A 141,548-nucleotide genomic window follows, 5' to 3' on the forward strand; every position below is an offset into this window, starting at 1 on the left:
GGTGGGGAGTTCTCCACACAGAACTGTGTCTAGTGGTAAGGGCCTGTAGTCTGGCAATTGTTCAAATCAACTGCTTTCCTCCTATGTCTATTGTTGGTTACTTTTATTAATTGATTTATCTGACATTTGACCAGAGTACAGTTAATGCACTTTAATGAAATCTGATAATAATTGTGGTACCACTTAGAACTGTATATATTTGCCATTAATTATTGTAAATTAACTGAGCACAAAGTGAGTTATTGTGATTGTGTATATAACTTGAACCTTAATTATATAAAGGCTGGGTTTTCACGAATACAGTGTGCAGACATTCCTTTGTGGGTGCTTGGGGACTACACTGTACTTAAGAACCAGCCTGCATCACCTCCTGAGAAGCTAGGCCTTGATTGCTCCTCCATTGCTACCACAATAGAGAATCTTGGCTGGGGTCCTCTGTGCCTCTCCTCTACCATATAGAGAGCAGGAGTACAGACACCCCCCTCCAGTCTTTACAATATCATAGCCATGGTTTTGTGGGAGAATGTTAGGAAAGGTAAGATACTCTCAGAATCTGTAGGTTTGTCACTCACACTTTCCTTCCCACTAGCCCACTCCTCACCTGATGATTCTGTGGGGTTCTTTACGGATTCGTCTGATGAGCTTGCCGGCTTTTCCCTCCAGGCTGTCTTTGTCGTTGTCTTGACGATCTTATTCTTCTGTTTGACGAAATAGGAGCGAGCTCCCCCGGAGGCCACCTTGCCTATAAGCAATTAACCCGGCAGCGGGGAACTCTGGGGAGCCCACCCCAAACCAGGGAAAAGCCTTGCCGAAAAACCCTGGAAGATTGTGTAGCTGTAGCTGACAGGAAGTTGTTGGCGTGTGTCCGTACTTCAATAACCAGCATGCACTGGTAAGTGTTCTTTGTGAATAGGTATTACGGTCCAGTGCGGAACAGCACAAACAGTACAGTACTCCAAAGAACTTGGACAACGAAGAGTTCCCAGCAAAAAGGCGTCCGATGGCAAATAAGACGCTGAAGCAGGTGTGAGTATTAGAAGGCAGCGCAGAGCGTGTAAAGCAGCGGAAGCAGATAACAGACAGGAAAGCGGAACATACGGGAGTAGGAAACCGCGAACAGCGGTAACGGAAAGACACGGGCAGACTAACAGGTAAGGAAGGCACAGGAAACACAGAGTAACCACTGGAGGCAGAGCACAAGTGAGGTGTACTCACGTCGGCAGCAAGAAAGTTGCAACGCACAGGTGTTCTCCTTTTTCCGGTACTTGTAGGCAGTACAACAGAAAGACTAGACCGCACCTTGCAGTTACTCGGAGTCTAGTCCTTCTTCCATATCGCCCATCTGCTCCATACTTTCCAAGGGCGATATATGACAGATACGGCTAAAATGCACAGTTTGAAAAAGCAGTTTATGACAAGGGCTCTCGTTTTGAGGTTCGAGTGTGAGTTCATTGTCAACTGTGGTTCCAAGGTTCCTTACTGTGAAGGACAATAATGTGCCTAGTGCCGTCTCATCAGGGCAGGAGACTCAGGCAGTGTTCGAAGGATATTGGTTGCAGAGCAGCAGTTGCGTTTCGGTCGAGTCGAGTGTGAATCTGTTTGCTGGCATCCATGCATCCTCTTGCGGAGACTTCTTTTGATGTTTTGGATTTTTGACGATGGATTGTTCTGACGTTTGCAGATTATTTCTGTATCATCTGCCTAGTTGTGCCAGGTGACCCCACACCAGTTGAAAGGTCTAGTAGCGGTGACATTTATATGTTGAAAAAAAGAGGTGACAGAGTGGATCCTTGGGGCCCTCCACAGGTTAGTGGGCGAGGCTGGGCTTGAAGGGGGCCATGCCAGTGGTTTGAATTCTACTAGTGAGGAAGGAGGTGATCCAGTGTAGAACAGTTCCTTTCATTGAAATGTCTGTCAGTGTCTTCCGAAGGGCGGTGGCTAATGATGTTGAATGCGGCTGAAATGTCTAGAAGCATGAGGGCGCTTTCTGAGGTGTCGTCTGCGTCGATCTCGAGTGCGTTCCAGGTTAAGCACAGAGCTGATTATGTGCCCCAGGATGGTCTGAATCCTTGTTAAACCTCAACCAGGAGGTTGTTTCTTTTGACGTAATCCTGGGGTTGGCCGTATATCACATTCTCTAGTACTTTTCCGATGAAAGGGGTATTTGAAATGGGGCGGTAGCTATCAGGATCAATTGGGTTTGCTGTGTGTTTTTTGAGCAATCGTTATTAGACTAGCAACTTCTGCAGACCCTCATCTCCCCCAGTCATTTCCCCATTAGTAGCCTCACTGCACTCCCACCCCCTTCAGTGCAAGTCCCTGACCCGCCACCATGCACCCCCACCTCACCCATTACTCACTTCATATTGCAGTCTCCAATCACACTCCATATTACCCCAATAATCGTGCACCAGTAATGGCCTCTGTGTACCCCTAACTTCCCTAGTCCCTTATTACCAGTATGCATCACACAAATACCAGTCCACCACTGCAATTCTTACTGGGGACCCCCAATCCTCCTATTTCCTGTGCTTACCATAACATTAACAAAATGTGCTGGGAGGAGCGGATATCACTCCAAATGTGTCCACAATGGACAAGGGCGTGGCAACTCCAGCCCTCATCCTTCTGAGGTGGGCGATGATGGTTATTACAGCCAACCCGCCTGCTACCAGGCTTTCTGGAACTGGACCCCTGGATCCGGAGGTACTACTGGGCTGAGGACGGCGACCAATCGGCTGCTTAGCGGACCTGTGCAAGCACCTGTGGTGGTGATTTGGTGCAGTACAAAGAAATGTTATTATAACATAACTTTACAAAAACATGGAAATTAAGTTGTCTCTTTAGATTGTTGTATGGCAGGGGTCTGCAGCCTGTGGCTCTGCAGATGTTTTTGCACTACGACTTCCATGATCACTCACCATTGAGTATGCTGGTTAGGGCTGATGGGATTTGTATTCCAAAGCAACTGGAGTGCCAAAGTTTGCAGACCCCTGTTGTATGGGATAATGTATTTATAGTACCTTCTGTCTGAAAAATGCCACCTGAATGTAACCTACTGTAATGTGTCCAATGGATATTTTTCTTGGCAAATACCAGTAGAACCTGACGTTTTGTTTCATTTTTGGCAGTTTACATTTTAATTTCCCTTTTTTGTTTATTCTGGTAGGTGGCGCTAAAAGCGCTGACTATAAGCCAAAACTATTGTCATGGGAAGTGCGATAGGAGAGAGAAGGCAGGTGAGGAGGGACACAAAGTTTGTAGGTGTTGTTTGGTTATTTGCCCACCCATTGACTGCCCATAGCCTTACTCGTGCTTATGGCCATTCCCACCCACTGCCTGCCTCTCCCTGCTACATTGTGAGCAAGCTGCTTCCAAGCACATGTAGGGTGGTGGGGTAGGGCAGCGATCATGACCCACGGACCGGTGTCCTTCAAACGTATGATATAACAATGTGTAAGCAACGTACTGTGGTTTAGTACGTTTTGACCGCATGGAAATGTTTGCGTGGTCAAAAAGTCCTAAAAATGCTACCACCAAAAGTTTGAACCTTTGGTGGTAGCATTATAGGTAAGTATAAAAAAAAAGACTGCGCGGGCTGTTGCTTTGGTTTCACAGACATAAGTGTGAAGGACTCCCTTGGAGACATAGGGTTCACCAGTCTCTTTGTCGTATGCGAAGTTCATCTCCAACACTTGGAGACATAGGGTTCACCAGTCTCTTCGTCTTGTGTGAGCCTCATCTCTGACTATACAAGGTATAGAGTTCACCAGTATCTTTGTTTTATGTGAGCCTCTTCTCCGACTGTAGGAGATTTAGGGTTCACCAGTATCTTTGTCTTATGTGAGCCTCTTCTCCAACTCTAGAAGATTTAGAGTTCTCCAGTATCTTTGTCTTATGTGAGTCTCTCCTCTGACTCTAGGAGTCATAGGGTTCACCAGTCTCTGTGTCGTATGCAAGATTTATCTCCAACTCTAGCAGACATAGGGTTCACCAGTCTCTTCATCTTGTGTGAGCCTCATCTTCGACTATACAAGGTATAGGGTTAACCAGTCTCATCGTCTTATGTGAGCCTCTTCTCCGACTCTCAGAGGTTTAGAGTTCATCAGTATCTTTGTCTTATGTGAGCCTCTTCTCCGACTCTAGAAGATTTAGGGTTCACCAGTATATTTGTCTTATGTGAGCCTCTTCTCTGACTCTAGTAGCCATGGGGTTCACCAGTCTCTTTGTGGTATGCAAGATTCATCTCCAACTCTAGCAGACATAGGGTTCACCAGTCTCTTCATCTTGTGTGAGCCTCATCCCTGACTATACAAGGTATGAGGTTCACCAGTCTCTTTGTCTTATGTGAGCCTCTTCTCTGACTCTAGGAGATTTAGGGCTCACACCGGTATCTTTGTCTTTTATGAACCTCTTCTCCATCTCTATGAGATTTAGGGTTCACCATTCTCTTCGTCTTATATGAGCCTCTTTGCCATCTCTAGAAGATTTAGGGTACACTTGTCTCTTTGTCTTATATGAGCCTCTTTGCCATCTCTAGAAGATTTAGGGTACACTCGTCTCTTTGTCTTATATGAGCATCTTCTCCGACTCTAGGAGATATAGGATTCACCAGTCTCTTCGTCTTATGTGACCCTTTTTGCCATCTGTAGGAGATTTAGGGTTCACCCGTCTCTTTGTCTTATATGAGCATCTTCTCCATCTCTAGAAGATTTAGGGTTCACCCGTCTCTTCGTCTTATGTGAGTGAGCCTCTTCTCCGACTCTAGGAGATATAGGATTCACCAGTCTCTTCGTCTTATGTGAGTGAGCCTCTTCTCCGACTGTAGGAGGTATAGGTTTCACCAGTCTCTTTGTCTTATGTGACCCTTTTTGCCATCTGTAGGAGATTTAGGGTTCACCCGTCTCTTTGTCTTATATGAGCATCTTCTCCATCTCCAGAAGATTTAGGGTTCACCCGTCTCTTCGTCTTATGTGAGTGAGCCTCTTCTCCGACTGTAGGAGGTATAGGTTTCACCAGTCTCTTTGTCTTATGTGAGCCTTTTCTCCCTTTCCTTTTCAGCCATCTTCAGTTCCGTTCTAGACAATGTTCTGGAGTGAGATTACTCCTTAGCTCCGAACCGTGTGCTGCTACACGCGTGCAGCTCATTCTTTTTATTTCCATGAGTCTTTCTGCAGCTGATGATCTTGGGGTTCTGGCGGGGAGGTGATGTGGGAAGCCCTGTGGGAGGGGCGCATTTTATTTCACTGGGCAGCCATTATAGGGATCATTTTTGGTGAGGTTGCAGATCAGTGTTGCCGCTCTGTTTTGCCCTAGCAGCATTTCTTTGGCAAAGCCCTTGTGTAGGCCGCAGGACAGAGCCTTGCACTCATTTGCTCATCACTCGTGCTATGTGAGTACAGTTTTGCGGTTGGTTCGTAGCGTTATAATCACCTTTTGCAGAGTGTTGAGCTGGGGATGGGTGTTTCTAGTGTAAACATTGATCTGTTGTAACCCCTTATGCAAGTCTATGCAAAAAGGGCAAGCATACTCGTCCTGTTTGAGTCAAACGAGGTTCCCAGTTGTGTTAGCCGTGTCTGAAGGGGAGTGAGGCCTGGGACGGTATTTGGGCCACTGAAAGGGAGTTTCCCTGCTGAAGCTTCGTCCCTAGGTTAAGGAACTCTACCTTTACATAGACTATGCTGGCTAGGGCTGATGGGAGTTGTAGTCCAAACTACCTTGTCTGGTGGGAGGTTTGGGGAGGTATGGCAGACGCATTCTGAAATTGCATTCTATGTTCTGCTTCTCGTTTCAAACACATGCGGCCGTGAGCTTGTGGGAGGATGCTTGCTTGTAGGGGTGTTTCCACGTGCACATTGCTGCGGGCTCCACGTTTGCCATGAAAACTTGTTGTAAGAAGCCCCTGGGTGCAGAGGAAAGATCCGAGCCCGGCTTCCTGTGCAGCTAGTTTTGCTCATGGAAGCATCCGATATTTCGGCAGGGTGGGTGCCCGCGCCTTCGCTGTGCCAGTGCTGCTGGCTGCTCAGTGTGATGACAGATGTTTTTATTTTAGGAAGAGAGCGCTTCCGGCTCTTTCACAGGTTGTCAGACTTGGAGCTGCGGTGGGAGCCTGTGGGATTCATCCGAGGGGCTTACGCGTCCTGGTCCCTGATTCCACGCCCTCTACTCCATCACCAGTCTCTCCTCTGAGGGCACAGCGGCACACACACGCCGTGTTGCACACTTACACGCACCCTCACACCCAAATATACCTTACCATACAGAAATGGACACCATTATTATCAACCGAGTGCGATCAACCAAAAGCGCCTTTGGACCATAACTATGGTGAAAGGCGCTATAGCAAATGACAAAATGAATTGTATATGATGTTGCCCATTTGAAAGAATCATGTCATGGTGATTTCAGTTTTGGTCACTAAAGAAAATTAGCCACAGAAATGTACAGTTATTTGTACACGATTATACAGTTTGCTTAAGTGGGGAAGCTGGGATTTTAGCCAAAGCTGTCCTGGTTGTAGAGCCTGACGTGCTGGCGGGAGATTACATCAGTAAAGAACACTGTCAGAAAAGGCCTAAACTCACACCTTCTCTCACAGACATTATTGCCGTGTGTAAGGTCCTTTCCTTGAGATACTTGAGGCTGCAATCATATAACGCTACCACTCACAGAAGGCAAAGAGACTGGTGAACCCTATGCCTCCGAGAGTCAGAGAGGAGGCTCACAGAAGACAAAGAGACTGGAGAACCCTATTCCTCCGAGAGTCAGAGAGGAGGCTCACAGAAGACAAAGAGACTGGAGAGCCCTATTCCTCCGAGAGTCAGAGAGGAGGCTCACAGAAGACAAAGAGACTGGAGAACCCTATTCCTCCGAGAGTCAGAGAGGAGGCTCACAGAAGACAAAGAGACTGGAGAACCCTATGTCTCCGAGAGTTGGAAGGGGGCTTACATAAGATAAAGAGACTGCTGAACCCTAAGTCTCCTAGAGTCAGAGAGGGGGCTCACATGAAATAAAGAGACTGGTGAACCTTATGTCTACTAGAGTTGGAGAATAGGCTCATATAAACCAAAGAGACTGGTGAACCCTATGTCTGCCAGAGTCAGAGAGAAGGCTCACATAAGATTAAGAGACTGGTGAATCCGATACCTCATATAGTTGGAGAAGAGGCTCACATGAAACAGAGAGAATGGTGAACTCTATATCTCCTAGATTCGGAGAGGAGGCTCACAGAAGAGAAAGAGACTGGTGAACCCCATATCTCCTAGAGTCATAGAGGAGGCTCACATAAACCAAAGAGACTGGTTAACCCTATGACTCCTAGAGCCAGAAGGGGGCTCACATAAGAAAAAGAGACTGGTGAACCCTATATTTCCTACAGTCGGAGAGGAGGCTCACATAAGATAAAGAGACTGGGGAAAGCTATGTCTCCTAGAGTCAGAAGGAGGCTCACATAAGATAAAGAGACCAGTGAACCCTATGTCTCCTAGGATCGGAGAGGGGGCTCACATAAGATAAAGATATTGGTGCACCATATATTTCCTAGAGTCGGAGAGGAGGCTCACTTAAGATAAAGAGACTGGTGAACCCTATACCTCATATAGTTGGAGAAGAGGTTCACGAAAAACCGAGAGAATGGTGAACCCCATATCTCCTAGAGTCAGGAAAGAGGCTCACAGACAACAAAAAGACTGGTGAACCCTATACCTCATATAGTTGCAGAAGAGTCTCACGTAAAACGAAGAGAATGGTGAGCCCTATATCTCCTAGAGTAGGAGAGGAAGCTCACAGAAGACAAAGAGACGGGTGAACCCTATGTCTCCTAGAGTTGGAAGGGGGCTCGCATAAGATAAAGAGACTGGTGAACCCTATATTTCCTAGAGTCGGAGAGGAGGCTCACATAAGATAAAGAGACTGGTGATCCATATGTCTCCTAGAGTTGGAGAGGAGGCTCACATAAACCAAAGAGACTGGTGAACACTATGTATCCTAGAGTTGGAGAAGAGGCTCAAAAATGACAAAGAGACTGGTGAACCCTACGTCTCCTTGAGTCAGAGAGGAGGCTCACATAAGGTAAAGAGACTGGTGAACCTGATACCTCATATTGTTGGAGAAGAGGCTCACATAAAACCAAGAGAATGGTGAATACTATTGCCTAGAGTCGGAGAGGAGATCACATAAGATAAAGAGCCTGGTGAACCCTGTTTCTCCAAGAGTCGGAGAGGAGGCTCAAAAATGACAAAGAGACTGGTGAACCCTATGTCTCCTTGAGTCTGAGAGGAGACTCACATAAGGTAAAGAGACTGGTGAACATGATACCTCATATTGTTGGCGAAGAGGCTCACATAAAACCAAAAGAATGGTGAACACTATATCTCCTAGCATCGGAGAGGAGACTCACAGAAGACAGAGATTGGTGAACCCTATATCTCTAGAGTCAGAGAGGAGGCTCACATAAACCAAAGAGACTGGTGAACCCTATGTCTCATAGAGTGTCAGAGAGGACGCCCAAATAAGATAAAGAGGCTGGTGAAGCCTATGTCTCCTACAGTCGGAAAGGGGCTCACATAAGATAAAGAGACAAGTGAACCCTATATTTCCTAGAGTCGCAGAGGAGGCTCACATAAGATAAAGAGACAGGTGAACCCTAAGCCTCCTACAGTTGGAGAAGAGGTTCACATAAATCAAAGAGACTGGTGCACACTATGTCTCCTAGAGTCAGGGAGGAGGCTCACATAGGATAAAGAGACCAGTGAACCCTATGTCTCCTAGAATCGGAGGGGGGGCTCACATGAGATAAAGAGATTGGTGCACCATAAATTTCCTAGAGTCAGAAAGGAGGCTCACGTAAAATAAAGAGACTGGTGAACCCTATATCTCATATAGTTGGAGAAGAGGTTCCTGTAAAACAGAGAGAATGGTGAACCCTATATCTCCTAGAGTCGGAGAAGAGGCTCACGGAAGACAAAGAGACTGGTGAACCTTATACCTCATATAGTCGGAGAAGAGGTTCACATAAATCAAAGAGACTGGTGCATCCTATGTCTCCTAGAGTCAGAGAGGAGGCTCAATTAAGATAAAGAGACTGGTGAACGCTATACCTCATATCGTTGGAGAAGAGGTTCATGTAAAATGGAGAGAATGGTGAACCCTATATCTCCTAGAGTCGGAGAGGAGGCTCACAGAAGACAAAGAGATTGGGGAACCCTATGTCTCCTAGAGTCGGAGAGGGTGCTCACATAGGATAAAGAGACTAGTGTACCCTATGTCTCCTAGAGTTGGAGGGGGCTCTCATAAGATAAAGAGACTGGTGAACCCTATATTTCCTAGAGTTGGAGAAGAGGCTCATGGAAGACAAAGAGACTGGTGAACCTTATACCTCATATAGTTGGAGAAGAGGTTCACATAAATCAAAGAGACTGGTGCACCCTATGTCTCCTAGAGTCAGAGAGGAGGCTCAATTAAGATAAAGAGACTGGTGAACGCTATACCTCATATCGTTGGAGAAGAGGTTCACGTAAAACGGAGAGAATGGTGAACCCTATATCTCCTAGAGTCAGAGAAGAGGCTCACGGAAGACAAAAAGACTGGTGAACCCTATACCTCATATAGTTGGAGAAGAGGATCCCATAAAACAAAGAGAATGGTGAACCCTATATCTCCTAGAGTCGGAGAGGAGGCTCTAATAAGATAAAGAGACTGGTGAACCCTATATTTCCTGGAGTCAGAGAGGAGGCTCACATAAGATAAAGAGACTGGTGAACCTTATGTCTCCTAGAGTCGGAGAGGAGACTCACATAAACCAAAGAGACTGGTGTACCCTGTGTCTCCTAGAGTTGGAGAAGAGACTCAAAAATGACAACGAGACTGGTGAAACCTATGCCTCCTTAAGTCAGAGAGGAGGCTCGCATAAGGTAAAGAGACTGTTGAACCTGATACCTCATATAGTTGGAGAAGTGGCTCACATAAAACCAAGAGAATGGTGAACACTATAGCTCCTAAAGCCGGAGAGGAGATCACTTAAGATAAAGAGACTGGTGAACCCTGTTTCTCCAAGAGTCGGAGAGGAGGCTCAAAAATGACAAAGAGACTGGTGAACCCTATGTCTCCTTGAGTCTGAGAGTAGGCTCACATAAGGTAAAGAGACTGGTGAACCTGATACCTAATATAGTTCGGAAAGAGGCTCATGTAAAACCAAGAGAATGGTGAACACTATATCTCCTAGCGTCGGAGAGGAGACTCATACAAGACAGAGACTGGTGAACCCTGTGGGCCTCATTACACGTTGCGCACTAAAAATCGCAAATTACCGGCATGGCGCCCTTAACGTGTCCGCCCTCGCATGAGGGCGCTAATAGCGTACCATTATGAGTACGCGGACACGAGCATCGCGCCATGCCGGTAATGCCCCAACTGCCATGCCACTAAACTCCCCCAATAGTCCCTTACCTGCTTCGACGACAGTGCAGATAGCACCTCCGCCTTGACGCAGCATGCAAATTGCTATTAGCAGTGACCGTTAAATAGCGGAACCGGAAACAGCGTCATCGCACAGGAACGGGAAAGAGCACGGCGGCCATCTTTAAAAACACAATCCATTGCCATCCTGTGCCCCCTGGACCTGTTTGTAGCATTTTGCTGTTGAAAAATATCTGGAACACCCTTACCATGCCCAAGGCTCTCAAAAAAACAACTGACCGCCAGCGGAAAGAAAACATTTTGACTGAGGAGCTACTAATGCTGACACAGACCCTATCTAAAATGCTGCAGTGGTCTTCACAAACGACATGCGGCGGGAGACACTCCTCCAAAAAAAAGCAATCTGGGAGGAGGTGGCACTGAAAGTAAGTGCTGTGGGCACCATCACCCGCAATGTACGTGAGTGCCGGAAAAGATGGGATGACCTTAGACTCCGGGTCAGAATGATCTTGGCAGAAAATCACAACATTGCCACAGCAGGTGGATCGGGGTCGCCAATTAAACTAAAAGAATGGGAGGAGACATGTGCCAACCTCATAGGAGTTGAATGCATCGAGGGAGTCGGGAGGATAGAGCATGGCGTGGCAGGCACTGCGGATGGAGGTAAGTGTACCAATGAAAGCATGCAATGTGAATCTACTGGTCCCCGCAAATGTCAGCCCAGAATCACCTCATGGATGGCCAAACAGCCACACATGCATCCCACCCTGCCCATGTCAGTGCCAGACCCAAACACACACACATGCACACATCAACAGAGCCAAGTGCCACACACAACACTGCATGGATGAGCCACTGAACTGACACATCACCTGCATCCTTCACAATGAAGTCCAAATGCCCACAACTGCATTGATGATGTATCCTGCATTAAGTACATCGAACCGTAACCAATGCCATCCCCCTTCTTTTCCCCCGACAGGGTCACATACAGACAGTGGCGATGGTGAAAATGCATCCCAGGCACCCCCTGCGCAGAAGAAAAAAAGGCCACAGCCCACAGAGGACACCCCCACAACATCCAGGGGAAAAGGCACACGGCTCCATTTGCAGAGTCTCACACATCGGTCGAGCGCCACTACCAAGGCCACACCAAAGCCAACTGCCCTACTTCCAGAGGTCCACTCACCACCACCAATCACAGCCACCGAGGTACCACCATCAGCTGCAGCCAGTTCGGCAGGAGAGGCGGCAGCCACTGCTCCATTATCTGATGTGGAGGACCCAACAGAATTCGACCTGGGCATGAACACCCCAAGCCCCCCTGGAACTCCCAGCCATCACCACCACACACACCTGGCTCCAATGTCACTGGTGATGAGACCATGGGAGCCTTCAGTAGCCCCCCGGTGCCTCCATGTGTTCACCTGCCTGCATCACAATGCACACCAGCCAAACCACCAGAGCCCGACACTGCCCTTGACCTGGCCAGCATCAGCCAGCGGCAACAGGGTCTCACTGTGCTGGTTGGGCAGCACGTGGAGGAGGCTGCCTGTCTCAGGGAGAAGATTGCGGAGACATCCAGGCAGTCCAGGGAGGGGATGGAGGCATGCACAGACAGGCTGTGTGGGGAGCTCATCCGAGTTCGGGAGGTCCTCACACGTATTGCGGATGCTATGGACCGCCAATTCCCACCACCACCACCACCACCTGGACAGTCTGCCCCTTCTTCGTCCGCCAGTTTGCGGCAGTCAAGCCAACCCCGACGCTCCACACGCACCACCAGGCGCACCTCTAGGCAGCCTCCCAATGCTGGTTTTGGCAATGACCAATAGGGAGTTAATGTTCATGCTTCCGTGTGCATGCCTGGATGCATACATTGTGGAAGACACATGAGGGACTGTTGTGGGGGGTGGGGGGAAGGGTGTGATGGGACTGTTGTGGGGGTGGGGGGGAAGGGTGTGATGGGACTGTTGTGGGGAGTGGGGGGAGAAAGGGTGTGATGGGACTGTTGTGGGGGTTGGGGGGGAAGGGTGTGATGGGACTGTTGTGGGGGGTGGGGGGTAGGGTGGTGGGATGTTTGGGGATATACACATTTTCCTGTTTAAGTTCATTAATACACTGGTGTTTGAGCAAAACACAGGGCTGGACTCCTTCATTGTGTATGTGTACTTTATTGACGCCAGGGGCCATTGTGAGCTCACAAACAGACATCAGTGCATTACTAGCCATATCCAGGTGACAGTACGAAAACATGTTACTCAGAATATTTGCTTGATCAGATGCTGTCTCACAGCACGTCCCTCCTGGCCATCCCCTCTTGCATGACCTGCATCCCCTTCACCTCCATCCTCATCACCATCATCATCCTCATCAGGTGCTTCTATTTCAACGTCAGGGGCAGTGGCACATTCCGTCTGATACACATATTGTGCAGCATGACACATGCCATGGTGATCTTGGCCACCTTGTCATGGCCATACAGGAGAGCGCCACCAGACCTGCTAATACACCTAAACCGTGACTTCAAAAGTATAAAAGTCTGCTCGATTACGATGCGGGTACGGGTGTGTGCACGATTGTATTCCTCTTCATGCCTGTTCTGTGGGTTCCGTACAGGTGTGAGGAGCCACCTCTTCAGGGGATAGCCGGCATCACCTATATGGGGGAAGGCATGGGGTCCTGTTCCTGTTCACCTCAAGTGTGGCCTGTTCATTTCACAAACATTGACTTGGCATTGAGGTTCAAGTACACAATCAACAGCATACATGCAAATGGTCTGTGTAACTGCAATGTGCAAATGTGGGCTCAACCCTGCAAGTAGACATGCCCCATGAATGCCTCCAACAGTAATTGACATGTCCTGTGTGAGGCCAGGTCTTAGGTGTCCCTGTGCCCAGGCAGATTTGGTACCACACTGGTAGTGTAGTGCCCTTCCAACATTGACGTTCCCATGCTGAGAGGCATCACTTCAGTTGTGCTATGGGTTTGTGGTGCATTGCTATGGCTAGGGGGTATCCCTTAGCATGCATTGAAGGGCACATTGCATTGTTGATGTCGTGCCGGACGAATTCAGCATGACTATGTTGACGGCATGGATGACATTAGTGTATTTTGTGCCGTGGAATGTTGTGCAGTGTGGATGTGGTTTGATGTTTGATGTTTCTAGGCTTGGATTGTCATCTGTGTTGTGTAGCATATACTTGCATGTCCGTTCATCTCAAGTACGTTGTGGCCCTCCCAGATGAACATTGGCCTACATCTGTATGTGCATTTGGACGACGGACTACAGGCTTCACCCAGTTGGAGTATCTATCTCTCCCCCGCCCCCAAGCACACCCAGTTGGAGTATCTATCTCTCCCCCTCCCAAGCACACCCAGTTGGAGTATCTATCTCTCCCCCATCCCCAAGCACACCCAGTTGGAGTATCTATCTATCCCCCCCCCCAATCACACTGCAATGTGCTTGGCCTGCTACTCACCAAGTAGCCACGAAATATGTCCCGTTTGTCGCTCCATGTAGCGGGGGATAGTTGAGTTCCGCAGGACCATGGAATCATGGGTTGATCTGGGAAATCTGGCACAGCAATGTGTGATTATCTTGTTGGCGTCACATACCATTTGGACATTGATGGAGTGGAATTGCTTCCTGTTTCGGTACACTACTTCATTGTGATGTGGGACGACCAATTCCACATGTGTACAGTCGATGGCCCCGATGGAACTTGGGATGCCTGCCAGTGAATAGAAACCGACTTTGGTGTTTGCAATCTCCTGGGAAGTCCGTGGCATGTATATGTGTTCGGGTGCATGCTTCAGGAGGGCATCGAGTACCTGGTTCAGTGTGCGTGAGAATACTGGTTGGGAGATGCCATGCATCTGCCCCACTGTATGCTGGTAGGTGCCTGTGGCCAGGAAGTGGAGCACAGTCACCACCTTCAGTAGAGGGGGGATGGCAGTTCTGATGTCTATGAGGCTCACAAAGTCGTGGTGTATCATGTCCACGATGCTGGTGATGGTATCCCGGTCCAGACGGTACAGGGTGTGTATCTGCTCAGGTGTTAGGTTAAATGGACTGGCTCTGATCCTGGGAATTGGTGGGTGCCTCTGTGGTATGATTAGGTGCCGTGGTGGTGCTTGCTGTGCCTGTCATGCCCTTCTCCTCCTCCTGCGTCTCCTCTGTGCTGCCTGTTGTTGTTGCAGTTGCGCTGCAATCAGGTCCTCCAGGCCATGTAATGCTGCTAGTATTGGAACCATCTTGGTGTGTGAAGGGGTGTGGTGTGCTCCTTTTGAGCAGCCACAGTCTCCATTGCCTCCACCTGTGATGATTGTGGCCACCTGTGGCAGGTGGTAACACTGCACAGTTCTTTTAACGGGTGGTTCGCGATGGCGGTATTAGCGTCATGCCGGTAAGGGGTTTTGGGTGCTTTTCCATGCCGCTATTGGCACGTCTGTCTGGCTTGTGATGATGTGCTAATAGCGGCATGGCGTAAATTACGGACGCGAGGGTCGCGCGCCCGCGGACTGGCCACTATTAGTGGCACCGTACTTAGCGGTGCCACAAATAGCGGTGAACAAGGTCATAATTTGGATGGGGATTTAGCGTTACCGGTATTCCATTACCGGTAACGTTAAATCCCTACCGCCTACCGTGTAATGAGGCCCTATACCTCTATAGTCAGAGAGGAGGCACATATAAACCAAAGAGACTGGTGAACCCTATGTCTCCTGGAGTTGGAGAGGACGCTCACATAAGATAAAGAGGCTGGTGAAGACTATGTCTCCTACAGTCGGAAAGGGGCTCACATAAGACCAAGAGAATGGTGAACACTATATCTCCTAGCGTCGGAGAGGAGACTCATACAAGACAGAGACTGGTGAACCCTATATCTCTAGAGTCAGTGAGGAGGCACATATAAACCAAAGAGACTGGTGAACCCTATGTCTCCTAGAGTCGGAGAGGACGCTCACATAAGATAAAGAGGCTGGTGAAGCCTATGTCTGCTACAGTCGGAAAGGGGCTCACATAAGATAAAGAGACTAGTGAACCCTATATTTCCTAGAGTCGCAGAGGATGCTCACATAAGATAAAGAGACTGGTGAACCCTAAGTCTCCTAGAGTGGGAGAGGCGGCCACATAAGATATAGAGACTTGTCAACCCTATGGCCCTCATTACAACACCCGTGCTAAACCATGGCCCTATTAGCACCATGGTTGGTGCAGGTGTTGTAACGGGTCCACCATGGTTCAATGGGGAATTACCACCCCATTCCAAGGTTGGCGGGGCGGTAATTCCCCATTGAACAGAGGCCCTTCCCCATTCCCATTTTCGCCCCATAGGGCTCTATGGGAATGGGGAAGGCGCTAAGTACGGTAAAGCAAATTGTGGTACGGTACTTAGCACCAAGGTCCCTTTGCGGGTCCCTACTTTAACGGCTGGTGTAGACCAGCCGTTAAGGTCGGGTCCCACAAAATGACCTCGTAGTAAGGGGCTAGGTGTTTAACGCCGCCGCAGCCTTTTACGGCGCCATTAAACACTTAGCGCCAGGGTCGTAATGAGGCCCTATATATCCTAGAGTCAGAGAGGAGGCTAACTTAAGAAAAGAGACTGGTGAACCCTATACCTCATGTAGTTGGATAAGAGGCTCACATAAAACGAAGAGAATGGTGAACCCTATATCTCCTAGAGTAGGAGAGGAGGCTCACAGAATACAAGAGACTGGTGAACCCTATATATCCTAGAGTCAGAGAGGAGGCCCACATAAACCAAAGAGACTGGTGAACTCTATGTCTCCTAGAGTCAAAGAGGACGCTCACATAAGACCAAGAGAATGGTGAACACTATGTCTCCTAGCGTCGGAGAGGAGACTCATACAAGACAGAGACTGGTGAACCCTATATCTCTAGAGTCAGTGAGGAGGCACATATAAACCAAAGAGACTGGTGAACCCTATATTTCCTAGAGTGGGAGAGGAGGCTTGAATAAGATAAAGAGACTGATGAACCCTATGTCTCCAACAGTTGGAGAAGAGGATCACATAAACCAAAGAAACTGGTGAACCCTATGTCTCCTAGAGTCAGAGAGGAGGCTCACATAAAATAACCAGGTATCGTCCGAGCCGGTCTTCCTCCCCATATCTATGGGCCTGGACCGGCTTCGTCATGGGTTCTGCCTCCTGATCTGCCAGCTCGCGGAACTTCAATAGGTTTTCCTTGATTATACCCAGAAGGGCCCTGTCACCAGTTGTTCTGTATTCATTTTCGAGCCTACACAGTTCCCGCTCCAATTCTCCCAACTCCCTCCTGGTATTTTTTTAAATCCATGATGTGATCGAGATCGCTGTGCCCGTAGTCATACTTTGAAAGTTTCCCATACAGTTGTATATTGTGGGACCGTTCCGTCATTAGTTTCAAAGAACATCGCTATTTCTTCTTGTAGGGCTGCCACCAGGGTGGCGTGTGATAGTGCCGTTATGGACGGGGTCTTGGCGTCATGCTCAGTGACATGCATATCACTACCGGGGTATGGTCTGACAGGGTGCGCGGCAAGATCTTGCTGCCTCGCAATCTGTACATCCATATTGCCGACACTGGCCAAAAGTCTGTGCCAGACATTGAGCCTCATTATAAGTTTGCCGGTAGCTCAGTGGCATCCTTGTATCCGGACCGGCAAACTACAAGTCTGCCTGCTGGGGCTGCTGTGCCTGACAGGTCTGACCCTGCCGGGCACAGCGGTCATGGCAGGCACATTTTTCACAGGAGCACCAGCACCGTTAGAAATGGTGCTGGTGCTCCCATGTCTCCACTCCCATAGAGTTGCATAGGACTCTATGGGAATGGGGATTTACAAATATACTGGCATGAGCAGGTGGCACCGGGAGGTCAGGCGCCGGTAAATTATTCCGAGTCTGGCAGCAACCCGCTGGTAGCACCGGCAAGGTTACCGCCAGACTCGGAATGAGGCCCATTGCGTTGTGACCGTCGAGTAATATGTGTATTCGGGTTCTCTTGAGTGCTCCTCCCTCCACACGTCCACCAGCCCATATAAACTAATTATTTGTTTGATCGTCTGGGCAGCTGCAGTGGTCCCCCGTTGTCTTGTGCTAGATCTATCTTTAGATGTATCAAGAATTGTGTTAAAATCTCCTCCCCATATCCTAGGGATGTCTGGAGTCTTTCCCAGTATTTTTGAGATATGGGCATAAAAGTTGGGGTCCTCGATGTTTGGACCATACATATTTACCAACATCATCTTTTCCCCTGCTATTGCTCCTCTAATTACGACAGATCCCCCTTCAGGATCTACTTGTACGTCATGAGAGCTAAAGTTTAGTGATTTATGTATCAATATGAGTACTCCTCTTGTCTGAAAAGGTGGTATTGTATCTTTGTCTGCCCCACTTAAGCGTAAACCCGTCGTGGGTGGGCCCCAAAGCGTCTGTTTCTTGTAGCATCACAATTTTAGGGGAGTGCTGTTCAGTATACTCCAAAATCTTTCTAGCTTATACAAGGTTGTTAAGATCTTGTATATTCCACGAGATCCGTTCTGTTGGATCACCCATTTATCTCTGTTTTATGTAAGTGTACCTGCATTTCAATGGCCACCAAGTGGCTCCATTTCTACCAGTCTACTTGTCTGCCAACCTTCATATAGCACCCCCTCTTCCCTGTACCTCGATGGGCCTTTCTTCACTGCTCATCCGGGGTCAAGCCCCCACCCACATTCCCAACCTCATAAACTCTGTACCCCCTCCCTCCACCCTCACCATCTACCCCAACTTGATGGTGATCCTTCGTATAATCCTGGAACTTCCCTGGGGCATGTTGTTGGCAGTTACCACTACTTGGCCTGCCAATCGGGGGCTTCCGTACAAGCTTCAAATAAACCGTCTTTTCATGACTGCTTAATTGTTCCAAACCAAAACCATAACCATAAGGATACAATAGAGCCTCCTATTCAGTCCCCCATTTCCTCCCGTCCATTTTCCACTTTTGGGATCCGGTTATGGTCTCCATCGCAGTCTTCTGTCGGTGGTGCGATATGATATGATATGGCATTGGTGATGGCATCTGTTGGGTTCTCAAGAAAGTGTGCCCTCCCTCCCTGCTAAATTCACAGTTTCACCTGGAACATTAAAGCGTATGTAAACCTTTGTGCTCTCAGCAATCTTTTCACCGGGTTGTGTGTTCTTCTCTGGGCTTGCACCCTGGCAGTAAAGTCAGGATAAATGTGTGTGTTGTTTGCTTCATAACGTGGTGTCCCTTGCTCCCTGGGCAACTTTAGGATAAGGTCTCTGTCCCTATAATTTAGCATTTTAGCTATGATTGTTCGCACAGGGGCACCCGGTCTTGGTGCAGGGGCAAGGGTGCAGTGTGCACGCTCAACCAGAAAATGTCAAGTGAAAGCAGCTGATACAAACAGGGATTTCAGGAGTATCTCAACAAATGGTTCCATTGGCCCCTTGCAAACCGCGTCCGGTACCCCAACAATACGCACATTATTTCTCCTCAAGCGCGATTCCAAATCCTCACATTTGCCTCTTACTTTGGTAAGTTCATTTTCAAACTGGAAATATCGCAATCGTGTTGGCCCACTTTGTCTTCCATCTCACCAATTCAAGTCTCTACTTCATTGATGCGGCCACTCTCCTTTTCTAATTTGGATTTTAGCAATCCTACTGTCGCGACAATGTCATCAAGTTTCACATCTACTGACATGAAGCCACTCTGCATGGCCGGTAACAAGTGGTCTTCTCGAGCATTCGCGCCTGCTGACTCTGACATGCCGTCACGAGACTGAGTCGCCATCCCTGGTGTAGGGGTGTGAGAGCTAGTAAAGGAGCCCATTGGGCCTGTTTACTTTCCTGCTCCTTTCGTCATGTTGTATTGCTTCTTTTCAGATGAATATTTCCCTCTAGGTACCTGAGGTGTTGTTGTCTTCCTTCCCTGGATCTGGGTCGTCTGTGCAACACGTTTACATCAGGCCCACTCTGCGTTGGTGTCGTCTCTGATGCTGCTCGATTGGTATTGAGATATTCACCTGTAGTTGTTTGTGACAGGACGCTAGACCCCTTTAGTGACCAGTGCCGATCTGAGGGTCTACTCCGTCATTTCGGATTTCCTGTAGTTTATATATTTTGATAGTCAACATGGGCATGGTGTTTCCAGCTCAGCTTCCGGGCGCCTCACACTCAGGATGTTGTCTGTTTGTAAATGTTCGTAATACTATATTTGAGCGGCGCCTTCTCAGCCACTTATAGCGCCCTGTCCATCTGGGGTTACCAGTCCAGTTTACTCCCGTCCGTTATTCAGACTCATGTCTGTATTGGGATTTAGTGTGTGGGGTTCCCCGTTCCCGGTCACCGACAGTTCAGAAACGCTACGTATCATCCGCCGTGGTTGGGGGTGTGCTGCTGTCCGTATCATTGGTTATTCCTGTTAAGGTTGTGCCCTTTCCCGGGGCTATATCAGATGTATAAAGAGCAGGGGCAGCCTGTTCTATAGGGCCAGCCTGATCTATAGGGGCAGCCTGTTCTATAGGGCCAGCCTGGTCGCTCCTTTATCTCCTCACCTTTCAATAGTGCTTCACAAGTGTCTGTGCTGGGCTTGTTATGTAGTGTCCTCTGAGTTTAGCCCCCCTACTGTTCCTTCCTCACGCTGTGGACACTTCCAGATTGCCCTTGCAGCCCTCTGTCATATTGTCTGAGGCCCTGTGACTAGTTCCTCTGTATACTGTGCTGGATACCTGGTAATTGTCAGCATTAGAGAGTGCCTTCCTTGCTGCCGTGTTCTCCGGACATGCTCGGGGAGGTGTCTCAGAGACTCGGTGTTTCTGCTGCCACGGTCCGCTTGTCTCTTTGTCGCGGGAGGGCTCCTGTCAGCTGGTCAGAGGTCAGGACCTCTGTTCACTAGGTCTGGGTGCAGGGGCGTTGCTGGGGGGGGGGGCTAAAGGGGCTATAGCCCCTGATCTTTTGGTTGTAGCCCCTGATAGAATCTCAGGAGCTACAGCCAAAAGACTAGCTAGCCCCCAGTCCCAACAGTTCCAACATCAGCTTAGCCCCGGGTCTTTTCCAGACCTAGCAACTCCCCTGTCTGGGTGGGTCGGGCCGCCCTGGGCTTCTAGCCCAGCACTGATGCCTTGCCTGGTTCAATACCCCTGGCACGCTCCTCTCTGGTGCCTCGTACTGCTGCTGGGAAGTGGGACCGTATGCAGCCTGATTGGCTTAACCCCACTCGCAGCTCGTCCTCCTCTCGGGCCGCTGCAGCACCTACCTGGCTCTAGTAGGAGTTCCTCCTCCCTCACTCGGATGTCCGCCTCGACTTCCGTATGCACTTCACACCGTCAACGTCGCCAATGGCCACTCTGCTACTCCAAATTCATTTCAGGACAACAGCTTCCGTCCTCCGCTGCTCTTCACCATCAGCTATTCTCTGTTGTGTGAAACCCTCAGGTAGCAGCCACTTCTAAGGATATTTTTGTAATTAGGATGATGCCTGTGTCGGAGTCTACAATCAGGCAGCCATTTTCCTTTCTGCTCAACAGCGCCTCCCAACAGAGGTTTGTTACTGATCATAGACTGACGGACAAGCCACAAAAGATGGATGTGTGGATGGGTGGGAGAATGCCCAAGGGTTCCTCACGTAAAGAGGCGATTGGATGGCTGCTGCCACCTCCAAGCTGTCTTTGTGGCATTAGCATTGCTACCACCACTGGTCATCTCCCACCATAGCTTTTGGTGCCAGGGAGTTGACCAATAGGGTGCCAGTAGTAGGCTGAGGGGCGCCATGGGGGAGCCAGGGGTTCTGCGGGGCAAGCTGCTTGAGACCTTGGCAGAAGGCAACTGAACATCCCCATTGAAAATTGCAGCAATGCTCTAAAGATGTCCATGGATTGGGGGCTGGGCAGAACCCCCCACTTTTAAACCTCTTCTAGCCTCCCCTATCCAAGATTCTCCTTTTATGAGAGGAAATATCTCCAGAAATGAGAAGAAAGACAGTCTTTTTATCCACACATCTATATCTTGAGGCTGACCGAATATTTACATAGGGCTCAAGGTTAAAAACACTTTAATGTTAGGGTGAGTGTTGTGAAAAAAGAAACAAGCCCAGTGTGTGTTACGTTGTGATTCAAGCATAATACCCTTATACTACAGACATGTATATATCAATTATAAAAGAGTGTAGCCATTCTTAAGTTCTCAAAAGGATCTTTGTTTTTATACAAAGCAGCCAGTTACCCTCCTTGGTGCTATTTGTCCCCTAAGAGATACTTGTAAAATAGGGTTATACAATACCTCCTGATGACCCACTAGAAGGACAGTGGCGAAACATGTGTTGAGGTTAATAATTCTCCCCTTTTTTCTATTTGATGACATAATCAAGTGAACCAAGAGGCTATGGAAACTATTTCTCTCTTTTCTGTTTGATGACTCATCGAAGTGGCTGAAACATTTTTTTTCATCACCCTACTAATACTACATGAGGTTAAGGAAGTCTGATGTTTGAATACTTTTATGAATAATAAAATGATTTTATTTGACCAGGAGAGAATGAAGGGCAGAATGATAAAATGTTTAGAGCTGGAACTATAAACCTGGACAGAAAGGACTGATGCAGAAAAGTCAAATCCCTGCTTAGACAGCGAGCTGCACGTCGACGTCATTCAGGTAACAGCCGTTTATGCGCAAAGGCGTCCTTGCCATCAGGCACAGCAAAACACCTGTGCACTGCTTACACAAAGAATGGAATTGCAATTGGTTAATATAGCTGTGCTGCAGTGCCATCCAGTGCCGCCCATTCTGCCTTTCCATGCCTCTGTGTGACTGACTGAAATGTGCCAGGTTTTCCCAGAAAGCAATCAATCTATGGACGTTCACACTGATAAATCAAGCACCTTTTTATAGCACAACATCACATGTTTAAATTCATATTTATGCCACATTTACACATTTTTGTAGTAGGCTAGCACAGAAGGGCCCAACATGATTTCTGAGGTCTCTCTACTTTTAAATATTTCCTTTCATTTCATTATTTTCTTTCCCCAAAGTTCAATTTATTTTTACATTTTACACTTTATTGAAATCACATTTCCTGATTTATTTTTTTTACTTTGGAAATGACACAAGGTTCTGGAGGTTTATTTATATAATTCTTACGTGATCGGGAGCTGTTTAAAAGCACTTGTGGGGAATCGTGTGGGGAAAGGTGGACCTGGCAAGTATATATGTGGAATCTAGAATTCTTACACAGCAAGGAACAGATGAGCATCCAAGGAAAAAGGCTAATTGCTATACCAGATTCAAATGAATGGATAATATCCAGGGTAAAGATTTGCTATTTATCCCAGCTGCACACGCTTTGCACACCTCCATCCCATTAGGTTAAAGAGTGGAGGTTGCAGGACTGTTAACACTTAAGGAGGCATTGAAGTGTGACAACAAAGTACCTATAATGTAACTTTTACATTTAGTCAAATGTTATGAATATTTTACATATATTAAATGATATTGCTGAGAAACGTCAGGAACAGCTATGGGTGCCACTGTGACACCTGTGTATGCAAACATTTAAGGGGAAGATTACTTTCATGTTGTTTAATACAAGCTCCTATTATTTGAAATTGTAAAATGCCTTTGTATAAAATATCTTCTTCTATTTTCATTCAGAAAAGGGTAGTCCATTTTTTTTAAAGACATACTTTTACATTTCCTAATTCATGTACAATTTGGAGATTTTGGGCCAAGACAAAATTTCATAACTTGGCAGTTTTAGATTTTAGCCCAAACTATGCTTCAACAAAGTTGTAGAATGACAAGGCCTGATCAAATGTCTTCTGCCCATCGCAGGATTTCCCTAATCTTGCGCTGACCCCTGCTGCTCATTTACATCAGCAATATTACATAATTAATGCTGTACTTCACGTTATACCAAGGATAGGTATCCGGCAATGTTGGCATTGGAACTGACATTGGAAATAACTGCAGGAGCAAGCTGCTCCAAGGTGTCGTCATAAGTAAAATCCTTAAAACTGTATTCACAAAGAAATCAGGAGTAGCTCCCCAGCTGTTGCAAAATCAGCATACGTTGCATCTGATTTACAAAAAAGGCCCTCTTATTCCTAAAATGGGCTCTTTAACACTGAGTTACTTGCTCTTCAATAACTACCACTACGTGAATCGGAAAAAGATCAAAATTTGACACACGTCTTTGATGAGCTTTTTTCTCCCCCGCTCAAATATATTTGCCCACTCACTTCTGGGGGAAAAAAGTTTTGCTAATTCATCCTCACTGCTTCACCTTGACCAGAAAGCTACAACAAAGTGCCAGCACGCATAATTTAAAAACATGTTATAATAATTATCAATATAGCCACACCTTTTGTGCTTTAGCTTATGACTTTGCAAAGCTCTTTCTGTGCTAGTAAAGAGCCATGGACACACACTTCATTTAAAGTCAGAAAAACCTTTCATATTGAACTGGGGGCCCTGCTTCCCATCTTCCATCAAGCACCAGACATCTATGAACACTTCTTAGAGAGAGACAAGAGAAAATCAGACGCCTGGGAGTTTTTTCATTATGTTCTTTATCCAGGGGGCTGGAATAACAGGACACACACTCAAAAATATGTTTTCCTTTAACCTGCTTTCTAGTCTTTTTAGATGATGCAACATGTTTATGAAAATGACCACCTTGTACATGGTACGCTTCTCTTCTGCTAGGTCCAATTAGTATAGAAAAAACATTCCTTCAGTATCATTGGATAGCTTACCTTTTGTGTACACCAGGCTCACATTAGCATAGCTGGCATCCACGATTTTCTCTGACACATGAAACTGATAAGCTTATTTTAGAATTGGCTGGCCACAACTATGACAGTGCTCAACTCCTGCCAAGAACATTTCCACGCACCAATATCTAATCCTTGTCTGGTTGCTGAGGTCCTGCCAAGTTAGTATAGTGCTTAACTCCCTTAGAACAGATAAATGCTGTGTAGAAATATATATATACTCTATCATATGGTGCCAAAATAATACAGCGGGTCTCTCAGAATAGTCTGCATGATACACGTTGTACCATCTTCAATAAGAACATAGATAAATGTATTAAGCTTCTCTTACATATCTGGCCTCATCACAATATTGTCTGTTTTTTCTGGCAATTTCTATTTTTATCCTAACAAACCTAATTACCTCACTGCGAGATGCTGCCAAAGACTGTCTCCAACGTATCAGCCTCGGTTGCTTGTCGGAAAACTCTTGGCATGGTTCATAGTCCTCCAGACCTGGCTTAGGCCTGGAAACAATTTTGCACTTGAGTATCCATTTTGAAATATATTTTTGTCTGACACTGTATTTTTCTTCATGGAGCTATTATTAATTTGATTAAACGTCTCTCACTTTGTATCATTGTGCACTCATGGAACGTGTGTAACATTAAAAGTACCCTTCATCTCCTGGGCCATCCCAACTCAAATATGTGCAGTGCCATTTGTACATTTTACTTTTAATATAGACAATCTAATCCTGGTTTCTGCAATGATGGATGGGAGAGTGAACTTATTTGATCTACCTACCATGCTATCTATATTCATTTGAGGGGGAGGGGCTGGCACACCTTATACATTTTCACATTCATGTACATATCACTGATTAAAAACAATATCCAAATTATGTCATCCTTCTTAATTATTATTATAAATATATTTCTATTTGTGATGTTTTTATGGAAAACATATGTCCAAATAAACAATGGATTAATTTTAAACAAAATCCAACGTTTAAATATTCCATGTAGGTTTTTGACGCAGAGTTGAATACGGCGCATAGCCTTTCTCTGCAACTGTGCCAAATACTGCTGCTGCTGTTGTTAGAAAAACTGGCCGAAGTTTTTAAAAAGTTTGCTATTGCATGTTACGTACACATTATTTGTCTGCTTTGAAAGAAGAACAAGTGTGACACTATAGACACATTGATAGAGTTTCGCGGACAAATTGAAATGCAGCGTTTGAAAAACCGAGAATTGAAAATCCTACTGCGCGCATTGTCAGGCAAGAGAAAGCTGATGAAAGGAAAGAACCAGACTCGCAATGCCCAAATAAAGCCTGCCTGGTACAAGAGACTCTGTCGTGTCTTGGTAAAAATGCAGAAAAAGATTTTATTTAAATCAAAAGGCAAGCACAGAGAGTTTTGGGCACACAACGCGTTTCACCCCACAGATGTGGCTCACTCAAGGTGTCAGTAAGGAACTAGGCAAAAAACATCATGATGCCAGGCCATAGTGAGATCACATTGAAAACAGTGTCCAGAAAATATACCCCCTAGAACAAGCCTAAAATAGCTCAAACACAGACAAGGTGCTGTTGGATAGGTCGCAAATGGTAACATGTACGTGGGCTGGAGCTGTCAGGATATATACTCACAACACAATATCAATGTGTTCCTTGTAGAGAAGGTGTCAGTTATGGGCAAACTATTTTAATATCTTTAACGTAATTGGCATGGGTTTGAAACAACAATCAAGGAAGAGACAATTATAGCAGTAAAATACAGTGTATCAGTTATACAACGGTTCTGTTCCTTCACATTTCATAATGACCTTTGCAAAAAATGTGTCTTGATCCTCTTTTGTTTGTTGTTAATGTTGTTAAATTGTGGAGTATAGCATGACTGGTTTACAACAAAGTACATACGTAGATAGCGATTCTAGAAGCAATGAGCTTGCGAAGAACATTTTTAAGACGCACAGTCTGCCTGCCAATCCAGCGGGCATCCACGCGGTCAAGCCTTCCACCTGATTCTGTTTGGGGAGGACCGTTCGGCCTGCAGTCTTTGAAATAACTGTGTGATTTCAATGGTGTAAACTGAATACTATCCGTCTGGCTTGACTCGAAATAACTATCCCTCGTATTCTCCATTGCCAGCTACAAGGCAACATTTGAAGTTTTTATTGAGAGAAACAAGGAGCACAGTAATTTGCAAGCTATCAAAATTGCTGTTCTCACCCACTTAAAAGAATTCAGGTGAGCGTGTTTTCAGGATGATAAAGGTATGCATACCTTGCGTAGGTGTAACATCTGTTATCTGTCAATAACACCATGATACCTCTTCCAGGGGAGGGGGGGTGAATGTGTGTGCTACAAAAAGACCATGGGGCCAGATTACAGAAACCTTGCACCAGTGCAAGAGCAAGGTTTAGGACTAGGGCAAAGTTTGCCCTATTTTTAAAAACACTGGGACATATTAAAAAACCATTGCACCTCGACAAGTGCAGTTTGGCATATTAGTACCTAGCGAGGGTCAACCAGAATGAAACAAACATTCTGATTGTCCCTCGCCAGGTCCATACCTTGCTGGGAATCCCTCACCAGGGGTTCCATTCCTTTGTCTCCGGTGGGGTGAGAGGCAGCCCCTCAGCCAATGAGGAGGCTCGAAAAGGGGCCATCCCCGTTCCGAGCCTCCACACCGCTGAGGCTGCAATTCTCCCTGGCTGGGGAATAAGGTACGTTTTCTTTTCTTTTCCTTCGCTCTCGCCCCCCGCCCTCCCAACCCCACTTACTTTCTTATCTGTCCTTTTTGGGGAGCAAACACGCTGGGAACACTTCTGTTCCCAGCACGTTCACTCCCAACGGCCGCCATGGAAAGGGAAAATGGACTCCGTTTTCCCTTCCCCGGCGGCCATTTTCTTTGTCATTTTTTTTTCCTGTTGTAAAACGCTGCTTCGCTCGGGCCTATAAGTACGGGCCCCGGGCCATTACCTGACTCGGTAATGCTCCAGCTGCTCGGGGCATATTGCTTAATTAAAAGCACCAGGGATCAAATTGCCCTAGTGCTAATAAGATACATTTTTGATGCATTTTTGCATCAGTGCAAACTTTGTAACAAGCATCAGGTGTGTCTGCGCCTCTCGTGCGATGACGGAAAATGTGCAACAAAATTACTGCCGAGTCCCCTCCTCAAAACAGCTCAGGTTTCCATCACCACTCTTAAGACGGACAGGTTCAGGATCTTCCAAAGATTTTACGACTGGTTGTATGACAGCTTTGCCGCCAGCAGAATTCTTCACATGTAACAAGAATCGGCAAAGTTGACAGTTTGGATTTTTGTGTAGGCATTTGCCAGGCACTGACATATTCGTACTACTTGTCCATAAGATGGCCACAGCGGGAAACTGGTGTGAGTCCTGGGGCATATGATAGCAGTGCTATGGCAAATGCGTATATAATGCTTATGCAAAAGTGGTACTGTTGGCTTTGTCAATGCATGTTTAAAACAGACTTAATGCTTAGAAATCAAGCGGCTGAAGGGATGCGTGGCTAAGACATTTTTATCACGACAGTAGCATATTTAAAGATGCAATAGGCCATTAATGCTCAGGAGACTGCTCAGAAATAAGCACTGGGGAAAGAGCGCATCGAGGTGGAGGGGGTGCGGGGGGTGGCCCGAGGTCCATCGTAGTGCGGTTCCTCCACTATAGAGAGAAAATGGAGGTCCTGGAGAAGGCAAAAAGACTGGGGAGCTTTACCTTTGAAGGCGATTCAATTAAGATATTCCAGGACCTATCATCCCTCACGCTCACCCGCAGAAGAGAATGTCATCCACTCACCCAGTGGCTCACAACCCAAGATATCAGATATAGATGGTCCTTCCCCTTTGCCCTTTCCTTTGAACGGGCTGGGGTAGACTATAGAGTGATTATTGGCAAGGAAGCCTCACAAGTATTACAAGTGCTTAAGGGGGACGCTCCAGATGGGGGAAATTTGATGGAGACTCAAGAACCAGGCGACACCGTGAGAGAACCGGCGGGTCCCTGGTCCACGAAGAAGAAGACAAAGGGCAGGAGAAAATTCAGAAAACCTAACAATCCGATGTCCGAGGTTGAAGGGGACTAGGAGTGTAAACATAGTTTAACGAGAAGATTAAGTCTGGCTCGTAGGCGACCCCCGCTGGGGACACAGAGTTTACCAAGAGAACTGCAGTGCAGGAACATGCACATGCCCTGGTGGCTTCCCCGTTGGCAGGCGTCTTGGACAAAGGAGGGAAGAGGTAGGGGAGAGGGGTGGGAATTGACGGTAAGGGGCTCGGGGGAACGATATCCACCACACTTCAAATGGGCTCAGGGCAGCCCCGACATGGCTGGGATGACAGGATACTTAAGAAGGGAAAGCAATGGCAGTCAATGAAAAAAGGGGCGGGGTCGAGTCACTCATGGTGGGTTCACTCAATGTCACGGGGCTCAACTCACCGACAAAGTGCTCCCTTCTCGGGGGGGAAATGAAAAATGGGAAGGTGGATATTTTGTTTGTCCAAGAAACCAGAACAGTGAGGGGGGAGGAGAGGGCCATCCCAGGATCTCACGTTGGCCAGACCTTTTGGGCATCGGGTCATGCAAAGAAAGGCAGAGTGGGCATCCTACTCCAAAGGAACCAGAAACTGACAGAGGTGTCCCGGTGGGAGAGGGAGGATGGAAGAGCCTTGGTAGTGTCCGGCAACCTACATAACTCCAGAGTCAGCCTAGCAGTGATATACTGCCCTAACGTGGGCCAGAGGGAATTTGCTCAAGTAGCCTTGGAGGAGGTGATGGCTAAAACGGAAGGGCTCTTGATCCTGGGTGGGGATTTTAATATGTGGGCAGATCGAGAGTTGGACCATAGTGGGAGTTCGGCCACATCAGGTAATAGAGGAGCTGAACTTCATGGTGGGCTGCGGGAATTAATGTGGGAACAGGGATTGGTGGACATATGGACGGAGCTGCACCCTAGACGAAGGGGATACACCTTCTTCTCCGCAGTCCATGGTACCAGGCCCAGGATAGATTACCTTTTCATGGGGAGTCAGCAAATGAGCAGAATAGAGGCCTGTGACATCCGCCCGGTCAGCTGGACAGACCACGACATGGTCTGGTCGGATGTCAGTATAGTGGGGCTGAAACCCAGCGAGTCCCTCTGGAGGTGCAACGATTTCCTGCTGAGGGATGCGGTCTTTAAGGAAGAAATGACCGTTGCAATTAAAGAATTCTTTGAGCTAAATGACACGGGAGAAGTGAGCCGGGAGATGGTGTGGGAGGCGGCTAAGGCGACTTGGAGGGGAAGGTTGATCAGCGAAGGGGCATCCAAAAAAAGAACCAGGACCCTCCTGACCCACAGGTTGAGATCTGAAATAATCCGCCTAGAAAGCTCGGAGGGGAAGGCGTAGACAGAGAAAGAGAGGGATCTGGGCATAGCGAGGGAGAAGAGACTAGAATTGAGGGAAATGGAGATGGGGAAAATTGTAGCGGGGCTCCAACATCTACGTCAGAAATACTATGAGAAAGGGGACAAGGCCGATGCTATGCTGGCAGCAAAACTGCGAGGCCAAAGGGCAGATAGATGGGTGGCAAGAGTGGTTAGCGCTGAAGAGGGGGAAAGATCTGATCCGGAGGGGATCGTTGAGAGTTTCGCTTCATTCTATGAGAAGCTCTATGGGAGGGAAGGGGAGATAGAGAAGGAAGCAAGTGAGGCATATCTCAATGGGGTCACCCTCCCTGTCCTTGGTCCCTTAGAAGCATCGGCCCTAGACGCCCGCATAACTGAGGAGGAGGTGCTTAGAGCCATATCGGGATTGAAACTGGGCAGGGCCCCGGGGGAGGACCGGTTCACGGCAGGTTTCTGCAAGGCCCTCTCGGACCAACTAGTGGGGTTCCTGGCGGACCTTTTCTCGAATATTATGAGGACGGGGAGGGCACCCCCTTCCTTTGGCAAAGCTCTGATCACGTTGATTCCGAAGGAGGGGAAAGACCCAGTGGACTGCCGCTCCTATAGACCCATCTCCCTCCTGAATGTAGATGCTAAGCTATTTACCAGGATTATCGTATCGAGACTGGACAGCTACATGCCGGGGCTAATTCACTCAGATCAGGTGGGTTTTATACGGGGAAGGCAAGGTGCAGATACACTGCGCAAGACTTTGCACCTGATGAGAGAGGCAGCACCGAAGGGTGGGAACCCCGTCTTGGTGTCCATTGACGCCGAGAAGGCGTTCGATCGGGTTGACTGGGGGTTCCTTCAGGGGGTACTTGAGAAGCTGGGATTCGGTACGGGGATTAAACAAGCCATCAAGGCCCTATATGTGTCACCAACTGCCAGAGTTACAGTTAACGGGCGTTTGTCACGAGTCTTTCATCTCCAGAGAGGTACGAGGCAGGGTTGCCCCCTTTCCCCTCTCCTCTTCGCCATGACAATGGAGATTCTGGCAGAGTACCTCAGGGGCGCATCAATGGTGAGAGGAATAGAGGTGGGCGAACGTACCTTTAAATTAGGCCTCTATGCAGATGACATCTTGCTCCACCTGAGGGAGCCCGCAAGGTCAGTCCCAGCCGCTTTGCAGGTGATTCAACAGTTCTGCCACTTCTCCGGATTCAAGGTAAACGTAGGCAAGTCAATGATCTTTCCCTTCGCACCCGATGCGGATAGAGATCTGGCGCAAACTCGTCCCACTGGGCCTCCGAATTTGTACGGAGGAGATAAAATATTTAGGGATCAACATAGTCCGTCCCGACGGGGATTTAGGCCAGGCAAACTACCCCCCGCTCTTTGATCAACTATTCAGGGACATAGAGGCTTGGGGGAAGGGGCAGATCTCCTGGATGGGAAGAATAAACGCCATAAAAATGAATCTGCTCCCCAGGGTGCTGTACGTCTTTCAGATGCTCCCCTTGGAGGCTCCTGAACCATACCTCAGAGAAGCCAAGAGGTGTATAGTGAAGTTTATATGGCAGGGCCAGAGACATGGAATTGGATACGAGACTCTTACCCTCCCCAAGGATAGAGGAGGGGTCGCCCTGCCGGACCTGAATGCCTACCATAGAGCAGCCCAACTTAGGGCCCTGGCTTCCCACCTTAGAGAGGACCCCAATAAACAATGGGTATACATGGAAACTTTCTACCTACGCCCAGTTACCGTGGGTGAATGGCTATGGGTCCCACTGAAAAAGCTCCCCAAAAGAATCAGGGACCACTCAATACTGGGTACAATGTGGAAACCATTAGCGGGGAAAGGCTCTAGCGAGAAAGTCACCACATGGCCCTCTCCCCTGAGCCATATCTGGTCTACACCAGTTCTGGAAGAAATCCCAGGCCACGAACACTACCAGTCATGGTTCCACGCGGGCCTGTGTAGGGTAGGCCAATTGGTAAGAGAGGACACTTTTATAAGCATACAGGAGCTCGAGGCGGCACTGGGAATCGGCAGGCTCTCCCCGCTTCCATACCTGCGCCTCAAGGGCATCCTAATGAAGCCAAAACTAAAATCTTGCATACAAAGAGGGCTTACCACGGTTGAGAAAATTCTAGACTCCCACACTGAAATGAAAAGTCTCATCTCCCTCTTGTACGAAGCACTGTTAACCTCCCACGAGGGAACGACTAAGAGCCTCAGAGGGAAATGGGAAAGGGACTTGGGTTGCGCCATCGGGGATGGGCTCTGGGGGAGATTATGTAGCAGGGCATTTAAGACTTCTATCTCATGTCAGTACAAGTCCCACGCCATCAAGCTTCTCCATAGGTGGCAGTACGACCCGATCTCCCTCTCTAGGATGTTCCCAGACACTGTCCCGTTGTGTTGGCACGGATGTGGGGAAAGAGCCGACTACTGGCATATGTGGTGGTCCTGCACGAAAGTACAAGTGTATTGGTCAGAAGTGCTCAGCTGGCTTGAGGAGGCGGGAGAGGGGGTTTACCCATTAGACCCATTTTCATTAATATTTGGTCTCCGCCACAGGGACGACCACTGGGAGAAACTTCCGGACCTGACACACTTCCTGCTATTGGCAGCCAGTGCTGCACGGGCCAGGACTTGGAAGAGAGCATCTCTCCCCTCGAAGAGGGAATGGGTGATTGTGGCCAAGGACATTTATTTTATGGAGAGACTAACAGCAGCAATACACGGCTCCAGCACACAGGTTGAGACCGATTGGCTGCAATTCATGGAAGCGTTCTCCTACGTTGAGGACGAGACAGGAGTTTAACAGAGGCACTCCACCCGGCCCAAAAACTGGTCGTGGCATAAGACTCATTGTACTTTTCCAAGTAAAGTTCACTAATGTTTATCCCTTGTATACCCGGTTGGAGCTGCCCGAAAAGGATAATCATGGAGAAGTGGATCGTGTGCCCTATCATTAGGGGTCTTGTGTGGGAGGGTGTAGGGAGGGTGTATACAGCAGAATATTATGGTTCTCTAATGGAAGTTGGCACTGGCCGGTGCCCCAATGTCATTGTTTGTATTAATGCTTTGTTGCCATAAAAAAACAATAAAATTGAATTTAAAAAAAAAAGAAATAAGCACTGGCAGGCCCATGCTTGATATTACTGCTTGATAGAGCTATCTCAAAGAGATTCCAGTGGTGTGTGTTTGGAGCAAGGATGGATAGACAGTGGGTGGGAATGGCCATATAGACTTGCAAGGCCATGGGCAGATAATGGGTGGGTAAATAGGCAAACAAAACCCACAAGCTTATAGTCCCTCCTCACATTTCATCTTCCTCCTATCTGTTCTCCAATGCAAAGGTTTTGGCTAAAGCGCCACCTACTAGCCCAAGCTAAAAAGGTTGCCACCATAGTATTTTCACATTGGGCTTACGGTTGGTGAACGCCACAAAGGCACGCATGTCAAAATGGGAAAGAAATTTGATTTCAATTTTCCCGGATTCGTCACGACCCAAAGACAATTTAGCAACCCCATCAATTTCTGAAATTAGACAGTCATTTTCTTTGAAAAAAAAGATATTTTAGAGGCTACTATGTCACAAAGTGTGCTTTTGCCATGTTACACTTTGAGTTTCTCATATGACTTTGTAGATCACAAGTATCACTTTTTTATCACGTTCTTCTTCCCGGTGAGTGCCGCTATGATTTTATTTGTTTTCTTTACTTTGCCCAATGGGAGTGATCTTCCAGTCACGTGGCCTCTTATTTTGAAATAATCTAAGAAATCACACCTGGGGTCTCATGATGGACAAAGTGGCATGAGTTCGACCACTGCACAATACCGCCCATTCCAGAAGGTGAAAATACTGCCTGGTTGGAAAATGCAATCCATCGCGGTGCTGCGTGCGTGGTACGTTATTCAGGTGGAGTATTTCTTAAGTATTAAGGGTTCTTCAAGCCTTTGCGAGACATGTATCTTTGTTAAATACATGCATTCGTTACATTTCACAAAATATTATTATTATTATTGGTGAACTATATCATGCTTAATACCAGATTCCTCCAGATTCTAAGCACCAGAACGAGGATCAACTCATGTTGTATGACATCATCTTTTTGCCAAGGAGAGCGCGTTGCCCCCGAGCTATCCTCCTAAAAAATTCTGTAATGAAGCATGCTGTAAAATATGAACATTGCTGGAGTCCAACATGACCAAACCAGTTCCCTTGAAGGGGGCCTACAGACTGTTGAGGTTATGAAATTAGCAAAGTCTGTTCTTGTTGTTTAGACGCTTTTTGTCTGTTTTTCTGACATCACTTTTTTTTTGGATCGTGACAAACTGACCACAATTCATTTGCTCGGGGCCCAATTTAAACGCACATATGTTTTATTATTTCTTGTTGTCCTCCGCCTCTAATTTCAGTAAATACCTGGAAAGGTTTGAAGAGCGACGCCTAGAGAGTGGCCTTGGCAGGAGTGTGGGTGCCATCTTGGATGAACTAAAGAAAAGTGCCTTCAGCACCCTGCTTCCAGATCTGTTTCTAGAATTAGAGGTAATACTATGACTTCATTTTGGAAATGAACTGGATGTGTGATCTTTTGTAACCTTTTTATAAAAACAATACAATTTACTGCTGCGCTTGCTTGCTTTGCTCAGCACATGAAATGATCATGACTGTATAAAAATGTCCTAAGGTTTAGCTCAGGGTTGTCCAACTCCAGTCCTCGAGGGCCGCAAACCTGATGAGTTTTCATGATATTCCTCATTAATATTCATGAGGGAAAATGTGCATATATTTAGAATCATTGTATGCAAATTTATCTCATGAATATTAATGAGGGATATCATTAGGGAAAATGTGCATACATTTAGAATCATTGTATGCAAATGTCAGAATGTACCAAAGTATTAACTGAAAAGGATACAATACTCAAAAGGATACAGGAGGTAGGGTCTTCCGGATCCCTGTTCACACGATTTGATAGTCGTGAAGTCAATAAAAGACCTTCCAAATGATACAACCCTCTGGCTGATAAAACAGGCAGAGCGATGGATCAGTGGAAAGGGCGTGGGTAAGGTATAGTAATCCAGCCTAGGACAAATTAAAGTATCATGAATAACTGCTCCAATCTGAGTATGATGAATTAGATAATGACAGGAATGTTCACACTGACCTTTAGATTTGGGTAGAATAATCCAGAAGTCTCTTGATGGATTTGAATGAAGAACAAACGACAAGGAAGGGAAAATTAGTAAGGGAGACTTATCCCGAACGGAACGAGGCTCACGCTAGATACGGGTTGAATTCACCACAGGATAGCGTCCAAAGTTCAGTTCAATGTCACCTTCCAATAATCCTTGAAAGGCTTCCTTCCCACTATAGGGATCAATCCTTCTGTTAATTCCACAGATGCAGGAGTTAGAAGTACACGCGGTTATAAACAGCCGCGAAGAAAATAACGTTTGAAGACAACGTGCGCGTGTGGATTTTACACGCGGGCAGGATTCGCGCAGTCTGGGCCAGCCGCGTGTGAAGACAACGTGCGCGTGTGGATTTACACGCGGGCAGGATTTACGCAGTCCGGGCCAGCCGCGTATGAAGACAGAGAGCGCGTGTGGTTTTTACACGCGGGCAGGATTCACGCAGCCTTGGCCAGCCGCACTTGAAGACAAAGAGCGCGTGTGGATTTTACACGCGGGCAGGATTCACGCAGCCTTGGCCAGCCGCACTTGAAGACAAAGAGCGCGTGTGGATTTACACGCGGGCAGGATTCACGCAGCCTTGGCCAGCCGCACTTGAAGACAAAGAGCGCGTGTGGATTTTACACGCGGGCAGGATTCACGCAGCCTTGGCCAGCCGCACTTGAAGACAAAGAGCGCGTGTGGATTTTACACGCGGGCAGGATTTACGCAGCCTTAGCCAGGCGCGCTTGAAGACAGAGAGCGCGTTTGGAATAACACGCGGGCGGTGTTCCCGCAGTCCGGAACAGCCGCGTTTAGAGACAGCGTGAGCGTGTGGAATTACACGCGGGCAGGATTCCCGCAGTCCGGACCAGCCACGCTTGAAGACAGAGAACGCGTGTGAATTATCACGCGAAGGGATAGCTCCAGGAATCAGCGTGTGGCGGAACACACGCTATCGAAGGCCCAAAAGTAGCTGTAGAAATATGCCAGGATGCAGATCAGAGGTTCAGCTACACAACGCCAATAGAGACGATCAGAAGCAGCGAGTGAAGCTTCTACGCTGCTTAAATACGTAATACCGTAGTTCACGTGACGAAGCAAAAGTCACGTGAAGTTAGCGACGTGAAAAGTGCAAACGTCGTTTTCCCGGTAACGTATCGAATAACCTCCATTTGGAGTAGAACGGTCTAGCTGTTCTACGAGCGTAGCGTCCAGCATGCATGACAGCAAATTTATCTCATGAAAATTAATGAGGGGTATCATGAAAATCCGACATGGATCCAGCCCTATGTTTATATCAGTTTTTCGCTTCGCTGGATGTCGGAAGCCAATTTGGTGGCCTTTGACACCCAACTCTGCTATGTCCACCTTCTTAAATATTCATTGGCCGTGCCAGTGTTCCATAAATACTTATTTTGAGGCAGAGGTGTTTATGTCCAAAATAACCCTTGTGTAGACACAGCGCCCTGTTAATACTGTTCAGTGCAAAAAAGAAGGTGGGTGAGGCGCGCACTCCCGGTCCTGGTCAATTAAACCTGTTGCACAAAATAAGTAGCTGGGTCACATCCCAAAATGGACAAATATTCACAGGGTTAGATCCCTTCTGCTGCAAATCAGGTACTCAGTACTAACAGCCTCCCTGATGATTATTTGAGATAAGAAAGCGCTAGGAGGAGAACAACTACAGACCACAGAACTGCAGCCGAGGGATCTAACCCTGTTAATACTGAGTACCTGATTTGCAGCAGAAGGGATCTAACCCTGTGAATATTTGTCCATTTTGGGATGTGACCCAGCTACTTATTTTTTGCAACAGGTTTAATTGACCAGGACCGGGAGTGCGCGCCTCACCCACCGCTTTTTTGTACTGAATGCTATGGGAGTCCCTGGCTCCAGAGGCAGCGCCACGGGGTGACTGTGCCCCACTTTGGAGAATCATAAAGATGGTTCTCTCTCCTCCCCCAAATTTGGGAAGGACTTGTGCTTTGGAGGGGTGTCGGTTGCTGGTCACCTAAACAGAAAAAAACTTTTTCACTACAGCTACCAGAATTCTTTGAGTCTAATTAGACACACCTGCTCAACAGCCTCCCTGATGATTATTTGAGATAAGAAAGCGCTAGGAGGAGAACAACTACAGACCACAGAACTGCAGCTGAGGGATTTAACCCTGTTAATACTGAGTACCTGATTTGCAGCAGAAGGGATCTAACCCTGTGAATATTTGTCCATTTTTGGATGTGACCCAGCTACTTATTTTGTGCAACAGGTTTAATTGACCAGGACCGGGAGTGCGCGCCTCACCCACCTTCTTTTTTGTACTGAATGCTATGGGAGTCCCGGGCTCCAGAGGCAGTGCCACGGGGTGACTGTGCCCCACTTTGGAGAATCATAAAGATGGTTCTCTCCCCTCCCCCAAATTTGGGAAGGACTTGTGCTTTGGAGGGGTGTCGGTTGCTGGTCACCTAAACAGAAAAAAACTTTTTCACTACAGCTACCAGAATCCTTTGAGTCTAATTAGACACACCTGCTCAACAGCCTCCCTGATGATTATTTGAGATAAGAAAGCGCTAGGGAGAGAACAACTACAGACCACAGAACTGCAGCTGAGGGATCTAACCCTGTTAATACTGAGTACCTGATTTGCAGCAAGGGATCTAACCCTGTTAATACTGAGTACCTGATTTGCAGCAGAAGGGATCTAACCCTGTGAATATTTGTCCATTTTGGGATGTGACCCAGCTACTTATTTTTTGCAACAGGTTTAATTGACCAGGACCGGGAGTGCGCGCCTCACCCACCTTCTTTTTTGTACTGTTAATACTGTTGGTTCCAAAAATCAGTAAAATACATGAGGCCCCACGATACAGTGAGGGGTAGTGTATTAAGCATGCTTTCACACATGCAGACACATATATTGTGGTAAGAATTCAGCCTGGCCATCACACGGAGGATAGCTCAGGGGCAGCACATCTTGGAAGCAAGACGACGCAGAGCAACACAGGTGCAAAGGAATGTGTAAACAAAAAGCTGCCGCCAATCGTCTGGGATTGTAATCATGCATTGAAGATGTTATTGTTTGGTTTGCAGTGACAGTGTGAAATGTGTGATAATAACACTGCGGCCTTGTTATGCCATAAATGTGATAAGTTGGGGTGGCCTCAGTTATTTAGACAAGGTGGGCTACACCGTGATGGAATGTAGCTTACTGTAAGGGGGGCGGGCAGTACCCAACTGCCCCTCTTAGGCCAATTCAATGGAGCAGGTTAGCGGTGAAGGGAGAGTGTGGGTGGGCGCCCTGACTTGATCCACGCAGGGAGGGGCCTTGTACTCAGGTTTGGACTTTACTTTTGTGATTTTAGAAAGGAAGTAGAAACGAAAGAGAGACAGTGAAATGTAGAAGAGAGTGGTCAAAGGTGATGGGGTCGGAGGGGCGAGGGAGTGAGATGCAATGCTTGTGGGTCGGCAGATTATGGGGGGCTGACAGGGACATGTCAGAGAGATCGGGGTCCAGTTTGCGGGCCTTGGGCATTTTTAATAATACAAAGGGGGCGCCATTCTGTATTCTGTAATCCAATACCGCACAAGAGCTACCTTTACGCTCCCACAAAAGCACAGATACATAAATACAGGCTTCAGGGGATTAATAGTATTGTTTCAACCACCCCTGGGGCGCCCCCCGCTTCTATCCACGGGGAAAAAGAGCAAATCGCATTCATGACCGTGGGCCTGTGAACTGCTATATAGCGGCTTATAAAAAAAACTGAAATCCTCTTCTCCTCTCAGTAGCGCAGGCAGAAAGCAGTGCTTTGTCATCACAAAAGTCTGTATGCAGAGGCACTTGAGCAGCCAGCAGGGGGCGCTAATCATTGCAATCAATGCCTTTGTCTTTCAGAGCCCTGCAGGAGTCAGCAGTGAAAAGATGGGCAGGGCCCAAAGGAACATTTCAAATGTGCCCCTCGCAACCCGGCCGCTCGCTGAATCCATGCAAGAATTAAAAGAAAAGTGCACTGCTATTGATTTTCTTTCTTAATTATGTGTTATTCTGTTCCCTTTTTCCTTTTAACAAACACATTCTGAAGGTGACAATAAGAGAAAGGGAATAGGGTGTCATATTTAAAAGAGCGCGTTTAGATTTTGAAGTGTGTTCATCATGAGGGCAACATTATTTATGGAGAAAGTTACTACTTGGCTCTACTTGTTCGGGCATTTGGTATTCCTTAAAACACGTTTGCTCTGAATACCATACATCACACTTAAATCCTACTGCAGTGTTCTGGGATAACCGTGTCTGTTTCAGATGCCCACCGTCTGGTCTTTTTAGGTGTCGAAACATGTGTCAGCAGAATTTCCACTTGATAAAATTGAAAAGAGTAATGAGAACAAATAAGTGATATACTAACTCAAACAACAATACAAATGCAAAAAAATAGCAATTGTTAACATATCTATCAATATTGATCATTGATCTTTTTATATTATGTAATCTTGAAGACCAATCTGTGGGAGAGATGCACCTATTGCTTGAACAAGAATATAGATTGCCCCGAGGAAGCATTTTTTAGATGCGAAACATGTGTCATCAGAATTTCCATTTAATAAAGCTGAAAAGTGTTACGACAACAAATTACTGGTGCACTAACTAAAACAGCAATACAAATGTTAAAAAATAGCATTTGATAACATGTCTATCAATATTGATCTTTTTAAGTTGCATAAACTGGAAGACCAATTCATGTGAGAAAATAATAATCAATTAACAAACTCTGAAATTGGATTGAAGAACAATCAAAACAACATTATTTATGATATATTTCTAGTTGCGGAATGGGCCTAATAAATAATACTATTGGAGCCTGCAGGGGTGGCTGACAACTCTTTTTGTCCTTTTGCTTTCATGAAGTTCTCTAGTGCAGAGACACACAATTGGATAACGCCTAAACTCAGTCTAGCCCACCACTAGCCAAAACGTGAATCTTTGTTTGACGGGCATTGAGAGTGGCGGGTCAGTCCAAAGGACGTAACTATCGCAGCCGGACGGTTCTGAGAAATGTAAAACAAGGTAGGAGTATCTGCCTACAAGGGGAGGGAAACACAATCATACCAATTGAATTGGAGCGGTCTTTGAAAAATTCTTGAAACGTGTAAAGCTTCAGGAGGGACTGTGATGAACACTGAGGAAGTAGGATGGAGAAATAAATTGTGTTGAAGTGTGCCGTTACCTCCAGTAAACACGGCAGACAGACTCAATCACCCTCTGCGATGGCCATGATGTTCTCCACAGCTCCAGAGGTCTTGGTACTATGGACAGGTCTAAAACATGCCCAGGTCACCATACAACTGTTTAACAATGACCTTGGAAATGGCTGGTCCACCGGTGATAGGGCGGCATTTGCAGAGAGTGGTGTGCTCAAAGGATGACATTTTTGCGGGGGGAATAACCACACCTAGCAGACATTCTAAAGGTGTCACTGCCGTTGTTACCAAGTTATACTTGATAGCCGCCGTAGACGGTTTATACGGTGGGCACATACCAGGAACTTCCAAGCCAGAATCGGGTTTGTGACTAGGTTTGACAGCAAACAGCAGTGGATCATTGATGTCAATATCGAAACCGGGTGGCTCGAATTCCAGTCCTGGAAAGCCTTTGTCTTGCCAGGTTTTCAGAACAACCCCCGGCTTCCTAAATGATTACAACTCACAGTCCACAATTCGCTCAAATATATTGTGTGAGGGTAGCCTGGCGGGAAGTTTACTCAGAAATCATTTAAAATCGAGGCAATTTGTTGTAATCTTACACTTTTGTGAATATTATTTGTTGCAGTCAGCATTCCCAAAAAGATCTGTTTTTCTTCGCCAGCCTCATTTGGAAATGTTTTAAGAGAGGAATGGACTTCACAGTCAGGGTTACCATGAGCGAGATTATAAACGTCACTAAATCATACATTTTGAAATTCAGGGCTCTCCCTGATTGCTATTTTCAGGTAAGGAAAGAGAGGTTTTTCCTTGCCGGGATTGGTTTGTGTTGCAAACACTCTGTTGGGAATGTAGGTAGCCGTGGTGACCAGGCCTCGCCTCCCACCCTGGATAGCAGCCATCTTAGATTTATTGCACGTGCTCAACAACCAATCAGACCCCACAATGTGACAAAGAGATGATAAATGAACTACAACTTTGACTTTGGTTTACATATATATATATATTTTATTATTACTTTTTTAAAATTAAAGTCGTTCATAACCCAAGCCCATATTTTCTAAAGCGATAGGGCCTTATGGAGTTTAGGATGAGCACTAAGGGTAGCTATATTCACAAGGTCCTGGAGAGACATGAATTCGGGCATTTGCCCACTTTGTGGAGGGGTTGAAGAGACGGTAGTCCATTGTATGCTATTTGGTGATATCTTAAAATCAATGAGAGTAAGGTACTTGAAATGGGATCCCCTGAAAAAGTTGAAAGGAAAACATCTAATGGAGAAAATGATCGCAGGTTTTTTACAACAATTTCTCCAATTTTGGGGACTTTAAAAAAAATATCGGGGCGGGGGTAAGGGAAATAGTCAAAGTGGAGGGGGATCGGCCCCAACATTTTTACCCAAAAAAGCGGCGAGAATTTCTCCACTTAATGTTTTCACGGCTATCCACTTGAAATCAATATTTAACTCTGCATATATCCGCGCCACTTTGGAAGCGATTGCAAATCCACATCTGAAATGAAAGCCATGCACCATACAGCTAAACATAGTCTGTGTGCCCGGCTTAACGGGATTAAGATGCTAAAAACATCTGGCAGTGGAATTTTGGACTAGACATGCCTCATACTGTCATTTAACTCCAATGAACCAGACTGCATGTTGCCCATGTTTAAAAGAGAGCTAGTTTGGATGAAACCATTTTTACCCACCACGGTTTTAAAATTACTATAAGTAGCCATCTCTTCCCTATGCATGGAATGAGTAAGATTGTATGGAACATTCCGGCATTGTAAATTGACTATCATTCTTTTTAATCATTGTATAAACCCATTTAGTAGTGTTTTTAAAGTACCAAACAGTTTTATCAGGATGTAATTTATCTTCTGCATGTTATACAAATTTCAACAAAGAAATTTGAAAAAAATAAAATCTATGAATTATTCTTATATTTATATGTTGCCTAAAGACTGACGTTGAATAAAGGTATTTTTGACTTTTGTTTGTGACATATTTTTGATTTAACCACTTGTTAGGGCAGGATTTGTCTTGTGATTTTATTTACCTATAAGACATTGCGATGAACATCAATTTTCACCTATTTAAAGAGTACATACAAATGTTGATGAAGAAGAAATTCAGCAGCAGAAGTCAAGAAAAACAACAAAACATAGCAGATCACACACTGGATAATGCCTGTCTGATTAAAGACTACTTCACAGCTTGTGTGAGTTCACGCCTACCTTTAAAATGTATATCTACTCAATATCAGAGACACCTTTCTTTACAAAGCATACTTGTACAATGTGGCATAGACTTTTCTTTTCAAAGTAGGTCTCCAAAATGCAAGGCAGGCATATCTTTACAAAGACTGTATATGCAATGTACCAAAGCGCTGCCTTAGCAAGGCATGTCTGCACATTGTCAGACAGGCATATGATTACAGACTTCTCTACATAATATCAAACAGACCTGTCCCGACAAAGCACATATGTACACTGTACGAAAGAGCTGCCTTTGAAAGGTATGTCGGCACAACATCAGACAAACCTGTCTTTACAAAAATGTCAATACAAAATCAGTCAGACCTGTCCTTAAAAACATGTCAATACAATATTAGACAGATCTGTCTATGTGACAACAACCCTGTCTTTGCAAAGGATGTCTACACAATGCTAGACATACCTTCCTTTGCAAAGGCTGTCTATACAAAATAAGGTGTTTGTCGTTAGAATGAATATTTTTGCAATATGCAAAAGACCTAGCTTTGCAAACGATGTTTAGACACTGTCAGACAGACCTGTTTTTACAAACATATCTATATAATATCAGAAAAAACAGTTTTACAAGGCACACACGTACAATGTATGAAACACTTGCCTTAGCAAAGTATGTCTACACAATGTTAGTGCGACATGTCTTTACAAAGTTTGTACAATGTGACATAAACCTTCCTTTTGAAACATGCCTACACAATATCAGATATACCTGTCTTCAGAAGGCATATATCTACAATGTACGACAGACCTGTATTTGCAAAGTACCTCTGCACAATGCCAGACAGTTCTGTAATTAAAATATGTCTACATAAGATAGAACAGAGCTGCCTTTACAAGGCGTACGACGGACCATAGACCTGCTTTGGCACGGCGAGTACCGAACTGCAGCCGGGAAGCTGGCAGAAGGAGGAGGTGCCCCGCTGGAGAGATGAAAGACTACAGGGAAGGCTGAAGCAGCCAGACGACACTTGTGAGCCCAGAGCAGGGAATTGGGACACTGGGGCGCTTCACAGCGAGTGCTGCATGACGAGCAAAGGCAGAGACATTTGTAATGTGTACCTGAGCAAGGGAGCTGGGACGCCGGATATATTTGAGAGCGAGATAAATGAGAAGTGGTCGGAAACCCAGTTGCCGAGGCAATTGAATTGTTGGATGACAAGGAAGCCCTGGCAAGTATACCAGGCAACCTGTTGTGAGTCTGGCACCCGCACCCAAAGCATAAAGTGAACATGGTGAAAGCCCTGGCCGTCAAGTACACCAGGCAACCTGTTGCAATTCTGGGACCCGCACCCAACGCATAATGTGAATGCTGTGAAAGCCCTGGCAGGAGAGTATACCAGGCAATGTGATTGTGAGTCTGAAACCCACACCCAGTTGAAGAGAAACTGTGAAATTTAAAAAGAGGAAAGCGTGCCTCTCAAAAGTCTGAACCCTAGGGAAAGCAAACCATACCCTTTTGGGTTTAAAAGAGAACAAAGTGTGCAAATTAAGGAGAAGGAAAATGAACCCCTAGAGTGGTGAAATGCAGGGGAAGGGAGCCATACACCCCAGGATTGTATAAGTTGCACAACCAAAGGAGAAGAATTGTGACTTTTTAGGCACCTGGGAAACTCAGGAGAAGGGGATCCTGTGCACCCCCCTTCTTAAAATTGTGGAACTTTGTGGAATGTTGATCCTTTGTTTATTTTTGCACCTTTGAACTTTGTATTGAAACACTGGAAAAAGCTGCAGCTGGCCAGTTGGAAGACTATATTCCTTTGCACATTATTTGGAGTTTAGCATGTGACAATTCGGTTAGTATTTTGTACACAGGACGGAAAACTCTTTTCTTTTTGTACATTCTGATGCTGACATCCTTTGGTTTTGCTGAGGCGGGGAAACTCTTGTAGAGATAGGGTGAGATAGGTCTTTTTCTAACCCTCTTTTTGATGTTAATAAATGTTTATAGCAATCATCGCAGTGCTGCTGTGTCAGAGCCTTACTCCTGATTCATTACAATTCCCAGATCATTCTCTGTTGGTCAGTGGCTCTACTGTCGCCATTGAGATGACAACACTCTCCTCTGATACACTCTATGTCTCATAGGATCCCCGACCCTTCTCTGGTGGTCAGTAGGGGGGTTGACACCAATGAGATGAGAAGCTCTACTTGGATACCCACTTTGACACCCGTAGGGACACCAACCCGTTTCTGGTGGTCGCTGGGGGTGTTGCCGCCACTGAGATGAGGAAGCCTTGCTCGGATACACACTCCATTCATTTACGGTCCCCGGCCCTTCTCTAGTGGTCAGTGGGGGTGTTGCCACCACTGGGATGAGGAAGCTCTCCTCGGTTTTCCACTGCACTTCTTTTAGTTAGGGTCCCCTACCCTTCTCTGGTGGACAGTCGCCCCTGTTGTGTCCCAACTGTGCCTCTCGTGCCTCCCTGTACCTTCGTTCAGGATTTGGCACTGCTTCAGCTCTTCCTGGGATGGGGTCTTCACTCAGCTGCCGACAAGACTCTTCTCCTTCACTCTGCAGACCTCGCAGAGCTTCCGAGGCACAACTTCTGTCACGGTATCAGCACTCTTCACGGACTGCACGGTCAACCTGGACAGGTTTACGCCATCGCTCTTCTCCTTCAGTTTGGCTGGGGATCTTCTTCTGTGAGACTCCCTTCGGCTACCCTCAGCTTCCTGCTGACGTCTGCTGCACTGCCTGCAACTCTCGATGACAGGAAATCAGAACTCCCGGGTTCTGAGCTGGAAGATATCTAGTCCTTCTTCAGTTTCTCCTATATAGTGCTAGTCCTGCCTCGACGTAGTGTCAAAACCTATCGCAGAGGATGGAAGAGTACTCTTCCTAACTCCTGTGAGCCTCCTCATACCAGTACTTACTGGCTGGGCAATCTTCATGTTTTGGTTAATCTTCTTCATGTCAGTACTCGAGTTATAGTTTCTAGATAGGGTGTTACAAAAGCATATGGATGCACTTTTTTCCAGCGGGGCTGTGGAAGGTGGTATGGGTCTTTGGGGGTTTTGGGCAAGGGGGTTGGGTGTGTTGTGGCCCTGGTGGTTGTCCTTATCCCCAGAAGGGGGGTTCCTCCCAAGGAGGTCCTCCCACATTAAACCACCCCTAGGGGGACCATCAGGTAGCGACCTCACCTGCCTAGCCTCATGGGAAAGGTCTCCCTCATGGGGGGAATAGTGACAACACCTTGCGATTCGTTACAATCCGCACAATGCTGGGGAGACAAGTCTTGATAGAGATGGTACAATGTGAAGCACACATGCCTTTAGAAACATGTCTACCTAATCATGTTTAGTTCAGTTTATCATAACTGTATAAAATGCAACAACCAATTAACAACTTTAGAGCTCCATATGTAAATAAAGCCAGCACAAACAACACAGTACCCTGAAATAAAATGCATGGCTACATCCAGGAGGTCCTGGAGCGAAGTTGCAAGTACTGAAGCAACATGTATTTAGATGAGAATATGTGCGTGCTTATTATGCCGAATGCAGGCTGCGATCCACGGTTTGGTGAGTTAGGAGGGGGATGGGCTATGGGTGAGGCAAAGGCCACTAAGTGGAACATGGTGCAGGAGAAGGTGAGGAACCGCACCAAGCACATGCAGAATGGCAAACCTTATGAGGGTGCGGGGGCGCAGGTGTTGCTTTACCATCTGATTTTTGCTTGTTCATTTTTTACTGACCTGTCTATCGCATTGAGATGTTGGTTTTGTTTCTGTTTTTGTGTTTAATTTTGCTGCTATTTCTTTTTTTTAAATTACTTTTTGCTCTTGCCTTTGTGTTTTCTACTTTTTGCCAGTTATTGGTCTTGCGGTTGGGCTTCACCTCCGTTCCTATCACCCTTGCTACCCAGTGAGGTCTACCACCTGGTCTTTTATTTATCGGGTATAGGACTTCAGGCCACAAAGAGCGTACCATGGAATCAAGAGACACAAGTCCCTTCTCCTTAGCAGTACAGAAATGGTATGCTACAGCAGTCCACATAATGGTCATTATTGAACCCCTCTGAGCCAATCAGAATGCTTGCAAAGCAGTCATAACTGCAGTTATTGACTGCATTTCATAATTTTTGACTTCATTAACAGACAGGGAAATAACAGAATGCATTATTTTGCATTCAAGATATAGAAGTACTTCTTTCAACAAAACATTCTTTTTTTTCACTTCAGCTTAAACACAACAGGCAACGCCCAGCTTACCATCGCAAAGCGAAAACTAAAACATAGAAAACAGTGTAGGGGAGTATGAAAACATTGATGAATTTACTCAACGTCTTAAGCGTGCACGAAAATACATGCTGCTAATGTCATTATGAAATGGCACAATGCAATGAAGCGAGCAGCCCCATTTAGCACAGGGTTTCCTGCATAGGCCCAATGAGGCTATAAGAAGGGCATAACCGTGTACCCCTATCCAGACCCAGCTGCATATAACATCAATGAGAGAAATATAGAAGGAGCGTTTATAATCATGAGTAAATGATTGCCATTGTTCTACATTAGCTGAACACAAGACATGTAGGTCTCAAGGTTTATTTAACCTTTCCTGAAGCATGACACACTCCCCATCACCCCAGAGCAGAGAACAGTAGCCAGACCCTAGCTGAAAGGCACAGATGTTCCAGATTGCAACACTCACAGAGACAAAGGCTGAATGCCGTGCAGTGATTGGACAAAGCAAGGGGGCACAAAATATTTCCCAGGGATTAGATTGCGGTACTGAAGTCATATAAGAGCAACAGACCCTCGAGTTTAAGGACCAGACGCTGCACACTGATTAGTCAAAACACATCAGGTCTGCTGAGTTCTCATAGCCATATTCCAAAGAGTTATAACAATTGATGTCCCTAGGCAGAACAAGCACATGTAACTTATGATGGTCACATGTTCGCAGGCGTTGAGCAGCAAGATATGGAGAAGCATGGTTGAAGAGATAGACTTGTTATAGCACAACAATGCCCCCTGTAGGAAAAATCACACTCACAGAGTTCTCCTTGTCAAGGAAACAGTTATGCAAAACACTGTTATCCACAATGCAGCCCTAATTAGACATGAGTGAACAATACAGAGGTTTTCACATAATTCACACTGCATGAATGCAACAGTGTTAGGGACAACTCATGAAACCACACCTTAGACGAGCATCATTGCCCATACAATGGAACAAATTAGGAACAGATGATTAGTACAGCAGCTCACACCATATTTACGCCACACAAATGTAATGGTAAATAAAGACAATGTTATGATAGTGTACACTGCACATACACATTTGCGCCATTGTGAAAGAATTAAGTTTGTAAGTAGCTAGACCCCAGCACATACGGTCAGAGACAGTACAGATGAATTTATGAGATACAGGAAGGGAATGCAAGTATTCTTTCCAACAATGGAGTTGCAAAATGGACTAATGGTAAGCAGTTTGTAATGGTGAGAACAGTATGATGGTGTCAACTGCTCAGGTAAATAGAAAGAGATTTAAAAGTCATATTTTATTAGATGATATGATATGATATGGCATTCATAACGTGCCTATACACAAGTGTTTCAAGGCGCGATGAGGCAAGGGAGGGGGAACAGAGGGAAGACAGACAATGATCTTACTAGGCCAGGTGTCATTCAGATTGCGCAAGTGCATGGGAAGGGGAAGGGGAAAAGTGCTTGGGGGAAGAGGGAGGGGAAAGTGGAGTACATGGGATAGTAGAATAAATAAGATAAATAAAAAAACAGCCAGCTGGTGGCAAGGTAAGTGCAGACATAAGTGCTGGTAGGGGACTGTAGGGGTACAGAAAACAGCCCCCAGGTGCGGGGATTGCCAGGGAGGCAGTGCAGGTGTGCAACTGGTGGGGCCTGGGCCCGAGATCAGAAGGGTCACCAGGTCACCAGTGCAGTTTTGGTTTCAGCTAGGAATTCAGAAAAGGAGAAGGGGAGAGAAAGCAGAAACAAAGAGGAAGGTTTTAAGGTGCTTCTGGAACCGGAGATGGTTCTCCTCAAGTTTTAGGGAGGTAGGGAGGCTGTTCCAGAGGGAGGCCCCAGCTGTAGAAAGAGATCTACCACCAACTTGTTGCTTTGAGAAGCGACTGACCCTGAGGGAGTTGGAGGCGGATGAGCGAAGAGCTCGAGAAGGAAGGTATTTAGGAAGAGAGTGTTGAAGGTATTGCGGCCCCAGGCCCCAGAAGGCCTTGTGGACAATGCAGAGGGTTTTGAACTTAATCCTCGCAGCCACTGGGAGCCAGTGTAGTGATTTCAGTCCTGGAGAGATACGATCCCAGGGCTTGAGGCCAAGGACAAGTCTTGCAGTCCTGTTATGGATAAGTTGCAGAGGGCGGAGAGTAGAAGCAGGCAGATTTAGAAAGAGTCTGTTGCAATAGTCCAGCCTAGAGAGAACCAGAGCTCTGGAGACAGTGAGTTTATGGGGGAAGGAGATGAAAGGAAGAATACCTCTGAGGAGGTGCAGCTGGTAGTGTGACTTCTTAGAGACATCAGAGATGTGAGAAGAGAAGGAGAGTGTGGAGTCGAAGATGACCCCAAGGTTTTTAGCCTTGTAGGTGGGAGCAGGGGAGGGCCACGAGAGGCCGGCTAGAGAGTGGCAGTAAAGGGGGGAGTGGGTGTGCCGAAGAGGAGAACCTCAGTCTTACTGGCATTAAGACAGAGATCATTGGTGGCACACCACTCCTTGATAGCAGACAGACAGTCAGAGATGAGTGAAGGAGAAGAGGTGGCTGAGGGTAGCCTGAAAATGAGCTGAGTGTCATCCGCATAGCACTGGAAGTTGGGGCAGAGAGCGGCAATGAGGTGGGCAAGAAGTGCCAGGTAATGGTTGAACAGCCAGGGACACATCTTACACAATGATTGGTCTAGATTTCTGTAATTACTCACTCCACATCTTCTCCTCCTGGAGCAGCCAATAGTAAACCAAGTGTGAGTGATACATATTTCAATAATCACTGTCCAATAGAAATGCATGAGAATGAAAATGATTTCCCAGTACATGAGCTAACTAGCAAACACGTCACCCTTATCACGTGGTTAGAGTAGGCCAATGAAGTAGTAAAATGTATGGAAGCACCTATGTTGTACACCACACCAGCCAATGAAGACGTTCGAAACATTTGTTGTTGTTTCCTTTCTGTAATTGCTATATAACCAGGCATTTTCACTACTGGAATGTTAATGTCTGCAAGATGTTTCCCTGCCCCGGCAGTATAATACATTTTTGTTTTTCTCATATCTTGTGCATTGCATGCTATGGCTCTTTGGATAATTTTGTATTGGCACTAAGGGACTTGCCTTCCAAAAGCTTCCCTTTTGGGTAATCTGTTTGCTTTCACATTACACCAAGTGCAAGTTCATGCTAAAAGAACCCACGTTCAAGCAAGTTTACAATTAAAACTCTTACCTCATAAAGACAACCGCGATAGGAAAATATTACACAACACAACATTTAATTTGCTAACCTGTTTTGTTTATTCTCCACTCATGAATGCACTAAAAGTTTACTTTAGCATCACAACTCCAAGACCTGCATTGATACTGGTAGTATGTGCTAATAGTGTTATATACCTCTGGCCATTATGTGTGGGGGGGCAATATCCTGCAATAGTGACTCTTATTTTAGTCCATATGGCTACAATATAAAGGATTCTCATACTTAATGAATCCTATCTTCATAGATAATGATGAACCCAACAGACCACACACAGAGTAGCATCTGTGAAGTGGAGACCACACACACGTCCGAAGACCTGGACAGTACAACTTGACTTTCTTATTAAATTCATTGGAGTTTACATTGATTCCAAACGTTGTGAACTAGGAAGCACAATAGTGAATAATACCAGAAAAGCAAATACTTGAATTGTAAGAATGTAACTTTATCCACTGTAATTACTACCAAGCACTGGCTGCCTCTGTTTTCCCATCTAAATGATCTATACAACTCACTAAGAACCAATGCTCTTGTAATTCTATGTATATGACCTGTATAGCTCATTATGATTCAAAAGTGTATGTTTACAAATATTCCAATATGCACTAACCAAGCACCAAGTCACCCTGTAACAAGTAAGCGTCAGTATTCGTGTAACCTACACCGTGATACGCGAGGATATGGGCGTATAACCAAATAAAATAAATAAATAATTGAAATTGTAAGGGAATTTGATTTGGCCGTGCACAAATGCAAATTCGGAAATTTGAAAGTCACATCATGGTCTCACTTTGAGAATGCCTCTTGCTGCGTCGTAATTGCGATTTATGTCCCTGTTTCTTCATAGGATTCACAAGCAACGTGAATGGGGCTAAGCCATGCTATCCCGAAATTGGCGGAAATCATTAAAGTGAAGGACTTAGAGTCAATCAAGATTGTAGTTTCTTCCTTGGCCAACGAGTTCTCAGATGTAAAGTAAGAGAATTTAACACTATTTACTAACACGTGGTTTCACCTGGAATTTCATTCTCGGTGGCTATGAATCTAAAACTAACAGCTCTTGTCAACCTTAAATGTGCTAATTTGTTTTTTTTATTTAAAGTTTCATTTATGTTCTCACGTTTCACATCTATAATGTTCATTTACTTTTCGATGAAATGATTAAAATATTATCTTACACAATTGCACGCAAATCCTATTTGTAAATATTTTTAATAATTGTTAAACTCCTTATATCCAATATTGTTATCTTCATTCTGTCTCGTCCTCACATTATTGTTTTACTTATTTCTTGATAAAGCATGTTTCACAAATAGTGTATTTGCAATTCTTTTGTTTAATACTTTATTTTTGTGTTTTATCAACAACAGAAACATACATGGAGCTCCGATTCACGTAGTTGCAGTTCTGAGAGTACTGATGGACAATTTAGAAAAGCAACACAAGAATGGACTTAAAAGAAGAAAAAAAACAAGAAAGAAAATGCAAACAAGTATATTGTCCATAATGATTCATACAAACAGAAGATGTTTAGCAAAGAAAAGTGGTGCTTCAAAACATCATTGCTTTTACAGATTTGAGTATAATTCATTATTGTCGTCACCCATTATAGCAAATTTCTTCCACCTTTTCCTTGGTGTCATCACTACAAATGACTTTAGACGGCAGTACAGGATTCATGGTAAAGACCATCTTGTAAAATCAGTCTGTGTGGGTCATGAACATTCTGAATGTCATTTTCCCATGTCTTTAATATCAGCCTCCTATTCCCACCTCTTTCCTATCCCATGGATTGTTCAACTTTTGGAATATGACTTGTGAAGTTTGGGTAAATGGATCCATTCCCTTTAGTTCGGAATAGCCGAGGTTCTGGTTCACTTGGTATTACCATCGGAATGGTAAGGCTGGTATATTTCTTAATTATGTACAATAATGTCCCAAGGTTTATATTCCAGAGTGAAAGCAAAACATTAGATCTACACATTTTGCCGTTAAAGTAATGTAAGCAGCCGGAAACATGCCTTTTAAATGATTAAAGTAAAAATAACAAAATATATATACTTTATTATTTCAAATGTTTTTATTTATTCTAAAAAGTTGTTCTGGTTGCGTAATTGTTCAGTACTGAGGGGATCCTCCGACCCCGGCACAGTACCCCCCTGTTCAACACAGATGCCATCATTCCGACCTGGGGAGCACCAAGCAAACCTTCAACCCTCTCCCACAATCACTACCTGCTCCCGGCTATGCCACTCCGCAAAAGAAGTGTTTTGCTTTCATGTTGACTTATTTTATGTCTTCTACAATCACATTTTAAGTCAGCTTATGTTTGCATTCTTCAATTATTCGGCTGTCTTAACTACAAGTTGCTTGCATTCCTTTTTAGTGTTCTTCGTTTCTCCAGTGCTATATGTACTGCCATGGGGGTATCCTAAAAGTAGGACGTCAAACAAAAAATCCTTTATTAAAATGTTAGGTTGTTCTGATCTCATATCATTGTCTACTGAATTGCCACAAACTTGTCCTTCAGTCTCTTTACAATAGGTCCTGGGGTACTAGAATTTCTGTTTTCAATCTGTATGGTCTCCCTTTTCATTTAGTCTCTTGATTGGCTCTAGTCTCCAGGATGTTCAAGCGTGCATTGCCTCGCTTTGTACTTAGTATCCAAGTGGATTAAGGCTGTTAGCCTTCAAGCTCCAGCTTAATCCATTTCTCTTCCCACTCTCAATGTGCTTAGGAGGCTTCACATCAAGTTCCGGGATGCCCCAGTTTCCTTTGCTTTCTCAATGTGTTCAGGAACTTTCACTACAAGTTCCAGCATGCCCCGTTCTCTTCCTTTTCTCAATGTGCTTAGTAGCCTTCACTTCAAATTCCAGTATGCCCCAGTTTACTTCGCTTTCTCAATGTGTTCAGGATCTTTCACTACAAGTTTCAGCATGCCCCGTTCTCTTCCTTTTCTCAATGTGCTTAGAAGCCTTCACTTCAAGTTTCAGCATGCCCCAGTTCTCTCCCCTTCCTCAATGTGTTGAGGGACTTTCACTCCAAGTTCCAGCATGCCCCAGTTCTCTTCCCTTTCTCAATGTGTTTAGGGACTTTCCCTACAAGTTCCAGCATGCCGCGTTCTCTTCCCTTTCTCAGAGTGTTTAGGAACTTTCCCTTCAAGTTCCACCGTGCCCGAGTTTTCTTCTCTTTGTCAATGTGTTTATGAACTTTCACTTCAAGTTCCAGCTTGCCCCAGTTCTCTTCCCTTTCTCAATGTGTTCAATGACCTTCACCACACGTTCCAGCATGCCACGGTTCTCGTCCCTTTCTCAATGTGCTTAGAAGCCTTCATTTCAAGTTCCAGCATGGCCTGTTCTCTTCCCTTTCTCAATGTGTTCAGGAACCTTCACTACAAGTTCCAGCATGCCACGGTTCTCTTCCCTTTCTCAGTGTGCTTAGGAACTTTGACTTCAGGTTCCAGCATGCCCCAGTTCTCTTTCCTTTCTCAATGTGTTTAGGGACTTTCCCTACAAGTTCTAGCATGCCGCAGTTCCCTTCCCTTTCTCAATGTGTTCAGGGACTTTCAATTCAGGTTCCAGCATGCACCTGTTCTCTACCCTTTCTCAATGTGTTTAGAGGCTTTCATTATAAGTTCCAGCATGCCACAGTTCTCTGCCCTTTCTCAATGTGTTCAGGAACTTTGACTACAAGTTCCAGCATGCCCTGTTCTTTTCCCTTTCTCAATGTGTTTAGGGGCTTTCACTATAAGTTCCAGCATGCCACAGTTCTCTGCCCTTTCTCAATGTGTTTAGGGACGATCACTACAAGTTCCATCGTATCCCAGTTCTCTTCCCTTTCTCAATGTTTTCAGGGACTTTCAATTCAAGTTCCAGCATGCACCTGTTCTCTACCCTTTCTCAATGTGTTCGAGAACAATCACTTCAAGTTCCAGCATGCCCCCGTTCTCTTCCCTTTCTCAATGTGTTCAGGAACTTTGACTACAAGTTCCAGCATGCCCTGTTCTCTTCCCTTTCTCAATGTGTTTAGGGGCTTTCACTATAAGTTCCAGCATGCCACAGTTCTCTGCCCTTTCTCAATGTGTTTAGGGACGATCACTACAAGTTCCATCGTATCCCAGTTCTCTTCCCTTTCTCAATGTGTTCAGGGACTTTCAATTCAAGTTCCAGCATGCACCTGTTCTCTACCCTTTCTCAATGTGTTCGAGAACAATCACTTCAAGTTCCAGCATGCCCCCGTTCTCTTCCCTTTCTCAATGTGTTCAGGAACTTTGACTACAAGTTCCAGCATGCCCTGTTCTTTTCCCTTTCTCAATGTGTTTAGGGGCTTTCACTATAAGTTCCAGCATGCCACAGTTCTCTGCCCTTTCTCAATGTGTTTAGGGACGATCACTACAAGTTCCATCGTGCCCCAGTTCTCTTCCCTTTCTCAATGTGTTCAGGGACTTTCAATTCAAGTTCCAGCATGCACCTGTTCTCTACCCTTTCTCAACGTGTTCGAGAACAATCACTTCAAGTTCCAGCATGCCCCCGTTCTCTTCCCTTTCTCAATGTGTTCAGGAATTTTCACTGCAAGTTCCAGCATGCCCTGTTCTCTTCCCTTTCTCATGTGTTTAGGGACTTTGACTAAAAGTTCCAGCATGCCCCGGTTCTCTTCCCTTTCTCAATGTGCTCAGGAAATTTCACTACAAGTTCCAGCATGCCCCGTTCTCTTCCCTTTCTCAATGTGCTTATGAACTTTCATTACAAGTTCCAGCATGCCCCAGTACTCTTCCCTTCCTCAATGTGTTCAGGAACATTGACTTCAGGCTCCAGAGTGCCTCAGTTCTATTCCCTTTCTCAATGTGTTCAGGAACTTTCACTACAAGTTCCAGCATGCCCCAGTACCCTTCCCTTTCTCAATGTGTTCAGGAACTTTCACTCCAAGTTCCAAGATGCCCCAGTTCTCTTTCCTTTCTCAATGTGCTCAGGAACTTTCACTACAAGTTCCAGGAAGCCCCAGTTCTCTTTCCTTTCTCAATGTGCTCAGGAACTTTCACTACAAGTTCCAGGAAGCCCCAGTTCTCTTTCCTTTCTCAATGTGTTCAGGAACTGTCACTACAAGTTCCAGCATGCCCCAGTACTCTTCCCTTTCTCAATGTGTTCAGGAATTTTCACTACGAGTTCCAGCATGCCCCAGTTCTCTTCCCTTCCTCAATGCGTTCTGGAACTTTGACTTCAGGCTCTAGCATGTCCCAGTTCTCTTCCCTTTCTCAATTTGGTTAGGAACTTTGACTTCAGGCTCCAGCATGCCACAGTTCTCTTCCCTTTCTCTGTGTGCCTAGGACCTTTGACTTCAGGTTCCGTCATACCACAGTTCTCTTCCCTTTCTCTGTGTGCTTAGGAACTTTGACTTCAGGTTCCAGCATGCCCAAGTTCTCTTCCCTTTCTCAGTGTGCTTATGAACTTTGACTTCAGGTTCCAGCATGCCCCAGTACTATTCCCTTTCTCAGTGTGCTTGGGAACTTTGACTCCAGGTCCCAGCGTGCCCCAGTTCTCTTCCTTTTTTTCAGTGTGCTTAGGAACTTTGACTTCAGGTCTCAGCTTGCCCCAGTTCTCTGCCCTTTCTCAGTGTGCTTAGGAACTTTGCCTTCTGGTTCCAGCATGCCCCAGTTCTCTGCCCTTTCTCAGTGTGCCTAGGAACTTTGACTTCAGGTTCAAGCATGCCCCAGTTCTCTTTCCTTTCTCAATGTGTTTAGGGACTTTCCCTACAAGTTCCAGCATGCCGCAGTTCCCTTCCCTTTCTCAATGTGTTCAGGGACTTTCAATTCAGGTTCCAGCATGCCCCAGTTCCCTTCCCTTTCTCAATGTGTTTAGGGGCTTTCACTATAAGTTCCAGCATGCACAGTTCTCTGCCCTTTCTCAATGTGTTTAGGGACGATCACTACAAGTTCCATCGTGCCCCAGTTCTCTTCCCTTTCTCAATGTGTTCAGGGACTTTCAATTCAAGTTGCAGCATGCACCTGTTCTCTACCCTTTCTCAATGTGATCGAGAACAATCACTTCAAGTTCCAGCATGCCCCCGTTCTCTTCCCTTTCTCAATGTGTTCAGGAACTTTCACTACAAGTTCCAGCATGCCCCAGTTCTCTTCCCTTTCTCAATGTGTTCAGGAATTTTCACTGCAAGTTCCAGCATGCCCTGTTCTCTTCCCTTTCTCAATGTGTTTAGGGACTTTGACTAAAAGTTCCAGCATGTCCCGGTTCTCTTCCCTTTCTCAATGTGCTCAGGACATTTCACTACAAGTTCCAGCATGCCCCTTCTCTTCCCTTTCTCAATGTGCTTATGAACTTTCACTACAAGTTCCAGCATGCCCCAGTACTCTTCTCTTCCTCAATGTGTTGAGGAACATTGACTTCAGGCTCAAGCGTGCCTCAGTTCTATTCCCTTTCTCAATGTGTTCAGGGACTTTCAATTCAAGTTCCAGCATGCACCTGTTCTCTTCCCTTTCTCAGTGTGTTCAGGAATGTTCACTACAAGTTCCAGCATGCCCCAGTACTCTTCCCTTTCTCAATGTGTTCAGGAACTTTCACTACAAGTTCCAGCATGCCCCAGTTCTCTTCCCTTCCTCAATGTGTTCAGGAACTTTCACTCCAAGTTCCAGGATGCCCCAGTTCTCTTTCCTTTCTCAATGTGCTCAGGACCTTTCACTACAAGTTCCAGGAAGCCCCAGTTCTCTTTCCTTTCTCAATGTGTTCAGGAACTTTCACTACAAGTTCCAGCATGCCCCAGTACTCTTCCCTTTCTCAATGTGTTCAGGAACTTTCACTACGAGTTCCAGCATGCCCCAGTTCTCTTCCCTTCCTCAATGTGTTCTGGAACTTTGACTTCAGGCTCCAGCATGCCCCAGTTCTCTTCCCTTTCTCAGTTTGGTTAGGAACTTTGACTTCAGGCTCCAGCATGCCACAGTTCTCTTCCCTTTCTCTGTGTGCTTAGGAACTTTGACTTCAGGTTCCGTCATGCCACAGTTCTCTTCCCTTTCTCCGTGTGCTTAGGAACTTTGACTTCAGGTTCCAGCATGCCCCAGTACTATTCCCTTTCTCAGTGTGCTTATGAACTTTGACTTCAGGTTCCAGCATGCACAGTACTATTCCCTTTCTCAGTGTGCTTGGGAACTTTGACTCCAGGTCCCAGCGTGCCCCAGTTCTCTTCCTTTTTTCAGTGTGCTTAGAAACTTTGACTTAAGGTCTCAGCATGCCCCAGTTCTCTGCCCTTTCTCAGTGTGCTTAGGAACTTTGCCTTCTGGTTCCAGCATGCCCTAGTTCTCTGCCCTTTCTCAGTGTGCCTAGGAACTTTGACTTCAGGTTCCAGCATGCCCAGTTCTCTGCCCTTTCTCATAGTGCTTGGGAATTTTGGCTTCAGGTTCAAGCATGCCCCAGTTCTCTGCCCTTTCTCAGTGGGCTTAGGTACTTAGACTTCAGGTTCCAGCATGCCCCAGTTCTCTTTCCTTTCTCAATGTGTTTAGGGACTTTCCCTACAAGTTCCAGCATGCCGCAGTTCCCTTACCTTTCGCAATGTGTTCAGGGACTATCAATTCAGGTTCCAGCATGCACCTGTTCTCTACCCTTTCTCAATGTGTTTAGGGGCTTTCACTATAAGTTCCAGCATGCCACAGTTCTCTGCCCTTTCTCAATGTGTTTAAGGACGATCACTACAAGTTCCATCGTGCCCCAGTTCTCTTCCCTTTCTCAATGTGTTCAGGGACTTTCAATTCAAGTTCCAGCATGCACCTGTTCTCTACCCTTTCTCAATGTGTTCGAGAACAATCACTTCAAGTTCCAGCATGCCCCCGTTCTCTTCCCTTTCTCAATGTGTTCAGGAACTTTGACTACAAGTTCCAGCATGCCCTGTTCTCTTCCCTTTCTCAATGTGTTTAGGGGCTTTCACTATAAGTTCCAGCATGCCACAGTTCTCTGCCCTTTCTCAATGTGTTTAGGGACGATCACTACAAGTTCCATCGTATCCCAGTTCTCTTCCCTTTCTCAATGTGTTCAGGGACTTTCAATTCAAGTTCCAGCATGCACCTGTTCTCTACCCTTTCTCAATGTGTTCGAGAACAATCACTTCAAGTTCCAGCATGCCCCCGTTCTCTTCCCTTTCTCAATGTGTTCAGGAACTTTCACTACAAGTTCCAGCATGCCCCAGTTCTCTTCCCTTTCTCAATGTGTTCAGGAATTTTCACTGCAAGTTCCAGCATGCCCTGTTCTCTTCCCTTTCTCAATGTGTTTAGGGACTTTGACTAAAAGTTCCAGCATGCCCCGGTTCTCTTCCCTTTCTCAATGTGCTCAGGAAATTTCACTACAAGTTCCAGCATGCCCCGTTCTCTTCCCTTTCTCAATGTGCTTATTAACTTTCACTACAAGTTCCAGCATACCCCAGTACTCTTCCCTTCCTCAATGTGTTCAGGAACATTGACTTCAGGATCCAGCATGCCTCAGTTCTATTCCCTTTCTCAATGTGTTCAGGGACTTTCAATTCAAGTTCCAGCATGCACCTGTTCCATTCCCTTTCCCAATGTGTTCAGGAACTTTCACTACAAGTTCCAGCATGCCCCAGTACTCTTCCCTTTCTCAATGTGTTCAGGAACTTTCACTACAAGTTCCAGCATGCCCCAGTTCTCTTCCCTTCCTCAATGTGTTCAGGAACTTTCACTCCAAGTTCCAGGATGCCCCAGTTCTCTTTCCTTTCTCAATGTGCTCAGGAACTTTCACTACAAGTTCCAGGAAGCCCCAGTTCTCTTTCCTTTCTCAATGTGTTCAGGAACTTTCACTACAAGTTCCAGCATGCCCCAGTACTCTTCCATTTCTCAATGTGTTCAGGAACTTTCACTACAAGTTCCAGCATGCCCCAGTTCTCTTCCCTTCCTCAATGTGTCCTGGAACTTTGACTTCAGGCTCCAGCATGCCCCAGTTCTCGTCCCTTTCTCAGTTTGGTTAGGAACTTTGACTTCAGGCTTCAGCATGCCACAGTTCTCTTCCCTTTCTCTGTGTGCTTAGGAACTTTGACTTCAGGTTCCGTCATGCCACAGTTCTCTTCCCTTTCTCTGTGTGCTTAGGAACTTTGACTTCAGGTTCCAGCATGCCCCAGTTCTCTTCCCTTTCTCAGTGTGTTTAGGGACGATCACTACAAGTTCCAGCATGCACCTGTTCTCTACCCTTTCTCAATGTGTTCGAGAACAATCACTTCAAGTTCCAGCATGCCCCCGTTCTCTTCCCTTTCTCAATGTGTTCAGGAACTTTGACTACAAGTTCCAGCATGCCCTGTTCTCTTCCCTTTCTCAATGTGTTTAGGGGCTTTCACTATAAGTTCCAGCATGCCACAGTTCTCTACCCTTTCTCAATGTGTTTAGGGACGATCACTACAAGTTCCATCGTGTCCCAGTTCTCTTCCCTTTCTCAATGTGTTCAGGGACTTTCAATTCAAGTTCCAGCATGCACCTGTTCTCTACCCTTTCTCAATGTGTTCAGGAACTTTGACTACAAGTTCCAGCATGCCCTGTTCTCTTCCCTTTCTCAATGTGTTTAGGGGCTTTCACTATAAGTTCCAGCATGCCACAGTTCTCTGCCCTTTCTCAATGTGTTTAGGGACGATCACTACAAGTTCCATCGTATCCCAGTTCTCTTCCCTTTCTCAATGTGTTCAGGGACTTTCAATTCAAGTTCCAGCATGCACCTGTTCTCTACCCTTTCTCAATGTGTTCGAGAACAATCACTTCAAGTTCCAGCATGCCCCCGTTCTCTTCCCTTTCTCAATGTGTTCAGGAACTTTCACTACAAGTTCCAGCATGCCCCAGTTCTCTTCCCTTTCTCAATGTGTTCAGGAATTTTCACGGCAAGTTCCAGCATGCCCTGTTCTCTTCCCTTTCTCAATGTGTTTAGGGACTTTGACTAAAAGTTCCAGCATGCCCCGGTTCTCTTCCCTTTCTCAATGTGCTCAGGAAATTTCACTACAAGTTCCAGCATGCCCCGTTCTCTTCCCTTTCTCAATGTGCTTATTAACTTTCACTACAAGTTCCAGCATACCCCAGTACTCTTCCCTTCCTCAATGTGTTCAGGAACATTGACTTCAGGATCCAGCATGCCTCAGTTCTATTCCCTTTCTCAATGTGTTCAGGGACTTTCAATTCAAGTTCCAGCATGCACCTGTTCCATTCCCTTTCCCAATGTGTTCAGGAACTTTCACTACAAGTTCCAGCATGCCCCAGTACTCTTCCCTTTCTCAATGTGTTCAGGAACTTTCACTACAAGTTCCAGCATGCCCCAGTTCTCTTCCCTTCCTCAATGTGTTCAGGAACTTTCACTCCAAGTTCCAGGATGCCCCAGTTCTCTTTCCTTTCTCAATGTGCTCAGGAACTTTCACTACAAGTTCCAGGAAGCCCCAGTTCTCTTTCCTTTCTCAATGTGTTCAGGAACTTTCACTACAAGTTCCAGCATGCCCCAGTACTCTTCCATTTCTCAATGTGTTCAGGAACTTTCACTACAAGTTCCAGCATGCCCCAGTTCTCTTCCCTTCCTCAATGTGTCCTGGAACTTTGACTTCAGGCTCCAGCATGCCCCAGTTCTCGTCCCTTTCTCAGTTTGGTTAGGAACTTTGACTTCAGGCTCCAGCATGCCACAGTTCTCTTCCCTTTCTCTGTGTGCTTAGGAACTTTGACTTCAGGTTCCGTCATGCCACAGTTCTCTTCCCTTTCTCTGTGTGCTTAGGAACTTTGACTTCAGGTTCCAGCATGCCCCAGTTCTCTTCCCTTTCTCAGTGTGTTTAGGGACGATCACTACAAGTTCCAGCATGCACCTGTTCTCTACCCTTTCTCAATGTGTTCGAGAACAATCACTTCAAGTTCCAGCATGCCCCCGTTCTCTTCCCTTTCTCAATGTGTTCAGGAACTTTGACTACAAGTTCCAGCATGCCCTGTTCTCTTCCCTTTCTCAATGTGTTTAGGGGCTTTCACTATAAGTTCCAGCATGCCACAGTTCTCTACCCTTTCTCAATGTGTTTAGGGACGATCACTACAAGTTCCATCGTGTCCCAGTTCTCTTCCCTTTCTCAATGTGTTCAGGGACTTTCAATTCAAGTTCCAGCATGCACCTGTTCTCTACCCTTTCTCAATGTGTTCGAGAACAATCACTTCAAGTTCCAGCATGCCCCCGTTCTCTTCCCTTTCTCAATGTGTTCAGGAAATTTCACTACAAGTTCCAGCATGCCCCAGTTCTCTTCCCTTTCTCAATGTGTTCAGGAATTTTCACTGCAAGTTCGAGTATGCCCTGTTCTCTTCCCCTTCTCAATGTGTTTAGGGACTTTGACTAAAAGTTCCAGCATGCCCCGGTTCTCTTCCCTTTCTCAATGTGCTCAGGAAATTTCACTACAAGTTCCAGCATGCCCCGTTCTCTTCCCTTTCTCAATGTGCTTATTAACTTTCACTACAAGTTCCAGCATGCCCCAGTACTCTTCCCTTCCTCAATATGTTCAGGAACATTGACTTCAGGCTCCAGCATGCCTCAGTTCTATTCCCTTTCTCAATGTGTTCAGGGACTTTCAATTCAAGTTCCAGCATGCACCTGTTCCATTCCCTTTCCCAATGTGTTCAGGAACTTTCACTACAAGTTCCAGCATGCCCCAGTACTCTTCCCTTTCTCAATGTGTTCAGGAACTTTCACTACAAGTTCCAGCATGCCCCAGTACTCTTCCATTTCTCAATGTGTTCAGGAACTTTCACTACAAGTTCCAGCATGCCCCAGTTCTCTTCCCTTCCTCAATGTGTCCTGGAACTTTGACTTCAGGCTCCAGCATGCCACAGTTCTCTTCCCTTTCTCTGTGTGCTTAGGAACTTTGACTTCAGGTTCCAGCATGCCCCAGTTCTCTTCCCTTTCTCAGTGTGCTTATGAACTTTGACTTCAGGTTCCAGCATGCCCCAGTACTATTCCCTTTCTCAGTGTGCTTATGAACTTTGACTTCAGGTTCCAGCATGCACAGTACTATTCCCTTTCTCAGTGTGCTTGGGAACTTTGACTCCAGGTTCCAGCGTGCCCCAGTTCTCTTCCTTTTTTCAGTGTGCTTAGGAACTTTGCCTTCTGGTTCCAGCATGCCCCAGTTCTCTGCCCTTTCTCAGTGTGCCTAGGAACTTTGACTTCAGGTTCCAGCATGCCCAGTTCTCTGCCCTTTCTCATTTTGCTTAGGAATTTTGACTTCAGGTTCAAGCATGCCCCAGTTCTCTGCCCTTTCTCAGTGGGCTTAGGTACTTTGACTTCAGGTTCCAGCATGCCCCCGTTCTCTCCTCTTTATCAGTGTGCCTAGGAACTTTGACTTCAGGTTCCAGCATGCCCCAGTACTATTCCCTTTCTCAGTGTGCTTAGGAGGCTTCACATCAAGTTCCGGGATGCCCCAGTTTCCTTTGCTTTCTCAATGTGTTCAGGAACCTTCACTACAAGTTCCAGCATGCCCCATTCTCTTCCTTTTCTCAATGTGCTTAGAAGCCTTCACTTCAAGTTTCAGCATGCCCCAGTTCTCTCCCCTTCCTCAATGTGTTAAGGAACTTTCACTCCAAGTTCCACCATGCCCCAGTTCTCTTCTCTTTGTCAATGTGTTTATGAACTTTCACTTCAAGTTCCAGCATGCCCCAGTTCTCTTCCCTTTCTCAATGTGTTCAATGACCTTTACCACACGTTCCAGCATGCCACGGTTCTTGTCCCTTTCTCAATGTGCTTAGAAGCCTTCACTTCAAGTTCCAGCATGGCCTGTTCTCTTCCCTTTCTCAATGTGTTCAGGAACCTTCACTACAAGTTCCAGCATGCCACGGTTCTCTTCCCTTTCTCAGTGTGCTTAGGAACTTTGACTTCAGGTTCCAGCATGCCCCAGTTCTCTTTCCTTTCTCAATGTGTTTAGGGACTTTCCCTACAAGTTCCAGCATGCCGCAGTTCCCTTCCCTTTCTCAATGTGTTCAGGGACTTTCAATTCAGGTTCCAGCATGCACCTGTTCTCTACCCTTTCTCAATGTTTTTAGGGGCTTTGACTATAAGTTCCAGCATGCCACAGTTCTCTGCCCTTTCTCAAAGTGTTTAGGGACGATCACTACAAGTTCCATCGTGCCCCAGTTCTCTTCCCTTTCTCAATGTGTTCAGGGACTTTCAATTCAAGTTCCAGCATGCACCTGTTCTCTACCCTTTCTCAATGTGTTCGAGAACAATCACTTCAAGTTCCAGCATGCCCCCGTTCTCTTCCCTTTCTCAATGTGTTCAGGAACTTTGACTACAAGTTCCAGCATGCCCTGTTCTCTTCCATTTCTGAATGTGTTTAGGGGCTTTCACTATAGGCTCCAGCATGCCACAGTTCTCTGCCCTTTCTCAATGTGTTTAGGGACGATCAATACAAGTTCCATCGTGCCCCAGTTCTCTTCCCTTTCTCAATGTGTTCAGGGACTTTCAATTCAAGTTCCAGCATGCACCTGTTCTCTACCCTTTCTCAATGTGTTCGAGAACAATCACTTCAAGTTCCAGCATGCCCCCGTTCTCTTCCCTTTCTCAATGTGTTCAGGAACTTTCACTACAAGTTCCAGCATGCCCCAGTTCTCTTCCCTTTCTCAATGTGTTCAGGAATTTTCACTGCAAGTTCCAGCATGCCCTGTTCTCTTCCCTTTCTCAATGTGTTTAGGGACTTTGACTAAAAGTTCCAGCATGCCCCGTTCTCTTCCCTTTCTCAATGTGCTTGTGAACTTTCACTACAAGTTCCAGCATGCCCCAGTACTCTTCCCTTCCTCAATGTGTTCAGGAACATTGACTTCAGGCTCCAGCATGCGTCAGTTCTATTCCCTTTCTCAATGTGTTCAGGGACTTTCAATTCAAGTTCCAGCATGCACCTGTTCTCTTCCCTTTCTCAATGTGTTCAGGAACTTTCACTACATGTTCCAGCATGCCCCAGTACTCTTCCCTTTCTCAATGTGTTCAGGAACTTTCACTACAAGTTCCAGCATGCCCCAGTTCTCTTCCCTTCCTCAATGTGTTCAGGAACTTTCACTCCAAGTTCCAGGATGCCCCAGTTCTCTTTCCTTTCTCAATGTGCTCAGGAACTTTCACTACAAGTTCCAGGAAGCCCCAGTTCTCTTTCCTTTCTCAATGTGTTCAGGAACTTTCACTACAAGTTCCAGCATGCCCCAGTACTCTTCCCTTTCTCAATGTGTTCAGGAACTTTCACTACAAGTTCCAGCATGCCCCAGTTCTCTTCCCTTCCTCAATGTGTTCTGGAACTTTGACTTCAGGCTCCAGCATGCCCCAGTTCTCTTCCCTTTCTCAGTTTGGTTAGGAACTTTGACTTCAGGCTCCAGCATGCCACAGTTATCTTCCCTTTCTCTGTGTGCTTAGGAACTTTGACTTCAGGTTCCGTCATGCCACAGTTCTCTTCCCTTTCTCTGTGTGCTTAGGAACTTTGACTTCAGGTTCCAGCATGCCCCAGTTCTCTTCCCTTTCTCAGTGTGCTTATGAACTTTGACTCCAGGTTCCAGCATGCCCCTGTACTATTCCCTTTCTCAGTTTGCTTATGAACTTTGACTTCAGGTTCCAGCATGCACAGTACTATTCCCTTTCTCAGTGTGCTTGGGAACTTTGACTCCAGGTCCCAGCGTGCCCCAGTTCTCTTCCTTTTTTCAGTGTGCTTAGGAACTTTGACTTCAGGTCTCAGCATGCCCCAGTTCTCTGCCCTTTCTCAGTGTGCTTAGGAACTTTGCCTTCTGGTTCCAGCATGCCCCAGTTCTCTCCCCTTTCTCAGTGTGCCTAGGAACTTTGACTTCAGGTTCCAGCATGCTCAGTTCTCTGCCCTTTCTCATTGTGCTTAGGAATTTTGACTTCAGGTTCAAGCATGCCCCAGTTCTCTGCCCTTTCTCAGTGGGCTTAGGTACTTTGACTTCAGGTTCCAGCATGCCCCCGTTCTCTCCTCTTTCTCAATGTGCTTAGGAACTTTGAATTCAGGTTCCAGCATGCCCCAGTTCTCTTCCCTTTCTCAGTGTGCTTAGGAGGCTTCACATCAAGTTCCGGGATGCCCCAGTTTCCTTTGCTTTCTCAATGTGTTCAGGAACTTTCACTACAAGTTCCAGCATGCCCCGTTCTCTTCCTTTTCGCAATGTGCTTACGAACTTTGACTTCAGGTCTCAGCATGCCCCAGTTCTCTGCCCTTTCTCAGTGTGCTTAGGAACTTTGCCTTCTGGTTCCAGCATGCCCCAGTTCTCTCCCCTTTCTCAGTGTGCCTAGGAACTTTGACTTCAGGTTCCAGCATGCTCAGTTCTCTGCCCTTTCTCATTGTGCTTAGGAATTTTGACTTCAGGTTCAAGCATGCCCCAGTTCTCTGCCCTTTCTCAGTGGGCTTAGGTACTTTGACTTCAGGTTCCAGCATGCCCCCGTTCTCTCCTCTTTCTCAGTGTGCTTAGGAACTTTGAATTCAGGTTCCAGCATGCCCCAGTTCTCTTCCCTTTCGCAGTGTGCTTAGGAGGCTTCACATCAAGTTCCGGGATGCCCCAGTTTCCTTTGCTTTCTCAATGTGTTCAGGAACTTTCACTACAAGTTCCAGCATGCCCCGTTCTCTTCCTTTTCGCAATGTGCTTAGAAACCTTCACTTCAAATTCCAGTATGCCCCAGTTTACTTCGCTTTCTCAATGTGTTCAGGAACTTTCACTACAAGTTTCAGCATGCCCCGTTCTCCTCCTTTTCTCAATGTGCTTAGAAGCCTTCACTTCAAGTTTCAGCATGCCCCAGTTCTCTCCCCTTCCTCAATGTGTTAAGGGACTTTCACTCCAAGTTCCAGCATGCCCCAGTTCTCTTCCCTTTCTCAATGTGTTAAGGGACTTTCCCTACAAGTTCCAGCATGCCACGTTCTCTTCCCTTTCTCAGAGTGTTTAGGAACTTTCCCTTCAAGTTCCACCATGTCCCAGTTCTATTCTCTTTGTCAATGTGTTTATGAACTTTCACTTCAAGTTCCAGCATGCCCCAGTTCTCTTCCCTTTCTCAATGTGTTCAATGACCTTCACCACACGTTCCCGCATGCCACGGGTCTCGTCCCTTTCTCAATGTGCTTAGAAGCCTTCACTTCAAGTTCCAGCATGGCCTGTTCTCTTCCCTTTCTCAATGTGTTTAGGGGCTTTCACTTTAAGTTCCAGCATGCTACAGTTCTCTGCCCTTTCTCAATGTGTTTAGGGACGATCACTACAAGTTCCATCGTGCCCCAGTTCTCTTCCCTTCCTCAATGTATTCAGGAACATTGACTTCAGGCTCCAGCATGCCTCAGTTCTTTTCCCTTTCTCAATGTGTTCAGGGACTTTCAATTCAAGTTCCAGCATGCACCTGTTCTCTTCCCTTTCTCAATGTGTTCAGGAATTTTCACTGCAAGTTCCAGCATGCCCTGTTCTCTTCCCTTTCTCAATGTGTTTAGGGACTTTGACTAAAAGTTCCAGCATGCCCCGGTTCTCTTCCCTTTCTCAATGTGCTCAGGAAAATTCACTACAAGTTCCAGGATGCCCTGTTATCTTCCCTTTCTCAATGTGTTTAGGGGCTTTCACTATAAGTTCCAGCATGCCACAGTTCTCTGCCCTTTCTCAATGTGTTTAGGGACGATCACTACAAGTTCCATCGTGCCCCAGTTCTCTTCCCTTCCTCAATGTGTTCAGGAACATTGACTTCAGGCTCCAGCATGCCTCAGTTCTTTTCCCTTTCTCAATGTGCTCAGGAACTTTCACTACAAGTTCCAGGAAGCCCCAGTTCTCTTTCCTTTCTCATTGTGTTCAGGAACTTTCACTACAAGTTCCAGCATGCCCCAGTACTCTTCCCTTTCTCAATGTGTTCAGGAACTTTCACCACAAGTTCCAGCATGCCCCAGTTCTCTTCCCTTCCTCAATGTGTTCTGGAACTTTGACTTCAGGCTCCAGCATTCCACAGTTCTCTTCCCTTTCTCTGTGTGCTTAGGAACTTTGACTTCAGGTTCCGTCATGCCACAGTTCTCTTCCCTTTCTCTGTGTGCTTAGGAACTTTGACTTCAGGTTCCAGCATGCCCCAGTTCTCTTCCCTTTCTCAGTGTGCTTATGAACTTTGACTTCAGGTTCCAGCATGCACAGTACTATTTCCTTTCTCAGTGTGCTTGGGAACTTTGACTCCAGGTCCCAGAGTGCCCCAGTTCTCTTCCTTTTTTCAGTGTGCTTAGGAACTTTGACTTCAGGTCTCAGCATGCCCCAGTTCTCTGCCCTTTCTCAGTGGGCTTAGGTACTTTGACTTCAGGTTCCAGCATGCACCCGTTATCTCCTCTTTCTCAGTGTGCTTAGGAACTTTGACTTCAGGTTCCAGCATGCCCCAGTTCTCTCCCCTTTCTCAGTGTGCCTAGGAACTTTGACTTCAGGTTCCAGCATGCTCAGTTCTCTGCCCTTTCTCATTGTGCTTAGGAATTTTGACTTCAGGTTCAAGCATGCCCCAGTTCTCTGCCCTTTCTCAGTGGGCTTAGGTACTTTGACTTCAGGTTCCAGCATGCCCCCGTTCTCTCCTCTTTCTCAGTGTGCTTAGGAACTTTGAATTCAGGTTCCAGCATGCCCCAGTTCTCTTCCCTTTCTCAGTGTGCTTAGGAGGCTTCACATCAAGTTCCGGGATGCCCCAGTTTCCTTTGCTTTCTCAATGTGTTCAGGAACTTTCACTACAAGTTCCAGCATGCCCCGTTCTCTTCCTTTTCGCAATGTGCTTACGAACTTTGACTTCAGGTCTCAGCATGCCCCAGTTCTCTGCCCTTTCTCAGTGTGCTTAGGAACTTTGCCTTCTGGTTCCAGCATGCCCCAGTTCTCTCCCCTTTCTCAGTGTGCCTAGGAACTTTGACTTCAGGTTCCAGCATGCTCAGTTCTCTGCCCTTTCTCATTGTGCTTAGGAATTTTGACTTCAGGTTCAAGCATGCCCCAGTTCTCTGCCCTTTCTCAGTGGGCTTAGGTACTTTGACTTCAGGTTCCAGCATGCCCCCGTTCTCTCCTCTTTCTCAGTGTGCTTAGGAACTTTGAATTCAGGTTCCAGCATGCCCCAGTTCTCTTCCCTTTCGCAGTGTGCTTAGGAGGCTTCACATCAAGTTCCGGGATGCCCCAGTTTCCTTTGCTTTCTCAATGTGTTCAGGAACTTTCACTACAAGTTCCGGCATGCCCCGTTCTCTTCCTTTTCGCAATGTGCTTAGAAGCCTTCACTTCAAATTCCAGTATGCCCCAGTTTACTTCGCTTTCTCAATGTGTTCAGGAACTTTCACTACAAGTTTCAGCATGCCCCGTTCTCCTCCTTTTCTCAATGTGCTTAGAAGCCTTCACTTCAAGTTTCAGCATGCCCCAGTTCTCTCCCCTTCCTCAATGTGTTAAGGGACTTTCACTCCAAGTTCCAGCATGCCCCAGTTCTCTTCCCTTTCTCAATGTGTTAAGGGACTTTCCCTACAAGTTCCAGCATGCCACGTTCTCTTCCCTTTCTCAGAGTGTTTAGGAACTTTCCCTTCAAGTTCCACCATGTCCCAGTTCTATTCTCTTTGTCAATGTGTTTATGAACTTTCACTTCAAGTTCCAGCATGCCCCAGTTCTCTTCCCTTTCTCAATGTGTTCAATGACCTTCACCACACGTTCCCGCATGCCACGGGTGTCGTCCCTTTCTCAATGTGCTTAGAAGCCTTCACTTCAAGTTCCAGCATGGCCTGTTCTCTTCCCTTTCTCAATGTGTTTAGGGGCTTTCACTATAAGTTCCAGCATGCTACAGTTCTCTGCCCTTTCTCAATGTGTTTAGGGACGATCACTACAAGTTCCATCGTGCCCCAGTTCTCTTCCCTTCCTCAATGTGTTCAGGAACATTGACTTCAGGCTCCAGCATGCCTCAGTTCTTTTCCCTTTCTCAATGTGTTCAGGGACTTTCAATTCAAGTTCCAGCATGCACCTGTTCTCTTCCCTTTCTCAATGTGTTCAGGAATTTTCACTGCAAGTTCCAGCATGCCCTGTTCTCTTCCCTTTCTCAATGTGTTTAGGGACTTTGACTAAAAGTTCCAGCATGCCCCGGTTCTCTTCCCTTTCTCAATGTGCTCAGGAAAATTCACTACAAGTTCCAGGATGCCCTGTTATCTTCCCTTTCTCAATGTGTTTAGGGGCTTTCACTATAAGTTCCAGCATGCCACAGTTCTCTGCCCTTTCTCAATGTGTTTAGGGACGATCACTACAAGTTCCATCGTGCCCCAGTTCTCTTCCCTTCCTCAATGTGTTCAGGAACATTGACTTCAGGCTCCAGCATGCCTCAGTTCTTTTCCCTTTCTCAATGTGCTCAGGAACTTTCACTACAAGTTCCAGGAAGCCCCAGTTCTCTTTCCTTTCTCATTGTGTTCAGGAACTTTCACTACAAGTTCCAGCATGCCCCAGTACTCTTCCCTTTCTCAATGTGTTCAGGAACTTTCACCACAAGTTCCAGCATGCCCCAGTTCTCTTCCCTTCCTCAATGTGTTCTGGAACTTTGACTTCAGGCTCCAGCATTCCACAGTTCTCTTCCCTTTCTCTGTGTGCTTAGGAACTTTGACTTCAGGTTCCGTCATGCCACAGTTCTCTTCCCTTTCTCTGTGTGCTTAGGAACTTTGACTTCAGGTTCCAGCATGCCCCAGTTCTCTTCCCTTTCTCAGTGTGCTTATGAACTTTGACTTCAGGTTCCAGCATGCACAGTACTATTTCCTTTCTCAGTGTGCTTGGGAAATTTGACTCCAGGTCCCAGAGTGCCCCAGTTCTCTTCCTTTTTTCAGTGTGCTTAGGAACTTTGACTTCAGGTCTCAGCATGCCCCAGTTCTCTGCCCTTTCTCAGTGTGCTTAGGAACTTTGCCTTCTGGTTCCAGCATGCCCCAGTTCATTGCCCTTTCTCAGTGTGCTTAGGAATTTTGACTTCAGGTTCAAGCATGCCCCAGTTCTCTGCCCTTTTTCAGTGGGCTTAGGTACTTTGACTTCAGGTTCCAGCATGCACCCGTTATCTCCTCTTTCTCAGTGTGCTTAGGAACTTTGACTTCAGGTTCCAGCATGCCCCAGTTCTCTTCCCTTTCTCATTGTGCTTAGGAATTTTGACTTCAGGTTCAAGCATGCCCCAGTTCTCTGCCCTTTCTCAGTGGGCTTAGGTACTTTGACTTCAGGTTCAAGCATGCCCCAGTTCTCTGCCCTTTCTCAGTGGGCTTAGGTACTTTGACTTCAGGTTCAAGCATGCCCCAGTTCTCTGCCCTTTCTCAGTGGGCTTAGGTACTTTGACTTCAGGTTCAAGCATGCCCAGTTCTCTGCCCTTTCTCAGTGGGCTTAGGTACTTTGACTTCAGGTTCCAGCATGCACCCGTTCTCTCCTATTTCTGAGTGTGCTTAGGAAGTTTGACTTCAGGTTCCAGCATGCCCCAGTACTATTCCCTTTCTCAGTGTGCTTAGGAACTTTGACTTCAGGTTCCAGCGTGCCCCAGTTCTCGTCCCTTTCTCAGTGTGCTTAGGAACTTTGACTTCAGGTTCCAGCATGCCCCAGTTCTCTTCCTCTTCTCAGTGTGCTTAGGAATGTTGACATCAGGTTCCAGCATGCCCCAGTTCTCTCCACTTTCTCATTGTGCTTAGGAACTTTAACTTGAGGTTCCAGCATGTCCCAGTTCTCTGCCCTTTCTCAGTGTGCTTAGGAAAGTTGACGTCAGGTTCCAGCGTGCCCGAGTACTATTCCCTTTCTAAGTGTGCTTAGGAACTTTGACTTCAGGTTCCAGCATGCCCCAGTACTATTCCCTTTCTCAGTGTGCTTAGGAACTTTCACTTAAGGTTCCAGCGTGCCCCAGTTCTCGTCCTTTTCTCAGTGTGCTTAGGAACTTTAACTTCAGGTTCCAGCATGTCCCAGTTCTCTGCCCTTTCTCAGTGTGCTTAGGAACGTTGACGTCAGGTTCCAGCATGCCCCAGTTCTCTTCCCTTTCTCAGTGTGCTTATGAACTTTGACTTCAGGTTCCAGCATGCCCCAGTACTATTCCCTTTCTCAGTGTGCTTAGGAACTTTGGCTTTAGGTTCCAGCATGCCCCAGTCATCTTCCCTTTCTCAGTGTGCTTAGGAACATTGACTTCAGGTTCTAGGTGCCCCAGTTCTCTTCCCTTTCTCAGTGTGCTTAGGAACTTTGACTTCAGGTTCCGTCATGCCACAGTTCTCTTCCCTTTCTCTGTGTGCTTAGGAACTTTGACTTCAGGTTCCGTCATGCCACAGTACTATTCCCTTTCTCAGTGTGCTTGGGAACTTTGACTCCAGGTCCCAGCGTGCCCCAGTTCTCTTCCTTTTTTCAGTGTGCTTAGGAACTTTGACTTCAGGTCTCAGCATGCCCCAGTTTTCTGCCCTTTCTCAGTGTGCTTAGGAACTTTGCCTTCAGGTTCCAGCATGCCCCAGTTCTCTGCCCTTCCTCAGTGTGCCTAGGAACTTTGACTTCAGGTTCCAGCATGCCCAGTTCTCTGCCCTTTCTCATTGTGCTTAGGAATTTTGACTTCAGGTTCAAGCATGCCCCAGTTATCTGCCCTTTCTCAGTGTGCTTAGGTACTTTGACTTCAGGTTCCTGCATGCCCCCGTTCTCTCCTCTTTCTCAGTGTGCTTAGGAACTTTGACTTCAGGTTCCAGCATGCCCCCGTTCTCTCCTCTTTCTCAGTGTGCTTAGGAACTTTGACTTCAGGTCCCAGCGTGCCCCAGTTCTCTTCCTTTTTTCAGTGTGCTTGGGAACTTTGACTCCAGGTCCCAGCGTGCCCCAGTTCTCTTCCTTTTTTCAGTGTGCTTAGGAACTTTGACTTCAGGTCTCAGCATGCCCCAGTTTTCTGCCCTTTCTCAGTGTGCTTAGGAACTTTGCCTTCAGGTTCCAGCATGCCCCAGTTCTCTGCCCTTTCTCAGTGTGCGTAGGAACTTTGACTTCAGGTTCCAGCATGCCCAGTTCTCTGCCCTTTCTCATTGTGCTTAGGAATTTTGACTTCAGGTTCAAGCATGCCCCAGTTATCTGCCCTTTCTCAGTGTGCTTAGGTACTTTGACTTCAGGTTCCTGCATGCCCCCGTTCTCTCCTCTTTCTCAGTGTGCTTAGGAACTTTGACTTCAGGTTCCAGCATGCCCCCGTTCTCTCCTCTTTCTCAGTGTGCTTAGGAACTTTGACTTCAGGTCCCAGCGTGCCCCAGTTCTCTTCCTTTTTTCAGTGTGCTTGGGAACTTTGACTCCAGGTCCCAGCGTGCCCCAGTTCTCTTCCTTTTTTCAGTGTGCTTAGGAACTTTGACTTCAGGTCTCAGCATGCCCCAGTTTTCTGCCCTTTCTCAGTGTGCTTAGGAACTTTTCCTTCAGGTTCCAGCATGCCCCAGTTATCTGCCCTTTCTCAGTGTGCCTAGGAACTTTGACTTCAGGTTCCAGCATGCCCAGTTCTCTGCCCTTTCTCATTGTGCTTAGGAATTTTGACTTCAGGTTCAAGCATGCCCCAGTTATCTGCCCTTTCTCAGTGTGCTTAGGTACTTTGACTTCAGGTTCCTGCATGCCCCCGTTCTCTCCTCTTTCTCAGTGTGCTTAGGAACTTTGACTTCAGGTTCCAGCATGCCCCAGTACTATTCCCTTTCTCAGTGTGCTTAGGAAGTTTGGCTTCAGATTCCACCATGCCCCAGTACTATTCCCTTTCTCAGTGTGCTTAGGAACTTTGACTTCAGGTTCCAGCATGTCCCAGTTCTCTGCCCTTTCTCAGTGTGCTTAGGAACTTTGGCTTTAGGTTCCAGCGTGCCACAGTTCTCTACACTTTCTCAGTGTGCTTAGGAACTTTGACTTCAGGTTCCAGCATGTCCCAGTTCTCTGCCCTTTCTCAGTGTGCTTAGGAACTTTGACTTCAGGTTCCAGCGTGCCCCAGTTCTCGTCCCTTTCTCAGTGTGCTTAGGAACGTTGAAGTCAGGTTCCAGCGTGGTCCAGTTCTCTTCCCTTTCTCAGTGTGCCTAGGAACTTTGACTTCAGGTTCCAGCATGTCCCAGTTCTCTGCCCTTTCTCAGTGTGCTTAGGAACTTTGACTTCAGGTTCCAGCATGCCCCAGTTTTCTTCCTCTTTTCAGTGTGCTTAGGAACGTTGACGTCAGGTTCCAGCATGTCCCAGTTCTCTGCCCGTTCTCAGTGTGCTTAGGAACGTTGACGTCAGGTTCCAGCGTGCCAGAGTACTATTCCCTTTCTCAGTGTGCTTAGGAACTTTGACTTCAGGTTTCAGCGTGCCCCAGTTCTCGTCCCTTTCTCAGTGTGCTTAAGAACTTTAACTTCAGGTTCCAGCATGTCCCAGTTCTCTGCCCTTTCTCAGTGTGCTTAGGAACGTTGACGTCAGGTTCCAGCGTGTCCTATTGTCTTCCCTTTCTCAGTGTGCTTAGGAACTTTGACTTCAGGTTCCAGCATGTCCCAGGTCTCGTCCCTTTCTCAGTGTGCTTAGGAACTTTAACTTCAGGTTCCAGCATGTCCCAGTTCTCTGCCCTTTCTCAGTGTGCTTAGGAATGTTGACGTCAGGTTCCAGCGTGCCCGAGTACTATTCCCTTTCTCAGTGTGCTTAGGAACTTTGGCTTTAGGTTCCAGGTGCCCCAGTTCTCTTTCCTTTCTCAGTGTGCTTAGGAACTTTGGCTTTAGGTTCCAGCGTGCCCCAGTTCTCTTCCCTTTCTCAGTGTGCTTAGGAACATTGACTTCAGGTTCCAGGTGCCCCAGTTCTCTTCCCTTTCTCAGTGTGCTTAGGAACTTTGACTTCAGGTTCCAGCATGCCCAGTTCTCTGCCCTTTCTCAGTGTGCTTAGGAACTTTGACTTCAGGTTCCAGCATGCCCCAGTACTATTCCCTTTCTCAGTGTGCTTGGGAACTTTGACTCCAGGTCCCAGCGTGCCCCAGTTCTCTTCCTTTTTTCAGTGTGCTTACGAACTTTGACTTCAGGTCTCAGCATGCCCCAGTTCTCTGCCCTTTCTCATTGTGCTTAGGGACGATCACTACAAGTTCCATCGTATCCCAGTTCTCTTCCCTTTCTCAATGTGTTCAGGGACTTTCAATTCAAGTTCCAGCATGCACCTGTTCTCTACCCTTTCTCAATGTGTTCGAGAACAATCACTTCAAGTTCCAGCATGCCCCCGTTCTCTTCCCTTTCTCAATGTGTTCAGGAACTTTCACTACAAGTTCCAGCATGCCCCAGTTCTCTTCCCTTTCTCAATGTGTTCAGGAATTTTCACTGCAAGTTCCAGCATGCCCTGTTCTCTTCCCTTTCTCAATGTGTTTAGGGACTTTGACTAAAAGTTCCAGCATGCCCCGGTTCTCTTCCCTTTCTCAATGTGCTCAGGAAATTTCACTACAAGTTCCAGCATGCCCCGTTCTCTTCCCTTTCTCAATGTGCTTATTAACTTTCACTACAAGTTCCAGCATACCCCAGTACTCTTCCCTTCCTCAATGTGTTCAGGAACATTGACTTCAGGATACAGCATGCCTCAGTTCTATTCCCTTTCTCAATGTGTTCAAGGACTTTCAATTCAAGTTCCAGCATGCACCTGTTCCATTCCCTTTCCCAATGTGTTCAGGAACTTTCACTACAAGTTCCAGCATGCCCCAGTACTCTTCCCTTTCTCAATGTGTTCAGGAACTTTCACTACAAGTTCCAGCATGCCCCAGTTCTCTTACCTTCCTCAATGTGTTCAGGAACTTTCACTCCAAGTTCCAGGATGCCTCAGTTCTCTTTCTTTTCTCAATGTGCTCAGGAACTTTCACTACAAGTTCCAGGAAGCCCCAGTTCTCTTTCCTTTCTCAATGTGTTCAGGAACTTTCACTACAAGTTCCAGCATGCCCCAGTACTCTTCCATTTCTCAATGTGTTCAGGAACTTTCACTACAAGTTCCAGCATGCCCCAGTTCTCTTCCCTTCCTCAATGTGTCCTGGAACTTTGACTTCAGGCTCCAGCATGCCCCAGTTCTCGTCCCTTTCTCAGTTTGGTTAGGAACTTTGACTTCAGGCTTCAGCATGCCACAGTTCTCTTCCCTTTCTCTGTGTGCTTAGGAACTTTGACTTCAGGTTCCGTCATGCCACAGTTCTCTTCCCTTTCTCTGTGTGCTTAGGAACTTTGACTTCAGGTTCCAGCATGCCCCAGTTCTCTTCCCTTTCTCAGTGTGTTTAGGGACGATCACTACAAGTTCCAGCATGCACCTGTTCTCTACCCTTTCTCAATGTGTTCGAGAACAATCACTTCAAGTTCCAGCATGCCCCCGTTCTCTTCCCTTTCTCAATGTGTTCAGGAACTTTGACTACAAGTTCCAGCATGCCCTGTTCTCTTCCCTTTCTCAATGTGTTTAGGGGCTTTCACTATAAGTTCCAGCATGCCACAGTTCTCTACCCTTTCTCAATGTGTTTAGGGACGATCACTACAAGTTCCATCGTGTCCCATTTCTCTTCCCTTTCTCAATGTGTTCAGGGACTTTCAATTCAAGTTCCAGCATGCACCTGTTCTCTACCCTTTCTCAATGTGTTCAGGAACTTTGACTACAAGTTCCAGCATGCCCTGTTCTCTTCCCTTTCTCAATGTGTTTAGGGGCTTTCACTATAAGTTCCAGCATGCCACAGTTCTCTGCCCTTTCTCAATGTGTTTAGGGACGATCACTACAAGTTCCATCGTATCCCAGTTCTCTTCCCTTTCTCAATGTGTTCAGGGACTTTCAATTCAAGTTCCAGCATGCACCTGTTCTCTACCCTTTCTCAATCTGTTCGAGAACAATCACTTCAAGTTCCAGCATGCCCCCGTTCTCTTCCCTTTCTCAATGTGTTCAGGAACTTTCACTACAAGTTCCAGCATGCCCCAGTTCTCTTCCCTTTCTCAATGTGTTCAGGAATTTTCACGGCAAGTTCCAGCATGCCCTGTTCTCTTCCCTTTCTCAATGTGTTTAGGGACTTTGACTAAAAGTTCCAGCATGCCCCGGTTCTCTTCCCTTTCTCAATGTGCTCAGGAAATTTCACTACAAGTTCCAGCATGCCCCGTTCTCTTCCCTTTCTCAATGTGCTTATTAACTTTCACTACAAGTTCCAGCATACCCCAGTACTCTTCCCTTCCTCAATGTGTTCAGGAACATTGACTTCAGGATCCAGCATGCCTCAGTTCTATTCCCTTTCTCAATGTGTTCAGGGACTTTCAATTCAAGTTCCAGCATGCACCTGTTCCATTCCCTTTCCCAATGTGTTCAGGAACTTTCACTACAAGTTCCAGCATGCCCCAGTACTCTTCCCTTTCTCAATGTGTTCAGGAACTTTCACTACAAGTTCCAGCATGCCCCAGTTCTCTTCCCTTCCTCAATGTGTTCAGGAACTTTCACTCCAAGTTCCAGGATGCCCCAGTTCTCTTTCCTTTCTCAATGTGCTCAGGAACTTTCACTACAAGTTCCAGGAAGCCCCAGTTCTCTTTCCTTTCTCAATGTGTTCAGGAACTTTCACTACAAGTTCCAGCATGCCCCAGTACTCTTCCATTTCTCAATGTGTTCAGGAACTTTCACTACAAGTTCCAGCATGCCCCAGTTCTCTTCCCTTCCTCAATGTGTCCTGGAACTTTGACTTCAGGCTCCAGCATGCCCCAGTTCTCGTCCCTTTCTCAGTTTGGTTAGGAACTTTGACTTCAGGCTCCAGCATGCCACAGTTCTCTTCCCTTTCTCTGTGTGCTTAGGAACTTTGACTTCAGGTTCCGTCATGCCACAGTTCTCTTCCCTTTCTCTGTGTGCTTAGGAACTTTGACTTCAGGTTCCAGCATGCCCCAGTTCTCTTCCCTTTCTCAGTGTGTTTAGGGACGATCACTACAAGTTCCAGCATGCACCTGTTCTCTACCCTTTCTCAATGTGTTCGAGAACAATCACTTCAAGTTCCAGCATGCCCCCGTTCTCTTCCCTTTCTCAATGTGTTCAGGAACTTTGACTACAAGTTCCAGCATGCCCTGTTCTCTTCCCTTTCTCAATGTGTTTAGGGGCTTTCACTATAAGTTCCAGCATGCCACAGTTCTCTACCCTTTCTCAATGTGTTTAGGGACGATCACTACAAGTTCCATCGTGTCCCAGTTCTCTTCCCTTTCTCAATGTGTTCAGGGACTTTCAATTCAAGTTCCAGCATGCACCTGTTCTCTACCCTTTCTCAATGTGTTCGAGAACAATCACTTCAAGTTCCAGCATGCCCCCGTTCTCTTCCCTTTCTCAATGTGTTCAGGAAATTTCACTACAAGTTCCAGCATGCCCCAGTTCTCTTCCCTTTCTCAATGTGTTCAGGAATTTTCACTGCAAGTTCGAGTATGCCCTGTTCTCTTCCCCTTCTCAATGTGTTTAGGGACTTTGACTAAAAGTTCCAGCATGCCCCGGTTCTCTTCCCTTTCTCAATGTGCTCAGGAAATTTCACTACAAGTTCCAGCATGCCCCGTTCTCTTCCCTTTCTCAATGTGCTTATTAACTTTCACTACAAGTTCCAGCATGCCCCAGTACTCTTCCCTTCCTCAATGTGTTCAGGAACATTGACTTCAGGCTCCAGCATGCCTCAGTTCTATTCCCTTTCTCAATGTGTTCAGGGACTTTCAATTCAAGTTCCAGCATGCACCTGTTCCATTCCCTTTCCCAATGTGTTCAGGAACTTTCACTACAAGTTCCAGCATGCCCCAGTACTCTTCCCTTTCTCAATGTGTTCAGGAACTTTCACTACAAGTTCCAGCATGCCCCAGTACTCTTCCATTTCTCAATGTGTTCAGGAACTTTCACTACAAGTTCCAGCATGCCCCAGTTCTCTTCCCTTCCTCAATGTGTCCTGGAACTTTGACTTCAGGCTCCAGCATGCCACAGTTCTCTTCCCTTTCTCTGTGTGCTTAGGAACTTTGACTTCAGGTTCCAGCATGCCCCAGTTCTCTTCCCTTTCTCAGTGTGCTTATGAACTTTGACTTCAGGTTCCAGCATGCCCCAGTACTATTCCCTTTCTCAGTGTGCTTATGAACTTTGACTTCAGGTTCCAGCATGCACAGTACTATTCCCTTTCTCAGTGTGCTTGGGAACTTTGACTCCAGGTTCCAGCGTGCCCCAGTTCTCTTCCTTTTTTCAGTGTGCTTAGGAACTTTGCCTTCTGGTTCCAGCATGCCCCAGTTCTCTGCCCTTTCTCAGTGTGCCTAGGAACTTTGACTTCAGGTTCCAGCATGCCCAGTTCTCTGCCCTTTCTCATTTTGCTTAGGAATTTTGACTTCAGGTTCAAGCATGCCCCAGTTCTCTGCCCTTTCTCAGTGGGCTTAGGTACTTTGACTTCAGGTTCCAGCATGCCCCCGTTCTCTCCTCTTTATCAGTGTGCCTAGGAACTTTGACTTCAGGTTCCAGCATGCCCCAGTTCTCTTCCCTTTCTCAGTGTGCTTAGGAGGCTTCACATCAAGTTCCGGGATGCCCCAGTTTCCTTTGCTTTCTCAATGTGTTCAGGAACCTTCACTACAAGTTCCAGCATGCCCCATTCTCTTCCTTTTCTCAATGTGCTTAGAAGCCTTCACTTCAAGTTTCAGCATGCCCCAGTTCTCTCCCCTTCCTCAATGTGTTAAGGAACTTTCACTCCAAGTTCCAGCATGCCCCAGTTCTCTTCCCTTTCTCAATGTGTTAAGGGACTTTCCCTACAAGTTCCAGCATGCCGCCTTCTCTTCCCTTTCTCAGAGTGTTTAGGAACTTTCCCTTCAAGTTCCACCATGCCCCAGTTCTCTTCTCTTTGTCAATGTGTTTATGAACTTTCACTTCAAGTTCCAGCATGCCCCAGTTCTCTTCCCTTTCTCAATGTGTTCAATGACCTTTACCACACGTTCCAGCATGCCACGGTTCTTGCCCCTTTCTCAATGTGCTTAGAAGCCTTCACTTCAAGTTCCAGCATGGCCTGTTCTCTTCCCTTTCTCAATGTGTTCAGGAACCTTCACTACAAGTTCCAGCATGCCACGGTTCTCTTCCCTTTCTCAGTGTGCTTAGGAACTTTGACTTCAGGTTCCAGCATGCCCCAGTTCTCTTTCCTTTCTCAATGTGTTTAGGGACTTTCCCTACAAGTTCCAGCATGCCGCAGTTCCCTTCCCTTTCTCAATGTGTTCAGGGACTTTCAATTCAGGTTCCAGCATGCACCTGTTCTCTACCCTTTCTCAATGTTTTTAGGGGCTTTGACTATAAGTTCCAGCATGCCACAGTTCTCTGCCCTTTCTCAAAGTGTTTAGGGACGATCACTACAAGTTCCATCGTGCCCCAGTTCTCTTCCCTTTCTCAATGTGTTCAGGGACTTTCAATTCAAGTTCCAGCATGCACCTGTTCTCTACCCTTTCTCAATGTGTTCGAGAACAATCACTTCAAGTTCCAGCATGCCCCCGTTCTCTTCCCTTTCTCAATGTGTTCAGGAACTTTGACTACAAGTTCCAGCATGCCCTGTTCTCTTCCATTTCTGAATGTGTTTAGGGGCTTTCACTATAGGCTCCAGCATGCCACAGTTCTCTGCCCTTTCTCAATGTGTTTAGGGACGATCAATACAAGTTCCATCGTGCCCCAGTTCTCTTCCCTTTCTCAATGTGTTCAGGGACTTTCAATTCAAGTTCCAGCATGCACCTGTTCTCTACCCTTTCTCAATGTGTTCGAGAACAATCACTTCAAGTTCCAGCATGCCCCCGTTCTCTTCCCTTTCTCAATGTGTTCAGGAACTTTCACTACAAGTTCCAGCATGCCCCAGTTCTCTTCCCTTTCTCAATGTGTTCAGGAATGTTCACTGCAAGTTCCAGCATGCCCTGTTCTCTTCCCTTTCTCAATGTGTTTAGGGACTTTGACTAAAAGTTCCAGCATGCCCCGTTCTCTTCCCTTTCTCAATGTGCTTGTGAACTTTCACTACAAGTTCCAGCATGCCCCAGTACTCTTCCCTTCCTCAATGTGTTCAGGAACATTGACTTCAGGCTCCAGCATGCGTCAGTTCTATTCCCTTTCTCAATGTGTTCAGGGACTTTCAATTCAAGTTCCAGCATGCACCTGTTCTCTTCCCTTTCTCAATGTGTTCAGGAACTTTCACTACATGTTCCAGCATGCCCCAGTACTCTTCCCTTTCTCAATGTGTTCAGGAACGTTCACTACAAGTTCCAGCATGCCCCAGTTCTCTTCCCTTCCTCAATGTGTTCAGGAACTTTCACTCCAAGTTCCAGGATGCCCCAGTTCTCTTTCCTTTCTCAATGTGCTCAGGAACTTTCACTACAAGTTCCAGGAAGCCCCAGTTCTCTTTCCTTTCTCAATGTGTTCAGGAACTTTCACTACAAGTTCCAGCATGCCCCAGTACTCTTCCCTTTCTCAATGTGTTCAGGAACTTTCACTACAAGTTCCAGCATGCCCCAGTTCTCTTCCCTTCCTCAATGTGTTCTGGAACTTTGACTTCAGGCTCCAGCATGCCCCAGTTCTCTTCCCTTTCTCAGTTTGGTTAGGAACTTTGACTTCAGGCTCCAGCATGCCACAGTTATCTTCCCTTTCTCTGTGTGCTTAGGAACTTTGACTTCAGGTTCCGTCATGCCACAGTTCTCTTCCCTTTCTCTGTGTGCTTAGGAACTTTGACTTCAGGTTCCAGCATGCCCCAGTTCTCTTCCCTTTCTCAGTGTGCTTATGAACTTTGACTCCAGGTTCCAGCATGCCCCTGTACTGTTCCCTTTCTCAGTTTGCTTATGAACTTTGACTTCAGGTTCCAGCATGCACAGTACTATTCCCTTTCTCAGTGTGCTTGGGAACTTTGACTCCAGGTCCCAGCGTGCCCCAGTTCTCTTCCTTTTTTCAGTGTGCTTAGGAACTTTGACTTCAGGTCTCAGCATGCCCCAGTTCTCTGCCCTTTCTCAGTGTGCTTAGGAACTTTGCCTTCTGGTTCCAGCATGCCCCAGTTCTCTCCCCTTTCTCAGTGTGCCTAGGAACTTTGACTTCAGGTTCCAGCATGCTCAGTTCTCTGCCCTTTCTCATTGTGCTTAGGAATTTTGACTTCAGGTTCAAGCATGCCCCAGTTCTCTGCCCTTTCTCAGTGGGCTTAGGTACTTTGACTTCAGGTTCCAGCATGCCCCCGTTCTCTCCTCTTTCTCAGTGTGCTTAGGAACTTTGAATTCAGGTTCCAGCATGCCCCAGTTCTCTTCCCTTTCTCAGTGTGCTTAGGAGGCTTCACATCAAGTTCCGGGATGCCCCAGTTTCCTTTGCTTTCTCAATGTGTTCAGGAACTTTCACTACAAGTTCCAGCATGCCCCGTTCTCTTCCTTTTCGCAATGTGCTTACGAACTTTGACTTCAGGTCTCAGCATGCCCCAGTTCTCTGCCCTTTCTCAGTGTGCTTAGGAACTTTGCCTTCTGGTTCCAGCATGCCCCAGTTCTCTCCCCTTTCTCAGTGTGCCTAGGAACTTTGACTTCAGGTTCCAGCATGCTCAGTTCTCTGCCCTTTCTCATTGTGCTTAGGAATTTTGACTTCAGGTTCAAGCATGCCCCAGTTCTCTGCCCTTTCTCAGTGGGCTTAGGTACTTTGACTTCAGGTTCCAGCATACCCCCGTTCTCTCCTCTTTCTCAGTGTGCTTAGGAACTTTGAATTCAGGTTCCAGCATGCCCCAGTTCTCTTCCCTTTCTCAGTGTGCTTAGGAGGCTTCACATCAAGTTCCGGGATGCCCCAGTTTCCTTTGCTTTCTCAATGTGTTCAGGAACTTTCACTACAAGTTCCAGCATGCCCCGTTCTCTTCCTTTTCGCAATGTGCTTAGAAGCCTTCACTTCAAATTCCAGTATGCCCCAGTTTACTTCGCTTTCTCAATGTGTTCAGGAACTTTCACTACAAGTTTCAGCATGCCCCGTTCTCCTCCTTTTCTCAATGTGCTTAGAAGCCTTCACTTCAAGTTTCAGCATGCCCCAGTTCTCTCCCCTTCCTCAATGTGTTAAGGGACTTTCACTCCAAGTTCCAGCATGCCCCAGTTCTCTTCCCTTTCTCAATGTGTTAAGGGACTTTCCCTACAAGTTCCAGCATGCCACGTTCTCTTCCCTTTCTCAGAGTGTTTAGGAACTTTCCCTTCAAGTTCCACCATGTCCCAGTTCTATTCTCTTTGTCAATGTGTTTATGAACTTTCACTTCAAGTTCCAGCATGCCCCAGTACTCTTCCCTTTCTCAATGTGTTCAATGACCTTCACCACACGTTCCCGCATGCCACGGGTCTCGTCCCTTTCTCAATGTGCTTAGAAGCCTTCACTTCAAGTTCCAGCATGGCCTGTTCTCTTCCCTTTCTCAATGTGTTTAGGGGCTTTCACTATAAGTTCCAGCATGCTACAGTTCTCTGCCCTTTCTCAATGTGTTTAGGGACGATCACTACAAGTTCCATCGTGCCCCAGTTCTCTTCCCTTCCTCAATGTGTTCAGGAACATTGACTTCAGGCTCCAGCATGCCTCAGTTCTTTTCCCTTTCTCAATGTGTTCAGGGACTTTCAATTCAAGTTCCAGCATGCACCTGTTCTCTTCCCTTTCTCAATGTGTTCAGGAATTTTCACTGCAAGTTCCAGCATGCCCTGTTCTCTTCCCTTTCTCAATGTGTTTAGGGACTTTGACTAAAAGTTCCAGCATGCCCCGGTTCTCTTCCCTTTCTCAATGTGCTCAGGAAAATTCACTACAAGTTCCAGGATGCCCTGTTATCTTCCCTTTCTCAATGTGTTTAGGGGCTTTCACTATAAGTTCCAGCATGCCACAGTTCTCTGCCCTTTCTCAATGTGTTTAGGGACGATCACTACAAGTTCCATCGTGCCCCAGTTCTCTTCCCTTCCTCAATGTGTTCAGGAACATTGACTTCAGGCTCCAGCATGCCTCAGTTCTTTTCCCTTTCTCAATGTGCTCAGGAACTTTCACTACAAGTTCCAGGAAGCCCCAGTTCTCTTTCCTTTCTCATTGTGTTCAGGAACTTTCACTACAAGTTCCAGCATGCCCCAGTACTCTTCCCTTTCTCAATGTGTTCAGGAACTTTCACCACAAGTTCCAGCATGCCCCAGTTCTCTTCCCTTCCTCAATGTGTTCTGGAACTTTGACTTCAGGCTCCAGCATTCCACAGTTCTCTTCCCTTTCTCTGTGTGCTTAGGAACTTTGACTTCAGGTTCCGTCATGCCACAGTTCTCTTCCCTTTCTCTGTGTGCTTAGGAACTTTGACTTCAGGTTCCAGCATGCCCCAGTTCTCTTCCCTTTCTCAGTGTGCTTATGAACTTTGACTTCAGGTTCCAGCATGCACAGTACTATTTCCTTTCTCAGTGTGCTTGGGAACTTTGACTCCAGGTCCCAGAGTGCCCCAGTTCTCTTCCTTTTTTCAGTGTGCTTAGGAACTTTGACTTCAGGTCTCAGCATGCCCCAGTTCTCTGCCCTTTCTCAGTGTGCTTAGGAACTTTGCCTTCTGGTTCCAGCATGCCCCAGTTCATTGCCCTTTCTCAGTGTGCTTAGGAATTTTGACTTCAGGTTCAAGCATGCCCCAGTACTCTTCCCTTTCTCAATGTGTTCAGGAACTTTCACCACAAGTTCCAGCATGCCCCAGTTCTCTTCCCTTCCTCAATGTGTTCTGGAACTTTGACTTCAGGCTCCAGCATTCCACAGTTCTCTTCCCTTTCTCTGTGTGCTTAGGAACTTTGACTTCAGGTTCCGTCATGCCACAGTTCTCTTCCCTTTCTCTGTGTGCTTAGGAACTTTGACTTCAGGTTCCAGCATGCCCCAGTTCTCTTCCCTTTCTCAGTGTGCTTATGAACTTTGACTTCAGGTTCCAGCATGCACAGTACTATTTCCTTTCTCAGTGTGCTTGGGAACTTTGACTCCAGGTCCCAGAGTGCCCCAGTTCTCTGCCCTTTCTCAGTGTGCTTAGGAACTTTGCCTTCTGGTTCCAGCATGCCCCAGTTCATTGCCCTTTCTCAGTGTGCTTAGGAATTTTGACTTCAGGTTCAAGCATGCCCCAGTTCTCTGCCCTTTCTCAGTGGGCTTAGGTACTTTGACTTCAGGTTCCAGCATGCACCCGTTATCTCCTCTTTCTCAGTGTGCTTAGGAACTTTGACTTCAGGTTCCAGCATGCCCCAGTTCTCTCCCCTTTCTCAGTGTGCCTAGGAACTTTGACTTCAGGTTCCAGCATGCTCAGTTCTCTGCCCTTTCTCATTGTGCTTAGGAATTTTGACTTCAGGTTCAAGCATGCCCCAGTTCTCTGCCCTTTCTCAGTGGGCTTAGGTACTTTGACTTCAGGTTCCAGCATGCCCCCGTTCTCTCCTCTTTCTCAGTGTGCTTAGGAACTTTGAATTCAGGTTCCAGCATGCCCCAGTTCTCTTCCCTTTCTCAGTGTGCTTAGGAGGCTTCACATCAAGTTCCGGGATGCCCCAGTTTCCTTTGCTTTCTCAATGTGTTCAGGAACTTTCACTACAAGTTCCAGCATGCCCCGTTCTCTTCCTTTTCGCAATGTGCTTACGAACTTTGACTTCAGGTCTCAGCATGCCCCAGTTCTCTGCCCTTTCTCAGTGTGCTTAGGAACTTTGCCTTCTGGTTCCAGCATGCCCCAGTTCTCTCCCCTTTCTCAGTGTGCCTAGGAACTTTGACTTCAGGTTCCAGCATGCTCAGTTCTCTGCCCTTTCTCATTGTGCTTAGGAATTTTGACTTCAGGTTCAAGCATGCCCCAGTTCTCTGCCCTTTCTCACTGGGCTTAGGTACTTTGACTTCAGGTTCCAGCATGCCCCCGTTCTCTCCTCTTTCTCAGTGTGCTTAGGAACTTTGAATTCAGGTTCCAGCATGCCCCAGTTCTCTTCCCTTTCGCAGTGTGCTTAGGAGGCTTCACATCAAGTTCCGGGATGCCCCAGTTTCCTTTGCTTTCTCAATGTGTTCAGGAACTTTCACTACAAGTTCCAGCATGCCCCGTTCTCTTCCTTTTCGCAATGTGCTTAGAAGCCTTCACTTCAAATTCCAGTATGCCCCAGTTTACTTCGCTTTCTCAATGTGTTCAGGAACTTTCACTACAAGTTTCAGCATGCCCCGTTCTCCTCCTTTTCTCAATGTGCTTAGAAGCCTTCACTTCAAGTTTCAGCATGCCCCAGTTCTCTCCCCTTCCTCAATGTGTTAAGGGACTTTCACTCCAAGTTCCAGCATGCCCCAGTTCTCTTCCCTTTCTCAATGTGTTAAGGGACTTTCCCTACAAGTTCCAGCATGCCACGTTCTCTTCCCTTTCTCAGAGTGTTTAGGAACTTTCCCTTCAAGTTCCACCATGTCCCAGTTCTATTCTCTTTGTCAATGTGTTTATGAACTTTCACTTCAAGTTCCAGCATGCCCCAGTTCTCTTCCCTTTCTCAATGTGTTCAATGACCTTCACCACACGTTCCCGCATGCCACGGGTCTCGTCCCTTTCTCAATGTGCTTAGAAGCCTTCACTTCAAGTTCCAGCATGGCCTGTTCTCTTCCCTTTCTCAATGTTTTTAGGGGCTTTCACTATAAGTTCCAGCATGCTACAGTTCTCTGCCCTTTCTCAATGTGTTTAGGGACGATCACTACAAGTTCCATCGTGCCCCAGTTCTCTTCCCTTCCTCAATGTGTTCAGGAACATTGACTTCAGGCTCCAGCATGCCTCAGTTCTTTTCCCTTTCTCAATGTGTTCAGGGACTTTCAATTCAAGTTCCAGCATGCACCTGTTCTCTTCCCTTTCTCAATGTGTTCAGGAATTTTCACTGCAAGTTCCAGCATGCCCTGTTCTCTTCCCTTTCTCAATGTGTTTAGGGACTTTGACTAAAAGTTCCAGCATGCCCCGGTTCTCTTCCCTTTCTCAATGTGCTCAGGAAAATTCACTACAAGTTCCAGGATGCCCTGTTATCTTCCCTTTCTCAATGTGTTTAGGGGCTTTCACTATAAGTTCCAGCATGCCACAGTTCTCTGCCCTTTCTCAATGTGTTTAGGGACGATCACTACAAGTTCCATCGTGCCCCAGTTCTCTTCCCTTCCTCAATGTGTTCAGGAACATTGACTTCAGGCTCCAGCATGCCTCAGTTCTTTTCCCTTTCTCAATGTGCTCAGGAACTTTCACTACAAGTTCCAGGAAGCCCCAGTTCTCTTTCCTTTCTCATTGTGTTCAGGAACTTTCACTACAAGTTCCAGCATGCCCCAGTACTCTTCCCTTTCTCAATGTGTTCAGGAACTTTCACCACAAGTTCCAGCATGCCCCAGTTCTCTTCCCTTCCTCAATGTGTTCTGGAACTTTGACTTCAGGCTCCAGCATTCCACAGTTCTCTTCCCTTTCTCTGTGTGCTTAGGAACTTTGACTTCAGGTTCCGTCATGCCACAGTTCTCTTCCCTTTCTCTGTGTGCTTAGGAACTTTGACTTCAGGTTCCAGCATGCCCCAGTTCTCTTCCCTTTCTCAGTGTGCTTATGAACTTTGACTTCAGGTTCCAGCATGCACAGTACTATTTCCTTTCTCAGTGTGCTTGGGAACTTTGACTCCAGGTCCCAGAGTGCCCCAGTTCTCTTCCTTTTTTCAGTGTGCTTAGGAACTTTGACTTCAGGTCTCAGCATGCCCCAGTTCTCTGCCCTTTCTCAGTGTGCTTAGGAACTTTGCCTTCTGGTTCCAGCATGCCCCAGTTCATTGCCCTTTCTCAGTGTGCTTAGGAATTTTGACTTCAGGTTCAAGCATGCCCCAGTTCTCTGCCCTTTCTCAGTGGGCTTAGGTACTTTGACTTCAGGTTCCAGCATGCACCCGTTATCTCCTCTTTCTCAGTGTGCTTAGGAACTTTGACTTCAGGTTCCAGCATGCCCCAGTTCTCTTCCCTTTCTCATTGTGCTTAGGAATTTTGACTTCAGGTTCAAGCATGCCCCAGTTCTCTGCCCTTTCTCAGTGGGCTTAGGTACTTTGACTTCAGGTTCAAGCATGCCCCAGTTCTCTGCCCTTTCTCAGTGGGCTTAGGTACTTTGACTTCAGGTTCAAGCATGCCCCAGTTCTCTGCCCTTTCTCAGTGGGCTTAGGTACTTTGACTTCAGGTTCAAGCATGCCCCAGTTCTCTGCCCTTTCTCAGTGGGCTTAGGTACTTTGACTTCAGGTTCCAGCATGCACCCGTTCTCTCCTATTTCTGAGTGTGCTTAGGAAGTTTGACTTCAGGTTCCAGCATGCCCCAGTACTATTCCCTTTCTCAGTGTGCTTAGGAACTTTGACTTCAGGTTCCAGCGTGCCCCAGTTCTCGTCCCTTTCTCAGTGTGCTTAGGAACTTTGACTTCAGGTTCCAGCATGCCCCAGTTCTCTTCCTCTTCTCAGTGTGCTTAGGAATGTTGACATCAGGTTCCAGCATGCCCCAGTTCTCTCCACTTTCTCATTGTGCTTAGGAACTTTAACTTGAGGTTCCAGCATGTCCCAGTTCTCTGCCCTTTCTCAGTGTGCTTAGGAAAGTTGACGTCAGGTTCCAGCGTGCCCGAGTACTATTCCCTTTCTAAGTGTGCTTAGGAACTTTGACTTCAGGTTCCAGCATGCCCCAGTACTATTCCCTTTCTCAGTGTGCTTAGGAACTTTCACTTAAGGTTCCAGCGTGCCCCAGTTCTCGTCCTTTTCTCAGTGTGCTTAGGAACTTTAACTTCAGGTTCCAGCATGTCCCAGTTCTCTGCCCTTTCTCAGTGTGCTTAGGAACGTTGACGTCAGGTTCCAGCATGCCCCAGTTCTCTTCCCTTTCTCAGTGTGCTTATGAACTTTGACTTCAGGTTCCAGCATGCCCCAGTACTATTCCCTTTCTCAGTGTGCTTAGGAACTTTGGCTTTAGGTTCCAGCATGCCCCAGTCATCTTCCCTTTCTCAGTGTGCTTAGGAACATTGACTTCAGGTTCTAGGTGCCCCAGTTCTCTTCCCTTTCTCAGTGTGCTTAGGAACTTTGACTTCAGGTTCCGTCATGCCACAGTTCTCTTCCCTTTCTCTGTGTGCTTAGGAACTTTGACTTCAGGTTCCGTCATGCCACAGTACTATTCCCTTTCTCAGTGTGCTTGGGAACTTTGACTTCAGGTTCAAGCATGCCCCAGTTCTCTGCCCTTTCTCAGTGGGCTTAGGTACTTTGACTTCAGGTTCAAGCATGCCCCAGTTCTCTGCCCTTTCTCAGTGGGCTTAGGTACTTTGACTTCAGGTTCAAGCATGCCCCAGTTCTCTGCCCTTTCTCAGTGGGCTTAGGTACTTTGACTTCAGGTTCCAGCATGCACCCGTTCTCTCCTATTTCTGAGTGTGCTTAGGAAGTTTGACTTCAGGTTCCAGCATGCCCCAGTACTCTTCCCTTTCTCAATGTGTTCAGGAACTTTCACCACAAGTTCCAGCATGCCCCAGTTCTCTTCCCTTCCTCAATGTGTTCTGGAACTTTGACTTCAGGCTCCAGCATTCCACAGTTCTCTTCCCTTTCTCTGTGTGCTTAGGAACTTTGACTTCAGGTTCCGTCATGCCACAGTTCTCTTCCCTTTCTCTGTGTGCTTAGGAACTTTGACTTCAGGTTCCAGCATGCCCCAGTTCTCTTCCCTTTCTCAGTGTGCTTATGAACTTTGACTTCAGGTTCCAGCATGCACAGTACTATTTCCTTTCTCAGTGTGCTTGGGAACTTTGACTCCAGGTCCCAGAGTGCCCCAGTTCTCTTCCTTTTTTCAGTGTGCTTAGGAACTTTGACTTCAGGTCTCAGCATGCCCCAGTTCTCTGCCCTTTCTCAGTGTGCTTAGGAACTTTGCCTTCTGGTTCCAGCATGCCCCAGTTCATTGCCCTTTCTCAGTGTGCTTAGGAATTTTGACTTCAGGTTCAAGCATGCCCCAGTTCTCTGCCCTTTCTCAGTGGGCTTAGGTACTTTGACTTCAGGTTCCAGCATGCACCCGTTATCTCCTCTTTCTCAGTGTGCTTAGGAACTTTGACTTCAGGTTCCAGCATGCCCCAGTTCTCTTCCCTTTCTCATTGTGCTTAGGAATTTTGACTTCAGGTTCAAGCATGCCCCAGTTCTCTGCCCTTTCTCAGTGGGCTTAGGTACTTTGACTTCAGGTTCAAGCATGCCCCAGTTCTCTGCCCTTTCTCAGTGGGCTTAGGTACTTTGACTTCAGGTTCAAGCATGCCCCAGTTCTCTGCCCTTTCTCAGTGGGCTTAGGTACTTTGACTTCAGGTTCAAGCATGCCCCAGTTCTCTGCCCTTTCTCAGTGGGCTTAGGTACTTTGACTTCAGGTTCCAGCATGCACCCGTTCTCTCCTATTTCTGAGTGTGCTTAGGAAGTTTGACTTCAGGTTCCAGCATGCCCCAGTACTATTCCCTTTCTCAGTGTGCTTAGGAACTTTGACTTCAGGTTCCAGCGTGCCCCAGTTCTCGTCCCTTTCTCAGTGTGCTTAGGAACTTTGACTTCAGGTTCCAGCATGCCCCAGTTCTCTTCCTCTTCTCAGTGTGCTTAGGAATGTTGACATCAGGTTCCAGCATGCCCCAGTTCTCTCCACTTTCTCATTGTGCTTAGGAACTTTAACTTGAGGTTCCAGCATGTCCCAGTTCTCTGCCCTTTCTCAGTGTGCTTAGGAAAGTTGACGTCAGGTTCCAGCGTGCCCGAGTACTATTCCCTTTCTAAGTGTGCTTAGGAACTTTGACTTCAGGTTCCAGCATGCCCCAGTACTATTCCCTTTCTCAGTGTGCTTAGGAACTTTCACTTAAGGTTCCAGCGTGCCCCAGTTCTCGTCCTTTTCTCAGTGTGCTTAGGAACTTTAACTTCAGGTTCCAGCATGTCCCAGTTCTCTGCCCTTTCTCAGTGTGCTTAGGAACGTTGACGTCAGGTTCCAGCATGCCCCAGTTCTCTTCCCTTTCTCAGTGTGCTTATGAACTTTGACTTCAGGTTCCAGCATGCCCCAGTACTATTCCCTTTCTCAGTGTGCTTAGGAACTTTGGCTTTAGGTTCCAGCATGCCCCAGTCATCTTCCCTTTCTCAGTGTGCTTAGGAACATTGACTTCAGGTTCTAGGTGCCCCAGTTCTCTTCCCTTTCTCAGTGTGCTTAGGAACTTTGACTTCAGGTTCCGTCATGCCACAGTTCTCTTCCCTTTCTCTGTGTGCTTAGGAATTTTGACTTCAGGTTCCGTCATGCCACAGTACTATTCCCTTTCTCAGTGTGCTTGGGAACTTTGACTCCAGGTCCCAGCGTGCCCCAGTTCTCTTCCTTTTTTCAGTGTGCTTAGGAACTTTGACTTCAGGTCTCAGCATGCCCCAGTTTTCTGCCCTTTCTCAGTGTGCTTAGGAACTTTGCCTTCAGGTTCCAGCATGCCCCAGTTCTCTGCCCTTCCTCAGTGTGCCTAGGAACTTTGACTTCAGGTTCCAGCATGCCCAGTTCTCTGCCCTTTCTCATTGTGCTTAGGAATTTTGACTTCAGGTTCAAGCATGCCCCAGTTATCTGCCCTTTCTCAGTGTGCTTAGGTACTTTGACTTCAGGTTCCTGCATGCCCCCGTTCTCTCCTCTTTCTCAGTGTGCTTAGGAACTTTGACTTCAGGTTCCAGCATGCCCCCGTTCTCTCCTCTTTCTCAGTGTGCTTAGGAACTTTGACTTCAGGTCCCAGCGTGCCCCAGTTCTCTTCCTTTTTTCAGTGTGCTTGGGAACTTTGACTCCAGGTCCCAGCGTGCCCCAGTTCTCTTCCTTTTTTCAGTGTGCTTAGGAACTTTGACTTCAGGTCTCAGCATGCCCCAGTTTTCTGCCCTTTCTCAGTGTGCTTAGGAACTTTGCCTTCAGGTTCCAGCATGCCCCAGTTCTCTGCCCTTTCTCAGTGTGCCTAGGAACTTTGACTTCAGGTTCCAGCATGCCCAGTTCTCTGCCCTTTCTCATTGTGCTTAGGAATTTTGACTTCAGGTTCAAGCATGCCCCAGTTATCTGCCCTTTCTCAGTGTGCTTAGGTACTTTGACTTCAGGTTCCTGCATGCCCCCGTTCTCTCCTCTTTCTCAGTGTGCTTAGGAACTTTGACTTCAGGTTCCAGCATGCCCCAGTACTATTCCCTTTCTCAGTGTGCTTAGGAACTTTCACTTAAGGTTCCAGCGTGCCCCAGTTCTCGTCCCTTTCTCAGTGTGCTTAGGAACTTTAACTTCAGGTTCCAGCATGTCCCAGTTCTCTGCCCTTTCTCAGTGTGCTTAGGAACGTTGACGTCAGGTTCCAGCATGCCCCAGTTCTCTTCCCTTTCTCAGTGTGCTTATGAACTTTGACTTCAGGTTCCAGCATGCCCCAGTACTATTCCCTTTCTCAGTGTGCTTAGGAACTTTGGCTTTAGGTTCCAGCATGCCCCAGTCCTCTTCCCTTTCTCAGTGTGCTTAGGAACATTGACTTCAGGTTCCAGGTGCCCCAGTTCTCTTCCCTTTCTCAGTGTGCTTAGGAACTTTGACTTCAGGTTCCGTCATGCCACAGTTCTCTTCCCTTTCTCTGTGTGCTTAGGAACTTTGACTTCAGGTTCCGTCATGCCACAGTACTATTCCCTTTCTCAGTATGCTTGGGAACTTTGACTCCAGGTCCCAGCGTGCCCAAGTTCTCTTCCTTTTTTCAGTGTGCTTAGGAACTTTGACTTCAGGTCTCAGCATGCCCCAGTTTTCTGCCCTTTCTCAGTGTGCTTAGGAACTTTGCCTTCAGGTTGCAGCATGCCCCAGTTCTCTGCCCTTTCTCAGTGTGCCTAGGAACTTTGACTTCAGGTTCCAGCATGCCCAGTTCTCTGCCCTTTCTCATTGTGCTTAGGAATTTTGACTTCAGGTTCAAGCATGCCCCAGTTATCTGCCCTTTCTCAGTGTGCTTAGGTACTTTGACTTCAGGTTCCTGCATGCCCCCGTTCTCTCCTCTTTCTCAGTGTGCTTAGGAACTTTGACTTCAGGTTCCAGCATACCCCCGTTCTCTCCTCTTTCTCAGTGTGCTTAGGAACTTTGACTTCAGGTTCCAGCATGCACAGTACTATTCCCTTTCTCAGTGTGCTTGGGAACTTTGACTGCAGGTCCCAGTGTGCACCAGTTCTCTTCCTTTTTTCAGTGTGCTTAGGAACTTTGACTTCAGGTTCCAGCATGCCCCAGTACTAATCCCTTTCTCAGTGTGCTTAGGAAGTTTGGCTTCAGATTCCACCATGCCCCAGTACTATTCCCTTTCTCAGTGTGCTTAGGAACTTTGACTTCAGGTTCCAGCATGTCCCAGTTCTCTGCCCTTTCTCAGTGTGCTTAGGAACTTTGGCTTTAGGTTCCAGCGTGCCACAGTTCTCTACACTTTCTCAGTGTGCTTAGGAACTTTGACTTCAGGTTCCAGCATGTCCCAGTTCTCTGCCCTTTCTCAGTGTGCTTAGGGACTTTGACTTCAGGTTCCAGCGTGCCCCAGTTCTCGTCCCTTTCTCAGTGTGCTTAGGAACGTTGAAGTCAGGTTCCAGCGTGGTCCAGTTCTCTTCCCTTTCTCAGTGTGCCTAGGAACTTTGACTTCAGGTTCCAGCATGTCCCAGTTCTCTGCCCTTTCTCAGTGTGCTTAGGAACTTTGACTTCAGGTTCCAGCATGCCCCAGTTTTCTTCCCTTTCTCAGTGTGCTTATGAAATTTGACTTCAGGTTCCAGCATGCCCAGTTCTCTGCCCTTTCTCAGTGTGCTCAGGAACTTTCACTACAAGTTCCAGCATGCCCCAGTACTATTCCCTTTCTCAGTGTGCTTAGGAACGTTGAAGTCAGGTTCCAGCGTGGTCCAGTTCTCTTCCCTTTCTCAGTGTGCCTAGGAACTTTGGCTTTAGGTTCCAGCGTGCCCCAGTTCTCTGCCCTTTCTCAGTGTGCTTAGGTACTTTGACTTCAGGTTCCAGCATGCCCCCGTTCTCTCCTCTTTCTCAGTGTGCTTAGGAACTTTTACTTCAGGTTCCAGCATGCCCCAGTTCTCTTCCCTTTCTCAGTGTGCTTAGGAACATTGACTTTAGGTTCCAGGTGCCCCAGTTCTCTTCCCTTTCTCAGTGTGCTTAGGAACTTTGACTTCAGGTTCCGTCATGCCACAGTTCTCTTCCCTTTCTCTGTGTGCTTAGGAACTTTGACTTCAGGTTCCAGCATGCCTCAGTTCTCTTTCCTTTCTCAGTGTGCTTATGAAATTTGACTTCAGGTTCCAGCATGCCCAGTTCTCTGCCCTTTCTCAGTGTGCTCAGGAACTTTCACTACAAGTTCCAGCATGACCCAGTACTATTCCCTTTCTCAATGTGTTCAGGAACTTTCACTACAAGTTCCAGCATGCCCCAGTTCTCTTCCCTTCCTCAATGTGTTCTGGAACTTTGACTTCAGGCTCCAGCATGCCCCAGTTCTCTTCCCTTTCTCAGTTTGGTTAGGAACTTTGACTTCAGGTTCCGTCATGCCACAGTTCTCTTCCCTTTCTCTGTGTACTTAGGAACTTTGACTTCAGGTTCCAGCATGCCCCAGTTCTCTGCCCTTTCTCAGTGGGCTTAGGTACTTTGACTTCAGGTTCAAGCATGCCCCAGTTCTCTGCCCTTTCTCAGTGGGCTTAGGTACTTTGACTTCAGGTTCAAGCATGCCCCAGTTCTCTGCCCTTTCTCAGTGGGCTTAGGTGCTTTGACTTCAGGTTCAAGCATGTCCCAGTTCTCCGCCCTTTCTCAGTGGTTTTAGGTACTTTGACTTCAGGTTCCAGCATGCACCCGTTCTCTCCTCTTTCTCAGTGTGCTTAGGAAGTTTGACTTCAGGTTCCAGCATGCCCCAGTACTATTCCCTTTCTCAGTGTGCTTAGGAACTTTGACTTCAGGTTCCAGCGTGCCCCAGTTCTCGTCCCTTTCTCAGTGTGCTTAGGAACTTTGACTTCAGGTTCCAGCGTGCCCCAGTTCTCATCCCTTTCTCAGTGTGCTTAGGAACTTTGGCTTTAGGTTCCAGCATGCCCCAGTTCTCTTCCTCTTCTCAGTGTGCTTAGGAACGTTAACGTCAGGTTCCAGCATGCCCCAGTTCTCTCCACTTTCTCATTGTGCTTAGGAACTTTGATGTCAGGTTCCAGCATGCCCCATTCTCTTCCCTTTCTCAGTGTGCATAGGAACTTTGGCTTTAGGTTCCAGCATGCCCCAGTTCTCTTCCTCTTCTCAGTGTGCTTAGGAACTTTAACTTCAGGTTCCAGCATGTCCCAGTTCTCTGCCTTTTCTCAGTGTGCTTAGGAATGTTGACGACAGGTTCCAGCATGCCCCAGTTCTCTTCCCTTTCTCAGTGTGCTTATGAACTTTGACTTCAGGTTCCAGCATGCCCCAGTACTATTCCCTTTCTCAGTGTGCTTAGGAACTTTGGCTTTAGGTTCCAGCATGCCCCAGTTCTCTTCCCTTTCTCAGTGTGCTTAGGAGCATTGACTTCAGGTTCCAGGTGCCCCAGTTCTCTTACCTTTCTCAGTGTGCTTAGGAACTTTGACTTCAGGTTCCGTCCAGCCACTGTTCTCTTCCCTTTCTCTGTGTGCTAAGGAACTTTGACTTCAGGTTCCAGCATGCCCCAGTTCTCTTCCCTTTCTCAGTGTGCTTATGAACTTTGACTTCAGGTTCCAGCATGCCACAGTTCTCTTCCCTTTCTCAGTGTGCTTAGGAACATTGACTTCAGGTTCCAGGTGCTCCAGTTCTCTTCCCTTTCTCAGTGTGCTTAGGAACTTTGACTCCAGGTCCCAGCGTGCCCCAGTTCTCTTCCTTTTTCAGAGTGCTTAGGAACTTTGACTTCAGGTCTCAGCATGCCCAGTTCTCTGCCCTTTCTCAGTGTGCTTAGGAACTTTGCCTTCAGGTTATACCATGCCCCAGTTCCCTGCCCTTTCTCAGTGTGCCTAGGAATTTTGACTTCAGGTTCAAGCATGCCCCAGTTCTCTGCCTGTTCTCAGTGTGCTTAGGAACGTTGACGTCAGGTTCCAGCATGCCCGAGTACTATTCCCTTTCTAAGTGTGCTTAGGAACTTTGACTTCAGGTTTCAGTGTGCCCCAGCTCTCGTTCCTTTCTTAGTGTGCTTAGGAACTTTAACTTCAGGTTCCATCATGTCCCAGTTCTCTGCCCTTTCTCAGTGTGCTTAGGAACGTTGACATCAGGTTCCAGCGTGTCCTATTGTCTTCCCTTTCTCAGTGTGCTTAGGGACTTTGACTTCAGGTTCCAGCGTGCCCCAGTTCTCGTCCCTTTCTCAGTGTGCTTAGGAACTTTAACTTCAAGTTCCAGCATGTCCCAGTTCTCTGCCCTTTCTCAGTGTGCTTAGGAACGTTGATGTCAGGTTCCAGCGTGCCCGAGTACTATTCCCTGTCTCAGTGTGCTTAGGAACTTTGGCTTTCGGTTCCAGGTGCCCCAGTTCTCTTTCCTTTCTCAGTGTGCTTAGGAACTTTGGCTTTAGGTTCCAGCGTGCCCCAGTTCTCTTCCCTTTCTCAGTGTGCTTAGGAACATTGACTTCAGGTTCCAGGTGCCCCAGTTCTCTTCCCTTTCTCAGTGTGCTTATGAACTTTGACTTCAGGTTCCGTCATGCCACAGTTCTCTTCCCTTTCTCTGTGTGCTTAGGAACTTTGACTTCAGATTCCAGCATGCCCCAGTTCTCTTCCCTTTCTCAGTGTGCTTATGAACTTTGACTTCAGGTTCCAGCATGCCCAGTTCTCTGCCCTTTCTCAGTGTGCTTAGGAACTTTGACTTCAGGTTCCAGCATTCCCCAGTACTATTCCCTTTCTCAGTGTGCTTGGGAACTTTGACTCCAGGTAACAGCGTGCCCCAGTTCTCTTACTTTTTTCTGTGTGCTTAGGAACTTTGACTTCAGGTCTCATCATGCCCCAGTTCTCTGCCCTTTCTCATTGTGCTTAGGAATTTTGACTTCAGGTTCAAGCATGCCCCAGTTCTCTGCCCTTTCTCAGTGTGCTTAGGTACTTTGAATTCAGGTTCCAACATGCCCCCGTTCTCTCCTCTTTCTCAGTGGGCTTAGGAACTTTTACTTCAGGTTCCAGCATGCCCTAGTTCTCTTCCCTTTCTCAGTGTGCTTAGGAACTTTGACTTCAGGTTCCGTCATGCCACAGTTCTCTTCCCTTTCTCTGTGTGCTTAGGAACTTTGACTTCAGGTTCCAGCATGCCCCAGTTCTCTTCCCTTTCTCAGTGTGCTTATGAAATTTGACTTCAGGTTCCAGCATGCCCAGTTCTCTGCCCTTTCTCAGTGTGCTCAGGAAATTTCACTACAAGTTCCAGCATGCCCCAGTACTCCTCCCTTTCTCAATGTGTTCAGGAACTTTCACTATAAGTTCCAGCATGCCCCAGTTCTCTTCCCTTCCTCAATGTGTTCTGGAACTTTGACTTCAGGCTCCAGCATGCCCCAGTTTTCTTCCCTTTCTCAGTTTGGTTAGGAACTTTGACTTCAGGCTCCAGCATGCCCCAGTTCTCTGCCCTTTCTCAGTGTGCTCAGGAACTTTCACTACAAGTTCCAGCATGCCCCAGTACTATTCCCTTTCTCAGTGTGCTTAGGAACGTTGAAGTCAGGTTCCAGCGTTGTCCAGTTCTCTTCCCTTTCTCAGTGTGCCTAGGAACTTTGGCTTTAGGTTCCAGCGTGCCCCAGTTCTCTGCCCTTTCTCAGTGTGCTTAGGTACTTTGACTTCAGGTTCCAGCATGCCCCCGTTCTCTCCTCTTTCTCAGTGTGCTTAGGAACTTTTACTTCAGGTTCCAGCATGCCCCAGTTCTCTTCCCTTTCTCAGTGTGCTTAGGAACATTGACTTTAGGTTCCAGGTGCCCCAGTTCTCTTCCCTTTCTCAGTGTGCTTAGGAACTTTGACTTCAGGTTCCGTCATGCAACAGTTCTCTTCCCTTTCTCTGTGTGCTTAGGAACTTTGACTTCAGGTTCCAGCATGCCTCAGTTCTCTTCCCTTTCTCAGTGTGCTTATGAAATTTGACTTCAGGTTCCAGCATGCCCAGTTCTCTGCCCTTTCTCAGTGTGCTCAGGAACTTTCACTACAAGTTCCAGCATGCCCCAGTACTATTCCCTTTCTCAATGTGTTCAGGAACTTTCACTACAAGTTCCAGCATGCCCCAGTTCTCTTCCCTTCCTCAATGTGTTCTGGAACTTTGACTTCAGGCTCCAGCATGCCCCAGTTCTCTTCCCTTTCTCAGTTTGGTTAGGAACTTTGACTTCAGGTTCCGTCATGCCACAGTTCTCTTCCCTTTCTCTGTGTGCTTAGGAACTTTGACTTCAGGTTCCAGCATGCCCCAGTTCTCTGCCCTTTCTCAGTGGGCTTAGGTACTTTGACTTCAGGTTCAAGCATGCCCCAGTTCTCTGCCCTTTCTCAGTGGGCTTAGGTACTTTGACTTCAGGTTCAAGCATGCCCCAGTTCTCTGCCCTTTCTCAGTGGGCTTAGGTGCTTTGACTTCAGGTTCAAGCATGTCCCAGTTCTCCGCCCTTTCTCAGTGGTTTTAGGTACTTTGACTTCAGGTTCCAGCATGCACCCGTTCTCTCCTCTTTCTCAGTGTGCTTAGGAAGTTTGACTTCAGGTTCCAGCATGCCCCAGTACTATTCCCTTTCTCAGTGTGCTTAGGAACTTTGACTTCAGGTTCCAGCGTGCCCCAGTTCTTGTCCCTTTCTCAGTGTGCTTAGGAACTTTGACTTCAGGTTCCAGCGTGCCCCAGTTCTCATCCCTTTCTCAGTGTGCTTAGGAACTTTGGCTTTAGGTTCCAGCATGCCCCAGTTCTCTTCCTCTTCTCAGTGTGCTTAGGAACGTTAATGTCAGGTTCCAGCATGCCCCAGTTCTCTCCACTTTCTCATTGTGCTTAGGAACTTTGATGTCAGGTTCCAGCATGCCCCATTCTCTTCCCTTTCTCAGTGTGCATAGGAACTTTGGCTTTAGGTTCCAGCATGCCCCAGTTCTCTTCCTCTTCTCAGTGTGCTTAGGAACTTTAACTTCAGGTTCCAGCATGTCCCAGTTCTCTGCCCTTTCTCAGTGTGCTTAGGAATGTTGACGACAGGTTCCAGCATGCCCCAGTTCTCTTCCCTTTCTCAGTGTGCTTATGAACTTTGACTTCAGGTTCCAGCATGCCCCAGTACTATTCCCTTTCTCAGTGTGCTTAGGAACTTTGGCTTTAGGTTCCAGCATGCCCCAGTTCTCTTCCCTTTCTCAGTGTGCTTAGGAGCATTGACTTCAGGTTCCAGGTGCCCCAGTTCTCTTCCCTTTCTCAGTGTGCTTAGGAACTTTGACTTCAGGTTCCGTCCAGCCACTGTTCTCTTCCCTTTCTCTGTGTGCTAAGGAACTTTGACTTCAGGTTCCAGCATGCCCCAGTTCGCTTCCCTTTCTCAGTGTGCTTATGAACTTTGACTTCAGGTTCCAGCATGCCACAGTTCTCTTCCCTTTCTCAGTGTGCTTAGGAACATTGACTTCAGGTTCCAGGTGCTCCAGTTCTCTTCCCTTTCTCAGTGTGCTTAGGAACTTTGACTCCAGGTCCCAGCGTGCCCCAGTTCTCTTCCTTTTTTCAGAGTGCTTAGGAACTTTGACTTCAGGTCTCAGCATGCCCCAGTTCTCTGCCCTTTCTCAGTGTGCTTAGGAACTTTGCCTTCAGGTTACACCATGCCCCAGTTCCCTGCCCTTTCTCAGTGTGCCTAGGAACTTTGACTTCAGGTTCCAGCATGCCCAGTTCTCTGCCCTTTCTCATTGTGCTTAGGAATTTTGACTTCAGGTTCAAGCATGCCCCAGTTCTCTGCCTGTTCTCAGTGTGCTTAGGAACGTTGACGTCAGGTTCCAGCATGCCCGAGTACTATTCCCTTTCTAAGTGTGCTTAGGAACTTTGACTTCAGGTTTCAGTGTGCCCCAGCTCTCGTCCCTTTCTCAGTGTGCTTAGGAACTTTAACTTCAGGTTCCAGCATGTCCCAGTTCTCTGCCCTTTCTCAGTGTGCTTAGGAACGTTGACATCAGGTTCCAGCGTGTCCTATTGTCTTCCCTTTCTCAGTGTGCTTAGGAACTTTGACTTCAGGTTCCAGCGTGCCCCAGTTCTCGTCCGTTTCTCAGTGTGCTTAGGAACGTTAACTTCAAGTTCCAGCATGTCCCAGTTCTCTGCCCTTTCTCAGTGTGCTTAGGAACGTTGATGTCAGGTTCCAGCGTGCCCGAGTACTATTCCCTGTCTCAGTGTGCTTAGGAACTTTGGCTTTCGGTTCCAGGTGCCCCAGTTCTCTTTCCTTTCTCAGTGTGCTTAGGAACTTTGGCTTTAGGTTCCAGCGTGCCCCAGTTCTCTTCCCTTTCTCAGTGTGCTTAGGAACATTGACTTCAGGTTCCAGGTGCTCCAGTTCTCTTCCCTTTCTCAGTGTGCTTATGAACTTTGACTTCAGGTTCCGTCATGCCACAGTTCTCTTCCCTTTCTCTGTGTGCTTAGGAACTTTGACTTCAGATTCCAGCATGCCCCAGTTCTCTTCCCTTTCTCAGTGTGCTTATGAACTTTGACTTCAGGTTCCAGCATGCCCAGTTCTCTGCCCTTTCTCAGTGTGCTTAGGAACTTTGACTTCAGGTTCCAGCATTCCCCAGTACTATTCCCTTTCTCAGTGTGCTTGGGAACTTTGACTCCAGGTAACAGCGTGCCCCAGTTCTCTTACTTTTTTCTGTGTGCTTAGGAACTTTGACTTCAGGTCTCATCATGCCCCAGTTCTCTGCCCTTTCTCATTGTGCTTAGGAATTTTGACTTCAGGTTCAAGCATGCCCCAGTTCTCTGCCCTTTCTCAGTGTGCTTAGGTACTTTGAATTCAGGTTCCAACATGCCCCTGTTCTCTCCTCTTTCTCAGTGTGCTTAGGAACTTTTACTTCAGGTTCCAGCATGCCCTAGTTCTCTTCCCTTTCTCAGTGTGCTTAGGAACATTGACTTTAGGTTCCAGGTGCCCCAGTTCTCTTCCCTTTCTCAGTGTGCTTAGGAACTTTGACTTCAGGTTCCGTCATGCCACAGTTCTCTTCCCTTTCTCTGTGTGCTTAGGAACTTTGAATTCAGGTTCCAGCATGCCCCAGTTCTCTTCCCTTTCTCAGTGTGCTTATGAAATTTGACTTCAGGTTCCAGCGTGCCCAGTTCTCTGCCCTTTCTCAGTGTGCTCAGGAAATTTCACTACAAGTTCCAGCATGCCCCAGTACTCCTCCCTTTCTCAATGTGTTCAGGAACGTTCACTATAAGTTCCAGCATGCCCCAGTTCTCTTCCCTTCCTCAATGTGTTCTGGAACTTTGACTTCAGGCTCCAGCATGCCCCAGTTCTCTTCCCTTTCTCAGTTTGGTTAGGAACTTTGACTTCAGGCTCCAGCATGCCACAGTTCTCTTCCCTTTCTCTGTGTGCTTAGGAACTTTGACTTCAGGTTCCGTCATGCCACAGTTCTCTTCCCTTTCTCTGTGTGCTTAGGAATTTTGACTTCAGGTTCCAGCATACCCCAGTTCTCTGCCCTTTCTCAGTGGACTTAGGTACTTTGACTTCAGGTTCAAGCATGCCCCAGTTCTCTGACCTTTCTCAGTGGGCTTAGGTACTTTGACTTCAGGTTCAAGCATGCCCCAGTTCTCTGCCCTTTCTCAGTGGGCTTAGGTACTTTGACTTCAGGTTCCAGCATGCACCCGTTCTCTCCTCTTTCTCAGTGTGCTTAGGAAGTTTGACTTCAGGTTCCAGCATGCCCCAGTACTATTCCCTTTCTCAGTGTGCTTAGGAACTTTGACTTCAGGTTCCAGCGTGCCCCAGTTCTCTTCCCTTTCTCAGTGTGCTTAGGAACTTTGGCTTTAGGTTCCAGCATGCCCCAGTTCTCTTCCTCTTCTCAGTGTGCTTCGGAACGTTGACGTCAGGTTCCAGCATGCCCCAGTTCTCTCCACTTTCTCATTGTGCTTAGGAACTTTAACTTGAGGTTCCAGCATGTCCCAGTTCTCTGCCCTTTCTCAGTGTGCTTAGGAACTTTGGCTTTAGGTTTCAGCATGCCCCAGTTCTCTTCCTCTTCTCAGTGTGCTTAGGAACGTTGATGTCAGGTTCCAGCATGCCCCAGTTCTCTCCACTTTCTCATTGTGCTTAGGAACTTTAACTTGAGGTTCCAGCATGTCCCAGTTCTCTGCCCTTTCTCAGTGTGCTTAGGAAAGTTGACGTCAGGTTCCAGCGTGCCCGAGTACTATTCCCTTTCTCAGTGTGCTTAGGAACATTGACTTCAGGTTCCAGGTGCCCCAGTTCTCTTCCCTTTCTCAGTGTGCTTAGGAACTTTGACTTCAGGTTCCGTCATGCCACAGTTCTCTTCCCTTTCTCTGTGTGCTTAGGAACTTTGACTTCAGGTTCCAGCATGCCCCAGTTCTCTTCCCTTTCTGAGTGTGCTTATGAACTTTGACTTCAGGTTCCAGCATGCCCCAGTAATATTGCCTTTCTCAGTTTGCTTAGGAACTTTGGCTTTAGGTTCCAGCATGCCCCAGTTCTCTTCCCTTTCTCAGTGTGCTTAGGAACATTGACTTCAGGTTCCAGGTGCCCCAGTTCTCTTCCCTTTCTCAGTGTGCTTAGGAACTTTGACTTCAGGTTCCGTCATGCCACAGTTCTCTTCCCTTTCTCTGTGGGCTTAGGAACTTTGACTTCAGGTTCCAGCATGCCCCAGTTCTCTTCCCTTTCTCAGTGTGCTTATGAACTTTGACTTCAGGTTCCAGCATGCCCCAGTAGTATTCCCTTTCTCAGTGTGCTTAGGAACTTTGCCTTCAGGTTCCAGCATGCCCCAGTTATCTGCCCTTTCTCAGTGTGCCTAGGAACTTTGACTTCAGGTTCCAGCATGCCCAGTTCTCTGCCCTTTCTCATTGTGCTTAGGAATTTTGACTTCAGGTTCAAGCATGCCCCAGTTCTCTGCCCTTTCTCAGTGTGCTTAGGTACTTTGACTTCAGGTTCCTGCATGCCCCCGTTCTCTCCTCTTTCTCAGTGTGCTTAGGAACTTTGACTTCAGGTTCCAGCATGCCCCCGTTCTCTCCTCTTTCTCAGTGTGCTTAGGAACTTTGACTTCAGGTTCCGTCATGCCACAGTTCTCTTCCCTTTCTCTGTGTGCTTAGGAATTTTGACTTCAGGTTCCAGCATACCCCAGTTCTCTGCCCTTTCTCAGTGGGCTTAGGTACTTTGAATTCAGGTTCCAGCATGCACCCGTTCTCTCCTCTTTCTCAGTGTGCTTAGGAAGTTTGACTTCAGGTTCCAGCATGCCCCAGTACTATTCCCTTTCTCAGTTTGGTTAGGAACTTTGACTTCAGGCTCCAGCATGCCACAGTTCTCTTCCCTTTCTCTGTGTGCTTAGGAACTTTGACTTCAGGTTCCGTCATGCCACAGTTCTCTTCCCTTTCTCTGTGTGCTTAGGAATTTTGACTTCAGGTTCCAGCATACCCCAGTTCTCTGCCCTTTCTCAGTGGACTTAGGTACTTTGACTTCAGGTTCAAGCATGCCCCAGTTCTCTGACCTTTCTCAGTGGGCTTAGGTACTTTGACTTCAGGTTCAAGCATGCCCCAGTTCTCTGCCCTTTCTCAGTGGGCTTAGGTACTTTGACTTCAGGTTCCAGCATGCACCCGTTCTCTCCTCTTTCTCAGTGTGCTTAGGAAGTTTGACTTCAGGTTCCAGCATGCCCCAGTACTATTCCCTTTCTCAGTGTGCTTAGGAACTTTGACTTCAGGTTCCAGCGTGCCCCAGTTCTCTTCCCTTTCTCAGTGTGCTTAGGAACTTTGGCTTTATGTTCCAGCATGCCCCAGTTCTCTTCCTCTTCTCAGTGTGCTTCGGAACGTTGACGTCAGGTTCCAGCATGCCCCAGTTCTCTCCACTTTCTCATTGTGCTTAGGAACTTTAACTTGAGGTTCCAGCATGTCCCAGTTCTCTGCCCTTTCTCAGTGTGCTTAGGAACTTTGGCTTTAGGTTTCAGCATGCCCCAGTTCTCTTCCTCTTCTCAGTGTGCTTAGGAACGTTGATGTCAGGTTCCAGCATGCCCCAGTTCTCTCCACTTTCTCATTGTGCTTAGGAACTTTAACTTGAGGTTCCAGCATGTCCCAGTTCTCTGCCCTTTCTCAGTGTGCTTAGGAAAGTTGACGTCAGGTTCCAGCGTGCCCGAGTACTATTCCCTTTCTCAGTGTGCTTAGGAACATTGACTTCAGGTTCCAGGTGCCCCAGTTCTCTTCCCTTTCTCAGTGTGCTTAGGAACTTTGACTTCAGGTTCCGTCATGCCACAGTTCTCTTCCCTTTCTCTGTGTGCTTAGGAACTTTGACTTCAGGTTCCAGCATGCCCCAGTTCTCTTCCCTTTCTGAGTGTGCTTATGAACTTTGACTTCAGGTTCCAGCATGCCCCAGTAATATTGCCTTTCTCAGTTTGCTTAGGAACTTTGGCTTTAGGTTCCAGCATGCCCCAGTTCTCTTCCCTTTCTCAGTGTGCTTAGGAACATTGACTTCAGGTTCCAGGTGCCCCAGTTCTCTTCCCTTTCTCAGTGTGCTTAGGAACTTTGACTTCAGGTTCCGTCATGCCACAGTTCTCTTCCCTTTCTCTGTGGGCTTAGGAACTTTGACTTCAGGTTCCAGCATGCCCCAGTTCTCTTCCCTTTCTCAGTGTGCTTATGAACTTTGACTTCAGGTTCCAGCATGCCCCAGTAGTATTCCCTTTCTCAGTGTGCTTAGGAACTTTGCCTTCAGGTTCCAGCATGCCCCAGTTATCTGCCCTTTCTCAGTGTGCCTAGGAACTTTGACTTCAGGTTCCAGCATGCCCAGTTCTCTGCCCTTTCTCATTGTGCTTAGGAATTTTGACTTCAGGTTCAAGCATGCCCCAGTTCTCTGCCCTTTCTCAGTGTGCTTAGGTACTTTGACTTCAGGTTCCTGCATGCCCCCGTTCTCTCCTCTTTCTCAGTGTGCTTAGGAACTTTGACTTCAGGTTCCAGCATGCCCCCGTTCTCTCCTCTTTCTCAGTGTGCTTAGGAACTTTGACTTCAGGTTCCGTCATGCCACAGTTCTCTTCCCTTTCTCTGTGTGCCTAGGAATTTTGACTTCAGGTTCCAGCATACCCCAGTTCTCTGCCCTTTCTCAGTGGGCTTAGGTACTTTGAATTCAGGTTCCAGCATGCACCCGTTCTCTCCTCTTTCTCATTGTGCTTAGGAAGTTTTACTTCAGGTTCCAGCATGCCCCAGTACTATTCCCTTTCTCAGTGTGCTTAGGAACTTTGACTTCAGGTTCCAGCGTGCCCCAGTTCTCGTCCCTTTTTCAGTGTGCTTAGGAACTTTGACTTCAGGTTCCAGCGTGCCCCAGTTCTCTTCCCTTTCTCAGTGTGCTTAGGAACTTTGGCTTTAGGTTCCAGCATGCCCCAGTTCTCTTCCTCTTCTCAGTGTGCTTCGGAACGTTGACGTCAGGTTCCAGCATGCCCCAGTTCTCTCCACTTTCTCATTGTGCTTAGGAACTTTAACTTGAGGTTCCAGCATGTCCCAGTTCTCTGCCCTTTCTCAGTGTGCTTAGGAACTTTGGCTTTAGGTTCCAGCATGCCCCAGTTCTCTTCCTATTCTCAGTGTGCTTACGAACGTTGATGTCAGGTTCCAGCATGCCCCAGTTCTCTCCACTTTCTCATTGTGCTTAGGAACTTTAACTTGAGGTTCCAGCATGTCCCAGTTCTCTGCCCTTTCTCAGTGTGCTTAGGAAAGTTGACGTCAGGTTCCAGCGTGCCCGAGTACTATTCCCTTTCTCAGTGTGCTTAGGAACATTGACTTCAGGTTCCAGGTGCCCCAGTTCTCTTCCCTTTCTCAGTGTGCTTAGGAACTTTGACTTCAGGTTCCGTCATGCCACAGTTCTCTTCTCTTTCTCTGTGTGCTTAGGAACTTTGACTTCAGGTTCCAGCATGCCCCAGTTCTCTTCCCTTTCTGAGTGTGCTTATGAACTTTGACTTCAGGTTCCAGCATGCCCCAGTAATATTGCCTTTCTCAGTTTGCTTAGGAACTTTGGCTTTAGGTTCCAGCATGCCCCAGTTCTCTTCCCTTTCTCAGTGTGCTTAGGAACATTGACTTCAGGTTCCAGGTGCCCCAGTTCTCTTCCCTTTCTCAGTGTGCTTAGGAACTTTGACTTCAGGTTCCGTCATGCCACAGTTCTCTTCCCTTTCTCAGTGGGCCTAGGTACTTTGACTTCAGGTTCAAGCATGCCCCAGTTCTCTTCCCTTTCTCAGTGTGCTTATGAACTTTGACTTCAGGTTCCAGCATGCCCCAGTAGTATTCCCTTTCTCAGTGTGCTTATGAACTTTTACTTCAGGTTCCAGCATGCCCAGTTCTCTGCCCTTTCTCAGTGTGCTTAGGAACTTTGCCTTCAGGTTCCAGCATGCCCCAGTTATCTGCCCTTTCTCAGTGTGCCTAGGAACTTTGACTTCAGGTTCCAGCATGCCCAGTTCTCTGCCCTTTCTCATTGTGCTTAGGAATTTTGACTTCAGGTTCAAGCATGCCCCAGTTCTCTGCCCTTTCTCAGTGTGCTTAGGTACTTTGACTTCAGGTTCCTGCATGCCCCCGTTCTCTCCTCTTTCTCAGTGTGCTTAGGAACTTTGACTTCAGGTTCCAGCATGCCCCCGTTCTCTCCTCTTTCTCAGTGTGCTTAGGAACGTTGACTTCAGGTTCCAGCATGCACAGTACTATTCCCTTTCTCAGTGTGCTTGGGAACTTTGACTCCAGGTCCCAGCGTGCCCCAGTTCTCTTCCTTTTTTCAGTGTGCTTAGGAACTTTGACTTCAGGTCTCAGCATGCCCCAGTTCTCTGCCCTTTCTCAGTGTGCTTAGGAACTTTGCCTTCAGGTTCCAGCATGCCCCAGTTCTCTGCCCTTTCACAGTGTGCCTAGGAACTTTGACTTCAGGTTCCAGCATGCCCAGTTCTCTACCCTTTCTCAGTGTGCTTAGGTACTTTGAATTCAGGTTCCAACATGCCCCCGTTCTCTCCTCTTTCTCAGTGTGCTTAGGAACTTTTACTTCAGGTTCCAGCATGCCCCAGTTCTCTTCCCTTTCTCAGTGTGCTTAGGAACATTGACTTTGGGTTCCAGGTGCCCCAGTTCTCTTCCCTTTCTCAGTGTGCTTAGGAACTTTGACTTCAGGTTCCGTCATGCCACAGTTCTCTTCACTTTCTCTGTGTGCTTAGGAACTTTGACTTCAGGTTCCAGCATGCCCCAGTTCTCTTCCCTTTCTCAGTGTGCTTATGAACTTTGACTCCAGGTTCCAGCATGCCCCTGTACTATTCCCTTTCTCAGTTTGCTTATGAACTTTGACTTCAGGTTCCAGCATGCACAGTACTATTCCCTTTCTCAGTGTGCTTGGGAACTTTGACTCCAGGTCCCAGCGTGCCCCAGTTCTCTTCCTTTTTTCAGTGTGCTTAGGAACTTTGACTTCAGGTCTCAGCATGCCCAGTTCTCTGCCCTTTCTCAATGTGTTCAGGAACTTTCACTACAAGTTCCAGCATGCCCCAGTTCTCTTCACTTCCTCAATGTGTTCTGGAACTTTGACTTCAGGCTCCAGCATGCCCTAGTTCTCTTCCCTTTCTCAGTTTGGTTACGAACTTTGACTTCAGGCTCCAGCATGCCACAGTTCTCTTCCCTTTCTCTGTGTGCTTAGGAACTTTGACTTCAGGTTCCGTCATGCCACAGTTCTCTTCCCTTTCTCTGTGTGCTTAGGAACTTTGACTTCAGGTTCCAGCATGCCCCAGTTCTCTGCCCTTTCTCAGTGGACTTCGGTACTTTGACTTCAGGTTCAAGCATGCCCCAGTTCTCTGCCCTTTCTCAGTGGGCCTAGGTACTTTGACTTCAGGTTCAAGCATGCCCCAGTTCTCTGCCCTTTCTCAGTGGGCTTAGGTACTTTGACTTCAGGTTCCAGCATGCGCCCGTTCTCTCCTCTTTCTCAGTGTGCTTTGGAAGTTTGACTTCAGGTTCCAGCATGCCCCAGTACTATTCCCTTTCTCAGTGTGCTTAGGAACTTTGACTTCAGGTTCCAGCGTGCCCCAGTTCTAGTCCCTTTCTCAGTGTGCTTAGGAACTTTGACTTTAGGTTCCAGCATGCCCCAGTTATCTTCCTCTTCTCAGTGTGCTTCGGAACGTTGACGTCAGGTTCCAGCATGCCCCAGTTCTCTCCACTTTCTCATTGTGCTTAGGAACTTTAACTTGAGGTTCCAGCATGTCCCAGTTCTCTGCCCTTTCTCAGTGTGCTTAGGAACTTTGGCTTTAGGTTTCAGCATGCCCCAGTTCTCTTCCTCTTCTCAGTGTGCTTAGGAACGTTGATGTCAGGTTCCAGCATGCCCTAGTTCTCTCCACTTTCTCATTGTGCTTAGGAACTTTAACTTGAGGTTCCAGCATGTCCCAGTTCTCTGCCCTTTCTCAGTGTGCTTAGGAAAGTTGACGTCAGGTTCCAGCGTGCCCGAGTACTATTCCCTTTCTCAGTGTGCTTAGGAACATTGACTTCAGGTTCCAGGTGCCCCAGTTCTCTTCCCTTTCTCAGTGTGCTTAGGAACTTTGACTTCAGGTTCCGTCATGCCACAGTTCTCTTCCCTTTCTCTGTGTGCTTAGGAACTTTGACTTCAGGTTCCAGCATGCCCCAGTTCTCTTCCCTTTCTGAGTGTGCTTATGAACTTTGACTTCAGGTTCCAGCATGCTCCAGTAATATTGCCTTTCTCAGTTTGCTTAGGAACTTTGGCTTTAGGTTCCAGCATGCCCCAGTTCTCTTCCCTTTCTCAGTGTGCTTAGGAACATTGACTTCAGGTTCCAGGTGCCCCAGTTCTCTTCCCTTTCTCAGTGTGCTTAGGAACTTTGACTTCAGGTTCTGTCATGCCACAGTTCTCTTCCCTTTCTCTGTGGGCTTAGGAACTTTGACTTCAGGTTCCAGCATGCCCCAGTTCTCTTCCCTTTCTCAGTGTGCTTATGAACTTTGACTTCAGGTTCCAGCATGCCCCAGTAGTATTCCCTTTCTCAGTGTGCTTATGAACTTTTACTTCAGGTTCCAGCATGCCAAGTTCTCTGCCCTTTCTCAGTGTGCTTAGGAACTTTGCCTTCAGGTTCCTGCATGCCCCAGTTATCTGCCCTTTCTCAGTGTGCCTAGGAACTTTGACTTCAGGTTCCAGCATGCCCAGTTCTCTGCCCTTTCTCATTGTGCTTAGGAATTTTGACTTCAGGTTCAAGCATGCCCCAGTTCTCTGCCCTTTCTCAGTGTGCTTAGGTACTTTGACTTCAGGTTCCTGCATGCCCCCGTTCTCTCCTCTTTCTCAGTGTGCTTAGGAACTTTGACTTCAGGTTCCAGCATGTCCCCGTTCTCTCCTCTTTCTCAGTGTGCTTAGGAACTTTGACTTCAGGTTCCGTCATGCCACAGTTCTCTTCCCTTTCTCTGTGTGCTTAGGAATTTTGACTTCAGGTTCCAGCATACCCCAGTTCTCTGCCCTTTCTCAGTGGACTTAGGTACTTTGACTTCAGGTTCAAGCATGCCCCAGTTCTCTGCCCTTTCTCAGTGGGCTTAGGTACTTTGACTTCAGGTTCAAGCATGCCCCAGTTCTCTGCCCTTTCTCAGTGGGCTTAGGTACTTTGACTTCAGGTTCCAGCATGCACCCGTTCTCTCCTCTTTCTCAGTGTGCTTAGGAAGTTTGACTTCAGGTTCCAGCATGCCCCAGTACTATTCCCTTTCTCAGTTTGCTTAGGAACTTTGACTTCAGGTTCCGTCATGCCACAGTTCTCTTCCCTTTCTCTGTGTGCTTAGGAACTTTGACTTCAGGTTCCAGCATGCCCCAGTTCTCTTCCCTTTCTGAGTGTGCTTATGAACTTTGACTTCAGGTTCCAGCATGCTCCAGTAATATTGCCTTTCTCAGTTTGCTTAGGAACTTTGGCTTTAGGTTCCAGCATGCCCCAGTTCTCTTCCCTTTCTCATTGTGCTTAGGAACATTGACTTCAGGTTCCAGGTGCCCCAGTTCTCTTCCCTTTCTCAGTGTGCTTAGGAACTTTGACTTCAGGTTCTGTCATGCCACAGTTCTCTTCCCTTTCTCTGTGGGCTTAGGAACTTTGACTTCAGGTTCCAGCATGCCCCAGTTCTCTTCCCTTTCTCAGTGTGCTTATGAACTTTGACTTCAGGTTCCAGCATGCCCCAGTAGTATTCCCTTTCTCAGTGTGCTTATGAACTTTTACTTCAGGTTCCAGCATGCCAAGTTCTCTGCCCTTTCTCAGTGTGCTTAGGAACTTTGCCTTCAGGTTCCAGCATGCCCCAGTTATCTGCCCTTTCTCAGTGTGCCTAGGAACTTTGACTTCAGGTTCCAGCATGCCCAGTTCTCTGCCCTTTCTCATTGTGCTTAGGAATTTTGACTTCAGGTTCAAGCATGCCCCAGTTCTCTGCCCTTTCTCAGTGTGCTTAGGTACTTTGACTTCAGGTTCCTGCATGCCCCCGTTCTCTCCTCTTTCTCAGTGTGCTTAGGAACTTTGACTTCAGGTTCCAGCATGCCCCCGTTCTCTCCTCTTTCTCAGTGTGCTTAGGAACTTTGACTTCAGGTTCCGTCATGCCACAGTTCTCTTCCCTTTCTCTGTGTGCTTAGGAATTTTGACTTCAGGTTCCAGCATACCCCAGTTCTCTGCCCTTTCTCAGTGGACTTAGGTACTTTGACTTCAGGTTCAAGCATGCCCCAGTTCTCTGCCTTTTCTCAGTGGGCTTAGGTACTTTGACTTCAGGTTCAAGCATGCCCCAGTTCTCTGCCCTTTCTCAGTGGGCTTAGGTACTTTGACTTCAGGTTCCAGCATGCACCCGTTCTCTCCTCTTTCTCAGTGTGCTTAGGAAGTTTGACTTCAGGTTCCAGCATGCCCCAGTACTATTCCCTTTCTCAGTTTGCTTAGGAACTTTGACTTCAGGTTCCAGCGTGCCCCAGTTCTCGTCCCTTTTTCAGTGTGCTTAGGAACTTTGACTTCAGGTTCCAGCGTGCCCCAGTTCTCTTCCCTTTCTCAGTGTGCTTAGGAACTTTGGCTTTAGGTTCCAGCATGCCCCAGTTCTCTTCCTCTTCTCAGTGTGCTTCGGAACGTTGACGTCAGGTTCCAGCATGCCCCAGTTCTCTCCACTTTCTCATTGTGCTTAGGAACTTTAACTTGAGGTTCCAGCATGTCCCAGTTCTCTGCCCTTTCTCAGTGTGCTTAGGAACTTTGGCTTTAGGTTCCAGCATGCCCCAGTTCTCTTCCTATTCTCAGTGTGCTTAGGAACGTTGATGTCAGGTTCCAGCATGCCCCAGTTCTCTCCAATTTCTCATTGTGCTTAGGAACTTTAACTTGAGGTTCCAGCATGTCCCAGTTCTCTGCCCTTTCTCAGTGTGCTTAGGAAAGTTGACGTCAGGTTCCAGCGTGCCCGAGTACTATTCCCTTTCTCAGTGTGCTTAGGAACATTGACTTCAGGTTCCAGGTGCCCCAGTTCTCTTCCCTTTCTCAGTGTGCTTAGGAACTTTGACTTCAGGTTCCGTCATGCCACAGTTCTCTTCCCTTTCTCTGTGTGCTTAGGAACTTTGACTTCAGGTTCCAGCATGCCCCAGTTCTCTTCCCTTTCTGAGTGTGCTTATGAACTTTGACTTCAGGTTCCAGCATGCCCCAGTAATATTGCCTTTCTCAGTTTGCTTAGGAACTTTGGCTTTAGGTTCCAGCATGCCCCAGTTCTCTTCCCTTTCTCAGTGTGCTTAGGAACATTGACTTCAGGTTCCAGGTGCCCCAGTTCTCTTCCCTTTCTCAGTGTGCTTAGGAACTTTGACTTCAGGTTCCGTCATGCCACAGTTCTCTTCCCTTTCTCTGTGGGCTTAGGAACTTTGACTTCAGGTTCCAGCATGCCCCAGTTCTCTTCCCTTTCTCAGTGTGCTTATGAACTTTGACTTCAGGTTCCAGCATGCCCCAGTAGTATTCCCTTTCTCAGTGTGCTTATGAACTTTTACTTCAGGTTCCAGCATGCCCAGTTCTCTGCCCTTTCTCCGTGTGCTTAGGAACTTTGCCTTCAGGTTCCAGCATGCCCCAGTTATCTGCCCTTTCTCAGTGTGCCTAGGAACTTTGACTTCAGGTTCCAGCATGCCCAGTTCTCTGCCCTTTCTCATTGTGCTTAGGAATTTTGACTTCAGGTTCAAGCATGCCCCAGTTCTCTGCCCTTTCTCAGTGTGCTTAGGTACTTTGACTTCAGGTTCCTGCATGCCCCCGTTCTCTCCTCTTTCTCAGTGTGCTTAGGAACTTTGACTTCAGGTTCCAGCATGCCCCCGTTCTCTCCTCTTTCTCAGTGTGCTTAGGAACTTTGACTTCAGGTTCCGTCATGCCACAGTTCTCTTCCCTTTCTCTGTGTGCTTAGGAATTTTGACTTCAGGTTCCAGCATACCCCAGTTCTCTGCCCTTTCTCAGTGGACTTAGGTACTTTGACTTCAGGTTCAAGCATGCCCCAGTTCTCTGCCCTTTCTCAGTGGGCTTAGGTACTTTGACTTCAGGTTCAAGCATGCCCCAGTTCTCTGCCCTTTCTCAGTGGGCTTAGGTACTTTGACTTCAGGTTCCAGCATGCACCCGTTCTCTCCTCTTTCTCAGTGTGCTTAGGAAGTTTGACTTCAGGTTCCAGCATGCCCCAGTACTATTCCCTTTCTCAGTGTGCTTAGGAACTTTGACTTCAGGTTCCAGCGTGCCCCAGTTCTCGTCCCTTTTTCAGTGTGCTTAGGAACTTTGACTTCAGGTTCCAGCGTGCCCCAGTTCTCTTCCCTTTCTCAGTGTGCTTAGGAACTTTGGCTTTAGGTTCCAGCATGCCCCAGTTCTCTTCCTCTTCTCAGTGTGCTTCGGAACGTTGACGTCAGGTTCCAGCATGCCCCAGTTCTCTCCACTTTCTCATTGTGCTTAGGAACTTTAACTTGAGGTTCCAGCATGTCCCAGTTCTCTGCCCTTTCTGAGTGTGCTTAGGAACTTTGGCTTTAGGTTCCAGCATGCCCCAGTTCTCTTCCTATTCTCAGTGTGCTTAGGAACGTTGATGTCAGGTTCCAGCATGCCCCAGTTCTCTCCACTTTCTCATTGTGCTTAGGAACTTTAACTTGAGGTTCCAGCATGTCCCAGTTCTCTGCCTTTTCTCAGTGTGCTTAGGAAAGTTGACGTCAGGTTCCAGCGTGCCCGAGTACTATTCCCTTTCTCAGTGTGCTTAGGAACATTGACTTCAGGTTCCAGGTGCCCCAGTTCTCTTCCCTTTCTCAGTGTGCTTAGGAACTTTGACTTCAGGTTCCGTCATGCCACAGTTCTCTTCCCTTTCTCTGTGTGCTTAGGAACTTTGACTTCAGGTTCCAGCATGCCCCAGTTCTCTTCCCTTTCTGAGTGTGCTTATGAACTTTGACTTCAGGTTCCAGCATGCCCCAGTAATATTGCCTTTCTCAGTTTGCTTAGGAACTTTGGCTTTAGGTTCCAGCATGCCCCAGTTCTCTTCCCTTTCTCAGTGTGCTTAGGAACATTGACTTCAGGTTCCAGGTGCCCCAGTTCTCTTCCCTTTCTCAGTGTGCTTAGGAACTTTGACTTCAGGTTCCGTCATGCCACAGTTCTCTTCCCTTTCTCTGTGGGCTTAGGAACTTTGACTTCAGGTTCCAGCATGCCCCAGTTCTCTTCCCTTTCTCAGTGTGCTTATGAACTTTGACTTCAGGTTCCAGCATGCCCCAGTAGTATTCCCTTTCTCAGTGTGCTTATGAACTTTTACTTCAGGTTCCAGCATGCCCAGTTCTCTGCCCTTTCTCAGTGTGCTTAGGAACTTTGCCTTCAGGTTCCAGCATGCCCCAGTTATCTGCCCTTTCTCAGTGTGCCTAGGAACTTTGACTTCAGGTTCCAGCATGCCCAGTTCTCTGCCCGTTCTCATTGTGCTTAGGAATTTTGACTTCAGGTTCAAGCATGCCCCAGTTCTCTGCCCTTTCTCAGTGTGCTTAGGTACTTTGACTTCAGGTTCCTGCATGCCCCCGTTCTCTCCTCTTTCTCAGTGTGCTTAGGAACGTTGACTTCAGGTTCCAGCATGCACAGTACTATTCCCTTTCTCAGTGTGCTTGGGAACTTTGACTCCAGGTCCCAGCGTGCCCCAGTTCTCTTCCTTTTTTCAGTGTGCTTAGGAACTTTGACTTCAGGTCTCAGCATGCCCCAGTTCTCTGCCCTTTCTCAGTGTGCTTAGGAACTTTGCCTTCAGGTTCCAGCATGCCCCAGTTCTCTGCCCTTTCACAGTGTGCCTAGGAACTTTGACTTCAGGTTCCAGCATGCCCAGTTCTCTGCCCTTTCTCAGTGTGCTTAGGTACTTTGAATTCAGGTTCCAACATGCCCCCGTTCTCTCCTCTTTCTCAGTGTGCTTAGGAACTTTTACTTCAGGTTCCAGCATGCCCCAGTTCTCTTCCCTTTCTCAGTGTGCTTAGGAACATTGACTTTGGGTTCCAGGTGCCCCAGTTCTCTTCCCTTTCTCAGTGTGCTTAGGAACTTTGACTTCAGGTTCCGTCATGCCACAGTTCTCTTCACTTTCTCTGTGTGCTTAGGAACTTTGACTTCAGGTTCCAGCATGTCCCAGTTCTCTTCCCTTTCTCAGTGTGCTTATGAAATTTGACTTCAGGTTCCAGCATGCCCAGTTCTCTGCCCTTTCTCAGTGTGCTCAGGAAATTTCACTACAAGTTCCAGCATGCCTCAGTACTCTTCCCTTTCTCAATGTGTTCAGGAACTTTCACTACAAGTTCCAGCATGCCCCAGTTCTCTTCACTTCCTCAATGTGTTCTGGAACATTGACTTCAGGCTCCAGCATGCCCTAGTTCTCTTCCCTTTCTCAGTTTGGTTACGAACTTTGACTTCAGGCTCCAGCATGCCACAGTTCTCTTCCCTTTCTCTGTGTGCTTAGGAACTTTGACTTCAGGTTCCGTCATGCCACAGTTCTCTTCCCTTTCTCTGTGTGCTTAGGAACTTTGACTTCAGGTTCCAGCATGCCCCAGTTCTCTGCCCTTTCTCAGTGGACTTCGGTACTTTGACTTCAGGTTCAAGCATGCCCCAGTTCTCTGCCCTTTCTCAGTGGGCCTAGGTACTTTGACTTCAGGTTCAAGCATGCCCCAGTTCTCTGCCCTTTCTCAGTGGGCTTAGGTACTTTGACTTCAGGTTCCAGCATGCGCCCGTTCTCTCCTCTTTCTCAGTGTGCTTTGGAAGTTTGACTTCAGGTTCCAGCATGCCCCAGTACTATTCCCTTTCTCAGTGTGCTTAGGAACTTTGACTTCAGGTTCCAGCATGCCCCAGTTCTAGTCCCTTTCTCAGTGTGCTTAGGAACTTTGACTTCAGGTTCCAGCGTGCCCCAGTTCTCTTCCCTTTCTCAGTGTGCTTAGGAACTTTGGCTTTAGGTTCCAGCATGCCCCAGTTCTCTTCCTCTTCTCAGTGTCCTTAGGAACGTTGACGTCAGGTTCCAGCATGCCTCAGTTCTCTCCACTTTCTCATTGCGCTTAGGAACTTTGATGTCAGGTTCCAGCATGCCCCATTCTCTTCCCTTTCTCTGTGTGCTTAGGAACTTTGGCTTTAGGTTCCAGCATGCCCCAGTTCTCTTCCTCTTCTCAGTGTGCTTAGGAACGTTGACGTCAGGTTCCAGCATGCCCCAGTTCTCTCCACTTTCTCATTGTGCTTAGGAACTTTAACTTGAGGTTCCAGCATGTCCCAGTTCTCTGCCCTTTCTCAGTGTGCTTAGGAAAGTTGACGTCAGGTTCCAGCGTGCCCGAGTACTATTCCCTTTCTCAGTGTGCTTATGAACTTTGACTTCAGGTTCCAGCATGCCCCAGTACTATTCCCTTTCTCAGTGTGCTTAGGAACTTTGACTTAAGGTTCCAGCGTGCCCCAGTTCTCATCCCTTTCTCAGTGTGCTTAGGAACTTTAACTTCAGGTTCCAGCATGTCCCAGTTCTCTGCCCTTTCTCAGTGTGCTTAGGAACGTTGGCGTCAGGTTCCAGCATGCCCCAGTTCTCTTCTCTTTCTCAGTGTGCTTATGAACTTTGACTTCAGGTTCCAGCATGCCCCAGTACTGTTCCCTTTCTCAGTGTGCTTAGGAACTTTGGCTTTAGGTTCCAGCATGCCCCAGTTCTCTTCCCTTTCTCAGTGTGCTTAGGAACTTTGGCTTTAGGTTTCAGCATGCCCCAGTTCTCTTCCTCTTCTCAGTGTGCTTAGGAACGTTGATGTCAGGTTCCAGCATGCCCTAGTTCTCTCCACTTTCTCATTGTGCTTAGGAACTTTAACTTGAGGTTCCAGCATGTCCCAGTTCTCTGCCCTTTCTCAGTGTGCTTAGGAAAGTTGACGTCAGGTTCCAGCGTGCCCGAGTACTATTCCCTTTCTCAGTGTGCTTAGGAACATTGACTTCAGGTTCCAGGTGCCCCAGTTCTCTTCCCTTTCTCAGTGTGCTTAGGAACTTTGACTTCAGGTTCCGTCATGCCACAGTTCTCTTCCCTTTCTCTGTGTGCTTAGGAACTTTGACTTCAGGTTCCAGCATGCCCCAGTTCTCTTCCCTTTCTGAGTGTGCTTATGAACTTTGACTTCAGGTTCCAGCATGCTCCAGTAATATTGCCTTTCTCAGTTTGCTTAGGAACTTTGGCTTTAGGTTCCAGCATGCCCCAGTTCTCTTCCCTTTCTCAGTGTGCTTAGGAACATTGACTTCAGGTTCCAGGTGCCCCAGTTCTCTTCCCTTTCTCAGTGTGCTTAGGAACTTTGACTTCAGGTTCTGTCATGCCACAGTTCTCTTCCCTTTCTCTGTGGGCTTAGGAACTTTGACTTCAGGTTCCAGCATGCCCCAGTTCTCTTCCCTTTCTCAGTGTGCTTATGAACTTTGACTTCAGGTTCCAGCATGCCCCAGTAGTATTCCCTTTCTCAGTGTGCTTATGAACTTTTACTTCAGGTTCCAGCATGCCAAGTTCTCTGCCCTTTCTCAGTGTGCTTAGGAACTTTGCCTTCAGGTTCCAGCATGCCCCAGTTATCTGCCCTTTCTCAGTGTGCCTAGGAACTTTGACTTCAGGTTCCAGCATGCCCAGTTCTCTGCCCTTTCTCATTGTGCTTAGGAATTTTGACTTCAGGTTCAAGCATGCCCCAGTTCTCTGCCCTTTCTCAGTGTGCTTAGGTACTTTGACTTCAGGTTCCTGCATGCCCCCGTTCTCTCCTCTTTCTCAGTGTGCTTAGGAACTTTGACTTCAGGTTCCAGCATGCCCCCGTTCTCTCCTCTTTCTCAGTGTGCTTAGGAACTTTGACTTCAGGTTCCGTCATGCCACAGTTCTCTTCCCTTTCTCTGTGTGCTTAGGAATTTTGACTTCAGGTTCCAGCATACCCCAGTTCTCTGCCCTTTCTCAGTGGACTTAGGTACTTTGACTTCAGGTTCAAGCATGCCCCAGTTCTCTGCCCTTTCTCAGTGGGCTTAGGTACTTTGACTTCAGGTTCAAGCATGCCCCAGTTCTCTGCCCTTTCTCAGTGGGCTTAGGTACTTTGACTTCAGGTTCCAGCATGCACCCGTTCTCTCCTCTTTCTCAGTGTGCTTAGGAAGTTTGACTTCAGGTTCCAGCATGCCCCAGTACTATTCCCTTTCTCAGTTTGCTTAGGAACTTTGACTTCAGGTTCCGTCATGCCACAGTTCTCTTCCCTTTCTCTGTGTGCTTAGGAACTTTGACTTCAGGTTCCAGCATGCCCCAGTTCTCTTCCCTTTCTGAGTGTGCTTATGAACTTTGACTTCAGGTTCCAGCATGCTCCAGTAATATTGCCTTTCTCAGTTTGCTTAGGAACTTTGGCTTTAGGTTCCAGCATGCCCCAGTTCTCTTCCCTTTCTCAGTGTGCTTAGGAACATTGACTTCAGGTTCCAGGTGCCCCAGTTCTCTTCCCTTTCTCAGTGTGCTTAGGAACTTTGACTTCAGGTTCTGTCATGCCACAGTTCTCTTCCCTTTCTATGTGGGCTTAGGAACTTTGACTTCAGGTTCCAGCATGCCCCAGTTCTCTTCCCTTTCTCAGTGTGCTTATGAACTTTGACTTCAGGTTCCAGCATGCCCCAGTAGTATTCCCTTTCTCAGTGTGCTTATGAACTTTTACTTCAGGTTCCAGCATGCCAAGTTCTCTGCCCTTTCTCAGTGTGCTTAGGAACTTTGCCTTCAGGTTCCAGCATGCCCCAGTTATCTGCCCTTTCTCAGTGTGCCTAGGAACTTTGACTTCAGGTTCCAGCATGCCCAGTTCTCTGCCCTTTCTCATTGTGCTTAGGAATTTTGACTTCAGGTTCAAGCATGCCCCAGTTCTCTGCCCTTTCTCAGTGTGCTTAGGTACTTTGACTTCAGGTTCCTGCATGCCCCCGTTCTCTCCTCTTTCTCAGTGTGCTTAGGAACTTTGACTTCAGGTTCCAGCATGCCCCCGTTCTCTCCTCTTTCTCAGTGTGCTTAGGAACTTTGACTTCAGGTTCCGTCATGCCACAGTTCTCTTCCCTTTCTCTGTGTGCTTAGGAATTTTGACTTCAGGTTCCAGCATACCCCAGTTCTCTGCCCTTTCTCAGTGGACTTAGGTACTTTGACTTCAGGTTCAAGCATGCCCCAGTTCTCTGCCTTTTCTCAGTGGGCTTAGGTACTTTGACTTCAGGTTCAAGCATGCCCCAGTTCTCTGCCCTTTCTCAGTGGGCTTAGGTACTTTGACTTCAGGTTCCAGCATGCACCCGTTCTCTCCTCTTTCTCAGTGTGCTTAGGAAGTTTGACTTCAGGTTCCAGCATGCCCCAGTACTATTCCCTTTCTCAGTTTGCTTAGGAACTTTGACTTCAGGTTCCAGCGTGCCCCAGTTCTCGTCCCTTTTTCAGTGTGCTTAGGAACTTTGACTTCAGGTTCCAGCGTGCCCCAGTTCTCTTCCCTTTCTCAGTGTGCTTAGGAACTTTGGCTTTAGGTTCCAGCATGCCCCAGTTCTCTTCCTCTTCTCAGTGTGCTTCGGAACGTTGACGTCAGGTTCCAGCATGCCCCAGTTCTCTCCACTTTCTCATTGTGCTTAGGAACTTTAACTTGAGGTTCCAGCATGTCCCAGTTCTCTGCCCTTTCTCAGTGTGCTTAGGAACTTTGGCTTTAGGTTCCAGCATGCCCCAGTTCTCTTCCTATTCTCAGTGTGCTTAGGAACGTTGATGTCAGGTTCCAGCATGCCCCAGTTCTCTCCAATTTCTCATTGTGCTTAGGAACTTTAACTTGAGGTTCCAGCATGTCCCAGTTCTCTGCCCTTTCTCAGTGTGCTTAGGAAAGTTGACGTCAGGTTCCAGCGTGCCCGAGTACTATTCCCTTTCTCAGTGTGCTTAGGAACATTGACTTCAGGTTCCAGGTGCCCCAGTTCTCTTCCCTTTCTCAGTGTGCTTAGGAACTTTGACTTCAGGTTCCGTCATGCCACAGTTCTCTTCACTTTCTCTGTGTGCTTAGGAACTTTGACTTCAGGTTCCAGCATGCCCCAGTTCTCTTCCCTTTCTGAGTGTGCTTATGAACTTTGACTTCAGGTTCCAGCATGCCCCAGTAATATTGCCTTTCTCAGTTTGCTTAGGAACTTTGGCTTTAGGTTCCAGCATGCCCCAGTTCTCTTCCCTTTCTCAGTGTGCTTAGGAACATTGACTTCAGGTTCCAGGTGCCCCAGTTCTCTTCCCTTTCTCAGTGTGCTTAGGAACTTTGACTTCAGGTTCCGTCATGCCACAGTTCTCTTCCCTTTCTCTGTGGGCTTAGGAACTTTGACTTCAGGTTCCAGCATGCCCCAGTTCTCTTCCCTTTCTCAGTGTGCTTATGAACTTTGACTTCAGGTTCCAGCATGCCCCAGTAGTATTCCCTTTCTCAGTGTGCTTATGAACTTTTACTTCAGGTTCCAGCATGCCCAGTTCTCTGCCCTTTCTCCGTGTGCTTAGGAACTTTGCCTTCAGGTTCCAGCATGCCCCAGTTATCTGCCCTTTCTCAGTGTGCCTAGGAACTTTGACTTCAGGTTCCAGCATGCCCAGTTCTCTGCCCTTTCTCATTGTGCTTAGGAATTTTGACTTCAGGTTCAAGCATGCCCCAGTTCTCTGCCCTTTCTCAGTGTGCTTAGGTACTTTGACTTCAGGTTCCTGCATGCCCCCGTTCTCTCCTCTTTCTCAGTGTGCTTAGGAACTTTGACTTCAGGTTCCAGCATGCCCCCGTTCTCTCCTCTTTCTCAGTGTGCTTAGGAACTTTGACTTCAGGTTCCGTCATGCCACAGTTCTCTTCCCTTTCTCTGTGTGCTTAGGAATTTTGACTTCAGGTTCCAGCATACCCCAGTTCTCTGCCCTTTCTCAGTGGACTTAGGTACTTTGACTTCAGGTTCAAGCATGCCCCAGTTCTCTGCCCTTTCTCAGTGGGCTTAGGTACTTTGACTTCAGGTTCAAGCATGCCCCAGTTCTCTGCCCTTTCTCAGTGGGCTTAGGTACTTTGACTTCAGGTTCCAGCATGCACCCGTTCTCTCCTCTTTCTCAGTGTGCTTAGGAAGTTTGACTTCAGGTTCCAGCATGCCCCAGTACTATTCCCTTTCTCAGTGTGCTTAGGAACTTTGACTTCAGGTTCCAGCGTGCCCCAGTTCTCGTCCCTTTTTCAGTGTGCTTAGGAACTTTGACTTCAGGTTCCAGCGTGCCCCAGTTCTCTTCCCTTTCTCAGTGTGCTTAGGAACTTTGGCTTTAGGTTCCAGCATGCCCCAGTTCTCTTCCTCTTCTCAGTGTGCTTCGGAACGTTGACGTCAGGTTCCAGCATGCCCCAGTTCTCTCCACTTTCTCATTGTGCTTAGGAACTTTAACTTGAGGTTCCAGCATGTCCCAGTTCTCTGCCCTTTCTGAGTGTGCTTAGGAACTTTGGCTTTAGGTTCCAGCATGCCCCAGTTCTCTTCCTATTCTCAGTGTGCTTAGGAACGTTGATGTCAGGTTCCAGCATGCCCCAGTTCTCTCCACTTTCTCATTGTGCTTAGGAACTTTAACTTGAGGTTCCAGCATGTCCCAGTTCTCTGCCTTTTCTCAGTGTGCTTAGGAAAGTTGACGTCAGGTTCCAGCGTGCCCGAGTACTATTCCCTTTCTCAGTGTGCTTAGGAACATTGACTTCAGGTTCCAGGTGCCCCAGTTCTCTTCCCTTTCTCAGTGTGCTTAGGAACTTTGACTTCAGGTTCCGTCATGCCACAGTTCTCTTCCCTTTCTCTGTGTGCTTAGGAACTTTGACTTCAGGTTCCAGCATGCCCCAGTTCTCTTCCCTTTCTGAGTGTGCTTATGAACTTTGACTTCAGGTTCCAGCATGCCCCAGTAATATTGCCTTTCTCAGTTTGCTTAGGAACTTTGGCTTTAGGTTCCAGCATGCCCCAGTTCTCTTCCCTTTCTCAGTGTGCTTAGGAACATTGACTTCAGGTTCCAGGTGCCCCAGTTCTCTTCCCTTTCTCAGTGTGCTTAGGAACTTTGACTTCAGGTTCCGTCATGCCACAGTTCTCTTCCCTTTCTCTGTGGGCTTAGGAACTTTGACTTCAGGTTCCAGCATGCCCCAGTTCTCTTCCCTTTCTCAGTGTGCTTATGAACTTTGACTTCAGGTTCCAGCATGCCCCAGTAGTATTCCCTTTCTCAGTGTGCTTATGAACTTTTACTTCAGGTTCCAGCATGCCCAGTTCTCTGCCCTTTCTCAGTGTGCTTAGGAACTTTGCCTTCAGGTTCCAGCATGCCCCAGTTATCTGCCCTTTCTCAGTGTGCCTAGGAACTTTGACTTCAGGTTCCAGCATGCCCAGTTCTCTGCCCGTTCTCATTGTGCTTAGGAATTTTGACTTCAGGTTCAAGCATGCCCCAGTTCTCTGCCCTTTCTCAGTGTGCTTAGGTACTTTGACTTCAGGTTCCTGCATGCCCCCGTTCTCTCCTCTTTCTCAGTGTGCTTAGGAACGTTGACTTCAGGTTCCAGCATGCACAGTACTATTCCCTTTCTCAGTGTGCTTGGGAACTTTGACTCCAGGTCCCAGCGTGCCCCAGTTCTCTTCCTTTTTTCAGTGTGCTTAGGAACTTTGACTTCAGGTCTCAGCATGCCCCAGTTCTCTGCCCTTTCTCAGTGTGCTTAGGAACTTTGCCTTCAGGTTCCAGCATGCCCCAGTTCTCTGCCCTTTCACAGTGTGCCTAGGAACTTTGACTTCAGGTTCCAGCATGCCCAGTTCTCTGCCCTTTCTCAGTGTGCTTAGGTACTTTGAATTCAGGTTCCAACATGCCCCCGTTCTCTCCTCTTTCTCAGTGTGCTTAGGAACTTTTACTTCAGGTTCCAGCATGCCCCAGTTCTCTTCCCTTTCTCAGTGTGCTTAGGAACATTGACTTTGGGTTCCAGGTGCCCCAGTTCTCTTCCCTTTCTCAGTGTGCTTAGGAACTTTGACTTCAGGTTCCGTCATGCCACAGTTCTCTTCACTTTCTCTGTGTGCTTAGGAACTTTGACTTCAGGTTCCAGCATGTCCCAGTTCTCTTCCCTTTCTCAGTGTGCTTATGAAATTTGACTTCAGGTTCCAGCATGCCCAGTTCTCTGCCCTTTCTCAGTGTGCTCAGGAAATTTCACTACAAGTTCCAGCATGCCTCAGTACTCTTCCCTTTCTCAATGTGTTCAGGAACTTTCACTACAAGTTCCAGCATGCCCCAGTTCTCTTCACTTCCTCAATGTGTTCTGGAACATTGACTTCAGGCTCCAGCATGCCCTAGTTCTCTTCCCTTTCTCAGTTTGGTTACGAACTTTGACTTCAGGCTCCAGCATGCCACAGTTCTCTTCCCTTTCTCTGTGTGCTTAGGAACTTTGACTTCAGGTTCCGTCATGCCACAGTTCTCTTCCCTTTCTCTGTGTGCTTAGGAACTTTGACTTCAGGTTCCAGCATGCCCCAGTTCTCTGCCCTTTCTCAGTGGACTTCGGTACTTTGACTTCAGGTTCAAGCATGCCCCAGTTCTCTGCCCTTTCTCAGTGGGCCTAGGTACTTTGACTTCAGGTTCAAGCATGCCCCAGTTCTCTGCCCTTTCTCAGTGGGCTTAGGTACTTTGACTTCAGGTTCCAGCATGCGCCCGTTCTCTCCTCTTTCTCAGTGTGCTTTGGAAGTTTGACTTCAGGTTCCAGCATGCCCCAGTACTATTCCCTTTCTCAGTGTGCTTAGGAACTTTGACTTCAGGTTCCAGCGTGCCCCAGTTCTAGTCCCTTTCTCAGTGTGCTTAGGAACTTTGACTTTAGGTTCCAGCATGCCCCAGTTATCTTCCTCTTCTCAGTGTGCTTCGGAACGTTGACGTCAGGTTCCAGCATGCCCCAGTTCTCTCCACTTTCTCATTGTGCTTAGGAACTTTAACTTGAGGTTCCAGCATGTCCCAGTTCTCTGCCCTTTCTCAGTGTGCTTAGGAACTTTGGCTTTAGGTTTCAGCATGCCCCAGTTCTCTTCCTCTTCTCAGTGTGCTTAGGAACGTTGATGTCAGGTTCCAGCATGCCCTAGTTCTCTCCACTTTCTCATTGTGCTTAGGAACTTTAACTTGAGGTTCCAGCATGTCCCAGTTCTCTGCCCTTTCTCAGTGTGCTTAGGAAAGTTGACGTCAGGTTCCAGCGTGCCCGAGTACTATTCCCTTTCTCAGTGTGCTTAGGAACATTGACTTCAGGTTCCAGGTGCCCCAGTTCTCTTCCCTTTCTCAGTGTGCTTAGGAACTTTGACTTCAGGTTCCGTCATGCCACAGTTCTCTTCCCTTTCTCTGTGTGCTTAGGAACTTTGACTTCAGGTTCCAGCATGCCCCAGTTCTCTTCCCTTTCTGAGTGTGCTTATGAACTTTGACTTCAGGTTCCAGCATGCTCCAGTAATATTGCCTTTCTCAGTTTGCTTAGGAACTTTGGCTTTAGGTTCCAGCATGCCCCAGTTCTCTTCCCTTTCTCAGTGTGCTTAGGAACATTGACTTCAGGTTCCAGGTGCCCCAGTTCTCTTCCCTTTCTCAGTGTGCTTAGGAACTTTGACTTCAGGTTCTGTCATGCCACAGTTCTCTTCCCTTTCTCTGTGGGCTTAGGAACTTTGACTTCAGGTTCCAGCATGCCCCAGTTCTCTTCCCTTTCTCAGTGTGCTTATGAACTTTGACTTCAGGTTCCAGCATGCCCCAGTAGTATTCCCTTTCTCAGTGTGCTTATGAACTTTTACTTCAGGTTCCAGCATGCCAAGTTCTCTGCCCTTTCTCAGTGTGCTTAGGAACTTTGCCTTCAGGTTCCAGCATGCCCCAGTTATCTGCCCTTTCTCAGTGTGCCTAGGAACTTTGACTTCAGGTTCCAGCATGCCCAGTTCTCTGCCCTTTCTCATTGTGCTTAGGAATTTTGACTTCAGGTTCAAGCATGCCCCAGTTCTCTGCCCTTTCTCAGTGTGCTTAGGTACTTTGACTTCAGGTTCCTGCATGCCCCCGTTCTCTCCTCTTTCTCAGTGTGCTTAGGAACTTTGACTTCAGGTTCCAGCATGTCCCCGTTCTCTCCTCTTTCTCAGTGTGCTTAGGAACTTTGACTTCAGGTTCCGTCATGCCACAGTTCTCTTCCCTTTCTCTGTGTGCTTAGGAATTTTGACTTCAGGTTCCAGCATACCCCAGTTCTCTGCCCTTTCTCAGTGGACTTAGGTACTTTGACTTCAGGTTCAAGCATGCCCCAGTTCTCTGCCCTTTCTCAGTGGGCTTAGGTACTTTGACTTCAGGTTCAAGCATGCCCCAGTTCTCTGCCCTTTCTCAGTGGGCTTAGGTACTTTGACTTCAGGTTCCAGCATGCACCCGTTCTCTCCTCTTTCTCAGTGTGCTTAGGAAGTTTGACTTCAGGTTCCAGCATGCCCCAGTACTATTCCCTTTCTCAGTTTGCTTAGGAACTTTGACTTCAGGTTCCGTCATGCCACAGTTCTCTTCCCTTTCTCTGTGTGCTTAGGAACTTTGACTTCAGGTTCCAGCATGCCCCAGTTCTCTTCCCTTTCTGAGTGTGCTTATGAACTTTGACTTCAGGTTCCAGCATGCTCCAGTAATATTGCCTTTCTCAGTTTGCTTAGGAACTTTGGCTTTAGGTTCCAGCATGCCCCAGTTCTCTTCCCTTTCTCAGTGTGCTTAGGAACATTGACTTCAGGTTCCAGGTGCCCCAGTTCTCTTCCCTTTCTCAGTGTGCTTAGGAACTTTGACTTCAGGTTCTGTCATGCCACAGTTCTCTTCCCTTTCTCTGTGGGCTTAGGAACTTTGACTTCAGGTTCCAGCATGCCCCAGTTCTCTTCCCTTTCTCAGTGTGCTTATGAACTTTGACTTCAGGTTCCAGCATGCCCCAGTAGTATTCCCTTTCTCAGTGTGCTTATGAACTTTTACTTCAGGTTCCAGCATGCCAAGTTCTCTGCCCTTTCTCAGTGTGCTTAGGAACTTTGCCTTCAGGTTCCAGCATGCCCCAGTTATCTGCCCTTTCTCAGTGTGCCTAGGAACTTTGACTTCAGGTTCCAGCATGCCCAGTTCTCTGCCCTTTCTCATTGTGCTTAGGAATTTTGACTTCAGGTTCAAGCATGCCCCAGTTCTCTGCCCTTTCTCAGTGTGCTTAGGTACTTTGACTTCAGGTTCCTGCATGCCCCCGTTCTCTCCTCTTTCTCAGTGTGCTTAGGAACTTTGACTTCAGGTTCCAGCATGCCCCCGTTCTCTCCTCTTTCTCAGTGTGCTTAGGAACTTTGACTTCAGGTTCCGTCATGCCACAGTTCTCTTCCCTTTCTCTGTGTGCTTAGGAATTTTGACTTCAGGTTCCAGCATACCCCAGTTCTCTGCCCTTTCTCAGTGGACTTAGGTACTTTGACTTCAGGTTCAAGCATGCCCCAGTTCTCTGCCTTTTCTCAGTGGGCTTAGGTACTTTGACTTCAGGTTCAAGCATGCCCCAGTTCTCTGCCCTTTCTCAGTGGGCTTAGGTACTTTGACTTCAGGTTCCAGCATGCACCCGTTCTCTCCTCTTTCTCAGTGTGCTTAGGAAGTTTGACTTCAGGTTCCAGCATGCCCCAGTACTATTCCCTTTCTCAGTTTGCTTAGGAACTTTGACTTCAGGTTCCAGCGTGCCCCAGTTCTCGTCCCTTTTTCAGTGTGCTTAGGAACTTTGACTTCAGGTTCCAGCGTGCCCCAGTTCTCTTCCCTTTCTCAGTGTGCTTAGGAACTTTGGCTTTAGGTTCCAGCATGCCCCAGTTCTCTTCCTCTTCTCAGTGTGCTTCGGAACGTTGACGTCAGGTTCCAGCATGCCCCAGTTCTCTCCACTTTCTCATTGTGCTTAGGAACTTTAACTTGAGGTTCCAGCATGTCCCAGTTCTCTGCCCTTTCTCAGTGTGCTTAGGAACTTTGGCTTTAGGTTCCAGCATGCCCCAGTTCTCTTCCTATTCTCAGTGTGCTTAGGAACGTTGATGTCAGGTTCCAGCATGCCCCAGTTCTCTCCAATTTCTCATTGTGCTTAGGAACTTTAACTTGAGGTTCCAGCATGTCCCAGTTCTCTGCCCTTTCTCAGTGTGCTTAGGAAAGTTGACGTCAGGTTCCAGCGTGCCCGAGTACTATTCCCTTTCTCAGTGTGCTTAGGAACATTGACTTCAGGTTCCAGGTGCCCCAGTTCTCTTCCCTTTCTCAGTGTGCTTAGGAACTTTGACTTCAGGTTCCGTCATGCCACAGTTCTCTTCCCTTTCTCTGTGTGCTTAGGAACTTTGACTTCAGGTTCCAGCATGCCCCAGTTCTCTTCCCTTTCTGAGTGTGCTTATGAACTTTGACTTCAGGTTCCAGCATGCCCCAGTAATATTGCCTTTCTCAGTTTGCTTAGGAACTTTGGCTTTAGGTTCCAGCATGCCCCAGTTCTCTTCCCTTTCTCAGTGTGCTTAGGAACATTGACTTCAGGTTCCAGGTGCCCCAGTTCTCTTCCCTTTCTCAGTGTGCTTAGGAACTTTGACTTCAGGTTCCGTCATGCCACAGTTCTCTTCCCTTTCTCTGTGGGCTTAGGAACTTTGACTTCAGGTTCCAGCATGCCCCAGTTCTCTTCCCTTTCTCAGTGTGCTTATGAACTTTGACTTCAGGTTCCAGCATGCCCCAGTAGTATTCCCTTTCTCAGTGTGCTTATGAACTTTTACTTCAGGTTCCAGCATGCCCAGTTCTCTGCCCTTTCTCCGTGTGCTTAGGAACTTTGCCTTCAGGTTCCAGCATGCCCCAGTTATCTGCCCTTTCTCAGTGTGCCTAGGAACTTTGACTTCAGGTTCCAGCATGCCCAGTTCTCTGCCCTTTCTCATTGTGCTTAGGAATTTTGACTTCAGGTTCAAGCATGCCCCAGTTCTCTGCCCTTTCTCAGTGTGCTTAGGTACTTTGACTTCAGGTTCCTGCATGCCCCCGTTCTCTCCTCTTTCTCAGTGTGCTTAGGAACTTTGACTTCAGGTTCCAGCATGCCCCCGTTCTCTCCTCTTTCTCAGTGTGCTTAGGAACTTTGACTTCAGGTTCCGTCATGCCACAGTTCTCTTCCCTTTCTCTGTGTGCTTAGGAATTTTGACTTCAGGTTCCAGCATACCCCAGTTCTCTGCCCTTTCTCAGTGGACTTAGGTACTTTGACTTCAGGTTCAAGCATGCCCCAGTTCTCTGCCCTTTCTCAGTGGGCTTAGGTACTTTGACTTCAGGTTCAAGCATGCCCCAGTTCTCTGCCCTTTCTCAGTGGGCTTAGGTACTTTGACTTCAGGTTCCAGCATGCACCCGTTCTCTCCTCTTTCTCAGTGTGCTTAGGAAGTTTGACTTCAGGTTCCAGCATGCCCCAGTACTATTCCCTTTCTCAGTGTGCTTAGGAACTTTGACTTCAGGTTCCAGCGTGCCCCAGTTCTCGTCCCTTTTTCAGTGTGCTTAGGAACTTTGACTTCAGGTTCCAGCGTGCCCCAGTTCTCTTCCCTTTCTCAGTGTGCTTAGGAACTTTGGCTTTAGGTTCCAGCATGCCCCAGTTCTCTTCCTCTTCTCAGTGTGCTTCGGAACGTTGACGTCAGGTTCCAGCATGCCCCAGTTCTCTCCACTTTCTCATTGTGCTTAGGAACTTTAACTTGAGGTTCCAGCATGTCCCAGTTCTCTGCCCTTTCTGAGTGTGCTTAGGAACTTTGGCTTTAGGTTCCAGCATGCCCCAGTTCTCTTCCTATTCTCAGTGTGCTTAGGAACGTTGATGTCAGGTTCCAGCATGCCCCAGTTCTCTCCACTTTCTCATTGTGCTTAGGAACTTTAACTTGAGGTTCCAGCATGTCCCAGTTCTCTGCCTTTTCTCAGTGTGCTTAGGAAAGTTGACGTCAGGTTCCAGCGTGCCCGAGTACTATTCCCTTTCTCAGTGTGCTTAGGAACATTGACTTCAGGTTCCAGGTGCCCCAGTTCTCTTCCCTTTCTCAGTGTGCTTAGGAACTTTGACTTCAGGTTCCGTCATGCCACAGTTCTCTTCCCTTTCTCTGTGTGCTTAGGAACTTTGACTTCAGGTTCCAGCATGCCCCAGTTCTCTTCCCTTTCTGAGTGTGCTTATGAACTTTGACTTCAGGTTCCAGCATGCCCCAGTAATATTGCCTTTCTCAGTTTGCTTAGGAACTTTGGCTTTAGGTTCCAGCATGCCCCAGTTCTCTTCCCTTTCTCAGTGTGCTTAGGAACATTGACTTCAGGTTCCAGGTGCCCCAGTTCTCTTCCCTTTCTCAGTGTGCTTAGGAACTTTGACTTCAGGTTCCGTCATGCCACAGTTCTCTTCCCTTTCTCTGTGGGCTTAGGAACTTTGACTTCAGGTTCCAGCATGCCCCAGTTCTCTTCCCTTTCTCAGTGTGCTTATGAACTTTGACTTCAGGTTCCAGCATGCCCCAGTAGTATTCCCTTTCTCAGTGTGCTTATGAACTTTTACTTCAGGTTCCAGCATGCCCAGTTCTCTGCCCTTTCTCAGTGTGCTTAGGAACTTTGCCTTCAGGTTCCAGCATGCCCCAGTTATCTGCCCTTTCTCAGTGTGCCTAGGAACTTTGACTTCAGGTTCCAGCATGCCCAGTTCTCTGCCCGTTCTCATTGTGCTTAGGAATTTTGACTTCAGGTTCAAGCATGCCCCAGTTCTCTGCCCTTTCTCAGTGTGCTTAGGTACTTTGACTTCAGGTTCCTGCATGCCCCCGTTCTCTCCTCTTTCTCAGTGTGCTTAGGAACGTTGACTTCAGGTTCCAGCATGCACAGTACTATTCCCTTTCTCAGTGTGCTTGGGAACTTTGACTCCAGGTCCCAGCGTGCCCCAGTTCTCTTCCTTTTTTCAGTGTGCTTAGGAACTTTGACTTCAGGTCTCAGCATGCCCCAGTTCTCTGCCCTTTCTCAGTGTGCTTAGGAACTTTGCCTTCAGGTTCCAGCATGCCCCAGTTCTCTGCCCTTTCACAGTGTGCCTAGGAACTTTGACTTCAGGTTCCAGCATGCCCAGTTCTCTGCCCTTTCTCAGTGTGCTTAGGTACTTTGAATTCAGGTTCCAACATGCCCCCGTTCTCTCCTCTTTCTCAGTGTGCTTAGGAACTTTTACTTCAGGTTCCAGCATGCCCCAGTTCTCTTCCCTTTCTCAGTGTGCTTAGGAACATTGACTTTGGGTTCCAGGTGCCCCAGTTCTCTTCCCTTTCTCAGTGTGCTTAGGAACTTTGACTTCAGGTTCCGTCATGCCACAGTTCTCTTCACTTTCTCTGTGTGCTTAGGAACTTTGACTTCAGGTTCCAGCATGTCCCAGTTCTCTTCCCTTTCTCAGTGTGCTTATGAAATTTGACTTCAGGTTCCAGCATGCCCAGTTCTCTGCCCTTTCTCAGTGTGCTCAGGAAATTTCACTACAAGTTCCAGCATGCCTCAGTACTCTTCCCTTTCTCAATGTGTTCAGGAACTTTCACTACAAGTTCCAGCATGCCCCAGTTCTCTTCACTTCCTCAATGTGTTCTGGAACATTGACTTCAGGCTCCAGCATGCCCTAGTTCTCTTCCCTTTCTCAGTTTGGTTACGAACTTTGACTTCAGGCTCCAGCATGCCACAGTTCTCTTCCCTTTCTCTGTGTGCTTAGGAACTTTGACTTCAGGTTCCGTCATGCCACAGTTCTCTTCCCTTTCTCTGTGTGCTTAGGAACTTTGACTTCAGGTTCCAGCATGCCCCAGTTCTCTGCCCTTTCTCAGTGGACTTCGGTACTTTGACTTCAGGTTCAAGCATGCCCCAGTTCTCTGCCCTTTCTCAGTGGGCCTAGGTACTTTGACTTCAGGTTCAAGCATGCCCCAGTTCTCTGCCCTTTCTCAGTGGGCTTAGGTACTTTGACTTCAGGTTCCAGCATGCGCCCGTTCTCTCCTCTTTCTCAGTGTGCTTTGGAAGTTTGACTTCAGGTTCCAGCATGCCCCAGTACTATTCCCTTTCTCAGTGTGCTTAGGAACTTTGACTTCAGGTTCCAGCATGCCCCAGTTCTAGTCCCTTTCTCAGTGTGCTTAGGAACTTTGACTTCAGGTTCCAGCGTGCCCCAGTTCTCTTCCCTTTCTCAGTGTGCTTAGGAACTTTGGCTTTAGGTTCCAGCATGCCCCAGTTCTCTTCCTCTTCTCAGTGTCCTTAGGAACGTTGACGTCAGGTTCCAGCATGCCTCAGTTCTCTCCACTTTCTCATTGCGCTTAGGAACTTTGATGTCAGGTTCCAGCATGCCCCATTCTCTTCCCTTTCTCTGTGTGCTTAGGAACTTTGGCTTTAGGTTCCAGCATGCCCCAGTTCTCTTCCTCTTCTCAGTGTGCTTAGGAACGTTGACGTCAGGTTCCAGCATGCCCCAGTTCTCTCCACTTTCTCATTGTGCTTAGGAACTTTAACTTGAGGTTCCAGCATGTCCCAGTTCTCTGCCCTTTCTCAGTGTGCTTAGGAAAGTTGACGTCAGGTTCCAGCGTGCCCGAGTACTATTCCCTTTCTCAGTGTGCTTATGAACTTTGACTTCAGGTTCCAGCATGCCCCAGTACTATTCCCTTTCTCAGTGTGCTTAGGAACTTTGACTTAAGGTTCCAGCGTGCCCCAGTTCTCATCCCTTTCTCAGTGTGCTTAGGAACTTTAACTTCAGGTTCCAGCATGTCCCAGTTCTCTGCCCTTTCTCAGTGTGCTTAGGAACGTTGGCGTCAGGTTCCAGCATGCCCCAGTTCTCTTCTCTTTCTCAGTGTGCTTATGAACTTTGACTTCAGGTTCCAGCATGCCCCAGTACTGTTCCCTTTCTCAGTGTGCTTAGGAACTTTGGCTTTAGGTTCCAGCATGCCCCAGTTCTCTTCCCTTTCTCAGTGTGCTTAGGAACTTTGGCTTTAGGTTTCAGCATGCCCCAGTTCTCTTCCTCTTCTCAGTGTGCTTAGGAACGTTGATGTCAGGTTCCAGCATGCCCTAGTTCTCTCCACTTTCTCATTGTGCTTAGGAACTTTAACTTGAGGTTCCAGCATGTCCCAGTTCTCTGCCCTTTCTCAGTGTGCTTAGGAAAGTTGACGTCAGGTTCCAGCGTGCCCGAGTACTATTCCCTTTCTCAGTGTGCTTAGGAACATTGACTTCAGGTTCCAGGTGCCCCAGTTCTCTTCCCTTTCTCAGTGTGCTTAGGAACTTTGACTTCAGGTTCCGTCATGCCACAGTTCTCTTCCCTTTCTCTGTGTGCTTAGGAACTTTGACTTCAGGTTCCAGCATGCCCCAGTTCTCTTCCCTTTCTGAGTGTGCTTATGAACTTTGACTTCAGGTTCCAGCATGCTCCAGTAATATTGCCTTTCTCAGTTTGCTTAGGAACTTTGGCTTTAGGTTCCAGCATGCCCCAGTTCTCTTCCCTTTCTCAGTGTGCTTAGGAACATTGACTTCAGGTTCCAGGTGCCCCAGTTCTCTTCCCTTTCTCAGTGTGCTTAGGAACTTTGACTTCAGGTTCTGTCATGCCACAGTTCTCTTCCCTTTCTCTGTGGGCTTAGGAACTTTGACTTCAGGTTCCAGCATGCCCCAGTTCTCTTCCCTTTCTCAGTGTGCTTATGAACTTTGACTTCAGGTTCCAGCATGCCCCAGTAGTATTCCCTTTCTCAGTGTGCTTATGAACTTTTACTTCAGGTTCCAGCATGCCAAGTTCTCTGCCCTTTCTCAGTGTGCTTAGGAACTTTGCCTTCAGGTTCCAGCATGCCCCAGTTATCTGCCCTTTCTCAGTGTGCCTAGGAACTTTGACTTCAGGTTCCAGCATGCCCAGTTCTCTGCCCTTTCTCATTGTGCTTAGGAATTTTGACTTCAGGTTCAAGCATGCCCCAGTTCTCTGCCCTTTCTCAGTGTGCTTAGGTACTTTGACTTCAGGTTCCTGCATGCCCCCGTTCTCTCCTCTTTCTCAGTGTGCTTAGGAACTTTGACTTCAGGTTCCAGCATGCCCCCGTTCTCTCCTCTTTCTCAGTGTGCTTAGGAACTTTGACTTCAGGTTCCGTCATGCCACAGTTCTCTTCCCTTTCTCTGTGTGCTTAGGAATTTTGACTTCAGGTTCCAGCATACCCCAGTTCTCTGCCCTTTCTCAGTGGACTTAGGTACTTTGACTTCAGGTTCAAGCATGCCCCAGTTCTCTGCCCTTTCTCAGTGGGCTTAGGTACTTTGACTTCAGGTTCAAGCATGCCCCAGTTCTCTGCCCTTTCTCAGTGGGCTTAGGTACTTTGACTTCAGGTTCCAGCATGCACCCGTTCTCTCCTCTTTCTCAGTGTGCTTAGGAAGTTTGACTTCAGGTTCCAGCATGCCCCAGTACTATTCCCTTTCTCAGTTTGCTTAGGAACTTTGACTTCAGGTTCCGTCATGCCACAGTTCTCTTCCCTTTCTCTGTGTGCTTAGGAACTTTGACTTCAGGTTCCAGCATGCCCCAGTTCTCTTCCCTTTCTGAGTGTGCTTATGAACTTTGACTTCAGGTTCCAGCATGCTCCAGTAATATTGCCTTTCTCAGTTTGCTTAGGAACTTTGGCTTTAGGTTCCAGCATGCCCCAGTTCTCTTCCCTTTCTCAGTGTGCTTAGGAACATTGACTTCAGGTTCCAGGTGCCCCAGTTCTCTTCCCTTTCTCAGTGTGCTTAGGAACTTTGACTTCAGGTTCTGTCATGCCACAGTTCTCTTCCCTTTCTATGTGGGCTTAGGAACTTTGACTTCAGGTTCCAGCATGCCCCAGTTCTCTTCCCTTTCTCAGTGTGCTTATGAACTTTGACTTCAGGTTCCAGCATGCCCCAGTAGTATTCCCTTTCTCAGTGTGCTTATGAACTTTTACTTCAGGTTCCAGCATGCCAAGTTCTCTGCCCTTTCTCAGTGTGCTTAGGAACTTTGCCTTCAGGTTCCAGCATGCCCCAGTTATCTGCCCTTTCTCAGTGTGCCTAGGAACTTTGACTTCAGGTTCCAGCATGCCCAGTTCTCTGCCCTTTCTCATTGTGCTTAGGAATTTTGACTTCAGGTTCAAGCATGCCCCAGTTCTCTGCCCTTTCTCAGTGTGCTTAGGTACTTTGACTTCAGGTTCCTGCATGCCCCCGTTCTCTCCTCTTTCTCAGTGTGCTTAGGAACTTTGACTTCAGGTTCCAGCATGCCCCCGTTCTCTCCTCTTTCTCAGTGTGCTTAGGAACTTTGACTTCAGGTTCCGTCATGCCACAGTTCTCTTCCCTTTCTCTGTGTGCTTAGGAATTTTGACTTCAGGTTCCAGCATACCCCAGTTCTCTGCCCTTTCTCAGTGGACTTAGGTACTTTGACTTCAGGTTCAAGCATGCCCCAGTTCTCTGCCTTTTCTCAGTGGGCTTAGGTACTTTGACTTCAGGTTCAAGCATGCCCCAGTTCTCTGCCCTTTCTCAGTGGGCTTAGGTACTTTGACTTCAGGTTCCAGCATGCACCCGTTCTCTCCTCTTTCTCAGTGTGCTTAGGAAGTTTGACTTCAGGTTCCAGCATGCCCCAGTACTATTCCCTTTCTCAGTTTGCTTAGGAACTTTGACTTCAGGTTCCAGCGTGCCCCAGTTCTCGTCCCTTTTTCAGTGTGCTTAGGAACTTTGACTTCAGGTTCCAGCGTGCCCCAGTTCTCTTCCCTTTCTCAGTGTGCTTAGGAACTTTGGCTTTAGGTTCCAGCATGCCCCAGTTCTCTTCCTCTTCTCAGTGTGCTTCGGAACGTTGACGTCAGGTTCCAGCATGCCCCAGTTCTCTCCACTTTCTCATTGTGCTTAGGAACTTTAACTTGAGGTTCCAGCATGTCCCAGTTCTCTGCCCTTTCTCAGTGTGCTTAGGAACTTTGGCTTTAGGTTCCAGCATGCCCCAGTTCTCTTCCTATTCTCAGTGTGCTTAGGAACGTTGATGTCAGGTTCCAGCATGCCCCAGTTCTCTCCAATTTCTCATTGTGCTTAGGAACTTTAACTTGAGGTTCCAGCATGTCCCAGTTCTCTGCCCTTTCTCAGTGTGCTTAGGAAAGTTGACGTCAGGTTCCAGCGTGCCCGAGTACTATTCCCTTTCTCAGTGTGCTTAGGAACATTGACTTCAGGTTCCAGGTGCCCCAGTTCTCTTCCCTTTCTCAGTGTGCTTAGGAACTTTGACTTCAGGTTCCGTCATGCCACAGTTCTCTTCCCTTTCTCTGTGTGCTTAGGAACTTTGACTTCAGGTTCCAGCATGCCCCAGTTCTCTTCCCTTTCTGAGTGTGCTTATGAACTTTGACTTCAGGTTCCAGCATGCCCCAGTAATATTGCCTTTCTCAGTTTGCTTAGGAACTTTGGCTTTAGGTTCCAGCATGCCCCAGTTCTCTTCCCTTTCTCAGTGTGCTTAGGAACATTGACTTCAGGTTCCAGGTGCCCCAGTTCTCTTCCCTTTCTCAGTGTGCTTAGGAACTTTGACTTCAGGTTCCGTCATGCCACAGTTCTCTTCCCTTTCTCTGTGGGCTTAGGAACTTTGACTTCAGGTTCCAGCATGCCCCAGTTCTCTTCCCTTTCTCAGTGTGCTTATGAACTTTGACTTCAGGTTCCAGCATGCCCCAGTAGTATTCCCTTTCTCAGTGTGCTTATGAACTTTTACTTCAGGTTCCAGCATGCCCAGTTCTCTGCCCTTTCTCCGTGTGCTTAGGAACTTTGCCTTCAGGTTCCAGCATGCCCCAGTTATCTGCCCTTTCTCAGTGTGCCTAGGAACTTTGACTTCAGGTTCCAGCATGCCCAGTTCTCTGCCCTTTCTCATTGTGCTTAGGAATTTTGACTTCAGGTTCAAGCATGCCCCAGTTCTCTGCCCTTTCTCAGTGTGCTTAGGTACTTTGACTTCAGGTTCCTGCATGCCCCCGTTCTCTCCTCTTTCTCAGTGTGCTTAGAACTTTGACTTCAGGTTCCAGCATGCCCCCGTTCTCTCCTCTTTCTCAGTGTGCTTAGGAACTTTGACTTCAGGTTCCGTCATGCCACAGTTCTCTTCCCTTTCTCTGTGTGCTTAGGAATTTTGACTTCAGGTTCCAGCATACCCCAGTTCTCTGCCCTTTCTCAGTGGACTTAGGTACTTTGACTTCAGGTTCAAGCATGCCCCAGTTCTCTGCCCTTTCTCAGTGGGCTTAGGTACTTTGACTTCAGGTTCCAGCATGCACCCGTTCTCTCCTCTTTCTCAGTGTGCTTAGGAAGTTTGACTTCAGGTTCCAGCATGCCCCAGTACTATTCCCTTTCTCAGTGTGCTTAGGAACTTTGACTTCAGGTTCCAGCGTGCCCCAGTTCTCGTCCCTTTTTCAGTGTGCTTAGGAACTTTGACTTCAGGTTCCAGCGTGCCCCAGTTCTCTTCCCTTTCTCAGTGTGCTTAGGAACTTTGGCTTTAGGTTCCAGCATGCCCCAGTTCTCTTCCTCTTCTCAGTGTGCTTCGGAACGTTGACGTCAGGTTCCAGCATGCCCCAGTTCTCTCCACTTTCTCATTGTGCTTAGGAACTTTAACTTGAGGTTCCAGCATGTCCCAGTTCTCTGCCCTTTCTGAGTGTGCTTAGGAACTTTGGCTTTAGGTTCCAGCATGCCCCAGTTCTCTTCCTATTCTCAGTGTGCTTAGGAACGTTGATGTCAGGTTCCAGCATGCCCCAGTTCTCTCCACTTTCTCATTGTGCTTAGGAACTTTAACTTGAGGTTCCAGCATGTCCCAGTTCTCTGCCTTTTCTCAGTGTGCTTAGGAAAGTTGACGTCAGGTTCCAGCGTGCCCGAGTACTATTCCCTTTCTCAGTGTGCTTAGGAACATTGACTTCAGGTTCCAGGTGCCCCAGTTCTCTTCCCTTTCTCAGTGTGCTTAGGAACTTTGACTTCAGGTTCCGTCATGCCACAGTTCTCTTCCCTTTCTCTGTGTGCTTAGGAACTTTGACTTCAGGTTCCAGCATGCCCCAGTTCTCTTCCCTTTCTGAGTGTGCTTATGAACTTTGACTTCAGGTTCCAGCATGCCCCAGTAATATTGCCTTTCTCAGTTTGCTTAGGAACTTTGGCTTTAGGTTCCAGCATGCCCCAGTTCTCTTCCCTTTCTCAGTGTGCTTAGGAACATTGACTTCAGGTTCCAGGTGCCCCAGTTCTCTTCCCTTTCTCAGTGTGCTTAGGAACTTTGACTTCAGGTTCCGTCATGCCACAGTTCTCTTCCCTTTCTCTGTGGGCTTAGGAACTTTGACTTCAGGTTCCAGCATGCCCCAGTTCTCTTCCCTTTCTCAGTGTGCTTATGAACTTTGACTTCAGGTTCCAGCATGCCCCAGTAGTATTCCCTTTCTCAGTGTGCTTATGAACTTTTACTTCAGGTTCCAGCATGCCCAGTTCTCTGCCCTTTCTCAGTGTGCTTAGGAACTTTGCCTTCAGGTTCCAGCATGCCCCAGTTATCTGCCCTTTCTCAGTGTGCCTAGGAACTTTGACTTCAGGTTCCAGCATGCCCAGTTCTCTGCCCGTTCTCATTGTGCTTAGGAATTTTGACTTCAGGTTCAAGCATGCCCCAGTTCTCTGCCCTTTCTCAGTGTGCTTAGGTACTTTGACTTCAGGTTCCTGCATGCCCCCGTTCTCTCCTCTTTCTCAGTGTGCTTAGGAACGTTGACTTCAGGTTCCAGCATGCACAGTACTATTCCCTTTCTCAGTGTGCTTGGGAACTTTGACTCCAGGTCCCAGCGTGCCCCAGTTCTCTTCCTTTTTTCAGTGTGCTTAGGAACTTTGACTTCAGGTCTCAGCATGCCCCAGTTCTCTGCCCTTTCTCAGTGTGCTTAGGAACTTTGCCTTCAGGTTCCAGCATGCCCCAGTTCTCTGCCCTTTCACAGTGTGCCTAGGAACTTTGACTTCAGGTTCCAGCATGCCCAGTTCTCTGCCCTTTCTCAGTGTGCTTAGGTACTTTGAATTCAGGTTCCAACATGCCCCCGTTCTCTCCTCTTTCTCAGTGTGCTTAGGAACTTTTACTTCAGGTTCCAGCATGCCCCAGTTCTCTTCCCTTTCTCAGTGTGCTTAGGAACATTGACTTTGGGTTCCAGGTGCCCCAGTTCTCTTCCCTTTCTCAGTGTGCTTAGGAACTTTGACTTCAGGTTCCGTCATGCCACAGTTCTCTTCACTTTCTCTGTGTGCTTAGGAACTTTGACTTCAGGTTCCAGCATGTCCCAGTTCTCTTCCCTTTCTCAGTGTGCTTATGAAATTTGACTTCAGGTTCCAGCATGCCCAGTTCTCTGCCCTTTCTCAGTGTGCTCAGGAAATTTCACTACAAGTTCCAGCATGCCTCAGTACTCTTCCCTTTCTCAATGTGTTCAGGAACTTTCACTACAAGTTCCAGCATGCCCCAGTTCTCTTCACTTCCTCAATGTGTTCTGGAACATTGACTTCAGGCTCCAGCATGCCCTAGTTCTCTTCCCTTTCTCAGTTTGGTTACGAACTTTGACTTCAGGCTCCAGCATGCCACAGTTCTCTTCCCTTTCTCTGTGTGCTTAGGAACTTTGACTTCAGGTTCCGTCATGCCACAGTTCTCTTCCCTTTCTCTGTGTGCTTAGGAACTTTGACTTCAGGTTCCAGCATGCCCCAGTTCTCTGCCCTTTCTCAGTGGACTTCGGTACTTTGACTTCAGGTTCAAGCATGCCCCAGTTCTCTGCCCTTTCTCAGTGGGCCTAGGTACTTTGACTTCAGGTTCAAGCATGCCCCAGTTCTCTGCCCTTTCTCAGTGGGCTTAGGTACTTTGACTTCAGGTTCCAGCATGCGCCCGTTCTCTCCTCTTTCTCAGTGTGCTTTGGAAGTTTGACTTCAGGTTCCAGCATGCCCCAGTACTATTCCCTTTCTCAGTGTGCTTAGGAACTTTGACTTCAGGTTCCAGCATGCCCCAGTTCTAGTCCCTTTCTCAGTGTGCTTAGGAACTTTGACTTCAGGTTCCAGCGTGCCCCAGTTCTCTTCCCTTTCTCAGTGTGCTTAGGAACTTTGGCTTTAGGTTCCAGCATGCCCCAGTTCTCTTCCTCTTCTCAGTGTCCTTAGGAACGTTGACGTCAGGTTCCAGCATGCCTCAGTTCTCTCCACTTTCTCATTGCGCTTAGGAACTTTGATGTCAGGTTCCAGCATGCCCCATTCTCTTCCCTTTCTCTGTGTGCTTAGGAACTTTGGCTTTAGGTTCCAGCATGCCCCAGTTCTCTTCCTCTTCTCAGTGTGCTTAGGAACGTTGACGTCAGGTTCCAGCATGCCCCAGTTCTCTCCACTTTCTCATTGTGCTTAGGAACTTTAACTTGAGGTTCCAGCATGTCCCAGTTCTCTGCCCTTTCTCAGTGTGCTTAGGAAAGTTGACGTCAGGTTCCAGCGTGCCCGAGTACTATTCCCTTTCTCAGTGTGCTTATGAACTTTGACTTCAGGTTCCAGCATGCCCCAGTACTATTCCCTTTCTCAGTGTGCTTAGGAACTTTGACTTAAGGTTCCAGCGTGCCCCAGTTCTCATCCCTTTCTCAGTGTGCTTAGGAACTTTAACTTCAGGTTCCAGCATGTCCCAGTTCTCTGCCCTTTCTCAGTGTGCTTAGGAACGTTGGCGTCAGGTTCCAGCATGCCCCAGTTCTCTTCTCTTTCTCAGTGTGCTTATGAACTTTGACTTCAGGTTCCAGCATGCCCCAGTACTGTTCCCTTTCTCAGTGTGCTTAGGAACTTTGGCTTTAGGTTCCAGCATGCCCCAGTTCTCTTCCCTTTCTCAGTGTGCTTAGGAACATTGACTTCAGGTTCCAGGTGCCCCAGTTCTCTTCCCTTTCTCAGTGTGCTTAGGAACTTTGACTTCAGGTTCCGTCATGCCACAGTTCTCTTCCCTTTCTCTGTGTGCTTAGGAATTTTGACTTCAGGTTCCAGCATGCCCCAGTTCTCTTCCCTTTCTCAGTGTGCATATGAACTTTGACTTCAGGTTCCAGCATGCCCCAGTACTATTCCCTTTCTCAGTGTGCTTAGGAACTTTGGCTTTAGGTTCCAGCATGCCCCAGTTCTCTTCCCTTTCTCAGTGTTCTTAGGAACATTGACTTCAGGTTCCAGGTGCCCCAGTTCTCTTCCCTTTCTCAGTGTGCTTAGGTACTTTTACTTCAGGTTCCAGCATGCCCAGTTCTCTGCCCTTTCTCAGTGTGCTTAGGAACTTTGACTCCAGGTCCCAGCGTGCCCCAGTTCTCTTCCTTTTTTCAGTGTGCTTAGGAACTTTGACTTCAGGTCTCAGCATGCCCCAGTTCTCTGCCCTTTCTCAGTGTGCTTAGGAACTTTGCCTTCAGGTTCCAGCATGCCCCAGTTCTCTGCCCTTTCTCAGTGTGCCTAGGAACTTTGACTTCAGGTTCCTGCATGCCCCCGTTCTCTCCTCTTTCTCAGTGTGCTTAGGAACTTTGACTTCAGGTTCCAGCATGCCCCCGTTCTCTCCTCTTTCTCAGTGTGCTTAGGAACTTTGACTTCAGGTTCCAGCATGCCCCAGTACTATTCCATTTCTCAGTGTGCTTAGGAAGTTTGGCTTCAGATTCCACCATGCCCCAGTACTATTCCCTTTCTCAGTGTGCTTAGGAACTTTGACTTCAGGTTCCAGCATGTCCCAGTTCTCTGCCCTTTCTCAGTGTGCTTAGGAACTTTGACTTCACGTTCCAGCGTGCCCCAGTTCTCGTCCCTTTCTCAGTGTGCTTAGGAACGTTGAAGTCAGGTTCCAGCGTGGCCCAGTTCTCTTCCCTTTCTCAGTGTGCCTAGGAACTTTGACTTCAGGTTCCAGCATGCCCCAGTTCTCTTCCTCTTCTCAGTGTGCTTAGGAACATTGACGTCAGGTTCCAGCATGTCCCAGTTCTCTGCCCGTTCTCAGTGTGCTTAGGAACGTAGACGTCAGGTTCCAGCGTGCCCGAGTACTATTCCCTTTCTCAGTGTGCTTAGGAACTTTGACTTCAGGTTTCAGTGTGCCCCAGTTCTCGTCCCTTTCTCAGTGTGCTTAGGAAGTTTGGCTTCAGATTCCACCATGCCCCAGTACTATTCCCTTTCTCAGTTTGCTTAGGAACTTTGACTTCAAGTTCCAGCATGTCCCAGTTCTCTGCCCTTTCTCAGTGTGCTTAGGAACTTTGGCTTTAGGTTCCAGCGTGCCACAGTTCTCTCCACTTTCTCAGTGTGCTTAGGAACTTTGACTTCAGGTTCCAGCATGTCCCAGTTCTCTGCCCTTTCTCAGTGTGCTTAGGAACTTTGACTTCAGGTTCCAGCGTGCCCCAGTTCTCGTCCTTTCTCAGTGTGCTTAGGAACGTTGAAGTCAGGTTCCAGCGTGGCCCAGTTCTCTTCCCTTTCTCAGTGTGCCTAGGAACTTTGACTTCAGGTTCCAGCGTGCCCCAGTTCTCTTCCCTTTCTCAGTGTGCTTAGGAACTTTGGCTTTAGGTTCCAGCATGCCCCAGTTCTCTTCCTCTTCTCAGTGTCCTTAGGAACGTTGACGTCAGGTTCCAGCATGCCCCAGTTCTCTCCACTTTCTCATTGCGCTTAGGAACTTTGATGTCAGGTTCCAGCATGCCCCATTCTCTTCCCTTTCTCTGTGTGCTTAGGAACTTTGGCTTTAGGTTCCAGCATGCCCCAGTTCTCTTCCTCTTCTCAGTGTGCTTAGGAACGTTGACGTCAGGTTCCAGCATGCCCCAGTTCTCTCCACTTTCTCATTGTGCTTAGGAACTTTAACTTGAGGTTCCAGCATGTCCCAGTTCTCTGCCCTTTCTCAGTGTGCTTAGGAAAGTTGACGTCAGGTTCCAGCGTGCCCGAGTACTATTCCCTTTCTCAGTGTGCTTATGAACTTTGACTTCAGGTTCCAGCATGCCCCAGTACTATTCCCTTTCTCAGTGTGCTTAGGAACTTTGACTTAAGGTTCCAGCGTGCCCCAGTTCACATCCCTTTCTCAGTGTGCTTAGGAACTTTAACTTCAGGTTCCAGCATGTCCCAGTTCTCTGCCCTTTCTCAGTGTGCTTAGGAACGTTGGCGTCAGGTTCCAGCATGCCCCAGTTCTCTTCTCTTTCTCAGTGTGCTTATGAACTTTGACTTCAGGTTCCAGCATGCCCCAGTACTGTTCCCTTTCTCAGTGTGCTTAGGAACTTTGGCTTTAGGTTCCAGCATGCCCCAGTTCTCTTCCCTTTCTCAGTGTGCTTAGGAACATTGACTTCAGGTTCCAGGTGCCCCAGTTCTCTTCCCTTTCTCAGTGTGCTTAGGAACTTTGACTTCAGGTTCCGTCATGCCACAGTTCTCTTCCCTTTCTCTGTGTGCTTAGGAATTTTGACTTCAGGTTCCAGCATGCCCCAGTTCTCTTCCCTTTCTCAGTGTGCATATGAACTTTGACTTCAGGTTCCAGCATGCCCCAATACTATTCCCTTTCTCAGTGTGCTTAGGAACTTTGGCTTTAGGTTCCAGCATGCCCCAGTTCTCTTCCCTTTCTCAGTGTTCTTAGGAACATTGACTTCAGGTTCCAGGTGCCCCAGTTCTCTTCCCTTTCTCAGTGTGCTTACGAACTTTTACTTCAGGTTCCAGCATGCCCAGTTCTCTGCCCTTTCTCAGTGTGCTTAGGAACTTTGACTCCAGGTCCCAGCGTGCCCCAGTTCTCTTCCTTTTTTCAGTGTGCTTAGGAACTTTGACTTCAGGTCTCAGCATGCCCCAGTTCTCTGCCCTTTCTCAGTGTGCTTAGGAACTTTGCCTTCAGGTTCCAGCATGCCCCAGTTCTCTGCCCTTTCTCAGTGTGCCTAGGAACTTTGACTTCAGGTTCCTGCATGCCCCCGTTCTCTCCTCTTTCTCAGTGTGCTTAGGAACTTTGACTTCAGGTTCCAGCATGCCCCAGTACTATTCCCTTTCTCAGTGTGCTTAGGAAGTTTGGCTTCAGATTCCACCATGCCCCAGTACTATTCCCTTTCTCAGTGTGCTTAGGAACTTTGACTTCAGGTTCCAGCATGTCCCAGTTCTCTGCCCTTTCTCAGTGTGCTTAGGAACTTTGACTTCACGTTCCAGCGTGCCCCAGTTCTCGTCCCTTTCTCAGTGTGCTTAGGAACGTTGAAGTCAGGTTCCAGCGTGGCCCAGTTCTCTTCCCTTTCTCAGTGTGCCTAGGAACTTTGACTTCAGGTTCCAGCATGCCCCAGTTCTCTTCCTCTTCTCATTGTGCTTAGGAACATTGACGTCAGGTTCCAGCATGTCCCAGTTCTCTGCCCGTTCTCAGTGTGCTTAGGAACGTAGACGTCAGGTTCCAGCGTGCCCGAGTACTATTCCCTTTCTCAGTGTGCTTAGGAACTTTGACTTCAGGTTTCAGTGTGCCCCAGTTCTCGTCCCTTTCTCAGTGTGCTTAGGAAGTTTGGCTTCAGATTCCACCATGCCCCAGTACTATTCCCTTTCTCAATTTGCTTAGGAACTTTGACTTCAAGTTCCAGCATGTCCCAGTTCTCTGCCCTTTCTCAGTGTGCTTAGGAACTTTGGCTTTAGGTTCCAGCGTGCCACAGTTCTCTCCACTTTCTCAGTGTGCTTAGGAACTTTGACTTCAGGTTCCAGCATGTCCCAGTTTTCTGCCCTTTCTCAGTGTGCTTAGGAACTTTGACTTCAGGTTCCAGCGTGCCCCAGTTCTCGTCCTTTCTCAGTGTGCTTAGGAACGTTGAAGTCAGGTTCCAGCGTGGCCCAGTTCTCTTCCCTTTCTCAGTGTGCCTAGGAACTTTGACTTCAGGTTCCAGCATGTCCCAGTTCTC

The sequence above is a fragment of the Ambystoma mexicanum genome, chromosome 14 (genome assembly GCF_040938575.1).
Source record: "Ambystoma mexicanum isolate Mex_15411 chromosome 14, UKY_AmexF1_1, whole genome shotgun sequence".
Classification (NCBI taxonomy): domain Eukaryota; kingdom Metazoa; phylum Chordata; class Amphibia; order Caudata; family Ambystomatidae; genus Ambystoma; species Ambystoma mexicanum.